The sequence below is a fragment of the Saccopteryx leptura genome, chromosome 12, assembly GCF_036850995.1.
Source record: "Saccopteryx leptura isolate mSacLep1 chromosome 12, mSacLep1_pri_phased_curated, whole genome shotgun sequence".
NCBI classification, from domain to species: domain Eukaryota; kingdom Metazoa; phylum Chordata; class Mammalia; order Chiroptera; family Emballonuridae; genus Saccopteryx; species Saccopteryx leptura.
The window spans coordinates 48,817,544-48,961,722 of NC_089514.1; the positions used below are offsets into that span (position 1 = coordinate 48,817,544).

At 38.0% G+C, this 144,179-nt stretch overlaps 1 protein-coding gene across 6 annotated transcripts; it reads left to right on the forward strand.

Annotated features, from left to right (window-relative positions):
* The first annotated feature begins 24,592 nt into the window (after nucleotides 1-24,592).
* Nucleotides 24,593-103,562, forward strand: CD36 (CD36 molecule (CD36 blood group)). 6 transcript variants are annotated; one of them, XM_066354267.1, is made up of 16 exons: nucleotides 43,967-44,138; nucleotides 48,382-48,673; nucleotides 68,952-69,045; nucleotides 69,538-69,718; nucleotides 81,726-81,886; nucleotides 85,955-86,102; nucleotides 87,039-87,218; nucleotides 88,449-88,540; nucleotides 91,143-91,189; nucleotides 94,269-94,338; nucleotides 95,412-95,599; nucleotides 96,798-96,916; nucleotides 98,353-98,426; nucleotides 98,983-99,037; nucleotides 99,986-100,150; nucleotides 102,611-103,562. In XM_066354267.1, the coding sequence occupies exons 4-15, from the start codon at nucleotides 69,599-69,601 to the stop codon at nucleotides 100,148-100,150; spliced, it is 1,419 nt and encodes a 472-aa protein (XP_066210364.1). In that variant the 5' UTR covers nucleotides 43,967-44,138; nucleotides 48,382-48,673; nucleotides 68,952-69,045; nucleotides 69,538-69,598; the 3' UTR covers nucleotides 102,611-103,562. The 6 variants fall into 6 exon arrangements, with proteins under 6 accessions (XP_066210365.1, XP_066210369.1, XP_066210364.1 ...); XM_066354268.1 differs by lacking the exons at nucleotides 43,967-44,138; nucleotides 48,382-48,673 and adding an exon at nucleotides 24,593-24,747; XM_066354272.1 differs by lacking the exon at nucleotides 48,382-48,673 and having other exon boundaries at nucleotides 43,964-44,138; nucleotides 102,864-103,562.
* Nucleotides 103,563-144,179: the final 40,617 nt, after the last annotated feature.

Below are 144,179 nucleotides of genomic sequence, written 5' to 3' on the forward strand. Positions count from 1 at the left end.
TCATTGGTATTTTTATAGGAATTGCATTAAATCTATAGAATGCTTTTGGTAGCATAAATATTTTAATAATATTAATTCTTCCAATCCATGCGCACAGTATATTATTCCATTTATTTGTGTCTCCAGTTTCTTTCATCAGTGTCTTACAGTTTTTCAGAGTGCATGTCTTTTCATCTCCTTGGTTAAATTTATCTCTAGATATTTTATTCTTTTTGATGAAATTGTAAATGGGATTGTTTTTCTTAATTTCTCTCTCTGATAGTTTATTTGTTTATAGAAACACAGAGATTTTGGCCCTGGCTGGTTGGCTCAGTGGTAGAGTGTCGGCCTGGCGTGCAGGAGTCCCAGGTTTGATTCCTGGCCAGGGCACACAGGAGAAGCACCCATCTGCTTCTCCACCCCTCCCCCTCTCCTTCCTCTCTGTCTCTCTCTTCCCCTCCTGCAGCCAAGGCTCCATTGGAGCAAAGTTGGCCCAGGTGCTGAGGATGGCTCTGTGGCCTCTGCCTCAGGCGCTAGAATGGCTCTGGTTGCAACAGAGCAATGCCCCAGATGGGCAGAACATCACCCCCTGGTGGGCATGCCGGGTGGATCCCAGTCGGGCACATGCAGGAGTCTGACTGCCTCCCCATTTCCAACTTCAGAAAAATACAAAAAAAAAACCAAACACAGAGATTTTGAATATTATTTTTATAACTTATGACTTTACTGAATTTACTAATTCAAATAGTTATTTGGTAGAATCTTTAGAGTGTTCTATATATAGTATGTCAACTGAAAATACTGGCAATTTTTTTTCTTTCTTTCCAATTTGAATATGTTTTATTATTATTATTATTATTATTATTATTATTATTTTGTCTGATTGTGTAACTAGGACTTCCAATACTATGTTGAATGAGAATGGTGAGAGTTGGCATCTTTGTCTTGTTCCTGTATTTAAAGAAAACACTTTTAGCATTTTAACACTGAGTATAATGTTAGCTGTGAGTTTTTCATGCCTGGCCTATGTTATGCTGAGGTATATTTCTCCTATATCACTTTGAGAAAGTTTTTACCATAAATGCATGTTGGATTTTATCAAATGCTATTTCTGCATTTTTTGAGATGAGCATATGACATTTTATCCTTCATTTTGTTTAGTACATCATGATTGATTTGTGAATACTGAACAATCCTTGCATCACTTGAATAAGTACTACTTGATCATGGTGTATGATCTTTTTGCTGTAGTGCTGAGTTTGGTTTGCTAACATTTTGTTGAGGATTTTTACATCTACATTTATCAAGGATATTGATCTGCAATTTTCTCTTTATTGTAGTATCTTTGTCTGGTTTTGGTATCACAGTAATGCTAACCTTGTTAAATTAGTTCAAGTGTCCCCGCCACCCCCCTTTAATTTTTGGAATAGTTTGAGAAGGATAGGTGTTAATTATTCTTTGATGTTTGGTAGAAATTATCTGTCTAGCCTTGTGGACCTGGACTTTCGTTTGTTGGGAGCTTTTGATTACTGACTTAATTTTGTTTCTTTCTTAACATGTAATTGTTCTCTTATTATCCCTTGTATTTCCATGTTGTCTGTGGTCACTATCCTCTTTTATTTATTGTTTTATTTATTTGAGCCCTCTTTTTTCTTGCTGACTTTGGCTAAAAATTTAACTATTTTGTCTTTTTAAAGAATCAGATCATACTTTTAGAAAAATCTTTTCTATAGTTTTTATCTTTATTTATTTCTTCTCTGATTTTTATTATTTTTCTTCAACAAACTTTGGACTTTGTTTCTTCTCTGTTAGTTCCTTTAGGTATAAGGTTAGATTTCTCTAATTTCTTGTGGTAGGCCTGCATTGCTAAGACATCTTAGAACTGCTTTAGCTGTGAACCAATGATTTTGAATCATTGTGTTTTATGTTAATTTGTCTCAAGATTTGTTTTGATTTCTCTGTTGATTTTTTAATTGACCCAATTTTAGCTTAGTAGCATGTTATTTAGCCTGCACATTTTTGTTTCATTTTTTACAACTTTCTTATTTATTTCTAGTTTCACACCATTGTGATCAGAGAAAATGACTGACATGATTTCAAACTTTTTAAACTTACTGAGATTTACTCTGTGACTTAATATATGATCTATCCTAGAAAATGTTCCATTTGCACTTGACGTAAATGTGTATTCTGCTAATTTTTGGTAGAATGTTCTGGAAGTATTTATCAAATCCATCTAATCTAATGTGCCATTTTTAAGCCACTGTTGCCTTGTTGATTTTCTGCCTGATGTCATTGATGTTAGTGGGGTGTTAAAATCCTGTACTATTACTGTATTACTATAGATATCTCTTTTTGTCTCTGTTAATATTTGTTTTATTTATTTAGTTATTCTTATGTGGGACATTTACAAGTGATATATCCTCTTATTGGAATTGATACCTTTACCATTATGTAATGTCCCTCTTTTTCTGTGGCTATAGCCTTTGTTTTAAAGCCTATTTTGTTGGATAATAGGTTTGCTGCACAGCTTTCTTTTTTGTTTCCATTTACATGAAATACCTTGTCCCATCCCTTTATTTTGAGACTGTTCATATGTTTCAATCTGAAGTGAGTCTCTTCTAGGGAGTGTATGCCCAGGTCTTGTTTCTATCCACTTAGCCACCTTAGGTCTTTTGATTGGAGCGTTTAGTCTATTTACATATTAAGTAATTATGGATACATACATACAGCCATTTTATTGTTTTATTTTTGTTTTTGCAGTTCTCCTTTCTTGTTCTCTTGCTCTATTTTCTTATACATTGATGCCATCCTTTAATGAGTTTTGGGGTTCATTTTTTATTTCTATTATAGGTTTTTGGGTTTTTGTTAAATGAAATTCATATATAACTAGTTTTGTGTATAGCAAGCTATTTTTTTATTATTTTATTTTTTTATTTTATTTATTTATTTATTTATTTTCATTTTTCTGAAGCTGGAAACAGGGAGAGACAGTCAGACAGACTCCCGCATGCGCCCGACCGGGATCCACCCAGCACGCCCACCAGGGGGCGACGCTCTGCCCGCCAGGGGGCGATGCTCTGCCCATCATGGGCGTCGCCATGTTGCGACCAGAGCCACTCTAGCGCCTGGGGCAGAGGCCACAGAGCCATCCCCAGCGCCCGGGCCATCTTTGCTCCAATGGAGCCTTGGCTGCGGGAGGGGAAGAGAGAGACAGAGAGGAAGGCACGGCGGAGGGGTGGAGAAGCAAATGGGCGCTTCTCCTGTGTGCCCTGGCCGGGAATCGAACCCGGGTCCTCCGCACGCTAGGCCGACGCTCTACCGCTGAGCCAACCGGCCAGGGCCTATTTTATTTTTTAATGGGGCGACATCAATAAATCAGGATACATATATTCAAAGATAACATGTCCAGGTTATCTTGTCGTTCAATTATGTTGCATACCCATCACCCAAGGTCAGATTGTCCTCTGTCACCTTCTATCTAGTTTTCTTTGTGCCCCTCCCCCTCCCCCTTTCCCTCTCCCTCTCCCCCCTCCCCCCCGTAACCACCACACTCTTATCAATGTCTCTTAATCTCACTTTTATGTCCCACCTACGTATGGAATAATGCAGTTTCTGTTTTTTTCTGATTTACTTATTTCACTTCGTATAATGTTATCAAGATCCCACCATTTTGCTGTAAATTATCCGATGTCATCATTTCTTATGGCTGAGTAGTATTCCATAGTGTATATGTGCCACATCTTCTTTATCCAGTCATCTATTGACGGGCTTTTTGGTTGTTTCCATGTCATGGCCACTGTGAACAATGCTGCAATGAACATGGGGCTGCATGTGTCTTTACGTATCAATGTTTCTGAGTTTTGGGGGTATATACCCAGTAGAGGGATTGCTGGGTCATAAGGTAGTTCTATTTTCAGTTTTTTGAGGAACCACCATACTTTCTTCCATAATGGTTGTACTACTTTACATTCCCACCAACAGTGTATGAGGGTTCCTTTTTCTCCACAGCCTCTCCAACATTATAGCAAGCTATTTTAAGTTGATGGTTACTTAACTTTGAATGCATCCTAAAAGCACTGTATTTTTTTGCCCCATATATTTATGTTTCTGATGTTATATTTTACATCTTCTGTGTATGTATATATCCCTTAATTTATTACTATAATTACACATCTCTTAATACTTTTGTCTTTTAACCTTCATATTATTTTTATAATCATCCCGTCCACTGCATTTACTAAATGTTGACCTTTTTCTTATTTTTAGTTTTGGATTTTTTTTCCCACTTAAAGAAGTCCCAATAATATATCCATTAATGCTGTTTAGTGTGATTAACTCCTCTAACTTTTGCTTGTTTAGGTAACTATTTCTTTTTTAATTCTGAATGATAACATCACTGGGTATCATATTCTTTGGTTGTAGATTTTTTTCTATCATCACTTGAAATTTATCATGTCATCTCCTTTGGCTTGTAAAGTTGCTGCTGAAAAATCAGAAACTTTATATAGTAGTCTTATAGAGCAGTGATCCCCAACCCCTGGGCCATGGACTGGTACCAGTCCATGGGCCATTTGATACTGGTCCGCAGAGAAAGAATAAATAACTTACATTATTTCCATTTTATTTATATTTAAATCTGAATGATGTTTTATTTTTAAAAAATGGCCATATTACCTCTGTTACATCTGTCTAAGACTCATTCTTGATGCTTGTCTCGGTCACATGATACATTTATCCATCCCATCCTAAAGGCCAGTGCTTGAAAATATTTTCTGACATTAAACTGGTCCGTGGCCCAAAAAAGGTTGGGGACCACTGTTATAGAGGACTCTTTGTATGTAATTAGCTGCTTTTATCTTGCTATTTTAAGATTCTTTATCTTTAACAATTTAATTATGATATGTCTTGGTGTGGGTCCATCTGGTTGGGACCCTCTGTGCTTCCTGAACTTGAATGTCTGTTTCTTTCACCAGGTAGGGGGAATTTTCAGAAAGTAATCTTTAAATAGGTTTTCTGTCATTTTCTCTCTCTCTCTCTTTGCTTTCTGGGAATCCTATGATTTGAATGTTTGTACTCTTAATGTTGTCCCAGAGGTTCCTTAAACAGTCCTCATGTTTAACTTCTTATTTGCTATTCCATTTGGGTGGTTTCCACTACCCTGTTTTCTAGTTTGCTGACTCCTCTTATTTATCACTTAATCTGATACTGACTAACTCTTGTGTATTTTTTTTTCTTTTAAAAATTAAAAAAAAATCATTTTAGAGAGAGAGGGGAGGGAGAAAGAGAGAAACATCAATTTGTTGTTCCACTTGTTTATGCCTTCATTCGTTGTTTCTTGTGTTTTTCCTGACCTGGGATTGAATCTGTAACCTTAGTATATTGAGATGATCCTCTAACCAACTTAACTACCTATCCAGGGCTACAGTGTTCTTTTGTCTTTATCTTTCACCTTATTGGGGAGCCAAGACTGTAGAATTATCTGAATGAAATGAAATAATTGGAAGGCTATATATTTTATTAAACTACTCTCAGATTTCTATGCAAAATATCTCAATAGGTTGCCTTAAGTACAGCAAAACTCCCTACACCCTAAAGCACTTTTTTCTCATAAGTATCATCATTCTCTAATTCCTAGATGATTTGTTTCACATAATAGATTTTGGACACTTTAACTTACTTCTTTCTGCCCTCAGAAAGCACCTAAAATTTCCCCATGGCTCATCTGTTTATTTTACACAACAAGATGGCAAACTCTTTACATAAAGAAACTTATGACCTAGTGATTATTATGCTAAAAAAAATAAGGCTCTGGCATATATTTCATTTCAGTTATTGTATTTTTTCAGTTTTGATTAGTTCTATTTTATATTTTCTATCTCTGTTGAGATTTTCACTGAGTTTCTCTGTTTTTCTCCTATGTACATTTAGCATCATTATAACCAATATTTTGAAATCTTTATCTAGTAATTTGCTTGTCTTCATTTTATTTAATTCTTTTTCTGGGGTTTTGTCTTGTTCTTTCATTTGGAACATATTTTTCTGTCCCCTGATTTTGGCTGTCTCTCTGTGTCTGTTTTTATGAATTAAATGAAGCAGCAACATCTCCTCATTTTGTAAGAGGTAGTCTTGTGCAGGAGCTTCCCTTTGTAGACACCTGTGTGTGCCAGATGTCTTTGGTGGCCAGCTGGATCTGGAGCTGGAATGAGTACGAGCCATAGGGAGTCCTGGGGGCATGCAGCACCAGGGCCACCTTGGCAGGCCAGTTGAAACTGGAGTTGAAGTATGTCAGTCTGGTGGAAGTCCCAGGGAGGAGCACAAAGGCCCAGAACTAAGTCTAGATTAGGTACAAGCCATGCAGTATCCCAGGGGCTGAACTGTGGGAGCCACCTTGGTCAGAGGCAGGATCTGTATTTGAAACTGGCTCAGGCCATAGGGTGTCCCAGGGTCAAGTTGCAAAATTGGTGTAGGCCTGGTGCACACCCTATCAGCAATGGCCAGGTGGCCAGAGTGCCTGGATTGCACTCCTGCCTATGTGATCAAAAGGTGGTAGGAGGGCCACAGATGGCACTCTCAAATGCCAGAGACTATCCTTGCAGTTCTCCTCCCATTTGGTGTGTCAATGGATTTCCTTTTGCACAGCCTATGTGCCCTTTAAACCCTGTGTCCCAGGGTGGGAAGTCTGCTCCCCAGCCTTTCAGTGACTGCTCCCACCTTCGGGTCAGTGCACGGTGGAGGAGTTCCCATGGCACGGTGTCTTCATCTCTCCTTCCTACTTCTGTTTTGTCTCTCTTTCATTTGTTGTACAGAAGCATTTTAGTCAGTCCTCAGTTCTCTAGGGATATTAGTCTGTCTGTAGGTGTACATAAGATGTAGTTATGGAAGAGATGAATTCAGGGTCTTCCTAAGCTACTGTCTTAGACAGATGCCCTGAAAATTCTATATAGGAGAAATTTTTGAAGCAGTGGGAAATGCAAGGTGAGATTACAGGGACCATTTTGTTGAAAATAGACTTTACGCAGGAATAGACATAATCGCTGTGGGACTTCAGTAATGGTCTAAGAAGCTTAAAGTTCATATTCTAGGCAATGGGTACTATTAATGTTTTATTTTAAATAAATAAATCATAAAATCTAATTTGCATTTTAAAATTAGTCTGAAAGCATTGGGAAGGACAAATGAGAAAGTAGTAAATCTGCATGCAGAAATATCAATTATGAGACTATAGCAATAGTCAAGGTAGCTGGTACCAACACCTGACTTAAGCAGACACAGTGAAAATGAAACACAGGAGACAAATGGAAAACATATAGCAAAGTAGAGTTCTTAGGAATTGGAAGATAATTGGGTGTATGGGGAACAGTTTAGGGAAAAGTATGATGATGTAATTTTAAAGAGATTGAGAACACAGCCTTAGCAATAAGGAAGAAGAAATGTCTGTTTAAGGCAGCTAGGCAGAGATGTCCACAGAAGGTTAACATGCAGTTATATCACAGCGGAGTCAATCACAACACTCTAAGCTCAAGTCCTAAAGCCATGATGATCTGGGTCCATATCTACCTACTTGGAGCATTGAAGTAAGTTACTCAACTTTACTAAGTCTCCATTTCGATTTGTAAAATTGTATATATTAGTTATAGCTCCAGAGTTTAAAAAATTAAATTAGATAATACAGATACTAGTATAGTTTTACCAGTGTATAAGGAACTCACAGAAATTCTAACTAAATTTAGTATTAAGATATAACTTAGGAGTCAAAACTAGTTTTAGGGAGTAACTATGCAGAAGTGCTAAATTAAGTCCATAAACTATCACACATTGCCATGGAAGAGAAGATATAGGACAAGAAGGAAAACAATAGGCCTAGACTTTAGTAGATACCTATATTTAGAATGCCTACAGAGCAAGGGAAACCCAAAACTGGATGGGCAAAAGGATAGCCAAGAAGGTGGGGATCTGATTTTTACTTGAAAAAATAATATGCAGAAACAGAGGAATCAGATGTGAAATATAATCTAAGAACTAGAGATCTTAACTCTAGAGCTTTGTTAGAATCTTTTGATTTAGATTTTTCCTATTCAATCATTCCATTTCTCTTGAAGAAAAGAGCACATAGCTACAGTGCACCACTTTGTACAATTATTCACCAAGAAAGTACATAAGACTTGTCTGATAATTAGCTGATTATTATGCGATAACATTGAAACAAAATTTCATAAACAGAAAGTACTGCAGCAAGGATGTAATAATTACAACAAACTAAGGCTCCGTCTGATTTAAAAACCAGTGGGACATCTGCTTGGCTACTATCATAATTGGCTACTGGCCTGTTGTTTTGTTGTGCTGGAGAAGGACTTGATGTCCTGTGGATATTATTTGCTCTTGGTCCAGAGGGACCCAAGTTTCCATTAGATTACATACTCTATACACATAGCCAGATTTGTGCAAGACTCTTGCACAATTTCTCTAAGTCACTTTAAATTTTCTTCCTTTTAGTCTTGAATTCATTCAGTTTCCTGTGGTCCTTCCTGTGTGGTAATTAACTATTTCCCTGTACTCCAGTCTCTAAGGTATCACTGGCTTTTTGTGACTCTTACTGTCATTGCCTTGTGAAAACTTCCTAGGATAACCCAAACAAACAAACAAAAAAGTATGTTGTTGCAATATAACTGGTGACTCCTGCTCACATTGTTCTCAATTCCACTCACTCACTCATTTCATTCAAGAAATGTTTTATCACCAGCTATATGCCAATCGCTGATGTAAATCTATTTTTGTATGTCATCTGAAGAACAAATGTTCCTGGTAAGGTCTAGAATGATTTCTAGAACAGCTTCAATTTAAAGACTACCTCAATCATTCTTTCCCTTTCCTGATACACCACCACCATGACCGCCAGCCTCCAAAATTTGTTAATTTTACCCTCTAAATATTTTTAAATTTTTTTTTCTCCTTTTCCAAGTGAGAAGAGGAGAGATAGATAACTCCCACGTGCACCCCAATTGGGATCTACCCGCAACCCCCCATCTGGGGCCAATACTCTACCCATCTTGGGCCATGCTCTCAGCAAAGCTATTCTTAGTGCCTGAGGCAGAGGCTCCACAGAGCCATTCTCAGCACCTGGGGCCAATGCACTCAAACCAATTGAGCTATTGCTGTGGAAGAAGAAAAAGAAAGAAGGGAGAGAGGGAGGGGTAGAGAAGCAGATGGTTGCTTCTCCTGTGTGCCTGACCAGGAACAGAACATGGGACATCCAAATGCTGGCCAATGCTCTACCACTGAGCCAACCAGCCAGGGCCTCTAAATATTTCTTAAATCCATGTTGTTGTTTTCTGCATCCATTTTAGGTCAAGCTACAATTAAAATTAGTAATGGTTACCTTATTGTTTTCCCTGCATCCATTCTTACCTCTCTTCACTCCATTAGTTATGCTGCTGCTATCAGTTTGCTTTTTCTATGTAATTCAGAGTCATATATCTCTCTAATAAAATTCTTCAATGTCTCCCCATTGTTTTTATGATAAATCCCTACAAATCCTGTGCCATCTGGCTCTTCGCTAACACTCCTCCATCATCTCCTTACTTTGCCCCATCCTCTCTCATCCAGTCACATTGCTCTTCTGCTGTCTCCTTTCAGTTCCTTGAGTCTGTTCTGCTCCTTTCTGTCAGTGGCAGGCTCCTTACCATTACTGGTCTCTTACTTAAGAATGCTTTCTTAACTCTTTGTCACTTAAAACTTATTTTTAGATATTTATATGTGTATATGATATATATATTAGCTAAATGGTAAATAAAGAGCCAAAGTGAGTGTTATATCTTAGTGAAGAAAGGTAGGTATTATTTTTAAAATCATAATATGTTATTATAAACCAAGAAAACCTGGGATACATTATGAAGGAATAGTATACTGTGATGAGTTAAGCTGGAAGGTAAGAGAGGATTTCCTACTACACAGGGGTCCTCAGGTTACAAAACAGTTCTGTTCCTACGACAGTGATGTAACCCGAATTTTGGTGTCACTTAACTATAGTTATAAAATCATAATCTGGAACATAGAAACACAATTCCCTCACTCATATACTATGTTACTGCATATTCTTCCACCACGTACAACTAAATTAGTTCGCCCACGTAGTAAGTATGATGCTAACGGTGTAAGCCAGCACACTCACATCTCAATTTTTTAAAGTTTTTATGGGAGTGAGCGTCATAACCTTGAAACATTGTATGTCGAGACTGTTGTAACCTGAGGACCCTCGGTGTATAGGTTTTTCTAAATAATATATATCCATATTGCACACATATGCACTCATATATACATATTTAAACAAGTATATACTATATATGCACACACATATTTATATGTAAATATTATATGTGTATATGTATATTAGAAAAAGTTCCTTAACAATTCAGCTTAGCTCATCATAATAAAACTTTTAAATTATTCTTCCCAGTTTATGATAATACATTATGATTTCATATACAATACAGTCTCTCTTCACTAAACAAAAAGACACTTGAGAGTATAAATTTTGCCTCTAGCACTTTCCCTAAAGGAGTAGCACAATGCCATACACACAAATAAAATCTCAATATATCTTCCTGTTGGATTAATAGATGATTAAATGATTGCTTATCCACCTTAAAAGGGAAGGATGCTGATTTGGGAGTTGTAATATTTTATGCAAATTCTCAATAAGGCTTTTATAAATAATGAAGATGACATTGGAAGTAAAAAATAAAGATATAAAATTTAGTAATAACTTTAGGCTTTAAAGCAGGGGTTGGGAACCTTTATGGCTGAGAGAGCCATGAATGCCACATATTTTAAAATGTAATTCCATGAGAGCCATACAACGACCCATGTACGTTACGCATTATCCAATAAAAATTTGGTGTTGTCCCGGAGGACAGCTGTGATTGGCTCTAGCCACCTGCAACCATGAACATGAGCAGTAGGAAATGAATGGATTGTAATACATGAGAATGTTTTATTTTTTAATTTTTTTTTTTTTTTTTTTTTTTTATAGAGACAGAGAGAGAGTCAGAGAGAGGGACAGACAGGAACAGAGAGAGATGAGAAGCATCAATCATCAGGGTTTTTTTGCAACACCTTAGTTGTTCATTGATTGCTTTCTCATATGTGCCTTGACTGTGGGCCTTCTGCAGACGGAGTAACCCCTTGCTCAAGCCAGCAACCTTGGGTCCTAGCTGGTGAGCTTTGCTCAAACCAGATGAGCCCGCGCTCAAGCTGGCGACCTCGGGGTCTCCAACTTGGGTCCTCCGTATCCCAATCCAATGCTCTATCCATTGCCCCACCACCTGGTCAGGCAAGAGAATGTTTTATACTTTTAACATTTATTGTTATTAAAGATTTGTCTGCGAGCCAGATACAGCCATCAAAAGAGCCACATCTGGCTCGCGAGCCAGAGGTTCCCGACCCCTGCTTTAGAGGCATAAGAGCACTACTTCATTAGATTTTTTTCACTTGTGAAGATTTCCATCAATCCTCGTTATTTTTGAGTAATGAACATATAGCCAGCCCTCTCCCCTAAAGTCAGTCTTGAAAGTAAATGACAATAAAAGCTTTACCTTAAGCTGATATTTATAGTAAAGATATTTCACAAATGTATGGATTTGAGTAGAGCAAGTTAAGCCAAGAAGATAAATATTAAACCTTGTCACAACAGCATTCCAGTAAGAAAATGCTTCTTATAAAGAAGATTTTGTGTAAAATTATTTGATTTTGTGTAAAATTATTTGTTCCGTGCTCACACAGTGTGGTAAACAGACACACAAACAGATAGAAAACCCTGGTAAGAAGAGTATGCTAATAAATCAGTTAAAAACTAACTCCAGAATGTCTTTCAGACTCTGAATATATCCTTTATGCCAGTGGTACCCAACCCGCAGGCCGCGGACCGGTACCAGTCCGTGGGCCATTTGGTACTGGTCCGCAGAGAAAGAATAAATAACTTACATTATTTCTGTTTTATTTATATTTAAGTCTGAATGATGTTTTATTTTTAAAAAATGACAAGATTCCCTCTGTTACATCTGTCTAAGACTCACTCTTGATGCTTGTCTCGGTCACGTGACACATTTATCCGTCCCACCCTAAAGGCCAGTCCGTGAAAATATTTTCTGACATTAAACCAGTCCGTGACCCAAAAAAGGTTGGGGACCACTGCTTTATGCAAAGAGACAATAATTCAAGGGTGTTTTCCAAATGTGTTTTTCCTAAAAACAAGGTAACAGCTAAATGTTTTAAATATCTTGTTGAATATTCTCATTGTTTTCAAGTGTTTACAGGGGTTTATGCCAAATTTTTCCAACAGGACCACAATCTATTTCTTTTCTTGTTATGTTACAGAGCCTGGGATTCAAGAACAATTTACTGTTAGCTCTTACACAATGGACAGGGATGTAAAATATAGGACAAATCTTTGATTTAAAACTTGTATTTTTCTAAAGGTAATTTGTTTAAAGCACCATCTTATTAAAAGTCCTAAACACATTCATCATGACACACTGAAAGAGGAAATTTGATGCTGTAAATACTTGAATAATTACACATGATGATGCTAGTTGGAGGGAGAGGAAGGCTATCTGAAAGAGGGACAGCACCCCGACAACGGAGAGACGGGATGTGGGAGGTGTAGGGAAGGAGAAGGATGAATACTACCCCTGCCGCTGTGTCGTGATGTGTTGCACATGGACAGGTAATTTAATTGCTTGTTCTGAAAAAACATTTTCGCACAGAAGCAGGAAATTCAACAATAATATCTTAAAAGGAATATTTTATTAACAGCAGGCAACAGCTACTATTAGAAGCAGGATTGTTGGTTCAACTTTAATCCCTTAAAGTTTTGCCACTCGTGCAACAAAAACCAGATGAGGTTTGGATTTTGTCTAGTGTGAAACTGTATGGTTGTAAACACTTGAAAACTCACCAGTTTTTTGGAGGGGATGTCCTAGGTTTAATTGACATTCTCTAATGAAATGTTGAACTTTGAAGTTAAATTCAAAAGAAAATATCTGATTATTCTCTGGATGAAAAAAGTTAGGGTCTTATTCTAGTTATTTACCCCAGAGCCACAATCTCTTTTTTCAGTTCAGTCCATCACTATTCTTCCCTTTCCCTCACCACCTACCCCTCACGCATTGATACCCAACAGGAGTGAACAATTTAAATGACAATGGATATGGAACTCATGGGAAGGAAATTCAGGATGTCCTATTCTTCTTTATAGGACATTGTAATCTATATTTGAAGATGATGGTGTTTACAATGTTGGAGACATGCTATAATATTTATTGTGAGTCATAGAAAATATGTATAGTCCCTCATTCATTGAATTTCTACTTCTCACTTCTTTGCTAATACATTTTGTTTAACAAATTTTCAGTTCAAGTAATGAAAATGCTTTTTATACACACAAACAACACTTTTTTTTTCTCCTATAATGAAAAGGGTCACATTCTATGATAGTTAAGAATATGGCCCTCCTGCTCTTGCAAAGATCTCCCTGGTCAATACCAACTTCCCTCCCCTGCTGACTCCTTGCCACATAGATATCCCTCACATATGTCACTTATCTAGCCTCTGACTGTCCAAAGTGATGTTATGTTGATAGGTGGCCATCAGAACTAACCCTCCAGGCTCTGGTCAATAAAACTCCATTTATACAAACTGACAAGAACAATTTGAAAAATATAAAGGCCACAGATAAGAAATATTTCTGGCAAGCGTTGTATTTTACAAATTATTTTTCCCTTGTTTCAGGGACATAATCCTGGGGATTTCCTGGTGTCCTAGCAACATGACATAGAAACCATTTTCATGCTTCCAAACTTTGTTTAAGAAAAGAAATTAAAGAAACCTTGATATTACTCATATGATGGCTGATAGAGATACAGCATGAGTAAAACTCATTTTTAACCTCTTACGATATTGTAGAATGTGAAAGAAACGTGTTTTTTAGTAAAAATTGTATGGGTGGACTCTCACCTGAACCACTCATTAGCTCCATTAGTCACTGTTAATGTTTAACCTTTACGTTTCAGTTTTAGTTTCTGTAAAATAGGGCCTAAAACTATTAACTTTATTTGACAGGATATTCTGGAATTAGGAAAAGAGAATGACATTATATGTTATCTACCTAACAAAGTCCCAAGCATTTAGACAGCACTCAATACATAAGAACTATTACACTGGGGAACAAAACTTTTGTTGCATCTACAAAAATACATGTTCTTACCTAATTCGAGTGTGCTGATTTCAAATCTGACATAAGTTTTCTCTGTAAGCTACAGCAGTAGTCTCCAACCCCCAGGCCGTGGACCAGTACCGGTCCATGGGCCATTTGGTACCGGTCTGCAGAGAAAGAATAAATAACTTACATTATTTCTGTTTTATTTATATATAGTCTGAACAATGTTTTATTTTTAAAAAATGACCATATTCCCTCTGTTACATCTGTCTATGACTCACTCTTAATGCTTGTCTCGGTCAAGTGATACATTTATCTGTCCCACCCTAAAGGCTGGTCTGTGAAAATCTTTTCTGACATTAAACAGGTCCGTGACCCAAAAAAGGTTGGGGACCACTGAGCTACAGTATTTTTGCAATTCAAGATTTTAGGTTTTCATCTTATTGTAAAATTTTCAACATTTAGTTTAACATAATGAAGTAGAATGTCTTCTTGGGCATCATTATAATAATTTATATAATGCAGTAAATATACTAATACACTAAAAGATATGATTGCATCAAATTTGTCTACAATTTCAAAATAGAACATATTAAAACACTTATTTTAATTATAAAATTTGCGCAAAACTTATTTAAATTTTATTCAGGCAAAAATTTGCGTTTGTAGCTCTTGCGTTTGTGTACTTGTTGAAGACAATCTCGTTTGATGCTCCAGCAGTAGTCTGCTCATCACTAACAGCTCCAAGATTTTCAGGAAACTTATCAAGGTCACTGTTCAAGAAGTGAATCTTAACGCTCATGTGACATCTAATGTCGCAGAAAGCCAACAGCATCCTTTGAACCAGAAGTTCATAGTTTTTTGCTTTTTTGTTGCCAAGGAAGTTCTTTGTAACTGCCACAAAAGATTGCCATGTTGCTTTCTCCTCCTTATTCATTTTCCTGGAAAATTCTTCATCACGTATGAGGGTTCAGATTTGAGCTCCATCGAATACACCTGCTTATATCTTCTCAAAAGACAAGGCAGGAAAAGCAGAAATAATATGTTGAAAGCATTCACTTTCTCTATTCAAAGCCTGAACAAACTGCTTCATTAGCCAAGTTTGATGTGAAGTGGGGGGGAAATGATCCTGTCTCAATTAACTACAGGTTCATTTACAATATTTTGCATTCCTACTTCCAGAACTTCAAATTTCAGATACTCCTTCTGTGTCCAGTATTTCTACCGAGCTCGGCTGTCCTACGAACACAGAAAGCAAGGATACTTCGGGAAACCTCTCTGTGGTCCTATTAGGAAATTTACCATTTTAAGATCCACACAAATGATCCAGTTATGCTCCTCATACTTCAGAAAGTCAAAGACAATTTTTATGTCATTATAATCTTCTCGCAGATGAGTTGAATAACCAATTGGAACTGCTGCATAAACATTACTGTTGTGTAGGAGAACACATTTCATACTCCATTTAGAGCTGTCAAGAAATAGCTGCCATTCTGTTGGACACCTAGCTGGTAACACCTAGCTGGCTGAGAAGACTACTGATATTATGACAGTAAACAAAGTGTTTGTCTTCAGAAAATGTGGACAAGTCCTGCCAGGGGTGAGGACGATGAAGATGCAAAGACCCAACTCTGGGGACCAGGTTCAGTGATGCAGATCCACTTTATTCAGGAATTAAGCTAGCTTATATACACAGTTTCAGCCTATAGACTGTTACAGCATGTCCTTCATAGCCAATGGCTGAAAAGGTCAGGGAGCTGTGTGGTTGGCGCTAAGTCACTTCCTTATAGCGGGCGAGCTCCCTTCCTGGGTGTGCCCAGGAGGGTTCTGGGAGCTGGAGTGTTCTCACAGCATTGCATCAGCCACATCTGCTAGGAATGCGCTCTGCATTCCACCCACAACCCCCCTTCTCTTTTAATTAGAGCCAATTGGACTTGATGAATGACAGCTTGCTGTTGTTGTAGCTTCTGAATGCTACGCATTATGCAATGGAACCCTAGTAGAACTAAAACTACTATAATACCTATTATACTATCTGCTAATAGATTAGCTGGATTAAACAATCAGGCAAGCTTCTGTAATGTTTGACTAGTTAGGAAACAGAATGGGGGTCTTAAATAGGGGATTCCTCCTAGGGGTTGGGATGTCATTTCCCTCCCATTGTGTTACAGAGACCTTCTAGGTGCTGTTAAACACAGTTCTATTTTGACTGTAAAAAATGGACGTAGGTTCATGCACGCCCCCTTCCCACAAAGGTCTCAGCATCCAAACACAGAACGGATGGCTTGCCATGGGCTGCGTACTGCATATGGTTGCAAGGCACATTACACAAATTACAACAACATGACAAATCATCCAATTTCAACAATTACAAAGGTACATTTCACCAGTCTCTGAGCACTTTGCCAAAAGCACAAAATGTCCTCAGCCTTCTTTCTAGCCATGGGAAAAGCTTCCCAAGGCAGGGGAAGGGCCTCCAGCAAAGCCACCCCCCCACCCCCATCAGGGTATTTCACATTGTCCAAAATTCATAAGTCCATCAAACAAAGGAGCCAGTGCTCACTCAGGTCATAGTCCAGGAAATCAGTCCATGCACATGGGGCCTCAGCCACCCCCCTCATCCCTGCCATCCTGGCAGGTCTTACACTGTCCCAAAGAGGAGCACGTGACAATGGCAGTCAGCATTTCCATCTCTGCTCTGGAGAGCATGATGGCATTCACCCCTATGTCCCAAAATGTCAGCGAACCCACCAGCAGCTTAGCAGGCACTCCCTGCCGTTCCAGGGGCCACTCGGCGATGCAAGCCTGGTTTCCGTTCATCCTCCCACCATAGCTGCTGCCGTTTACCTTCTAGAGTCTGTGAAATGCAACTCCAGCCCAATTCTCCTCATCTTCCAAAGATGAACTGAAAACAGGAGCTCGCGCTGCCAGGCTTGAGCCCTGGGCTGCTGCTACCTGTGTCTGGGAGTCAGCGGTCACTATAGCACACATAAGTAAGAACAGAGCACCAGGGCCTGGGGGCCCGTCAGGGGCAATTCTCTGGGCCCACCCCACCAAAGCCTCCACATCCCCCCAAGTGATGGGGCGTGCACGCCGGCCACGAGGTCTTCTTCTGGAGCACTGAGGACCTCCTCCCCTCAGGCGTAGTCGGTGTGGAGAAGGCCAGGGCTGTGGCTTTGGACAGGTGAAGACTGAACCACTTAGTGGTGCCCAAGAAACCCTGTCAAGCAGGTTGGGGGGTTCCTGGGATCCAAATTGGCTGAAAAACACAAGTATAACCTCTCCCTTGCGCTAGAAGATGGTGTGATCCCTGCCACTGTGCCGTGGCTGGGTCCTTCCAGCATCATTTCAGAGAGAGAGGGGCAGGAGAGAGAGAGAGAGAGATACAGAAAAATAGACAAGACAGACAGGAAGAAAAAAGACACATGGGGGCGTACAGGCTGGCCCATGGGTCTGCAGCAGGAACACGTGTTGGAGTTAGAGCTGCGGTAGAAAATGGCATCTGAGAGGCTGGGATGGGGCACTGAGCCTGGCAGGGAATGTGAAAGTAGCGACTTCTGCTTTTACCAGCGCAGAGCTGATGGCGCAGTTAGCAATTCGGTTGGTTTCGTTTCTGCGCGCTCAGCCGCGATTTTGTCAAACTCGGAGGCTAAACTACTTTCCTCCTCAGTGGAGAGGGGCGAATACAAAGGTAGGGATTCCTCAGAGAGAGGAATAGCCTGTAGGACCTTAGGGACCTGCGGAGGGTCCCCAGGAGGAGCACCGGTCAGGCAGGCCTGTATCGCTAGCAGGGCAGGAATGAGGCCGAGAGGGAAGGTTTGCCCCCATGTACTTCAGCCGAACGAACATGCTGGAAAGCTCAGGCCCAAGTATCTGGGTCCCAAAGAGGCGCATCCTCAATCCAGGGATTGAGACCAGAGAGGACTTCCAGTAAGTACAGAGATCCTTTTCACTAACTTTAACTCGTCTACTCTGCAATAGGGCATAGAGGGCTTGAGCCTGTGGAGCTCGGGAGTGGGGGAGAAGGTTTCCCAGGGTCACTAACCTGTCCCTTGGATGCCGGTTAGGTCCCTGCTCGACATTGGGCGCCAATTGTGGACAAGTCCTGCCAGGGGTGAGGACGACAGAGACGCAAAGACCTGACTCCAGGGACCAGGTTCAGTGATGCAGATCCACTTTATTCAGGAAGTAAGCTAGCTTATATACACAGGTTCAGCCTATAGGGTGTTACAGTGTGTCCTTCATAGCCAATGGCTGAAAAGATCAGGGAGCTGCGTGGTTGGTGCTGAGTCACTTTCTTATAGCAGGCGAGCTCCCTTCCTGCGTGTGCCCAGGAGGGTTCTGGGAGCTGGAGTATTCTCACAGCATTGCATCAGCCACAGCTGCTAGGAATGCACTCTGTGCTCCACCCACAGGAAAATAATTTATTCACACTTCTTGAAATGGGATACTTTAGCTGACGGGTGAAGTACATTCTTTTCTTGAAGCCTGGAGGCTAATAACTCAGCTGCTTTCTTTGATAGGCCCAAATCTCTTACTAAGTCATTTGATTCAGGATGGCTAAACTGCTGAGGGGTTAATGACTGCTTGGCATCAGAAGAAGACCCTTCAGATTCTACAACCATTTCCTCATGCATCTTATCAAAATACACTGGATCACCATGTTCACTTTCTTCATCCTTAGAAGAAATAAAACCATTGAAAACTGAAACCAGGATTGTCTCAGAGTGTGGGATAGGTCGTATTGCTGAAGGAATATTAGGATATGCGATCATATGCTGTTTTTTCTTGCTGATGCCCTTTGTATGGGTCAGACAGAAATAACAGTCACTGCTGTGGTCCTTAGGTTCACACCAAACCATGGGAATACCAAAAGGCATTCCTTTGTGTTTTCCTTTTGTCCATTCATGAAGCATTTCCTCACAATTATGACACACAATATGAGGAGCCCAATTCTTGTCTTGATTGCTAAGGGGAACTTAAAAATAGGCAATATATGCACATGTCACAAATGATGAAATATTGCACCTTTGATGTTGAAGTGTGTAACAGCCACATCTACAGAAGGTGTCAGGAGTATTCTTACATTTTTCTTTTCTTTTTTTTTTTTTTTTTTGCATTTTTCTGAAGCTGGAAACAGGGAGAGACAGTCAGACAGACTCCCGCATGCGCCCGACCGGGATCCACCCGGCACGCCCACCATGGGGCGATGCTCTGCCTACCAGGGGGTGATGCTCTGCCCATCCTGGGCGCCGCCATGTTGCGACCAGAGCCACTCTAGCGCCTGGGGCAGAGGCCACAGAGCCATCCCCAGCGCCCGGGCCATTTTTGCTCCAGTGGAGCCTCGGCTGCGGGAGGGGAAGAGAGAGACAGAGAGGAAGGCGCGGCGGAGGGGTGGAGAAGCAAATGGGCGCTTCTCCTGTGTGCCCTGGCCGGGAATCGAACCCGGGTCCTCCGCACGCTAGGCCGACGCTCTACCGCTGAGCCAACCGGCCAGGGCAGTATTCTTACATTTATGCCTACTCGAAGAAGCCATGATTCAATCTTAAAACAAAATAAGAGGGTGTCTTTATCAGATAATAATTGTTTACATTTAAAAACAACTATAATTATGTAAAAGTGATGTTTGTAAAACATTAATTGCCTTGTGGTTATGTTCAGTCTAAGAGCTGTTGTCCTTTAATTCCAATTTAAAAACCAATGCATGCTATTAACTGTAACAAAAAGAAATTAAAATTGTATAAAAACTAGAGCATGCGCCAAAAAACGGATTTCAGATTTGGAATCAGCAATGCAGACATATATAGAAACAGTTCTAAAACCTCATGCAACAGAAAATGAAAAAAAAATTGTTCCCCAGTGTTGGGCAGATAAAATGTATTATGCTCACTTTGTTAAAAATGGCGCTGCCCACGTGAGGCCGTTGCCCAGGTGATATTAATGTGTGTCTCTGTGGGCAGGTAGAATCCTTGTAGCCTGGGGCTTGGTTTTGGGATTAAGCCTTTCCCACCCTTTTTGATGTGGGTGGTACAATCCAATCATGCCTCAGAGAAGTGACTTTGTATTAGAGACTTCCCTATTTTGTATATTGGATTAGAGGTTGTGAAGCTACAATATAAAATGGGGGCAGAACGAGAGTTTGGGCTCTTGGTTCCTGGGATGATTAGAGGAGAGAGCAGAGCAGAGAGCAGAAGGAGGCCACGTGGAGTAGGCCAGGAGAAGCAGCCAAGATGGTGGAGTGTTGAGTGAGATGCCAGTTTGTGCAGAGTTTGTATCTGGGATAAGGAAGGAGATGGGGAACTGAGGAGAATAAGGCTGGTGAGCTAGAAACCTTTAATTTTAGGAAACTCGGATAAGTCAGTGGCTTTGTGAGCACTGAATGTGAGTGGGTTTTGGAGCCCAGTGTGTGTTTTTACTTGCCCGCTGGGTGCAAGCTAGGATTAAAGACTATGGCCCATCAGTTTTTGGCTCCGTTGTTTCTTTACCGACTGTCCGAATCCAATGCGAACCTGCATGGGCCAAGAGGCTGCTTTGATAGTGAGAGCCATGGCTCCTGGCCTTACATTTGGCGTAGTCTGTGGTAGGATTCGATACAGATCGGCAAGGAGCCACTACCATCTTTGAGCGGTGGAGTAGAGGACTGGCTGCTGTTATGGTTCCCCATGGCTGTCCTTTTGGGGACCTGTAGGCTGGCTGACTTTTACAGCCATGTGTGAGGAAACCGAGAGCTCTGTGGAAGAGGCTGCCCGGGACCTGCAAACCGAGCAGTGGAAGGAGTTGGAGCAAACATGGGAGAAAGAGATACTGACCCTGGAGCTGGAGGAAATGCTGGAGGAGGAGGCCATCCAGGTGTTTGAGATTCGCCTGGAAATGGAGCAAACGCTGGAGGAGGATTCACAGGTTCGTGAGTTGCAGATTGCCCTGGATGCTGTGGAGAGCCAGCAGCGGCAGGAGGCCGGGGCTGAGGCTGAGGCTGAAGCTGAGATCGGGTCCGGAGCTGCAAGGTCTGCAGAGCAGAAGGCTGCGGCAGCCCGGGGCTCGAGACCAGCAATGGGAGCTGGTGTTTTCAGTTCCTCTTTGGAGGATGAGGAGAATTGGGCTGGAGTTGCAATCCGCAGTCTCCATAAGATGGGAGCCCAGCTGGAAGCAGCACCTACTATGGCCCTGGTAGGTCTGCAATTTTGGGACATAGGGCTGGACAAGCTTGCCAGAGCAGAGATGGAAATGCTGACTGCCATTGCCACGTGCTCCTCTTTGGGACAGTGTAAGACCTGCCAAGACGGCAGGGATGAGGGGGGTGGCTGACGCCCCATGTACATGGACTGATTTCCTGGACTACGACCGGAGTGGGCATTGACTCCTTTGTTGGATGGACTTACGGATTACGGATTTTGGACAATGTAAAATACCCTGATGGGGGCGGGGGGCGGCTTTGCTGGAAGCACTCCCCTGCCCCGGGAAACTTTTCCCAAGGCTAGAAAGAAGGCCAAGGACATTTTGCGCTTTTGGGCTAAGTGCTCAGAGACTGGTGAAGTGTACCTTTGTAATTGTTGAAACTCTATGATTTTTGCTGTTGTAATTTGTGTAATGTTCTAATTTCCTTGCACAGGGATGTCAGTGATGTAAATTGTGGGTAGTAAAGTGAGCATAGGGGTGGATTGTTGGGCAGATAAAATGTATTATGCTCACTTTGGTAAAAATGGCGCTGCCCATGTGAGGCCGTTGCCCAGGTGATATTAATGTGTGTCTCTGTGGGCAGGTAGAATCCTTGTAGCCTGGGGCTTGGTTTTGGGATTAAGCCTTTCCCACCCTTTTTGATGTGGGTGGTACAATCCAATCATGCCTCAGAAGTGACTTTGTATTAGAGACTTCCCTATTTTGTATATTGGATTAGAGGTTGTGAAGCTACAATATAAAATGGGGGCAGAACGAGAGTTTGGGCTCTTGGTTCCTGGGATGATTAGAGGAGAGAGCAGAGCAGAGAGCAGAAGGAGGCCACGTGGAGTAGGCCAGGAGAAGCAGCCAAGATGGCGGAGTGCTGAGTGAGATGCCAGTTTGTGCAGAGTTTGTATCTGGGATAAGGAAGGAGATGGGGAACTGAGGAGAATAAGGCTGGTGAGCTAGAAACCTTTGATTCTAGGAAACTCGGATAAGTCAGTGGCTTTGTGAGCACTGAATGTGAGTGGGTTTTGGAGCCCAGTGTGTGTTTTTACTTGCCCGCTGGGTGCAAGCTAGGATTAAAGATGATGGCCCATCAGTTTTTGGCTCCGTTGTTTCTTTACCGACTGTCCGAATCCAATGCGAACCTGCATGGGCCGGGCGGCTACTGTGTTGGTAGCCCTGGCATTAGATACTGGCTTTACACCCAGTATATTAAAATAAGAAAAAAATAATTTTGGTAATTGTTGGGAGGATAAAATGTATTATGCTCACTTTGTTAAAGATAACACGAGGAGGCCGTCGCCCAGGTGATATTAATGTGTGTTGGGGTGGGCTAAAGGCAGGCAGGATCCTTGTAGCCTGGGGCTTGGTTTTGGGATTAAGCCTTTCCTACCCTTTTTGATGTGGGGTGGTGCAATCCAATCATGCCTCAGAGAAGTGACTTTGTTTTAGGGACTTCCCTACTTTGTATATTGGATTAGAGGTTGTGAAGCTACAGTATAAAATGGGGGCGGAACGAGAGTTTGCTCTTGGTTCCTGAGATTATCTTCAGAGGAGAGAGCAGAGCAGAGAGCAGAAGGAGGCCACGTGGAGGAGGCTAGGAAAAGCAGCCAAGATGGCGGAGTGCTGAGTGAGATGCCAGTTTGTACAGAGTTTGTATCTGGGATAAGGAAGGAGATGGGGAACAGAGGTGAATAAGGCTGGTGAGCTAGAAACCTTTGATTCTAGGAAACTCAGATAAGTCAGTAGCTTTGTGAGCACTGAATGTGACTGGATTTTGGAGCCCAGTGTGTATTTTTACTTGCCCGCCGGGTGCAAGCTAGAATTAAAGACTATGGCCCATCAGGTTTTGGCTCCGCTGTTTCTTTACCGACTGTCCGAATCCAATGCGAACCTACATGGGCCAGGCTGCTCTGATGGTGGCCCTGGCCGTGGCTTCTGGCTTTACAGTAATTTGGAAAAAATGTCATTCTTTTCTGAAATACTAGGTACTATTGGTTATACAGCAGTTTCATCTAGAAAATACTAACTTCAAAATTGATCATTCAGTAAAAGACATTAACTGAAACTATGCAATACCTCTATTTCAGGTGAGCTGATTTTCTAATCCCTTTATTCAGTTTGTTTTCATTGGGATTCAAGATTCTTGAATCCTAAAAAGCCATTTATTGTTAGAAATATTGCCATTGGCCCTGGCTGGTTTGCTCAGAGGTAGAGCGTTGCCCAGTGTGTGGATGTCTGGGTTCAATTCCCAGTCATGGCACACAGGAAAAGCAACCATCTCTCTATCTCTCTATTTCTCTCTTTTCTCCTCCCATAACCATGGCTCAATTGGCTCCAGAGAGTTGGCCTGGAGTGCTGAGGATGGCTCCATGGCTTCTGCCTCAGGCACTAAAAAATGGCTCTGGTTGCAACAGTGCAAAGGCCTCAGATGGGCAGAGCATCGCCCCCTAGTGGGCTTGCCGGGTAGATTCTGGTCAGGGCACAAGCAGGAGTCTGTCTCTCTGCTTCCCTTCCTCTCACTAAATTAAGAAAACAATATCTATATTGCCATTATGTTTTCAGAGCAGTAACTTTAATTACAGGATCTGCTCAGACTGAGGGTGGAGCCTCAGTCATATGTTTACCAATAGCACTAAGCAAAATTCCATCTAAATAAACCAGATTATAGAACCATTCCAAAAGATTAACTTAAATCAAAGCACCCTGACAATGTGTCACACTTTCTGCAACATTGAGGCAAACAAAAAAATATTATTATTACTGAAACAATACAGGAAAAAAATACTAGAAAATTTACCAAAAGATATTCACATTTCAAGGACTCACCCACAAAAGTTACTAAAGAAAAGTTTGATAAATAAATAATACTTAATATTTACTTTTTATCTTTCTTTTATACCTAATCAAGAAAAAAATTTTGAACCTGTCTCAACACTATCAAACAAATGATAATCATAGAGAGAAGCAAATTGATTATTAATAATTATTTGAATTACCATTTTTTATAAGCACAGCAGCTTATGGTAGGGGGCATAACAGGTTTTAACAAAAAGAAGATTAAGGGTTTTATTTTCCTCCACTGAGCCACAAAATAGTGAGATTTCTCAAGTTAACTTTAATTTCATCTGGCTCAGGTGTCAGGAATCTATATTTATCTTGTGTGAGGCATGCGTCCGAAGTGCTGGAAGTTTTGGGATGTCAGTCGCTTTCAGATGTCAGGATAACCTTAAAGACAGATGAATGGGTAAGACTCCATGCCTCATTTCTGAGTTCTCAGCTGCTGTGCTGTAGAAATCATGTGTTTATTTTCTGCACCTCCTCCTACAACAAAGTGTCCGAAGCCACTCTTAAAACCTTACCTCTGGGCAAGCAAGATCTTCTAGAAATTGGTGAGCAGAATTATTTTTATTTAGGAATGTGACTATAAAGAGTTAATGGACTATCATCTAGTAAATGAAAAATATTATTTTTTAACTGTTTAAAAAGATAAATATTCTCTGGTGTAATAATTGTCTTTTAACAGATTATAAACTTTCAGCTAAATGGATAAAGAAATAAATATTTAACAAATTTTTTCTTTAGTCTCTACATTCATGCTATGAAATTTCCATTTGCACAGTTTCATGCTTTTTATTTAGAAGTATCAAAATTTAAATTTCTAATTATTTCAAAAACTATAATTTTATAGGAAATTTTTATTTTTTCAGGCTTTCTAAATTGGTTTGGCATGTAGTAACCTAGGCTGATTTCATGTATTTTTTTTAAAAAAATATTGTTTAACTTCTCATACACTTTTTAAAAATTACTGTTTAAAAAATAATACTCTAAAAATCTTACCAATTTGATTTTTCTCTACTAAATTAGAAAAACACCATTTTAGTGAGACTAGCAGTTAGATGACCTTTGTTCATTAGACTATAAAAGTGTTTTCTGCAGTGTTGTCAAGACTGACAAGTATATCTAAAAAATAATTTCAAAGATCCAATCCTCTTTACAAATTGACTCCTAAAAGGAAAGGAAAAAAATCTTTTCATACCTAAACGTATTGATCATTAGTGATCATGGAAGTTTTACTGACTGGGCTCCAGATGCTTTCTTTCAGGGGAAGGGGATCTGTTGCATACGAAAAATTTTATAACATGGTGTGTTTCATAGTATGGCTATAGAAGAGGCAGAAACATTGCTGAAAATGATACAATAGTGACTTCTGCAGAAAGGAAATTTAATGATATAAATATTTAAATATAAAAGTTAAATACTAATTAAAAAAAACAATTTCCTCTTACTCTTCAACTGTTTGACAAAGCCTGGGAATGAATTGGGTAGGCTTCATTACCTTTAGAGAAGATCGCTTCCTTTTATTCTTTGGAGAGTGTTTGCTTGGAGATGAAAGCATTCTGGGTTGATACTTACATATGTGCTAATTTCTTGTTCACTTCTTATGAGAAAAGCTCAGCACTCGGTGGGTTTTGGATCAGGTGAAGAGAAATAGGCAACCTTTTCTCGGGTATAGCTGACTAAAAAATAAAAATGGAATTTGTTGGACAATAGATGAGACACTCCTGTAATCCTGACAAGAGAAAAGGTAAAATATTTTCAAAAATGCACAACACAAACAGCAATTATTTGGAATCAGATCCTCCTGTAAAAGACAATGACAACTTTGTACTGAACTGTTCTGAAGGCTTAAGAAAGAAAGCAAACACCTGAGTATAACCAAACAATATCCACCTGGGGATAACAAAGTGAGCTCCTGAATTTACAAGAATCATTGTAGAGACAGGGAAGGGGGGAAGAAAAAGCTTTCAAGTTCTAAAAATCTGTGGCAGAGACCCTATAAGACTGCAGAGTGGACTAGCTAAATGGAAGAATATGTTTATCTTAGAATGAAGAAATACATTAATAATATTATATATTGCTTTGGATATAACTATAGCTAATGTTGCTTTAGGCACAAGTTGTTAATATTACTAACTAAGGAATTTAATATTTTTAGTATTTTTAAATTAAGCTCCACAAAATTGTGAAATCAAGTAGAAACACTTTAAAATGAATAAAAAAGGAAAAATATTTTTTATTGGTCACTTACCTGTATGTATTTTATTGCTTTTTGGATAGTAACTGTAAGTATGTTGCCACTATCCCACAACCTAAACGGGATGATAGAGAATGGGGAGCCAGGAGCTCCGGGAAAGGAGTGACTGTCTCCACATCAGGTTACTAGAACCTAACAATGCTGAACCCAGCATGTTCTCTTAGCTCACGATGAATTGTTCATTAGGAAAAGAAATTAGTCTAAAACTAGCAGAAGTGCATAGAGAATATCAAAAGAAATATAGTTTAGTAAATAATTAGTTTTGCTGTTTTGTGTGTTGTATGTCAAAGCACAGAAATTGGCTAAGTCACTGGAAACATTTTTTCCTTCCGAAGGGTAGTTAGGATGCCACGGCTTCCACATGAGCTTTCTATATTTCTCTACAGAGAAGGCCAGGGGAATGCTGCTCTGTCTTCTGACAAATTTAGCCTTGTGGAGAATAAATAACACTTTTAAATAGGTGCTTGGTGGTACACTGTTAAGTAGTTTAAAATGTTTTGAAATATATCCAGAGACCTTTGTCACACAAGCCCTATCATCTGAAGGAGGAAATGACAGAAAATTGGCAAGCATACAGGGGACATAGCAGACAGCTTGGCTACATTCGTAAGGACTCCAGAGTGTGCTCAAATAGAAAGGCATTGTTTGCCTGCAGTGCTTGTGAGGTTTAAAATTGAAATAAGGACAGGGTCATATATATATATATATATATATATATATATATATATATATATATATATATATATATATATATATATTAGTTTCATTTCTTAATACTGTTTCTTTTTCCTCATGAAATCTAAATCTAAATCTTCCATTTCTCTCATTTTAATTTTTGGAAATCAGAAAGGCTATTTATAGTCATGTCATGGTTTTAAAAATTGAGAACATAGTCTACTAGAAATTTACTTGGTGGCTCATTTTCATTCTATTCTGGAACTTCATTATCACTTTCTTTGGAATGTAAAGACCACAAATGTGTCCTTCTTGGTCTCGTTCTAGGAAGTTTTATAAATGACAAAAGGTAGTTTATACAGTCTGGTGGTCCCATAGCATGGATGGACCCTAAGCATAGTATTTGTTTAGAGCAGACATAAACTTTTAGTAAGCAAGCAGAATCTTTTTTGACAAGTATTCTTACTTTAAGAATGAATCCTAAAACAGCAAATAAAACCACCATTTTTATTGAATAAATAATGGAGTCACTATCATTCTGATTTATTTATTCATTGGCACATTTGCTAAAAAATATTTATGAGCATGTGTGAGACAGACACTTCTATTATTAGAAACAATATTGCACTGAATTTTTATAAGGATCTAGAAACTTTGTACAGGTGGTTGTGATAGCTTTCTAAATGTATTTCTGGTTTAATTGTTTTGTCTGAAATGGAGAACAAACACTAATCTAAATTTTAGCTTGGTCTCATAAGGGGCAGACCTCTGGTTTCTATGGAAACCTCTAGTTTCTACAAGCCTCATCCTTTTAAGAGCTGCATGGTCAAAAGTTATATGTGAGCAGACACATAGATGGGCAAATATAATGCAGGAGGACACGGCTGTGATAAGGGCCATATACAGTGATAAGGACACTGCATACAGACCTTTGCTATTACTTGAAGCTGGCACCTCCCACTGGGCTGATAAGTCCAGGAAGGCAGGGGTCATTTGCAACTTAGTGTCAGCAATGTGCAGTGCCTGACACATAATAAGCACTCAATGGATAGATCTAATTCATTTATTCAAAAAAATTACCTCTGAATCTCTTCTAACCGAACATGTTCAGCTTCCACTAAGGCCTATAACTAAAATTTTTTAAATTTTTGTTCACTTCAACAATTTACAAATCTATTTCTTAAATTTCTCAGGTTTAGCGCTCTTTTTGAAATACTCAAATTGACATATCTCTACTTTAAAAATAATACATTTTTAAATAATACATTTGACACTTGAACAACATGAAGTTTACAGGTACCCATCTCCTGTACAGTTGAAAATGTGTGTATAATTTCTAACTGCTCCAAAATTTAAATTGTCCCTCAGTATCCAAGGGGAATTAGCACTCCTAAAGATACCAAGATCCATGGGTGCTTGGGTCACCTACAAAACTGACATAGATCAATACATACAGTTGGCCTCCCCATCTGAGGACTCCCAACAGCAGATTGAAAACAGTACAGGTGTTTATTGACAAAACCCACATGTAAGTAGACCCTTACAGGTCAAACCTGTGTTGTTCAAGGGTCAATTGTATATAGATATATGAGTTTTCTCACTATCCCTGCCCTTCTCAGTGTGTGTGTGTGTGTGTGTGTGTGTGTGTGTGTGTGTGTGTGTGTGTATGCGCGCGCGCGTGTGTGATATACAAAAAATCATCATTAAAAATTTAATAGAGAAATATCCTATAATTCAATTTATACTTTTTTTAAACTCACGGACACTAATAATTTCTCAGTGAGTGAACCCAAGAAGTTCATTCATTTCGCCTGATTCCACTGTCTTTTTTTTTTTAATTTTTATAAATTTTATTTATTGATTTTAGAGAGAGAAAAAAACATTGATTTGTTCTTTCACTTGTTTATGCACTTGTATGCGCCCTGACCAGGGATCGAACCCACAACCTTGGCATAACCAACTGAGCTACAAGGCCAGGGCTCCACTGAAATCTTAATCCTTTTCACCAGTATACATGCAAAGCTTAGATGTGCTTGCTTCTCTGTTCACTCTCTTAGATCTCTTCACTGAGCGTACCAAGTTTCAGATAAGCTAGAGAAAATCTCTTAATTAAGTCAATTCTACTTTGGGTCCAGCAGTCATCTTCAAAGTATGCTCACCTTGCCTCCAGTTGTGGGCTGTGATTTCTCCACTCCTCATTTTATGTGAAACTGTAGCATATCTAGTAGCCGTTCTTTGCTAGCCTAGTCAAATATGCCCTCAAAACCTTCTCTGGGGGTGGAGGTGGGGCTGGCTAGTAATAGAGGTGCGGTCATTATCTGTTTCTTCTTCAATCCACTGGTCAGAATTCCTTCTTGGCCTCATTGGGAGTTTCTTGAAAGTGTCTTCACCATTAGTCTTCCATACCTCTGTGCACTACATCCTTACACTGCAGTCCTATTGTAACAGCTCGATAAAATTCTGTTTTACCACATGATGTCAGGAAAAACAAGGTTAGACAAGAAAAAATAAATCCTAGTATATAAGACAAACTGAAGGGAAGCTTCCCTATAAATATCAGCACTATCTTCTCTACCCCATTAATATCCCTACTGAGTGTTAAAGATGTCATTTTGTTTTCTTGCTGAACTCTCCCACGCAGAACTTCTGTACATAGTAACAGCAAGAGCATTTCTTAAGCTGAAATCCTGTAGATAAACAAAAGCAATTGAGACAATCTGAATGGTCTTTTGTGAAAGAGTAAACTACTTAATAATTATTTACCATGGCAAAGCAACAACTATGAGCCTGGGTTTTTTTGTTCTTGTTTTCTGAGGTTTAAGGCTAAAAGTCTACTTTCAGCTGCTCTACCAATGTTCACACATGTTCGTAGCAAAAGCTATAAACATTGGAAGTAGTCATAGTTCTAATACTCTTAAACCAAAACCCATTAATTTTTACAAGTGAAGATTTGGGGGCATGTTGAAGTTAAGGGAGCTTTTATATCCTTGCCTAGCCATTTGATTGTCATTCCCCAACTTTTCCTTTCTCGAGTTTTTCTACGTGTCCCTCCCCATCAACACCTACTGAGTGATCTTATCTATATTTAAGTCTATATTTGTTAACCTCTCTGCTTCCTCATCTGTAAAAGAAATATAATAAAAGTATCTACTTCATAGAGTAACTGTTCAAAATAAGCAAGTCACTATATGTAAAGTGTACAAGTACTTTCCACATAATAAAAGAAGCGTTAACTATTATTATTTTATTCTCATAATGAATTTAACGTAGGCAATGTTTTTCTCTTTTTAAGAATGTATCAACAGACTAAGACAGATTAAGAAACCAGAAATGTTTGCAGCTAGTTAATGAAAATGCCAGCAAGAACTAACCCAACGCAATCCCAAATCTAGTTTTGTTATTTCCCTCTCCAGTCTTTTCTGTTGTCTTGTCACTCCAGCCTGAAACCTAGGACAAATTCTTGGTTTGTATTTCTCACTCCCTAGCTAATTACTTACCAAAGTTTAGCTATTCACACTACCTTCTAAATATCTCCCTGTTTGTGCTACATATTTCTGAAATATTTTCCAACTTTTTTCTCCCCAGCCACTGTCGTAATTCAGACCATATAATTTCTTGCTTAGATTATTTCCAAAGATTTCCTCTGGCCACTCCTCCAAATCTATTCTCCTCGTTGTGCCAGAGCATTTTCCTAATCTCAAATTTTATCATGCACTCCTTCCTTAAAATTCCTGAGTAGCTCTATATTGCATTTAAGATGAGTTCTTGAAAAGAATTTCTAGGTATTTAGGCACAAATGTCAGTGTGGTGTATTCTGCCTTATATTAGGTCTTATTCTGTCGCCTGTGCCCCCTCTCCAGTGCAATCTCAGCTTCCCAGAACTCATACAATACACCAAAGCTTCACCCAGATATCTATGTCCCCCCAGCTGTATGTTTGCTTATAAAACATATTTTTTATGAAACATAAACTTTTGGAGGAATGCCTTTGTTCCCTTTACCCAGACCTCTAAATTTTGGCAACTTTTTTTTAATTTAAATTTATTGGGTGAATGTACATTTCAAGTATATGTTTCTATCATACATGTTCTGTATATTGCATTGTGTGCAAAAAAATTAATACAAGAAAGATCTGGTTCTTTGAAAAGGTTAATAAAATAGGCAACCCCTGGCTGGACTCACTAAAAAAAAAAAGAGAGAAAAGACTGATATAAACAAAATAAAAAATAAAAGAGAAGTTACTATAGACATTACAGAAATACAAAGAATTATACTAGAATACTATGAAAGACTAAATGCCACCAAGGTCAATAACCTAGAATAATTTACAGGTTTTTAGAAATACATAACCTTCTTAGACTGAATAATGAAAAATCTGAAAATCTAAATAAACCAGTCAACAGTGAGTAAATTGAAACAACCATTAAAATCTCCTAAAAATCAAAATTCAGGACCAGATGGCTTCGCTAGTGAATTCAACCAAACATTCAGAGATTTGATATCTAGCCTTCTCAAACTCTTCTAAAAAACTGAAAAGGCAATATTTTCAATACATTTTATAAGGCCAACATAAACACTGATAACAAAACCTTGCAAGGATAACACAAAAAAGAAAACTACAAACTAATGTTTCTAATGAATACAGATGCACAAGTCCTAAATAAAATACTAGCAAAGCAAATTAACAAGACATTTAAAAATAATACATTATGATCAAGTGGGGCTCATTCCAGAGGCACAAGGATGGTTCAGCATATGCAAAGAGATCAGTGTTGTACAGCACATCCACACCACAAAGGGTAACATCGTATGAGCTTAAGAACAGATGCAGAAAAGCACTGGATGAGATACAACATCCACTTATGATTAAAATACTCAATAAAATGGCTATAGAAGGAATTTACCTCAACATAATATAGCCATCTATAACATAACCTCAGCTAATATCATAATGGTGAAAAAATGAAAGCTTTTCCTCTAAAATCACACCTGTATCTCATAACTTGCAAGTAAGCTACAACTTCCTCCATCAGCTGTCCTTTAACAGCCTTCCGTACCCAGCATACACTCTCCTCACCTTTGCATAGAAGTCACAAGGTATTATGATTGTCCGTTTATGAATCTATCTTCCTAGACAAGCTGTGAGCTACTTTAGGGGAAGTATTAGGTTCTTGTTTTGTTGATTTTCTCTTTTTATCCCAATTAAAATTTCAGACTAAGAATGCTTAAGATACTTGTTTTATTCTTGAAAGGGCTACAGATTAGTGAACATTAGCCCGTGTTAATGAGATTTCTGTAAAGGCATAAATAACTGTTTTTAAAAAACAAAGTTAATAATTCAAACTATGATTTTTAAAAAGTAGCTTCAAATGTGATCTAAAAATTTCAAGAATGAAGAAGAGTTTATTGGGGAAGTAATCCAGTATTAGAACCGGTAAAAACAACTGTAGTACTAATTTGCCTGTCTTCTGGGTTGTGACCTGGTGGTGAGGGAAATGAAATGAGCAGTAGGATCAGGTTCCTGGCCTGGCCGCCCAGCAGGAGTGTGCTATGTAGGCAAAGGGTTGAGGGCAAGTTAAGATTAGGAAAGGATATGCACGGTGATAGACAAGCCAAGCTGAGTCTAATCGAGTTTTAAATCTTTTCCTTTGGAAAACAAGGACTGGCAAATGAATGCTGGAAACTGGAGAATTAGAAGTTTTATCTCATAGCACTCAGCTCAGTTCTGAAAGCTGTTTAAATCAGGCTAGATTTAGCAAGGAAGTTCTTAAAAAATTAGTGTGCATGAGAATAACCAAAAATGTGTGGTATCTATGGCTTAGAGAGTGTTCATAATTGATCCGTATTCAGACAGAGCATCTTGTTTTTGTCTTGGTCCATACAAGGCCAGGGGCCACTGCCATTGTGGCCAGGCACATGCAGGTTCACATTGGATTCCGGCAGATGGTAAAGAAAACAGTGGAGCCAAAAAATGCTGGGTCATTCCTTTATTAAAGTCTCGCAGGAGCCAACAAGCACACACACAGGGGAAACAGTTACCTTTCACCATTCAGACTACCAAAGCCCTGACACATTCTCCTGTTTCACAACCAGGAGAATCTTCTCCGGTTTCTCCTAGAATCAAAGCCCCCCTCACCCCCAGTCTTAGTGGAGCTTACAAAGCCCCTCACCTCTGGTTCCCCATCTGCACACCTTCTCTCTCTCTGCAAAACATAGCTTCTTCTTCAGCACTCTGCATTCTCTCTCACTCTGCAAACATGGCTTCGTTCTGCTTCTCCTCCTTCTTCTTTCTCCTTTTTTCAAAACTTTCTGGCATGAAAACCTCTCCTCCAGCAAACATGAACAAAACAATGACCCTTCCCAAGCAGAAAGATAATTTGCAATTTCACAGATCACACATACCTGGCGCTGCCCAGCCCCCAATGCAAACTATAAGCGAGCAAACATAAAAATCATATTTTACAAACTTATTTGGCCAATAGTCCATCATGATCATGTGGCCTTGTCTGGAGTCAATGTTCTGTAAAATTTTTATGCTCACAAGAGAACACCAAGGCCTGACTATGGGGGCCACACCTGTTTTCAGAAACAATAAGACTAGCAGATAGCACCAGGACAGGCTCTGAATGTCAGGGGCTGTTTTCTTTTTAATTTTTTTTTTTTTTTAGTTTATTCATTTTTAGAGAGAAGAGAGAGAGGAGAGAGAGAGACTGGGGGGAGGAGCTGGAAGCATCAACTCCCATATGTGCCTTGACCAGGCAAGCCCAGGGTTTCGAACCGGCGACCTCAGCATTTCCAGGTCGATGCTTTATCCACTGCGCCACCACAGGTCAGGCTTTTTTTTTTAATTTTTTTTTTTAGTTTATTCATTTTTAGAGAGAAGAGAGAGAGGAGAGCGTTTTCTTTTTCTCATGAAACTTTTTTTGTTGTTATTTCAGTAATTAAACCTACTTTCATGAAACCCACTTTCCACAACTTTGGTGGTAAGATTCTAATAGAATTTCTTTGTAATTGTCTTTGTAAACACTATGGTATGCTCAGCACGTTGAGTATTTTAACACAAAATTTCATTCCTCTTATGCTAGCAATTTTATGATAAATAGAACCACAAGAGGAGAATAGTCTCTGTATAATAACTACGAAGTACACAATCGTTAAGGAATTAATTCGCTTTTTTGTACTTATACCATAAAAAAGTAATTTATTATATAAAAATATATCATTGGCAGATATACAATATACAGAATAAAATTTTAATTCTACTTGGTGAAAGTTATTTATAAATTGAGGGCCCCTTCTACTTAATACATAGAAAATATCTCAATGACAGGTTATTAAGAATCTGGGAATTATCATAAATCAACATATTTGCCTAAAGCCAGCAGATATGCATCTAAGTTGAACTTATATAAATGTAGTTAAAAATATATATTCCAAACTTTTTATTTATATATTCTGGATGTCTCCTAAAATAAATGGGATGATTTGACTTTTTCTCTTATATAATAGACTACCATCATCATAAATTTTGCTTAAAGAACATCTAGTAAGGGATTCAAATTCATAATTGAATAATATTCAATATTTCAGTATTGTGTATGAATTTAAACTGACTAGAATCATTGACAAATGTCCCATATAATTTGCTTTATAACTTGTTATAAATCTATAAAGGAGGTTTTTTAGGGTTGGAGGGGACGCGGAGGAGATAGGACTATAAACTAAGCTTGATTTTTCCATAATGTACTATTTTAAACACTTTGTTAAATATACCATTTTCTTTGATTTATATTATATATACATATTTATATGCATTTTAAGTGTGAGCTGCATAATAAATTCAAGATTATATTTGGGATTAAATCTTATATTTAATCCCAAATACACTGTATAAAATGAAGTTTATCCATCATTGAGTTTCTTTGATTGGTTTAAAAATATAATAAAGCAATATAAAAGGTAGAGTGATGTGGTTTCATCTCTGCCTTATCATATTATCTTGTTAATAAAAAGAAGTTATTTTGATTGAACTTTATAGTTTGCCCTGTAGTTTCCCTTGAAGATCTGATCTAAAAAAAAAAAAAATGCTCATTTTTTATAATACTTTCTCCTTAAGGTTTACCTTTTGTGTTGTTACTATTTATTCTTCCTGTTTTCAAGGAAAACACATAGTTCTGTTTTATGGGAGCCAGAAAAAAATAATTTACTAAACAGGAAACTGAATGAGAAGTTAAAATTTCAGTTAAACATTTTAACTTTTAATTGAACAACAAGGTTTAAAACGATTTACATTATAAATAGGCGTCATGGGCACAGGCAAAGTGTTCTGATTCAAGTCTTTACAACCAAGAGCAGCAGTTTGGGTACTTAATCTAAGTGACTCAATGGTTAAATTATAGTAGAATCCTGATAACTGACTTAATTCTTGTTAACAGTAATAAAAGGAGAATAATACCAATAAATTTTAAAATATCTATTAATTACATGGGACATTAGTATTTTTGGAGCTCATTATTTAAGGAAGGGTCAAATTTGCATAATGTACTTTTGATTATGATATGTATAGTCTCTAATATTGCTGTGTGGAAGTTGGCTACAGATGAATATTTATTACTCCTATTTGCAATGGTAAAAAGGAGTATTTTGTGTGCACAGCTTAGCAGTAGGCACCTATGTGAAAAAGAAAGAAAAGAAGATTAGGATCAGTCTTACCTGAAATATTTCCTGATCTTGGTGTGTTCTTGAGAAGGCTTTACACATCACATATATTTTTAAAAACAGTTGTTGTATGATGTGTGCCAGAATAAAATAGAAGCCTTCTCTTTTTGCTTACATCAAATCCATGTTTTTCCAGGGCATATAAGCCATAAAAGCAACGAGTGGCCATTTCTCAGTAACGATTGTTTTTAATTGAGAAAGCTACCCCAATTATTTCTTGGAGAGTCTCCTAGTTCTCTGCTGGTTTAGTCTTAGAACTCTCTTTCTCTCTCGGTTCTATATCTCTTTAAACTGTCATAATGCAATTATATTCTATACACCTTCTGGTCAAACAAGATAAAGTATAAATATGTTCACCAAAAGGCAGGTTCACACACTTATTTTAGTCATTGCTTCTTCCTGATGAGGGCCTCCTTTAACTGAATCCAGTTGAGAACTTTAGATGAAGTCAATCTAATGCTTATGCGTTGGTGGCTATTGGCAGTGGAGTCCTGTTCTTGTTCCCTGTTCTATCCCTTCATCTGTCCTCCAACCCTGTGACCCGGCAGTGCTGCCCTGACTCTGCACTTCCTTCGGAACCAAACCCCAGGCTGAAATGAGAAGTGGGGGAAACTACAAATGAGGAGCTTGAATACTTCCTAATAGAGGGTTGTGTGTGCCCTTGCTATCTGCTCTGTGATTTGTCAGCTTTGTACTAGAGTTGTCACTTCAATCAGAGCCAATAGAACAGAAATGCTAAGCCTCCCGTTCCCCTTGGCCTTTAATGTTTTAGCTCTGCTTTTACTGAGATTTCAGTTCTTATTTAGTTTTCATTACTCCTCCTCTCACTCCTCAGGCTGAGTTCCAGAGTGCCATCAAACAACTTTAGCTCCAGTGTTTCTCCCACTCCAGGTCATGAGTCTGAGGCCTTGCTTCTCAGTTTCACAGCCCCTTGACCCCGCTGCCACCACACACTGCAAGTACTTTCCTACTAACTCAACCTCCGTCTGGAATGAGCCCACCTTCTCTTCATTAGGCAAAATGCAAATTTTGGGTCAGAACCTTACGCCTTTCAAGTATTGTTTTATTAGTCTTCTATGTAGACTCTCATCCCAATTTACTGCTTTTAATATGACCCTTTCAAAGTGAAAGCTCTTATCCCATTACTTCCTCTACTTAAATTACTTAATGATTCTTTTGTGTGTACATAATAAATTTAAGATCCTTAGAATATCATTCAAGGAGCTTCAAATCTAGTCTCCAGCCATTTTCCTCATTCTTTGCTACTTCCTAAAAACAAATTTTGTAATTTCCCAAATATATTATTACTTTCTGCCTCTGTATTTATTCATGCTGTTCTTTCTGCTTGTACTGAATTTTCTCCCTCTTGTTTGATTAGAAAGTGTCTACTTATCCATTGAAGCCCTTCCATTATTTTATAGTCTGTCTTTTCTCAACAAAACCACAACTTACTACACACTGTATTTTATTAATCTTTGTATCCTAGTGCCAAGCTCAAAGTCTGGATATAGTCAACAGTTAGTAAGGGTTTAAATGAGTGAGTTTCTATACATCTTCCCTCCCTTTTAGACAAAAGCTTAGACTTGTCTTTACTTTTAGAATTGTCTTTACTCTTTATAATTTCTCCTCCAAAAAAAAATGTTTAGGAAGGACGCTTCATGAAAATGTTTTTCCTGATAGCAGTTCCCAAGTGTGAAAATTGCAGGCTATATGGCATTAAATATAATTGAATTGGAGTGCTATGTATTAGTTTTGTGACCTTGAATAAATTATTAACCTCTCCATGCCTCAGATTCCCCATCTATAAAATGGGTACAAAATTCTTTTATGGCTAAGATTTTAAAAGCTGTTGATGAAAGAATGACCAACTTAAGAAAAAGTCTTGTAAGATTTATTAATATTTGAGCCTGAACAGGCAGTGGCACAGTGGATAGAGCGTTGGACTGGGATGCGCAGGACCCAGGTTCGAGACCCCAAGGTCGCCGGCTTGAGTGTGGGCTCATCTGGTCTGAGCAAGGCTCACCAACTTGAGCCTGGGGTTTCTGGCTTAAGCAGGGGGTCACTTGGTCTGCAGTAGCCCCCTGGTCAGGGCACATATGAGAAAGCAATCAATGAACAACTAAGGTGCCGCAACAAAAAATTGAGGCTTCTCATCTCTCTCCCTTCTGGCCTGTCTGTCCCTCTCTCTGTCTCTCTCTGTCTCTGTCACAAAACAAAAAACAAACAAACAAAGAATTATTTGAACCAAACTGATGACAGTTGCTGGGAAGCAAAATCTCCACAGATTGAGCTGTTGCTCAAAACACTGGCAGTTCTGCACCTTATTTTATACGTTAGAATCAAAGGAGGAGCGTGAGGAGAGTTACATGCACTTCGTCGGTGGTAGATTAGGGAGGGCGGGGAAAGTAAATTGGGGAAACCTCTGAGATTGGATAAAAAACAAAATGAAAAGACACATCTTTTAGTTGGGTGTGTACAGGATAAACAGGTGGGTACAAGATAATTAATAATGAATATTTATAGTACATCTAGGTGGGATGTGGGCAATAAGGTAACAATGTGGTCTGTGCTCTGGAAAAGATTACTCTGACATTTCAAAGGTATGTTATCTTAGTTGCACAAAAATAACAATTTCAAAACAAAAGATTGACCTTTGTTAAGTAAGAGACAGGATAGGACTTCTCTACCCTCCATGACCCACTTTTAGTTAGGAACTTTTAGTACGTTCAGACCACCCTATGTGGTGAGTGGCCCCCGGGGTAATGAGGCAATCTTGGAGGCTTCCCCTAAGCTTGTCAGATTCACTATGTGGCCCCTTCTCTCCCACAAGCCAAACTCTGTATGAACAGTTGGGAGCTCTGTTTCCTCATCTGAAAAATAAATAATGTAGATAAACTAATTTTTAATATCTCTCTCAGATTTTAGAATCAGAAGACTGAACATGGTCCCTGTTCTCTTACTGTCCGACATTGAGAAAGTAACTTTTTTTCTTTTCTATTTTTCTGAAGTGAGAAGCAGGGAGGCAGACAGACTCTCGCATGCGCCCGAATGGGATCCACCCGGCATGCCCACCAGGGGGCGATGCTCTGCCCATCTGGGGTGTTGCTCTGCCACAACCAGAGCCATTCTAGCGCCTGAGGCAGAGGCCATGGAGTCATCCCCAGCGCCCAGGCCACCTTTGCTCCAATGGAGCCTTGGCTGCGGGAGGGGAAGAGAGAGACAGAGAGGAAGGAGAGGGGGAGGGGTGGAGAAGCAGATGGTCACTTCTCCTGTGTGCCCTGGCCAGGAATTGAACCTGGGACTTCCACACGCCAGGTGGATGTTCACCGCTGAGCCAACCGGCCAGGGCTGAGAAAGTAACTCTTAATGTCATCTCAGCTTCTTAGCTAAAATGGGAAATTGCACCAGAAAATCTACAAAGAATCTTCCAATCTAAGTTTCTTTGACCTTTTATTATCTGAATATATGATTCTATTTTCTTTCTTTTGTATATACTATTACACTAAAGTTCCCCATGGATTTTTTAAAAAATATATTGATTAAGATCATTTTAACAGGGAGTGTGTTCTAGGTTGACAGTAGAGGTGACTGGGATCTGGTAAATACCTGGTTACAACATCTTGGTCAAATTACCAACCAGGATGCAAATGTGGGTGTGTTGGTCTTCTGATGCACAGAATTACATAGCAACTATTTATAAAGACTTCTCAGATTTTTAGACTAAACAGGAATGATGTCAGCAAAATAGCAGTTCTAGTGATTTCTAACACCCATCTCCTACTGTAAACATCAATTTGAACAAATATCCATGCATGAAAATACCTTCATAAAAGCTAAGAATTCCAAGTGAGGGATTTTAGTACTTAGGTGAAGCAAGTATTTTATTTTTGTAGAGATTTTGAGATCAATAGCAGCTGCAGTTTCTTCAGTAAAGTAGAAAATAAACCTGGATCCTTGAGAACACAGGTTGCCAGAGAAATGCTATAGAAAATGAAGATGGTTCAGTAAACCAAGAGTAAGGTAAGAGTCACAAGATGGGGGGGGAAGGATTGGTCGGGAGTTACTGAGCCCAGCTCAACAGAAATAGAATGCTGTTTAAAAATGTGTTTGGATAGCGAATGTTTGTATTTTAAAGTTAAAGAAATTAAAAGACAGTTGCCTTATTTTCTCCATCTTCTCCCATCCTCATGTCCCTTTCCAGGAAAAAACACTGGGAACTGTCCAGATAACATACTTATTGTGCTATTCCTTGGTTTTTAAAAATTGCTTTAATTTATATATTATCCTTTTATTTCCTCCTGTGGAAGACCATATGTAGCTTTTATATACTACTTCCACAAGCAATACCACGTCACCCATCCCAACTATTATCTCCCTAATGCTTTTCTTCTCTCAACTAATATAATTCTTTTTTTAATATTATTGACTGTTTACATCATTTTTATAAAGTTTCCAAACAGCAGAGCCAGGAAGTACCTGAGTGCTTTCTTTCTGGTACAACTTATTTTTTCCTGGTGGTGATCATTTGCTTCCCTACGCCTTTGGTTCCTCCTGACCCATAAGTGGTTTATGTCCCAGGTCCCTGACATGCTAGTTACCCTGAAACTTCCTTTCCACCTCTTCCTGGAAATGCCTTTGTCTTAGTTGTCAGAGCAGCTATGTCCTCAATTCTCTGTGCTCTGAGTTCTTAGTTTACCTTCTCGATTTAGTACAGTTTATATTCTGAGAGTTCACTTCCTAGGAAAGGGTAAAATAGAAGTAATATTTGGGACCTTGTATATACTAAAATATCTTTATGCTCATTCCTAAAAATTATTTTGCACATAGAACAGCTGGAAATCATTTTCCCTCAGATTTTTGAAGAGATTGCTCATTTGATTTCTAAGTTCCCACTGTTGCTATCAGTCTTTTTTTCTTTCTTTTTTTTCTGATTTGTGTGAGTCACTATTCAAAAGTCCATGAGAGACTTTTAAGATTTTTCTATTTGTTGTTAATTCTCTGTGACATTCTAAAGACAGAGAGCTCTATGACCTTCCCTGTGGCAAACATTCCTGAAGGCTAGCTTGCTGCACTTCCACCACCTCGGTCAGGGGTCGGGAACCTATGGCTCGCGAGCCAGATGTGGCTCTTTTGATGGCTGCATCTGGCTCACAGACAAATCTTTAATAAAAATAAATAATAACGTTAAAAATATAAAACATTCTCATGTATTACAATCCATTCATTTCCTACAGCTCATGTTCATGGTTGTGGGTGGCTGGAGCCAATCACAGCTGTCCTCCGGGACAACATCAAATTTTTATTGGATAATACGTAATGTACACAGGTCATTGTATGGCTCTCATGGAATTACATTTTAAAATATGTGGCATTCATGGCTCTCTCAGCCAAAAAGTTTCCTGACCCCTGACCTTGATGACTATGAGGACCTCAGAGCAGAGGTGTCACTCAGAGAGAACAAGCCTCGGAAAACACTGCATCAATCATGACAACAGAGCAGTGGAGTATTATGGGCTGTGTGTGGTGGGTAGGAGGTTCTGTTTGGACCCTGTTGGGCAAATGAGTTTGTAAAATCTGTATTTTCTGGTTTTGCTCTCTTTTATTGTTATAAATGGCCGCTACCCACATAATTGTGTTACCCATGTGATAATGTTAATTACCTTGATGCTTGGGAAGGGGCTTGGTTATGCTAATGTGGGCTGGAGGAGGGATTTTTCTCCCTGAAAGGTTTTAAGAAGAAGAAAGAAGGGAGGAGCTAGAAGGCCGTTTTGAGAGAGGCCACGTGGTTGCACAGGAGGCAGGCAGCAAGATGGCGGGGAGCTGAAGGGGAACAGAGTTGGGACCTTTGATTCTGGGAAAACTGTAAAGATTCTCCGGTGTGGAACCGGAGAACATGTGAGTGGGTTTTGGTGCCCGGGTGCTTTTTTTTACTCGCTTGCCGGTGTGAGCTAGAATAAAAGATGGCCCACCAGTTCTCGGCTCCACAGTTTCATTACGATCTATCTGAATTCAATGGGAACCTGTATGTGCCAGATGGCTGTGATAGCCGAGGCTCCTGGACTTACAGACCCTAACACTGGGCTCAAGGCTTCAGAAGTTTGTGAAAAAGAGAAAGAGAGAACAAGAGCCATCATCTGTCTGCAAAGTGGCCACAGCTAGAACAAGGGAGACCCGTAGTCTGAGTGTAGGGAGGGTGTACTCTGCGTTCTTATCTCCTCTCTGAATATAACACCTGTTCATGAAGATATAACTAAATTTTAATCTGAAATTACTGAGGAATACAAAATAAAATAAGGACATTTTCTTAAAATGAACATGTGAAATATGATGGATCAGACAGAATGGAGGCTTGAGGTTGTCAACATAAAAATACCTTCCAAACCTATAAGAATTTTTATGAGTTTATTTGAGCCAAACTGTCGACAACTGCCGGGAAGCAAAGTCTCAATGGATTGAGAAAGTGCTCTGGGAAATGGCAGTTCAAGCACTTATTTTACACATTAGAATCAAAGGAGAAGCCGTATGGGGGTACATGAAACTGATTGGTGATAGATTCGGGAAGCAGGAGAAGGCAAAGCAGGGAAATCTCTGGGATTAGATAAAGAGTAAAAGTGTATGTGCTGAAACATCTTCACATAGGCAGGAACAGCTAACAGTGAATGGTTCACATCACAGGAACACTGCGGGTCTGCTGGCTTCCGCTCCGAGGGAGGGGGGATGTCTGACACCCTTACATTCCAAACTCATGTTATCAGGTACATTATTGTAGATGCAAAAGACAGCAGACAGGCTCAAGTAAAAGCAAACATTGACCTTTGTTTAGAGAAAGTTCTCCCCTAGGACATGACTTTTCACCACGAAGGACTTGCTTTCAGTTAGAAAGGTCTGATTCCGACCACCCTGTGTTTCCTTAGCTCCCTGAGTGCGCGAGGCCGTTGTGTAGGCTTTCCTTGAGCTTGTCAGGTTCAGTTAGTGCCCCATTCTGATTAAATTTTTTTTCTTTTTTTTCTTTTTGGTCCACTAGGTAAACATGAAATTTGGAAAAATAGAATTTCATTTCTGCATACCTGAGTTTGTGACTGTGAAATCTGTTTCCATTACAGTCATGTTTAGCCATTCCCAAAGTTTCCATCTGAGATAGTTCTTTCCAGCTTATTCTAGATTAGTGGACTTTATATTTCACATTCCCTTTGTCAGAATAGACAAGTATGTTTCCTGGAATGATGGCAACTTGCACTTGAGTTTTATTTTGAACTTTGATGTGATTTTGAGGTCTTCACAGTAAGTTTTTCCCATTAAAGCAATATGCCCCTCAAGGTGATAGGAGATCCATGACATTTCTGTGGTCTTTATTTTAGAGTTGATTACATGTACATATACACATATGCAATTGAGTAAATAATTGTCATCAAGATGGTATGACAGCTCAATATATTAAAATGACTGCTTTGGAGAAAGGCTAGCATTTTAGAAGCTGGTAATTATTTCTTAATATTTATTATTTGACAAGTACATACATGTATGTTACTCCATATATTAAACTACTTTATTAGAGTATTCTGTTACTTGCAGACAAAAGCATCACAGTTGATCCAACTGTAGTTCAGCACTCTGACTTTGAACAATTTACTTACCTGTTAGTCCTCTTGCCTCTCAGTACTTTGCTACTTTCACCATTTGAAATGCTAAGGAAACAAAAATGTGCTTCTGATAAGATTACCATTTCACAAATTAAATACAAAGTGATACTGCAAGTAATAGAAATGGTGATGTGACTATTTTAAAAGTTAGTCAACATAGAACAAGACTATGTTTCTTGCCTTTCATTCAGATTCTGAAGATAAGCATAATGCTTTTTTAAAATTCCAGAAATAGCTTTGGTTGTAGTTAGCCTAAAGGAAAAGGCATTATCTAAAACAGTATCTGGTACCTAGAAGGCATTCAATAAATATTTGTTGAATGAAAAAAAAAAAAAGGAGGAAGTATCACAAGTTACTGTTAAGGGTATTTCCTTTTGAAAGCCCAGTTATCTCCTTCTGGGAGGTTGCTTATATATCTGAATATTTGTGGGATTCAATGTTGAAGCTCAGTGAAATTCAAACCAAGAGGAGTCCAGTCCCTGCCCCAGGAACTTTGGGAGTTCCCCTGTGAAGAGGCAACCAGGATCTGGCTATTACCTAATCCAGTTGAGCAATAGAGAAGAGGGAGAGACTCCAGGACACAGTGTCTGACAGGAGCCAGAGCGAGGGTCACACTCAGTCTGCTGTCCTCACGTTGTCTGGAGTCTGCTAAGGTTAGTAGAGCTTGGAAATGCATGTGATTGGGAGTCATTGTTCCTATGGGGTACCTGGAGGGCAGGCTTTAGAATGAGCGACCTGGGTTGTCAAAGGACTTGAAGGTGAGGGGCTGAAGGAGATTCGGGAAAATCTGTGCTTCTTCACAGCCCATTGCCATGACCTAGTGCTCCAGCACAGGCTATCCTATCCACCTTCTAAGAGTGTTTCATCGTGAGAAGTAAGAGAACAAGGAAATTTATATTTACAAATACTTTCCTCTGGGCTTTCAATTGGAAATCAACTTTCCCTGCATTTAATTTCTTTAAATAAGAATGCATTACTTAGATTTCCATCTTATTGTGAATTGGTTATTTATACAGCCTCAGGTTTCTTGTTCCCTTAGGCCTGAATAGGAGCGTTTGCTTTCTCTAACCCCTAGAATTCATAGTACAATGATATGCTTCATCCATAGTAAGGAACATACAAATATAGTACAATCTTTTTAAAATATGTATTACTTAATGCAGCAAAGTAATCTATAACTATCATAAACATTTACCTTTGATATGTTTAGTCTAAGTATTTTTAGATTTAAAATTAAAGTGCTTCCAAGTTATATATATACTCTTTATATAACCTTTCAGTCTTCATTATTTTCAAATAACATTATATGTTTTTATAATAGTCAATATATTTTCTCTCATTTCCTAAATATAAATGAACTTTTATTCATGTATAAAATAACAAAAAAATTTGTAAAATTCATCTAGCATGTTTTCTTCCTTTTTTCAGCTTTAAGTAAAATCTTTGTGCTTTAAAGCAGAACTTTAGTTCTTATGCTTCTTTATACAAGCAAAGTTACAACTTTTGGCAGCTTAATGTGAATTACTATTAAATTCTAAGGTAAAAGTACATTTTTTTCTACTAACAGTACCTGAACATATCAGGCACACAATTAATTTCTAATGAATTTTCTCTCATCTTACTTATTTTGATATTACTGCACAACATTTTATGTTTTCTTCCTTGAAGTAACTGGTTTCTGGTAGAAATCGCTCTTTCTAAAGACAGAGAAATGTCATCTGCTGTTACCCCTTCTCTGTATTGGTCAGTACATGGTCAATCTTAAACTTATATTTGCTGAAGAAGCTGAAATATTGGTACATTCCTCTGTGCAGCTTGCCATCGCTCCTAACCCCCACAGGTCTCTGCTGCACCCTGAATTTTCCTCTATGCCTCCTAGTGTACTATTTTATAATAATTTTTCTATATGTCTATCTAACCATCACTCCATGAAATCAAGGTTTTATTTTATTTATTTTTATAATCTCTGGACCTAGAAATATTTAGTACCCAGGAAGAATATTTTATTAAATAATTGTGTGAATTAATATGTTGCTTTAACTATAACCTGTATATAAAATAATTAAAATAATTTTAAAATATCAAAGTAGTATAAAAAATGGATCTGCCGAGAGATTTACATTGACAAAAGGTAAGGATTTAGATATGGGCAAGAAAATGCTTGTAGTTAACTATGTATCCTATTTCTTCTGATGAATCTTTGATATTACTTGTCATCTGGATGCATAAATTCAAGGTCACCCACTTCAACTAACTCTGGAAACCTTATCATTTACCTAATTTTCCCTGTGTCATTTATACCCTCTATAAAAATGTGGCTAACAATACCTAATTATAGAATTTTAAATATATTTAAATAATGACACATGGAAGAATTTTAGCATGACACCTGACCTGTTTTATGTTAAGAAATACTTGTCGTCTCGTTTGTACTTTCCTAAAACTTTTCAGATTGATCTACATGAAGGGGAAGAAACATAATATATTAATCAAATAGAAATATTTTATTTTATATGTACTAATTGACTTTCAATAATTTAAATTTTTTTAAATATTTAAAATAAAATTTAAACAGTCAAAAGAGTACTATAACCAGAATAGTTTTTAAAAATTAACTTCAGCCTGACCAAGCAGTGGCACAGTGGATAAAGCATCAGCCTGGGAGGCTAAGAACCCAGGTTCAAAACCCTGAGGTTGCCAGCTGGAGCATGGGCTCAAAAGCTTGAAGGCAGAGCCACCAGCTTAAGTGTGGGATCATAGATATGACCCCATGGTCACTGGCTTGAGCCCAAAGTTGCTGGCTTGAGCCCAGGGTCACTGGCTTGAGCAAGGGGTCACAAGCTCAACTGGACCCACCCCCTCCACTATCAAGGCAAGGCACATACAAAAAAGCAATCAATGAACAACTAAAGTCCTGCAACTATGAGTTGATGCTTCTCATCTCTCTCCCTCCCTGTCTGTCTGTCCCTGTCTGTCTCTCTTTCTGTCTCTCTCTCTCACTTAAAAAAAATTAGTAACAGGATACCATGAACAAGAATAAAAGAGTTGTGAATTATTCCAATTACCCAGAAACTCAATATTACCTTGACTAGCATTACTGAAGAACAAAGAAGAAAAATGACACATAAAAAATTAAAGCAATCCTTTAAAAAAATATCAATCCATAACCAAGAAAAAAATATGCAAACAGGGATATAATTGGGGGAAAAAAATGGAAACATAAGGCGAAAAAGGAAGTAATATTCTGGAAGAGGTAATTTGCTCTTGTTTCTTAACATCAAGGCAATATAGAACAAGAAGTTCCAACTATCTAAATCTCAGAATCTTCTTCTGTGAAATGATCAGGACTTGCTGATTCCTAAGATTCCTTCAATTTCTGCAATATAAATGTCATGAACAAGAGAGAAAAAATGTATCATACATAAAAGTGGGTGAAAGGTCTTTGAACTAAGAGTCATGGCTATTTATATCGGAATAAATGTGGATGTCCTTTGAGTTCAAGAGACTGTGGTTTTTCACCTAGAATCTGTATGTGGAATTGTCTTGTGTGTGTGAGCTGCATCTCTAGTATGTGAGTTCATTGAAAGTATGTGTGGCTAAACTATCCAAGCCAGCATGGGCACATAATATTAGTGGGCTCTCTTAGTATGTATTGGTAGCCTTCAATAAATAACAGTAGGAGAGTTATAGATCTCCCCAAAACAGGTACAATAAAACCCTCTCTGGCTTCTGACTGAAGCAATTGAGTAGAAGCAGGGTCCCAGCTTGTTCCATGTGCTCCTGGAAGTCCCTGCTCCCTATCCTCTTAGATGCCTCAATAGTTCTTGCATGGAGGATCCATCAGAGGCACACACTTAACATTCTTAACTTAACTAACTATGGAATTCAACTAACCATCCAGTCATAGTCAGGAAACCAGAATGCCCTGAAATCAAGAGGTAGACAATGGGCTAGTTTTGAACTAAGCGTTAAGCACCTAGGTTCTGAGGGTTGTTATAGCCTGTGATAGAAATGTAAGTAGTTAGCCAGTAGTATTTAGCCAATTCATAAATCTTTGAAACCATTTCACCAGTGAAACCATCATTATTATATTTATTATGCAATTGTCTATTAAATTTTGAGAGAAAAAAAGAACTAAATTATAGGCTTCAATGACATTCTAAGCAGGCAGGTCTTGAATGAATGTTCAAAACTATAGTAGCTACCCACTTTGAGAAGGTAGACTAAAAGTACTTAGTACTCACACATTGTACTTTCTATGGAAGTGTTTGAAGTACATTACAGAAAAACTCATAGGAGTAATCATGCTTTCTTCCTCTCGTGGCTGAGTTCTGGGCACACATGGCCACATGACAAACCTTCACTGAGTATGCATGTGTATGAGATTGAATGTCATCAACACAAATCCCCAAGGAAGAATCGCCTTACATACATGGGAAAAATTATTTTTGTCTCATTTAGCAACATACTGTAATGACTTGGTTTGTTTTTTATTTGTCCTTATTTTTGTTTTTATTTTTTTATACTTATGAGATGCATAATATTAGTATACCCACCAAATATTACTATTTTAATTTTCTTATATGGCAAAAGAATGTATAACTATTTTAAATCTGAACTTGTTCGTTTTGCAAAGCCCTGCCTAATGTTGCTGTGATCTGCTTTCCACAGCTAGAATGTCCGCTGATGCTTTGTTCTTATCTTAAAAACCCATGTGCATGTCGCCATGCATTTCCTCTGAGGACTGCAAAGCCCTATAACTAAGACACAGGATAAAAAAAGTCAAGAGAATTTCTCTGAGAAAATACGTAGGGATATCCCTGGAGAGGGAGCTGCTTCTGTGTTCTTTTAAACGTCACAGAGTAATTGTTTATTTTGTGTTGTTGTTTTTTTAAGAGAGAACTAGGATGAAGAGCAGCTCATTTTCAAGTTGGAGAGCTTGACAAACACCGGCTGCAGGGTTTACTTTGGTTTAGAAATCCACTGCCTCACTGGAGTGTCAATCTAAATTCCACAGCCATTCTTGCCTACTTGGAGGAGGGGCTGACTGATGTACAGCAGGGATTTGGCCCAGCACTTTGGGCAAACACAACTAGAGTCATCAGTGTTAATTCGTTGTCTTCAAACCAGCATTCTGAAAGAGAGTTAACATTGGTGGCCTTGCATTTTTCCATCGGACCTCTAACTGGTAATTACACCTATGTAATCATTGTTAACTTATCTTACCTAGCAATGTAGAGTCAAGACTGGTGTTTGCAATACTAAAATCTCTTACTTTAATCTGATTTTTGCTTTGTTCTTGTCCATTTTAAGCTATACTTACATTTTTCTCTTCTCTTGGGACATAGAGTATATAAAATATACACACACATTCAGGCACCCTGATCCAAGCTTTTAGATAAGGAGTTGTATGTAAAAGAAAATGGAAAGAATTGGTCAGGTGTAGTAACTTTATGATGTTTGTGTCAATAATAGCTATAATAGTAAGTGACAAGACATTCAAAATTATTTGAAATTATCCATGCCTTCCAACATACATGCATTTATATACATGCAACAATACAGGAAAATTGGAAAAACATATTAAAAGGGCAAAATTATGTGCAGCTATTTTTTATTCTTAAGTATACACTCAGGAAGACTGTTAACTATTAGATGGTTGCTTTTGCCTAGAGATGCAATTATAATAAATATCGTTATGTAGCTTCTGGACTCTATTATATGATGATTGTAAGGTAGAGTTGTTGTCTTCCCAATCGTGGACACAAAAGAATATCTCCTTCCCCACTTCTTACACTCGATAGTAACCAGTAGAGATCACAGGCAGTTTCTACTGCTGGCATTCCTAGAATGGCTGTAGTTAATAGGTGGATATTGTGACCTGCTAGAGAAGTGAGTTTGCACTTAATGATATGGCCAAGTTAAAGAACTCTGTCATCATATTATAAACCTGACTTGGGTTTCTGCATCTCTCATGCAATAGCTAACAAGATATAGTAAGTAATGTTTAAAAATTAACCATTAAGTGAAAGCCAGTTTTCAATTTGCAAAGCATTCCTTGAAAAAAATCATTCCTTGATTTTTTTTTTTTTTTGGTAAAAATACAAAATGATAATGTGAAGTGTAGGAAATCAGGTATTAGAATTAGGTAAAATTTTATAGGTTACAGATATAATTTTATTGGTCACATAGGTCTGGGTCTAGTGATGATATTTTATTTCAACCTGAATTGTGATATAATATTCTATAGAGACAGACAATATTATATGCCTCAACTTTATTTCATTGTGATTATCTTAAATAGTTAGAAATTGAGCCTTGTGCTTTAACAGAGAGCAATGGAGGCAATGGTTTGCCTCAGTGGATTGTATGTGAGAATAGGAAACTGAAGAAAATGTTTAATATAGACATGGACAAGAAATGTTAATGCAACTTAGTTGAAGGAATAATCTATAACCGTGCTTACACTTTCAATCTATACAATTCTGTTTGACATTTAGGTGGTTAATATAGTCATTTAAACTTTCTATACATGCTATAATTAAATATTTCAGTATAAGATCACAAGCAATTACTGATTTAAAATTGTTACCTATTAATAAGTATTAGAAAAAATTGAATTGACATACTGTATAATAATGCTAGTAAACAAATATATTTGTATATTAAAAGGCAAAGACTTTATGATTGCCAGTATTATATAAATGACTTTGTTTTTAGAGATTGGATTTTATGTTACGTTTTATTTAGTCATTTAGCAAATATTTGTCTGCCCAACACTACTGAATTTCCTCCACTTAGCATTTTGAGTAATCAATTATTTACCCAGTATGAATTTACTATTTAACAAATTAAGTGGATATCAATACAGGGCAGACTTTATAGGTCACTGTCTACTGGGCCTTCAGGAAATACTCTACTGAGTTTGGTGCCACAGGTGTTCACATTTCTCCCGTAAGGATGATGAAAGACCAGCGGACTCCTAAGTATCTGAAGTCTATGGAGTCTCAGGTTGCTTAGAAACTCAGTGACTTTGGGCTTGCTATGGCAACCCAATTGATCAGTGAGTGCAAAACTCATTTAGTTGGCATTGAGCCATATCTTCATATTTTGCTTGTATGGAATATATAGATTGGGCCCTTTATTATATATCAGAATTTTACTATTTACAAAAGCTAAATAATATTACTATTTACCAAAATTTTAAAATAATAATTTATAGTTTATAATAGCAACTACATAAAAATTAAGCTTAAATTCACAATTTCATTTTAGTTATTTGAAATTTATTGTCTGGTTGTTACTATCCCATTGTCTAAGCTTACATATGTGATTTGCATTAAATTAAAAGCATGAGAAAGCAAGACAAGCATCATATATAAACTATATGGTAATAAGGAGATTCTGTATATATGACTTCTATTAATAATCCTAAAGAAACAATCTATAAATTTATCCACATACATGTAGTACACTTGAATGATATTTTCATTTTACATTATTAACTCCTTATTCTCATATAAATACAATTAATATGTTATATTATTTCTCTTTAAAATCTTATGCCTTAAATAATATGTCATGCAATCTATCACGTAAATGTATTATAAAATGATTTATAATTAATTTATTTGAAAAGTTCATTTCTGCAATAATGGAAAGATATTAAAAAACATATGCTTATCCTTAGGTTGAGTATTTGCTCCCTGCAGTACCTTTTCAATGGTTGAACCTTTCTGATTTTAGGCATGCTTTCAGATTTTAATGATACTTAATTTTACACATTTATGCTATATATAAACTGTGTCTCTCGGATATTGGCACTGTATTTCTCTTACCTCCCTATGGATGCCAGCTCTGTGTTTATTCCAGCCTCTAGCAGGGGTAAAGCTGCGGCCTCTCCTGAGAAAGGACTGTTCCAGGTTCTGGTCACTGTCCTTGTCTCTTGGGTTTTTGCATCTATACACTTTGTTTTGATATTTAAGAGTTCATCATATGACACTTTCTCCTGGGAGTAAAAGAATCAATCTGACTCAAGGTTTTATGGCACAAGAATACATTTGGTGATTTTTTTTTTCTTCACTCTTTATTTATTTCTATAAACTTCTGCAATTGATTAATTTTTTTCAGTCCTCTAGTATGTCAATTCAACTGAGCAATGTCTAGGTTAATGATGGTATGTCTCATCTCACAGATGGAATCAAGGATAAAGACAGACCTTAGACTGTTTTTCTTGAATTAACTGCCATTGAAACAGAAAAGCTGTTCCCAGAGTCCTTGTTTTAGGCTCCAAAGACTAGGCCACACTGGCACCCTCAACAGAGGTACATTTTGTAGTCAGATAAAGGCCCACTGTTAACAAAATAAATGAGCAGTTCAGAATAAATCTACTCAACAACCCAAAGGAATCAAACTATTAGCAAGGGATCACATATATTAGTCTATAAAGAGACAGTAGATTGGCATGCAAAAGTTTCAATGGCAGAGTATTATATTCAAGATACTTGGAAAGAATTTTTAAAAGGCAGGAGAAAAACAATGCAATCACTTATTAATGATCTATATTTAATATTTAATCATGGTTTTTGGTGCAATTATATTATTTTAATAACTTTTAGAAATCTTTATTTTAATCAGTTATGTGTACTTCTGGCAATGGACACATAAACACAATTGGTACATTATATTGTTGAAAATGTTTAAGGAAGCTTATTTGAGGAGCATGTCATTCATCCTTGTTACAGTTACTCAATAAATGTCTGGAATGAAAAGGGTACTAAAGCCCTTCAAAACAGTATTTCTAATGTGGAAGAATCGGACTATCTGTGTAATATATTAAGATGTTCTGCTTAAGCAGATTACATATATATATATATGTAATCTGGAAAGTAACCAGTTTCAGATAACTTGGAAAAGTAAAGTTAACTCTTCTCCTAACAAAGAATTTAACATACTCATGTCTTTTAAATCTATGCTGTAATTCTTGTTGTGTAGGTTCTTTAGCATCTATAGTGTAGAAAACCATTTTGCAGAGATATTTTTTTCTTTTTTTTCTTTTTGTTTTAGAGGCCTACTCATTCAGTAGTAATTTTATGATCATACTTCATGAGCTAGAACTTGGTGAGATGTTTTTAATGAGCTAGAACTTGGTTAGATGTTTCTGTTGTTTAAAATATATAAGCTAAAGTTCATGTTTAATGTAGACTCTGAGAGTAACAGTTTGGATACTTTAACTCCAACTATCTGAATTAATATGGGGATTTCAGGGGTCCTACATAATTGAAAACTCCAGAGTTAATATTCTCAGGCACAGTTGGGTCAAAGTACTGCCTCTGTCTTTTTAACTGTCTCTGTTCGTCCCTCTACTTGGGTGTTGGCTTTGATCCAGGTGACTTTCCTTGCAGTTCTGAGATGGCCCCCAGCAATATGAGTGCAAGTTTCCTCATTACACAGAGATGATGGCGCTGGGGAAGAGATTGTAGTAGACAGAATGATTCCCACCAATGCTGAACAAAAGAGCATAGGTTTTGTGAGTCTTGAGGGAAAATGCATGTTATTATAACACTCCCCATTTAAGTAGTTTTTGATAATATTTGGAAAACCATGATTGTGTATTGAACTTTCATTGGAGGTAGGGTGGCTTTCAAAACAGAAATGTCTGTAAATATCTGTAGATAGTGTGAGTATATCCATAAGAAGAGTGAGGGACCAAAGGTTTCTGCCGATACAGGGAGAGCTGTGCTTTCTGTAAGTGTAAGTGCAATTAAATTAAGTTAATTTGGATATAATTCCAGATTTACATACCTGGCACAGTGTATTATTTTGAAAGAATATTAGATAAAAATGAGTCATCACAAAAAGTCAATGAGAACAGATAAATGTAGGGTAATCAAAGAAGAACAGAAAGTAAAAAAGAAAAAAAGAAAAAACCCAGAAGCTTGTGAAAGACAAAAGAATCTATACAAACGATACTTTGGGACATGCTTCTTATAACAAGAGAAATGTTTAATGGTTTTTAATTTTGATTTGCATGACATGGTGATGTTTCCATGTGTTTGTGGACTGACTTCACCTTCAAATTTTATTCACTGTAGCCTTCTTTCCTCCAACCTACTGTGATTTCCCAGTTTTCCCTGAGGGACTGCAGAAAATGAGAGGAAAAACAGGCCTAGCAGCAATCTTGGATCATGTCCAGGAAATGTTTTTAGTCCTGGAATACATGGCAGATGCTGCTCGGAGTCTTGTATATACAGCTCAGGAAACAATGGTATCCTCAGCCTATTTCACCCTAAACAGGAAAGCACTGTGCTGTTAACAAAAGGACTTGTACAAGTGCACTGAAACTTACCCAGACAACATAAGCGTCTCAATTCACATTTGTAGCTCTACCCATGCCCTGTGAAGCAGGATAGTTTGTTTACCTAAATACCACAGCTGAGAAGCCACTGGCCCCAAAAGCCAAGAAAATAGTTGTACACTAGCAGTCTTTTAGGATAGATGTACTAATTGAGCAGTGTAAACTAGCAGGAATAAGCAGAGGTATTTAAGGGTGACATTCCATAGCAGTTCAGATTCCAACCTACTGTTTATTTAAGTCACAATGTCAGAACAAAAGAGAATAGTGACATTCAAGTATCTGAAAGGGAGGGTCACAATAAACTTGTTCTGAGTCCTTTGGTGCTTGTTGGAGAACAATGAAGATGACACTTTCCTAAAGGCAGGATTGATGCTACCTAAGTCCACCTAGTAGAAGTAGGATGATAAGTTTCTTTGTCCTTAGATTTCTTTCTCTCTTTATAAAATCCATTGTTAGTGCTCCATAATGTCAGACAAACTTTAATTGTTGATACTAAAATGTCAGGGTTAAAATGAAGTTTAATAAGTCAAACTCCTCTGTTACTCAAAAATTAAGTGTGCAGATTCCAAAAGGAAGGATTTACCCTGTCTCTGACAAATGTTCATTTCTCTCATCAAGCAATAAACAGCTATTATAGACACACATTCAAGACAATTGCAGGCTTTTGATTTTTGGAATTGTTCTGAATTTATGTGATATCTGTCTTATGCATCATAGAGTAGTAGTCTGCCACTATTTATTCTGTCTGGATTCTTATGTTTACAATTTCTAGAGTACACTCATGGAAATATGTAAAAAAAAATCAATTTAAACAACCCATAACATTTCTAGGAAAACATTTGCTTCTTGAAAACATTAAGAATATATTTCAAGTTCTCCCAAGGGGTTCATTTGAGAAGTAGCATTCTAAAACAACCCCGTTTTTCTCTTGGAATACAAAAAACTTGGTCTTTTCCAAGAGCCCACTGAGGATCAACTTTGAAAACAACGGTTTGATTTTTCTATAAGGTTTTTTTGTTTTTTTTTCTACAGAGACAGTGAGTCAGAGAGAGGGATAGATAGCAACAGACAGACAGGAACAGAGAGAGATGAGAAACATCAATCATTAGTTTTTCGTTGCGACACCTTAGTTGTTCATTGATTGCTTTCTCATATGTGTATTGACCGGGGGCCTTCAGCAGACCGAGTAACGCCTTGCTCGAGCCAGCGACCTTGGGTCCAAGCTGGTGAGCTTTGCTCAAACCAGATGAGCCTGCGCTCAAGCTGGCAACCTCAGGGTCTCGAACCTGGGTCCTCCGCATCCCAGTCTGACACTCTATCCACTGCGCCACCGCCTGGTCAGACTCTATAAGGTTTGATAGACTGTTTTATATTCCTTTAAAACTCCTAGCAGAATTACTGTGTCACTCAAATGCAGAGTTTGTGCCAAATGGTTCTTCGAAGGGTCAGGAAGAAGGATCAAACTTCTCTATTTCAAAGACAGAGAGAGAGAGAGAGAAAGGCATCCAAAATATATTTCCTGTGTGGTGATTTTTAAAAATTGTTGTTATATAATGTGGTTTTTCAAAACTTTTTTTTAGCTTTAAAAATCTAATTAGATATATGCTTCCAAGTCCCTAAAAAAGTGTGTGTGTGTGTGTGTGTGTGTGTGTGTGTGTGTGTGTGTGTGTGTTTAACTCTTTCAGAAACCTGATGCCCAAGTGTTGGATATATTTGAAGTTAAGATAACAGACTGTCAGATGACATAAATGTCAATATAATTTAGATTTTCCAAGATACACTTGCCAGTGTGGCTAGTATGACTATTTATTAAATGGAACAAAATCACTTTGTCTCATCATTCATCCAATTTCTTTATATCAGTTTTTCTGTTTTTGTACATTCATCATGCTCTTCAACATTTTAAATGTTGTTTAAACAGAATAACAAAAACCTGATATAATTTTAGCATTTTGAAGTACATCTTTTTGAAGAAGCTGTGAGTCAATCAAATGAGAAGTGATTTCTCTAACTCTTCTTAAAAATATTTTATTTATTTCAGCCTGACCAGGTGGTGGTGCAGTGAATAGAGTGTCGAACTGGGAGCGGAGGACCCAGGTTCGAGACCCAGAAGTCGCCAGCTTGAGCACGGGTTCATCTGGTTTGAGCGAGGCTCACCAGCTTGAGCCCAAGGTCACTGGCTCAAGCAAGGGGTCACTCTATCTGCTGTAGTCCTCCCCCCCAGTCAAGGCACATATGAGAAAGCAATCAATGAACAACTAAGAATAGAATTGATGCTTCTCATTTCTCTCCCTTCCTGTCTCTCGCTATTTGTGCCTCTCTCTGTCTCTCTCTCTCTGTCACACACACACACAAAAATTCATTTTTAAGGTCCCACCCATTTCAGGGACGATTTCTATTCTAGATTACATTTCTCTCTCTCTCTCTCTCTCTCTCTCTATATATATATATATATATATATATATATATATATATATATATGACTTATTTCTTTCTCTCTCAGAAAAAGAGTATAGGCTCTCAGTTAGTCTATGTGGCTTTTAATCCTGGTTATCAGCTAGTTGTCTAAAGAGCCAAGTAAGGTGATATAATAGGTCAACGAGGTAACATATAAATTACGTAGTTTAACAACTAGCAGATAGCAAGCCCCCAATATGTGTTAACTCTGTTATTATATCATTATCATAATTTATGTCTTTGCTTATTACAAATTCTAGAATTATATTGTATATTATACTAAAATTCTTTTCATTTCCTGAACTGTAAAAAAAGAAATTATTTCAAAATCTTTATTTACTACGTAGATCCTATATGGAACTTTATGTGTTGCCCAGTTCACAGTTTCGTTATTGTTAATAAAGCGGGAATCAGCACGTGAGCCATGTGATCCTCTTCTAGAGCTTTTATAATACGTCTCTCATCCGTTTTCAACTGTGTTGCAATATTTATCTTACTCAACTTACTTGATCTTCCTCTTTTACTTCACAAGTGTTAAATTCCATGAATCAGCTTATCTAAAAGTACTGGTATAAAGGATTTTTAAGAACCATACAAATGCTAGAATAAGATTTATAATCTTTATATTCTTGAAGTGGAAAAAGACTTTCAAAACATAATGCAATACTTAAGAGAAAATTTTAAAATGTCTATTACTAGGAGTCTGGTCATTAAAAGACAAAACATTATTGTAAAGTATTTTTTTAATTTTGGAAAAAAGTTTATGCATGAAATGAGGGTATCTCTGAGGCACACAGTGTGGGAAGAGGCAAAGTGCAGAAAGTATGATTCATTATATCCATTACCCATATACATATGTATATAAGTCTAAAATTCATAAGATCACTGGAGTGGAGAGACCATAACTAAGACTGGTTACTTCTGAGGAATAGAATTAAGAGTTGAAAGAGACTTATTTTATACCTTTCTATAATTTTTAATATTTCCTAGTTGTCTATATTACTTTAATAAGTTTTCTAAAATAAATATTTGCTTACTAGCCAATAATCACCATAGCAATTATTTATTAAACAAACACTATATATCAGCACAAAGTCCTTCATATTATTAGTCTTAACCAGCTTGAGCCTGCTCTGTACTCTGTAGAGTCAGCAGTGAATGAAGCAATAAGTCTCCACCTCCTCAGTAAGCTGACATGCTAGCAGATGCACAGGCATGACCAGAAAATAAGTCAAGTGCATGTCTCATGATGCTGTGCTATGTAATCTGCAGAAAATAAAACAGGAAGGGAGAAAAGGGGCCGGAGCCCAGTGGGAAGGAAAGCACATTTGAGTGCCCAGGAATTGGGCCGTTATCAAGTGTTACACACAACTCACCTCATTTAGTTCTATTATTACCCTCTTATGTAGTTTTCTTTATTTTTTGATTAAGAAAATAAGAATCAGTAGTTATTAAATTCCTAATCCTTATTCATTGTAACCAGTACCTGGTAACATCAGGATTCACTTATGTCTGTCTGATTCCAAACCCTATGTGGTCTCTCACAAAGAGAGTTTTCGGCCCTGGCCGGTTGGCTCAGTGGTAGAGCATCGGCCTGGCATGCAGGAGTCCTGGGTTCGATTCCTGGCCAGGGCACACAGAAGAAGCACCCATCTGCTTCTCCACCCCTCCCCCTCTCCTTCTTCTCTGTCTCTCTCTTCCCCTCCCGCAGCCAAGGCTCCACTGGAGCAAAGTTGGCCCAGTCACTGAGGATGGCTCCATGGCCTCTGCCTCAGGCGCTAGAATGGCTCTGGTTGCAACAGAGTGACACCCCAGAGGGGCAGAACATTGCCCCCTGGTGGACATGCCAGGTGGATCCCGGTAGGGAGCATGCAAGAGTCTGTCTGACTGCCTCCCCATTTCCAACTTCAGAAAAATACAAAAAAAAAAAAAAAAAAAAGAGTTTTCAAAGAACTGTGCCAAAGTTGACTTTATTATACTGAAAAATGTATCTAGTATGATAGTGGATTTACAAAAGACAAGGGTATATACTGTCTTATAAAACACATTCCTTCAAAATATTGTGGGTGCATACTCTTATAAAAATAAAAACCTCAACATTCTTTTCTCTAAAATGGATGCATTTTCCTGCCTATTGAAGGTGTTTATTTTTGTTCAAAATCTAAATATGTAGCTGTAAATGTTACTTAGCTGTGTGCTTTCTGGTTCTTGTGTGCTAAGCTACTCAGGAGTGCTGTCTGGGACTGGACACTTTACAGCTCCTGGGAGTGTGTACCTGATCCTTGGCCTGCTCATGGGGTGTGTGATACTCTCCTCTCCAGAGACAGTAGGAGGATTGGGTGGATGGCACTAGGCTTCTGATTAAACAGGAACCCAAGTAAGTTCAATGTCAGTTTAGGCATCTGTTTTGCATATCTTTATTCTGAAATATCTTTCTCTGATACTGTTCATATTTTTATTATAATTTAACTATTCATTCAATATGTCTAAAATATGCTCTTAAAAATGTCCTATCTGAACTCCTGTGTTGGTGAACTATTTCTAAATACTGTAGTCACATTGGAATTGTGTGTGGGTGTATGCGTATGTGAGAATTGGGTTGAGAAGAAAATACTATGCTTAATCAAAATATTTAATTAGCTTTTATACTACCTTTGTACTAACACAATAAAGATAAAAGGTCACCCTTCTAAGGAAATCATCTTTTTAAGGTAACTCAAATTTCTGTAAACTCTTCCAAAATGAAAAGCATAAATGATAATGAGATTGCATAAGGCCATTCATACTTTACCCTAATTAAGTGGTTTGAAATTTGAAAAATAAATCCAAAATACCTAATATATTTTATAACATGTTATTAATTTTTAAATAAATGTGTCAGTAAAAGTACCTTGGAAAAAGAATGATAGCTGAGAAAAGAGCGCCCGGTCCTCCTGCAGCTGTGCTGACAGCAGAGTTCTCACAGCCCGGGGAAGCAGGTGGCCATAGGACTGGCTTAGATGTGTTCTAATGAACTACATATATTTCTGCTTGTTTCTGTTAAGTTGCTTTATTTCGAGGTTGACTTGGAAGCATCCTTGGAAGCATTTATTAGAAGCCTGTCTGATAGGTGACAATCTAACCTTCTGAGATTTTTATTGTGCCTGTAGTATTCTGAGAATTTCTTTGTAGGAATGGATTCTTGATATTGTGGGTCCTTTTCCCAAAAGTGAAAGGCCTCCTATTTTGATTAGATTTAAAATAAATTACTTTCTTATAAAGTAACACATGTTTGTATATATATACAGTATATATATTTTAAAAGGTCATTCTAAATAGTAATTCTATTTAAAAGTTATTTAATAGTTCTTTTGGCTGAAAATTTTTAAGAGAAATTTAATATTTGATATTTGTAAGGGAATTTTGCTGTGCCTATAAAACTTTCATAAAACGAACAGAAAATGATAAATGATTAGAACTTCCAGGTAGAACAATAGGCTATTTCCTTTTTTAAAGTTTGTTTGTCATACTTGTTAACTGACACAATTTCCAGCTGTTTTCAAAGTTATTAGTTTCAACGCACTTCAGATTAATACTGTTTAGAAGAGTGTGTTTTACTTAAACTTCATAAAATGAGTTTGGCGTACTAATCATGACACGGAAGTGAAACTGTGATTAATCCTCCTAATTTCCACTTTCACACCCCTACCCTTTCTTCGTCATTTGAAGTAATGACTGTGTGATGAAAAAAATATATTTGAGTCAGCTTCAGTTCCTTTTTCCTCCCTGGCCTCTAACTTACTTGGATGGGAAAACTACCAAAAATAAAAAATAAAATGAACTACTCCTGAATATCTCAGATATAGGTAATGGGTCCTCTCCGACCATAAAAATAGAGCCTAAGAGCCACACCTATGGTGTGACATGTGTGAGTTTCTTTCTTTTTTAAAAAATATCTCTGGCAACAAACCATTCACTGGAATTTGACATTGTGGGGTGGTTTGGGTTTTTTTTGTTTGTTTTTTGGGTTTTTTTTTTTTAGCGTATTTAAACTCACACACTGTATGCAATGAGGATCTCAGTGCAGGGTTTTTTCTGCAGAATACCATTTGGTTCTAAGAATTATCTGTCAAAGTTTGGAGCATTTGATTGAAAAATCCTTCTTAACTTTTTTAAAGGTAAGTCATATGATTCTTTTTAAGTTAAAAAGATTTCAATCTTCCAAATGATAGGAGATGACACCACTATAAAAACACTCTTCAGAAGTTACTCAACAACAACAAAAGGCCATAGCTGTTCTCCTAAAGTCACTAGGCTTTATTTAAAAATTAGGTCTGTGTTGTTTGCCAAGTTATCAATTGTCTACATTTTATGTTTAAAAAAACCTGAAACCTTGTTTGATGGTTTAATGACATTTTACTTCTCCATGTTTAAAATACTATGTTTTTCTGTAAACATTTAATTGTTAATATTTTAAATTATTTACAATCTGATTTGATTATTTATAAAACTTCATTGTATGCTTAGATTGCTTATACATGGTTTTGAATTTAAACTATTAATACAGATCATGATAAATGAAAACCATATAGTAGAATTAGTTGTTAAAAATGACTTGCCACCCTTATGTCAATATGCTCTCTAGTATGCAATTGCTAACTACTTACTACTTTATAGAGTCATTAGCTTATTTAATTTTCTATCTGAATTGCACAATTTTTGTTGAATTTGATTTTGACTTTGTCTTCAGGGTTAATATAACGTGTATATGGATATGTTCCTATTAACTATTTTTTAAATGAACAAATGTTATAATTTATCTGGGAATGCTAAATTATATTAATTCCAAATAATAATTCTATGTTTTATCATTGGCCCAAGTGTAAATTATATAAAATTCAGTAGCAGAATACAAATAAACCAAAATTAATGTTTTGGGCTATTTAGGAAGCTTACTACAAATATCAGCAAATAGTTTTATTGAATGATAATCAAGGAGAAATAAAAGATAAATCATTCTGAAGGAATTGAAAGTTTCAATTTAATTACAGTGACTAAACGCATATTTAACTGCAAATGGCATAAATTTACAGATAGTTATAGGAATTATTAAGTAACATATTGAAGTATGTTTTTAAGTTGTTTGCATGTATTTTTCAGTCCATTCTTATGTGATTTAAAGTTAGTAATGCCTTGTGAATCTAAAAGAAACATTACTTTTAATATTGGTTCAAAAAATAACCAAAATGAAATTTTAAAAACATCTTGTTAATAGAGACTCCAGCAGTCCATTGAAATTAATGAGAGAAAATATAAAGATATTTTTTTCATTTACAAAAATCTTTATTAAGCCAGAACAAAACCTGGAGGAATCTCATAATTTGAGAAGTGCTTGGACAAAATGTACTGACAATTTGGGAATTTACCTCAGAAGTTATAGTTGCCACTCTTATTTTTTATAAAAATATTTGGCCAGACACATTTGAATCTTATGGATCTTTTGTTCCTGAAGGAACTAATTTTGTAACTATTTTCTGATTTAACTACAATGTGTTTTAGTTCACTGGCCTAAGCCATGGCTAAAAGTTTCAAGTAGCATTTTCTTACCTACTGGCTTTTTATCCATTTGCATGATATTCTAAGTTTCTGTATATAAAAAGAATAAATTATCTTACCAAATTAAATTGTAGCCTAAGTTCTTTGCAAAAAATCATTTCTACTTATATAAACTGTATATGTTTATAAGCTTTTTTAATTATAATACTTTACTTGGTCTATATGAAATAACTTTATGCTATGATTGTTCAAGATAATATTTTGTAATATTTCAAAATAACACTAATATATTCTATGATAGGAATTTTTAAACATCTGATTTAATTTTATTTGACATTTGTAACCTTATTTAATGTATAATATACCCATTTTATAGAGAGTTAAGGTACAAAGACACCATAATGTTAAGACTCAGAATTGAACCTATAATGCCCAGAATTTTAACTATTACAAATCTTATAATATCTTACTATTATAGTAGAATTTGGGGTATAAAATAGGTAATAGAATTCCATTCTAAGATTCAAAGATTAAGAATGGCTCTAGATCAAGGGATCAGAGTAGTCAACCTTTTTATACCTACCACCCACTTTTGTATCTCTGTTAGTAGTAAAATTTTCTAACCGTCCACCAGTTCCACAGTAATGGTGATTTATAAAGTAGGGAAGTAACTTTACTTTATAAAATTTATAAAGCAGAGTTACAGCAAGTTAAAGCATATAATAATAATTACTTACCAAGTACTTTATGTTGGATTTTCACTAACTTTGGCAAAATAAATCTTTATAAAACAACTTACTATAGTTAAATCTATCTTTTTATTTATACTTTGGTTGCTTTGCTACTGCCCAACATGAAAGCTGGAACGTCCACTAGTGAGTGGCAGGGACCAGGTTGACGACCACTGCTCTAGATAATCCCATTTAAACCAAAACAGATATGACTCTTATTACTTCAAACCCACAGTAATCCCTGTAAATAAGTACTCCAAAAAGTATTCCTACACATAGGCTTCTTTCTAGACAGGTCCTTTAATATATAAAGTTCAAAGTACTTTTTGTTTTAATTTTTAAGACTACTATCAAAACAAGTTTTAAATTTTAATATGTGAAAAGTATAATTTGAAGTGTATTATTGTTTTATATTGTACATGTCTATAAGTATTTTTTATTATATATACTTACATCTGCATATTCTGATAGGATGGAAATGCATGTATAAATTAAAAGGATTGTGGTAAATCAATAAGAAAAGATGTTGGATAGTTGGATATCTCTTAGTCTAGTTATTTAAAAACGTTCTGCAGAGCCCTTGGGTTCTGTGTGGGTGACTCAGAGGCCAAGTGAGGTGTGACGGGAACAGGAAAAGGCCACAGTTTCTGCCCCCTTTTAACTATCTTCATATATTGGGATTGCACGTGAATTTTAATTTGAAGGAATAATTCTATATCTAGACAAAGGGGAAGGGATTAAGCAAAGAAAAAAAGCTCATAAACACTGATAACAGTGTGGATATCACCAGAGGAAAGGGGTGGGGAGGTGGAAAGGGTAAAGGGAATCAATAGTGACAGATGGACACTGGCTTGGGGTGGTGACCCCAGTGCAAGGTACGAATAATGTATTCTAAAACAGCACACCTGAAACCCATACAATTTTAGTAACCAATGTCACCCCAACAAATTCAATTTCAAAAAAGAATGTAAATGAATAAATAAAAATAAAGCAGAGCTGGGCCATGCCCCCAGGGTTTCTGCTTCCGCAGCTGGGGGACAGGACATTTGCGTTTGAAACTGCTTCCAGGGGCATCAGCAATCTTACAGTAGCATGACTGTGGACCATAAACTGCATGAGTGTCCTTCTGGTCAGAGGCAGATTAAGGTCGGTTGAGGCCCAAGTACAGAAGAAAATGGCCCCTTAAAAAAAAGAGAGAGACGGGAAAAATGAAAACACATTTTAACCATATTTTTAAATAAATAAAAAATATGTACTATTAATGTTAAAATTGCACATATGAAACCAAACTTGGTGTCATTAGAAAAAAGTGTACAGTTGGGTTTTGCGGGGCCCGTCAGAAGTCGGGGCCAGGGCCTGTTCGTGGTGCGCCTGCTCTTAAATCCGCCCCGTGTCTGGTCTCTTTAATCTTTGTAATTGTTATAACATCCCCTTTCACCACCCTCCAGTATAGAACTCAATAAATCATTAATGAATAAAAAATGAGAAGTTTATAAAGTTCCTATTTTAAGAACTTTATCTTTCTACCTGATAAAACATAACCAGATTTAAATGATAGACTTATACCCATTTCAACTTGCTTGGGTTCAAATCTGAATCTTAGACATGCAGTCATGTCTAAGAAATCATGGCTTTGTAAACATACCTAGATGTGGTGTTGGGTAAGCGTCTGAAAAAGTAGTTAATTCTGAAAGCTACTTTTATCATTTATATCCAACCAGGTGAATTAATCACACCCCCAAATAAAACTTCACAATGGGTTTTGTGAACAGATACTGTATTTATTAGGTGAGGAAGACCGTGTATCAATAGAATGACAGTCTGTGGGGGCTGGTTTTCTATTTTAAGGAAATTGGAAGGAAAGCTTACAGGTAGAATAAGAAATTTGAGGCACTACTCAGTCATGAGTCATCCAGGTCCTGGCATTCCTTTACGATACAAGTGCTCTTGTAATCTGAAACTTCTTCAAGTTTTGTAGTTACTCTGCAGAAAAGTTTACCTCCAAACCAGACCTTTTCTGGGTGGAGCTTCCCAGGGAACACAGTTTTACCTACATGAAGCATAATCACAGATTCTCTGGGAAGCGTCTGGTTTTCTGACCCGTGTATTGCACAGGCTTCTTATGGCTCAGTCTCAGTCTCCACCACCACATTTCCACATAGTGGAAAGGCATTGTGATCATAAAGTCACTCTACAGAAACTCTGATGATTGGACAATTAAGAAAAAAAAAGAATTTTTCTTCTTTCAAAGATAACCCAAGGGAATAAGATACCCTGACTAATTCTACAAAAGAAATTGTGATCTAGCCACTGAGAGGCCGCAGCTGATTTCCCTTTAAGCTCATGCTGGCTGAAGGGGGCAGAGGAACTAAACAAAACAAACAAACTCATGGCCAGGGACAGCAGTGTGGTGACTGCAGGGAGGGCAGTGGTGGAGGAGGCTGCAGAGGTGACCAGTGGTGACAGATGAAAACGATGTGGCTGACGGCGGACACACAGTACAGGGTGCAGCGATGTGTTGTAGAGCTCGACACCTGAAACCTGTATAATTGTGTTAACCAGTTTCACCCCAATAAGTTTTTTTTTAAAGCTGATAATAAATTAAAATATAAGCAATAAAAAACATGGCTTTTTTTCTTTCTTCCTTACAGAAGTCTCAATAACTTTTCTTTTCCATATCTGTGATTTATCTTTGCTTTCTAAATTTATGTACTTTAAGCAAGAAGCTAATTATTACAGATATCAATATCTTGTCTATTTCATATGAAAGAAAAAATAACAATATAGAATAAGAATCCAAAATTAGTAATTGAAATAAATTATCTAGTTTCATATATAAGGATCTGTGTTATTAAAAATACGAAGTGTGTAAGACATAAATTTTGCATGCTCTCAATATCTGCATTTGAAAGAAAAGTGGAGACAAACTATACGTTTTTCCCCCTGAGGATAATATGAGCAGAAAAGCTGTTGAATAGAAGATAGAATGTACTGTGTGGTCTGAACTTTTCCCTCACACACTCAGTACATGTCTTACATAATATGTTTGGCCTCCCTTGTCTTAGGTGAATAAAACTGAGTAATTTTGTACCATGAAGCATAAGATTAAAGTATAATTATTCATAGTAGCAAAACTTAATTACTCTTGATGATAAGGCACTGAATGATAATAAATGAATTCAAGTATGTCAAATATTTTGCTTGTGATTAGGGAAAACATGTCCAAACTAACATCATGTTAACAAAAGTACGTCAATCAGAAAATTGGAAAAAGTAGATAATTTATCTCCCTCTCAGTACATGTTTGAAGCAAGGTCAGATTAATACCTGTATCTTTGCTAATGTACCATCCAGACTGGTGTTCAACTGATAACTGTCTAACCATATGATTCTACAGAATAATTGCCAGACACTTCTGTTTTCTGAGAAACTCGACTCAACAGTGTGGGCAGTGTTCATTATTTCACTTCGGTTTTAAGTTCACAGTTGGCAGAGCCCAGGTGTCCCCACTACTTGGCCCAGGGCCCAGGGTCCTCAGAAGTCGTAAGGAAGAGTTTTCAGGTTTAGATAGGGAGGTGTTGGAGAACATGTGCTGCCCTCTGGGGCCTCAAATAGACATTCTTGGGACTATTTGCTTCTTGCGGAAACTCTTCCTGTAGGACAGGGGCCTACCTGAGTAAAAGAGAGAGATTCTGGGTAAGGGAGATGAATTATGCCATAGCATCTGGGAAAGAGCAAATACATACACATATAACTATTTTAACAACAATAGAATCGTAATTTTTAAAATTATTTCCTATTCCACCTTTCAGATTGGCAAATGACATTGATACTGAATAATTTTTAGGAAACTTTATGTGGGACATAAAATAACTTTCCAAAAGAGATGACTTGATTTTTGAGTTAAATTTTTAATAAAGATTTATGATGCCATATAAACAAAACTGGAACTTGAAACTGTGTATTTCTTGTGCCAGGTTTTAAATGGGCTTGCAAAGCGGTGTGTCTCTGCAGGGACTCCTAGAGCTTTCTAAAGGCGGGAAGGAGAGTGTCAGCGACACTAAGTGAAAACTCAGGGTCTGTGGGTTCCCACCACTGCTGTCATCATAGTAATTTGGCCTATTGGTCTTCCATGTAAGAATTGGAGTGGAGAAGTGGTTCACCGGTTTAAATTAACAACTGCTTTGGATTTAACATCTTTTTTTATACATGAAGAAACTGAGATTAAAAGGCTTGCCCATGCTCACCTGGCAAAAGAGTAGCAAATCAGTTTTTATTTAATCTGTGGTCTACTAATCTCGATCACACCAGGTTGGTTCTCTGTATTTGATTGCAACCTTGGGTTATAACTTGCAAATGAGAGTTGGAGGATATGCAATGGGCTTTCAGTAACTGCTTCTTAATAAGCTACCTTGAAGATGGTTATTTGTTTATAGTACAAAGAACAGCAGGATGATATTCTGTGCATAGCAATTACTATAGTTGTTTAAAAGATTATGTTTCAAGAAAAGTTTAAGGTGCTCTACAACTATATTTTACAAGGTAATTCTACTTGATAGTATCCAGTCCTTATTATCAACTGTAAATAACTTGTTCTGCTGTATTATGACAAGCTTGGCTAAACCCATAGGAGAGAGCATGTTGCATAACTTTAGAGAGCAGTGAAAGCTATTCTTCACACTCTCTCTTCAAGCAATTAATAAAAAGCCCACCCCACTACATCAGTGAGACAAAACTCCTTAGGAAAAATAAGTCACATGTTTAGGCCTATGTGTTTTCCTTTTACATTTAAAAAGACATGTGACACTACTGACTATTCAAGCCCCTTAGCCACCAGGCCTTCAGTATGAATGTATTTGTTGCATCCTGATTTTCAGTGGAAGTATCCTAGGTACAAGGCATAGATAGAGGGAAATCCAAATGGATAAGAAAAAATAAAAATAAATTTGTCATGAAAAAATTTTGTAACAGTTATCTTTCTCCATTCTTTTCTTTCTTTTTTTTTTTATTACAGTGACAGAGACAGACAGAGAGAGGGACAGAGGGACAGACAGGAAGGGAGAGAGATGAGAAGCATCAGTTCTTCATTGCAGCAACTTAGTTGTTCATTGATTGCTTTCTCATATGTGCCTTGACGGGGGCTACAGCAGAGCAAGTGACCCCTTCCTCAAGCCAGCCTTGGACTCAAGCTGGTGAGCCTTGCTTAAACCAGATGAGCCCACACTCAAGCCAGCAACATCGGGGTTTTGAACCTGGGTCCTCTGCGTCCCAGTCCGAGGCTTTATCCAGTGCGACACTGCCTGGTCAGCCTCCATTGTTTTCTTAGCTATGCAAATAATATTCTTGAAAAACTAAATGGTTCCTCAAGTGAAAATAAATACTAATGAAATATAACGCTGGTACAAGTATTGTAACAAAACTATGGAGGGAAATCTGAGAACATAACAAAATGTAGTTTTTAAATGTTTTATTGATTTTTAGAGAGAAAGGAAAGGAGAGAGGGATGGGGGAGAAAGACAGGAGCATAGATCTGTTCCTGTATGTGCCCTGACTGGGGATCGAACCTGCAACCTCTGTGCTTCAGGATGACCCTCCAACCAACAGAGATATCTGGCCAGGGCAAAAATGTATTTTTTATTATTATATTTGTTGCATTGTTGACAAAAATATGCTACGCATGACTTTTTTTGTAGCCTACATTCTGTCAGCATTTATGTTTTCCTTGGCCACAGGATTTTGAAGTAGGGAGTATTTCTTTATAAGCTACAGAGCACATTCAGACTGTTTGTCAATGTCAGGTCAATCCCATCTTTTAAAATGCTGCTCTAATTATAATAGCTCAAACAAATGTGGATTCAAATAGAAGTAATAAATTTCTATTAACTTTGTTACAAGAGGATTCACTCATTCCACCAATTGTTTTCTTCCAATATTTATAAAATAACAACATAGTAGAAAGACCAAAAGATGACTAGAAGGAATACATACTGGCACAGACTAGTTCGTTTTAATGGAATTGGCACAAATCAGTTATTTGCCCATGATAATATAAATAATATTGCAAATAAGTATGTAAAAAAATTATTTGAACTAGTAACAAAACAATGCTTAACATTAAAAATATGTATTTTCTTCAATTTCTTTGCACCTATAGCCCATCCAAAAGTCAATTATTAATAAATAAAATGGAAAGTAAAGGACAGTTTTTAAAACATTTCAGTGTTTTCAACAATCCAATAAATAACTTAAGCATGAGGTCAGGAGTACTGAAAATGGGATTTCCTTTTAATAGTATTGATAATTTCATATTACTGATATTACTATTCTAGTATTAATCTTCTAATATTGTACTTTTCCCAATTTACCCATGTCCTTTGTTTTAACAGAAAGCTGACAAATGATTAGAAGAATTGGTTCTTTCTGAGACACATCAGATCACTTTCTATCAAATCCATATCTTGCTGTTCATTTGTGAAAAAGGTATAGTAGAAAACACATTACCACACTTGCTTAGCCCTTGGACAGAGAAGACCTTGGTCCACCTGGACTCAGCTTGGAGGAGAACGCCAGGCAGGGTGTGGATGGCTGTTCCGAACGGAGAAGCCAGAGAGAGGGTGAGGATGCAAATGAGTGCCACAGGTAGAGAGAAGACAGGCGAGGTGAGAGTTCACTAAGCATGTCCTTCTTAGATAAGATTTTGAAGTTAATTATCCAGAAGAAGAAAACTAAAGAGGAGAATTTTGAGGACATGCTGTCTGTGACAATATTTTTCATTTCTACCACTGGCAGACAGTAATAAGCAAGAGAGGGGTGGGCCTAGTCTAGAAAAATCAGTTTCTTAAAACAAAAAGAAAAGCACTTGTTGATTGACAACTGGGAAAATTATCTGTTCCTGTTACGTCTTTTCTTTGTACTTTGATCTGTTTGTATTGATATTTAAGCTTCTGTTTTATGATCTCTTTCTAATGACAGAGCCAGAGGGAGTCTGAAAGAAGCAGGTGCTGTACCTTAGCATTTCCCCCGAACAAGGAAAATGGGCTGCGAACGGAGCCACGGACTCATCGCTGGCGCTGTCATTGGAGCGGTGCTGGCGGTGTTCGGGGGTGTTCTGATGCCAGTCGGAGACATGCTCATTGAGAAGACAATTAAAAAGGTACAAGTAGGCTAAGGATGTTGGGTATTATCTGTCATTCTGATTCAATCTATCACCTGCCCTTTATTTGCTTTGGGTACCTCTTTTATAGTTCATGGTAACTGGCAACTTTGTGTCTTCAATACAGGAGTGATTATGAGCCATTGCCACTGTACAGGATAGAGAAATGTTAAAAGTAAATTAATATTTACCTGGAATGAATTGCTGTCTTAAGTATAAATTTCCAAATTCTGATAAAAGCTATTTAATAGGTACTCAAGTTAGTTGAAATAATTGTTTCTGTCTAAAAATCAATAAAAATTAAGTCCTGGCTGGATAGCTCCATTGGTTGGAGCATTGTCCCAGAACGCTGAGGTTGCTGGTTCGGTTCCCAGATTAGAGCACACACAGGAGCAGCTCCATGTTCCTGTCTCTCTCTCTCCCCGCTTCTTCCTGCCCTTCCCTTCACCCCAAAAAGGGAAGCTATGAAGACTAGGGACCATTGTGAACTTGAGAATGTGTGCCCTGCCCAAGGGCATGTATGTTTCCTTTTAAAACATAATTCTTGCCAAATAAAACATACCTGAATACTGGCCTCAGCTCTTAGCCTGGATATATGTCAGTGGCCTACACAAAGGGTGAATAAGGACAGTGCTCATGGAGAACAACCAGAATCACATCATAAAATGGGCAACATCTAGTAATTTGTACTGAAATTCCCATTACTGTCAAGGCCTTTACCTGCCATTCTTTTATCTCTATTTGACATCTTGCTCTTACTAGTAATATAAATAAATACCATTTTATTTCACTGAAGCATTGACTTAATTGACTAATATGAAGAATTCATTGTAAATCTAGTTACTCATGATAAAAAAGATACTATTTTCTGATATTTCTTTAGCTAAAAATATTAAAGGTTTTAAAGCTAAAAGAAATAACCTCACAGTATCATTACACCTGTGTCTCACTATATAAAAGATAGAAAAAAGAACATATTTTAGGTAATAGTTCCTATATGTGCATGCTATATTTGCACCAAAATAATATAGCCACTTCTGGTTTTTCTATTGCTGACAGATTATAAATCTTCAGCCCCAAGAACTTAACTGAAAAATAAAATATTATAAATTGAATGTCATACCCTTCTTTAGAATTCCCCATTTTCTTGATACTACTTTTGATGTCGTTTTATAGAGACAGACAGATGGTAGTGAGATGCACTTATGTAACAGTGTGAGACAGACCTGCCGTTACTTAGAACCCTCCTGCTCTGTAAGCTGCACTTCCCTCTGGGTCTCGAACAGCACCAGTGTGTATGCCAACACCCTGATAGCTTATCTTTGGAAAGCTCTCTAGAATAGAAAGGTTGCAATCATCTCCTACTACACAGCATTTTAGACTATTTTTTGATACATAATTGATTGTCAGTAGCTAATTATTGATCATCATTTTTTTCTTCATTTAACAATATTAGTACAAATACCCTTTGTTTAGTGGCATACAAACTGCTAGCATTTATTTTGTTTAATATTTTGTTTTATGTTCATAATAGCTAATACTATAAAAATAAGAGTTTTGAGACATCAAAAAATTTGATTTTGTATAGAAACTAAGAAAAACCCTTTTTTTTTAAAGTGAGAGGAAGGGAGATAGTGAGACAGACTCCCACATGTGCCCTGACTGGGATCCACCTGGCAACCCCCATCTGGGGCTGATGCTTGAATCAACTGAGCTATCCTCAGTGCCTGGGGCTGATGCTCAAACCAATCAAGCCAGTGGCTGCAAGAGGGGAAGAGAGAGAGAAAGGGCAGAGGAAAGGGAGAGAAGCAGATGGTTACTTCTCTTGTGTGCCCTGACCAGGGATCAAACCAGCAATGTCCATACGGCAGGCTACACTCTATCAACTGAGCCAACTGGCCAGGGCCAAGAAATTTTTATCTCAACAAATTTAAGATTTAATTGGGGGAAATCATATTTTTAAAAAATATAAAAAGACCTGTGAGGCTCTTTGAATTAAATTCTAAAATGTATCACTATAATATGGAAAAAAATTCTATTTAGAAAGACAGCTCTCTCAGTGTAATCATAACTTCAGGAAAAAAGGTGAGATTTGAGTTGGATTTTGAAGAAGTATAGAATTTTGAAAGTTCAAAGATGGCTGCAGTAAAGACATAAAAAAATTAATATTATGGGGAAAGTTGTGAAAGTGCAATTAAGTGTTACAAAGAGGAAAGGAAGAATATATAGAGGACGTGCCAAAGATGGAATTAACAGGAGCTGATCAGAAAGACATCAGCCTAGGGAGAACATAGGAAGCTTTGAACGTGAGGCAGAGAATATTTAATTAATGTAATTCGATAGGCACTAGTCATCGGTGTATGTTTTCTGACACCTGTGTAGGGAATCACAAAACCTGCAGTTAGAGATTGGTATCATCAAGTGGCTAGCACTCATTTAGTGCTACTAACACCTTCATATATACTAATTTACTTAATGTTTGCAAATATCTATAAGAAGGCACTTTTAATTTTACCAATTTCACAGTCACAAGACCTTAAAACAACTTGCCGATTCACCTAGCCAAAAAAGGAGTCAGTTACCAAACCTAGGGAATCTGAAGGCAGAAACTGGATGATACACAATCTTCTGCTCTATCTACACCAGAAAGTGCTGAAAAGTAAGAAGATCAAAAAGAGCAAAATTAGGAGACTGTGTAGGACATGACCATTTTCAAGGAGAATCTATGACTATCTTTTAGAAAGATCTTTGCACATTCTGTAACAAAAGGCACTCTGCTCCAGTGTGATCGCGTCTGTAGAAAGAACTGACAGGTGTTGGGATGCAGTGACAGTTTGGATGGAGGGGACAAACCTGGCAGAGAGAGAAGTACAAACAGTATCCGGTCGAGTTACTGAGAGAAATTATAACTGAGGAGAATACAACACGGAGGTTTCATAAATGATTTCACATGAACTCCAGTGCATATTTCAAGGTCAGGGTCTGATAGATCTTATTATTACTGTACAGACTATAGATAAATCTAAACAATGGATTTGCTTTCCAGAGAGTTTGAATGTAGAGACAAAGGAGCAGGGAGATTACTATATGAATTGTGCATAATACAGAAGAAGGAAGACAAAACAAGAAAGAGAAAGATGATTTTATATGATGAAATAAAAAGCAAAGAGTGTAATTGTTTGGCAGTTAATAGGAGGCCATCTCTCTTTCTATTAGAATTCCACAGACAGTGAAATCATGTGGTACTTGTCTTTCTCTGACTGGCTTATTTCACTAATGAACAAAATGAACTAACAAATGAAGTAGAAACAGACTTATTGATAGAGGGTAGGACAGCTGTGGGAGGGCATTTGCAGAGGCTGGGTGGACAGAGTAAAAGGATTGAGCAAAAAGGAAACAACAATAAAAAACCCTCATGGACATGAACAACAGTGTGATGATTGCAGCGGTGAGGTAGAGGAGGGTATAGGGGCATAAATGGTGATGGAAGCAGTCTTGACTTGGGTTCATGAACTCACAATACAGTGTACAGATGATGTGTTGTAGAACTGTGCACCTGAAACCAGTACGATTTTGTTAACTAGTGTCACTCCACTAAACTCAATAAAAAGGAAAAACTAGGTGGCCAAAACTCAAGGAAAAAGGAAATAATGGCTAAAACATAGTCACTAAGATTTTGAAAGTATAATTTCAGTAGAGTAGAAGACAGGTGAAGTAAAGAAATAGAGTGCTTTTTCTTCTTGTGAAATGAAGATTTTCTGTGCAATCTTTCAAAAGACAAAAGGGAATAGTATGGACCGAGACTCTGGAGAAAGGAAGAAGTACAAAACTGAAATCTGAGAAAAGAGCAAGTTCCAAAAACCTATGAAATGCTAGTGTACATTGTATCCCAGCGACATCCATCAACTAAGAATGTATCAGAATTCCTTCGGTGGTCAATGTCTGTGGTACAGTTGCAACTGAGAATGATTTTCATCTCACATTTCTGTATAACCACATTGACCTTGACAATTTTAGTCATATAAATATGGTGGAACTTTTTCTTAGTTTAAATAAGACTGTTTCTTTCCTTCTTTAGTTTACAAAACTATTTTTTAAATAAGATTGGCATATGTATCTCTGTGGCATATAGTAAAAGTCAAATATCCAAATTATATACAAATTCAGAGCCAACTGTCTAGCCCCTGCTTCATGGAGACTTACATTAATGCTGTTGTTTTTATAAATATATACAAGTTTTCATACTAGTCAGTTTTTGTTTACTACTTGAACTCACTGAAGATTTTTTTTCTTTTAACTGACTAATAGCAAAGTTATTACCTATACACAAGCACCACTATAAAAAGGTATCAAAGTATTGAAAAATATCAGGAGATCATCTTATATTGTTTATAAAATATAAAGTTGGAATTCTGTGATACCTTCCAGTTTTAAAAAGATGGCACCTTGACACTAGCATTTGAAATGTTCTAAAATAGCTAAGAAAATTTTCTTAATATATATAAACTTTTCTTTAAAAAATAAATATATACTTTGTACTTTTTATTTCCAAGGAAGGTTTTCTAGGGACTTCTCATATTTTTTTATGGATTATAACTGAAAACTTTCTTACCAACATTTTATACTATGATTCCTAATATACTGTTCACAAAAATTAGGGCATATTTCAAAATGAATATGAAGCAATAAAGTATCCCCTAATTTCTGTGAGCAGTAGGGTTTGTGCTGAGTTAGCAGGTTTATGCAGCCTTGCTCGACAGACTAAAGTCAGTGGCCTAAGCTCCACAAATGTGCAAGCTACCAAGAACTTTGGAAAACGGTCAAAGTACTGCCACCAGTTACAAAAGATAATTTATCACTCAATGTTGTTAATATCACCTGATAAATATTTATTGAATATTGTTAACATAAGTAATTTTAAATAAAAATTAATTTCTCTATGATATTAACTGTGGAGCATCAAGAAGGGAATTAAAGTTTTTTTTATTTGCCTATTAAAAGACTTATGTTTAATTACATCATCATTCAATTATACTATCCTTTTTTTCTAATTCTTGAAAAGAATGATTCTTTAGTAGCTGGTAATAAATGCTTTCCAATAAAGTAAACTGAAATAATTTTTTTATTAAAATGACCAGACTTTTGAATCAATAGATTATATTTTAATAATATAAATTTATATTTATAATTTTATAATATCTGCTTATAGTATTTGTAAATATAACAAAATAGTTTATACACTTTTATAGTAATTAAAAAGTTCAAAAAGAAATAGCTGAAGTATTAGTTGTTAAAATATATACATATATATATATATATATATTTTTTTTTTTTTTAAGTGAGAGGAGGGGAGACAGAGAGACAGACTCCTGCATGCACTCCGACAGGGATCCACCTGACAAGCCTGTGATGCTCTGCCCATCTAGGGCCATTGCTCAGCAACAGAGCTATTCCTATCACCTAAGGCTGGAGGCTTCATTCCTAAACCATTCTCAGCACCTAGCCTTTGAACCAATCCCAAATGAGCCACATCTGTGGGAGGAGGAGAAAGAGAAGGAAGAGCAGGAGGGGTGGAGAAGCAGGTGGTCACTTTTCCTGTGTGCCCTGACCAGGAATAAAACTCAGGCCATCCACACACCAGGCCAACATCCTACCACTGAGAAAACCAGCCAGAGCATAGATGGTATAATTTTTAAAAATTTAATGAGAATATATGAGTATGCAAAACAATCTAAAACAAATTTTAAATTAATATAGCATTAAATTGGATTAAACACTAGAAATATTTGCATTTTAGCTCCAATAATAAAATCATTTAAAAACAATGTTTCATGAAATAGCTGGTAAGCATATGTAATTTTCTTCCTTCAGCCCAATGTAATATCAACATAGTTGACTTTTCATGCCAAATATAAATTTCCCATTTTAAGTTCTCACATAAATACTTGGAGGCTCATTTCTGGATTTTAGAAATATTAAATTAAAAATGTTTCACTGAGCCCTGGCCGTTTGGCTCAGTGGTAGAGCATTGGCCTGGCGTGCAGAAGTCCCGGGTTCGATTCCCGGCCAGGGCACACAGGAGAGGCGCCCATCTGCTTCTCCACCCCTCCCCCTCTCCTTCCTTTCTGTCTCTCTCTTCCCCTCCCGCAGCGAGGCTCCATTGGAGCAAAGATGGCCCGGGTGCTGGGGATGGCTCCTTGGCCTCTGCCCCAGGTGCTAAAGTGGCTCTGGTCGTGACAGAGCGACGCCCCGGAGGGGCAGAGCATCGCCCCCTGGTGGGCAGAGCGTCGCCCCTGGTGGGCGTGCCGGGTGGATCCCGGTCGGGTGCATGCGGGAGTCTGTCTGACTGTCTATCCCCGTTTCCAGCTTCAGAAAAATACAAAAAAAAAAAAAATGTTTCAGTATATTTCTTCTTTTTAAGGAAGTTTTTATTTCACTAGAATCAGTATAAATATAAAAATGATTAAGTAGCAGAAAAAGTTTCATGGGATATTGGATGAGTTATTACCACCTGACTTGTATAGATAGTAAATTATATAAATGAAGCAGTTAAAGAGGTCTGGGAGTAAATGATATTAGCATTTTCTCTTAAAATGTGGACAGGAGTTGTATAGTAATAATAGCTAACTTGTTTATTTAATGCTTGCTATATGCTAACACTGTTCTAAGCAATCTTATTTATTAATACCTATAACAAGCTACTTAGTTGAACTATATTAAACTAATTTTGCTGTCAAAAATACTAATTACATAATTTAACCTAATATTATTATTTCTAATTTATAGATAAGAAAAGTGAGGTACAAAGTAATTTAAAAACCTGCCCAAATGTGAATGGTTAGTATGAGACCAAACTGAGGATTTAACTCCTAGCATCTTAGATTCATTCTTAACCACTTCACTCTATGCTTTGAGGGAAGAAGCCACTTGGCTTAGAGTGGAGATAAGGGAATCTAACTTATAGATTACAATCTGCTATACATGATTGTGCCTCTTAGTGTTCTATCATATCCCTGTATCTCACATACACCATAAATAGAAAGATATCGAGAGCATTTTAATAATTACATACACGAAAGTTGTCAGTCATGTAGATGAGTATGTTTTCCTATAACAGCAATAATCAAATAAGCATGTGACTAGATAAAAAATATTACTGTGACAAACATCTGCTTTTTATTTTATTTTATTTAGAAAATAAAATTTAATGGGGTGACATTGGTCAGTAAGAGTGCATAGATTCAGGTCAATATATCGATAGTATTTGAACTGTTAATTTTGTTGTGTGCCTATCACCCAAAGTCAAATCATTTTCTATCATTGTATATTTGTCTCTCTTTACTCTCCCCCCTTTCCTTGCCACAACCCCCAACTCCTGGTCACCACTGCACTTTTATCTGTATCCATGTGTCTCATTTTTATATCCTACCCATGTGTGAAATCATATAGTTCTTAGCTTGTCCTAATTTACTTATTTCACTTAGTATAATTTTTTCAAGGTCCATCCATGTTGTCATAAATGATCCAACGTCATCATTTCTTATGGCTGAGTAGTATTCCATAGTGTATATGTGCCACATCTTCTTTATCCAGTCATCTATTGAAGGATACTTTGGTTGTTTCCATGTCCTGGCCACTGTGAACAATGCTGCAATGAACATGGGGGTCCATGTATTTTTATGTACCAGTGTTTTCAAGTTTTGGGGTATATACCCAGTAAAGGGATTGCTGGGTCAGATGGTAGTTCTATTCTTAATTTTTTGAGGAACCACCATACTTTCTTCCATAATGGTTGTACCAATTTGCATTTCCACCAGCAGTGAATGAGGGTTCCCTTTTCTCCACAGCCTCTCCAACACTTGCTATTACCTGTCTTGTTAATAATAGCTAATCTAACAGGTGTGAGGTGGTATCTCATTGCAGTTTTGATTTGCATTTCTCTAATAGCTAGTGAAGATGAGCATCTTTTCATATATCTCTTGGCCATTTGTATTTCTTCCTGGGAGAAGTGTCTGTTCAGGTCCTCTCCTCATTTTTTGGCTGCTTCGTTTGCTTGTTTGTTGCTGAGATCTGTGAGTTCTTTCTGTATTTTGGACATTGACCCTTGGTCGGAGCCATTTGTGAAGACTATCTCCCATTTGGTTGGCTGCCTTTTTGTTTTGTTGTCAGTTTCTTTTGCTTTCAAATTAATGAAACAGAAGAGAAGTTTTAAGGTCAGTAACTTTCAAACCCAGCAGTAAAACATACGAAGTGATTCATGAGGTTGGAATCCAGCCATTACCAGGGCTGGAAAGTCTGTGTACTTTACATCAGTGACAGATACCAAGTGAGAGATATCTGATCAACCAAGTGAGAGAAGTTTAAATTATATATTTCTGTGCACATAATGATCAGCTTTATATTTCAAATTTAATAAAAGATTTGCAAAATTGGCTAGATAATGCAAATTCAATTTAAAATCAAAGCCTTTGAAATTCACATGGGACATAAAATCTTTTGCTCCTTTTAAAAGAACTTGAGACATATTTGGTCTTGGTAGTCGAGTAGTGGCTATACAATTTTCTCAGACATATGGTAGTGTTAGGGTCAGAAAAAATGCATTCCTGTTTGACTGCTTCAAAATTTTTTGTCTCTGAACAAATCATCATGTTATGGAAACGACACAAAATTATAGAGAAAATACATGGTTTCTTTATTATCTGCTATTGTCATATGTTATTGTATCAGACATCCATTTTCTCTAGGACCCATTTCTTTTTTTTTTTTTTTTTTTTTTTTTAAATAAATTTTTATTAATGGTAATGGGATGACATTAATAAATCAGGGTACATATATTCAAAGAAAACATGTCTAGGTTACCTTGTCATTAAATTATGTTGCATACCCCTCGCCCAAAATCAGATTGTCCTTCGCCACCCTCTATCTAGTTCTCTGTGCCCCTCCCCCTCCCCCTAACTCTCCCCCTGTCCTCCCTCCCCCCACCCCTGGTAACCACCACACACTTGTCCATGTCTCTTAGTCTCATTTTTATGTTCCACCAATGTATGGAATCATGTAGTTCTTGTTTTTTTCTGATTTACTTATTTCACTCCTTATAATGTTATCAAGATCCCACCATTTTGCTGTAAATGATCTGATGTCATCATTTCTTATGGCTGAGTAGTATTCCATAGTGTATATGTGCCACATCTTCTTTATCCAGTCTTCTATTGAAGTGCTTTTTGGTTGTTTCCATGTCTTGGCCACTGTGAACAGTGCTGCAATGAACATGGGGCTACATGTGTCTTCACGTATCAATGTTTCTGAGGTTTTGGGGTATATACCCAGTAGAGGGATTGCTGGGTCATAAGGTAGTTCTATTTGCAGTTTTTTGAGGAACCACCATACTTTCCTCCATAATGGTTGTACTACTTTACAGTCCCACCAACAGTGAATGAGGGTTCCTTTTTCTCCACAGCCTCTCCAACATTTGCTATTACCCGTCTTGTTGATAATAGCTAATCTAACAGGGGTGAGGTGGTATCTCATTGTAGTTTTGATTTGCATTTCCCTAATAACTAATGAAGCCGAGCATCTTTTCATATATCTGTTGGCCATTTGTATCTCTTCCTGGGAGAAGTGTCTATTCATGTCCTCTTCCCATTTTTTTATTGGATTGTTTGTTTGTTTGTTGTTGAGTTTTATGAGTTCTTTGTAAATTTTGGAAATTAGGCCCTTATCTGAGCTGTTGTTTGAAAATATCATTTCCCATTTAGTTGGCTGTCTGTTTATTTTTATATCAGTTTCTCTTGCTGAGCAAAAACTTTTTATTCTGATGTAGTCCCATTCATTTATCTTTGCCTTAACTTCTCTTGTCTAGGACCCATTTCTACTTCTGAAAAAAATGAATGAAGTTAGATAACCCTAACTTTAACAATTGATAATTCAATGCATTCATTTCAAATCTTTGCATTTCAACATTCCCATTAAAAATATATATCTTCAGATCACCATTTAAAACATATGTTTATGGCCATTAGAAGAAAGTCATATTACACTTACCTTGTCTTTTGACGTTAAATGCATATGCATTAAAGTTAGGGAGGTATTCTGTCCTGCCAAGAACATTCTGTCATAGCCCCTTTTCTATTCTTAAAGCATTTATTGATTTCTTTTCACTAAGAACTAAAATAAAGTATGTGCCCTGAGAGGTACATAAATAATTGCTACTGCATTAGCCCTTAAGATTCTTAGAGTGCGAGAATAACATGTACATGTATAAGTTCATGTGTGTTTTCCCTCCTAAATCTCTTGAAATGGGCAAATTAATACAGTTTTTAGCTTCTATATAGATATCAACTTCAACATCCTCATTAAATATTTTTACATTTAGAAGAATATATTACCTATATGTAATTTTGTCTTGATATTTGACTTGTTAGTATAGAAATTCAACTTTTTGGGAACAAATGAAGTTTTCCAAGGACAATTCGTTGAAAATGGGATCTACTATCACTTTAGCAGTCCCAATGTCACCAGTGTGATTGCAACAGCGAGGGTTTTGTAATGGTGTTTTAGATTGGAACCCTGTTCTTCTCTAAGGAACTGCCCTCCTCTCAGATTTAAGCAATAAGCAAAGCTTCCTGAAGATATGAAATTCAATTGACTTGTACCAACTGAGAGCAGAGGTGACAAGAAAAAAAAAGACAGTAACAGCATGGTGTAAGACAGGACTAGTGTAAGGGTCAGAGACTAGGATTCTCGGTGTAATTCTATTACGATGTGTAGGTCATCCTTGGGCCAGCCACCTGGTTTCTCAGAGCTTCGGTGTGCTCTGTTAGAAAGTATGGTAATAGTGTTCAATGTCCTTTCCTGACCCATCATTCTCTGAATTGATGCTGCCAGGTGAAAAAAACCAAATAGATCAGATTGTTCCTGTATTCATGGACCTTTTTACGGTCATTTTCTGTGAAAGTTTCTTCCTCTTCCTCTTCCTCTAGCACACAAAAATAAGTTGGAGCTTTTCATCTGGAAATTTTTCCAAGGTTTATAATTGGAATACTGCCTGCTACAAAATCACCTTTATTGGCAGTAATATGTAGACATTCAGCTCAGAGAGTGAGCCATGAAGGAAACTAGGAGAGCATCTAAAACTCCCTTATTTTATAAATAATGAAATTAACCCTGAAAGATTTGGTGACTTTCCACTCAGTCCAGCAGCTTCTAAAGAAGGCAATAGATTTCTAACACATGGTTTTCTGATTGTGTTGTAGGGTTTTTCTTTTTTACTACAAGGGACATCAATAATTTTTAATGGATTTCACAAAAGAATATTAGGACAACTTCCTTATTTATTCCTTTTATTTAAAACACAGTAATCTAATGATAATGAATTAACCTTCTGTAATTTTTGGAAACAGTACTATTGGGTTGCTTCAAATATACTGACAGTTAGGAAAGCCATATTGAGCAGGATTTTGAAGTGGGGGAGTCAAATTTGTGTTTTTTATTCATAAGCATTTATTTAATTTTATAAACGTTAAGGGATCATCCCCTGAAGTGTACAACTTTTGAGGAAAAGGAAAAAGCTTACATTACCACTAGATTTTTCTCTGTTTTTCTGCCTTGCCTCATCAGTCCAACTCATTGAGGGCCGAAGAAAAGTTAATGTTCTACCCAATCAGAACTTTAAAAACGTTTTGGACCAACTTTAATAAAATTTGCTTAACAAATCATGTTACTGTTGCAATTTTGCCATGGGGTCACTCATAGGCTTGCCAGTGGTTGGCCTTAAAATCAATAGGCATGTGTACAGTATTACACACAGATCCTTCTTGTAAAAGGTTAACTAAAGAAGTTGCTATAATTGTTGAAATATTTCTGTTGCAAGTATGTGTCGAGATTGCAAAGGTTCCCATGTACAGTGTACTTACTCATGGTATTTTCATTGGCTAACTAAAGGTTAATGCCCAGAAGTGCCCTTATTTACTACAAAGAAATAACCCAAACTTGCTTTCTTTTTTCATAGGAAGTTGTCCTTGAAGAAGGTACAACTGCTTTTAAAAACTGGGTTAAAACAGGCACAGAAGTTTACAGACAGTTTTGGATCTTTCATGTGCTAAATCCAGAGGCTGTGATAATGAACAGCACCAACATTAAGGTCAAGCAAGTAGGTCCTTACACGTACAGGTAAGTGAGTCCCTTCAAGAAAGCGGCACTCTTTCCTGAATTATACGCATTTCTGCAAAGGCTTCCACTTGATAAATGCCATTCATTTGAACTGTACTTATCTTGCCAATAGTATGCAATGAAATATTTTATTTCTGCCTACATAAAATCCTAATCTAAGGATTTGCTGATTATGAGAAAAAAAATTTTAGTATAAATTAATCAGCATCAAATAACTGTTCTACATTTAAGAAGTTACAGTTGTTTTACACTTGTGGTATATAGTTTCAATAACTCTGAAATATGCATGCTCAATAGAAAAAAATCTATCCAAATTTTAGAATCTAGAATATTTTAAAATTAAAAAATTTTTAAATTGAATGTATGGGTTACATCAGTGGTTCTTAAAATGTGGTCCCCAGGCTAGCAGCATGAGAATCACCTGGAAAAGCAAATTCCTAGGTCCTACCCAGACTCTGGGTTTGAGACCAGCAATAAGTTGATAAGCCCCTCTGGGTGATTCCAATGCACACTCAAATTTGAGAACCACAAAACTAAACTGATTTTATATAAATACAGTATATATTTTACATAACTACATCCTTACTTGCTAAAGATGTCTATTCAAACTCATTTCTAGGTCAATAGTGGTTTCTATTTATTTTGTTGTTTCATTATTATATATTATTAGATATTATATATTTTCCAGTACTGAGACTGAATGTTCTATACCCTTCCCTCCATTCCCTAAGAGTTTAACACACTTTTGAATCGCATTGTGGACTATCAGAACTAGGGGAAATTAATTAGCCAGAAATTTTTATTTTGTAATTAAACAAAACTGACACCAGGAGATATGATGTGATTTTATGTTCACATGGGTTTAGAAATTGGTAAATCCTAGATTTGTGTGTATATTTTCTTTTCTTTCTTTTTTTGTGTGTGTTATAGATTATGTCATTTCCCCCACTATCAAAGTAAAAAAAAAAAAGGAGAGATTGAGGTACTAAGAACATTTACCTTAACCAAGAATTAGTCATACACATGGAAATATAATTAAATTCTGCTATATCATTGATATACAAATGTGGACTTTTTTTTCCCTCAAAGATTACAATTATTTATATACCAGGATCAATTTTTACTACAAAATATATTTTATTTTTTTATTTATGATTTTATTTATTGTGTTTACATAGATTCAAGTGTCCCACCAAATATATCTCCCCCCTCCCCCGTGTTCCCCTCAGTCCCCCCAATGTCTTCCTCTCTTCCCTCTAGGACAAAATATATTTTAATAACTTCTTGTAATTTAGTTTTGTATCTTACGTGTTTTAGATCATCAGTGATTGTGTAATTATGTTCCCCCTGCATCAGTATGTTTCCCGATTGACACTCTCACTTCCAATATAACGACGTAACGAGAGCTGTGAGGGCAGTGCCCGTTGCCATGGCACATGCTGCCAGGCCTGGCGCCACTGTGTCCTAGCAGTTCTCCCAAGCCCTCTGTGCACACACCTGTGACTATTTACAGCCACGTCAGAGAAGCTTCAGTTTTCATTGTCACAAATCAAAGCTTATCTTAGAAAGTATTTTTATTTTTTATGAAAGTATAGTTTTGTTATACTCAAAAGCCAATATAAATATCTTGTTCCAAAAAAGGGTTGTAGCTATGATGTGTACCTATGAAAATCTAGAATTCACATGTGACCTAATATCTAAGCATAATGTTAAAAAAATCATAATCTGATGAATTAAATATAAGTGAGGAATGAGAAAAGTTGTTAGAATTTGAAAACATGTTTTCTGCTTAAATTTGTGTTTGTGGGAGGTTACGCTTTTTTACTTTACAGATTTTACTCGTAAAATGGGGAAACACAAGCATAATATTGAATCTAGTCCTAGACCTGCTCTGATAGGTGACAAGTAATATGTATTTTATTTTAGAGACTTTAACCTCTGCCTTTAAGAGACAAAAGCAGGTGTAGGTTAGATACACTCAGTTTATTTTGAAGGGTGTTGGGAGTGTTGAAGTTGGATTTGCAGCTAATGTTGATAAATAATAAATTTTTACTTATATAACAATGTTAAAAGGATTTCTGATCATGTTAAGGTCATTTTGTCTCCAAAATTCAATCATTAGTGTAGGTTAGAATGCCTTAAATAATGAGAAAACCACCTTTCAGAAAAAGTTAAGAGCTTGAGAATCTTCCCTCTGTTGAGGTGAGCCCACCTCCCATAAATCACGCTCTGGGCCAGCTGAAAGGGGAGCGACAGGAGGACATTTTTTCTCAAACAGAACCACAGGCTTATTTGGCTGATGGCTGCTTAAGTGACTTTGATGGAATTTTTATTAACAAGATATGACATTGATCAAAGCATAAAATTTCCTGGATTGAGATTTTAATTACATATATTCCAGCCTACACCATCTCTATAATCTCTTATAAATATTTCATAATTTCTTCAGAATATTCTCAGATCCAACACAATTTTCTTTAGTTACTTTGTTTTGGCAAGAATACAAAGAAAACAGTCTTTGACCTTCTTAACCAACACTTTTTAAAACTTTCTAATTTTTAAGCAAAAAAAAAATTGAGTGATTAAAAGCGAATTCTAATAATAGACCTCAGTTTAAAGGATATTTCTCATTGAGTGCCATCTACTGGTTTTATGTTATAATTACAATTCAAGTGAGCTTTAGAATTTAGGTCACAATTTTTTAGCTATTATTTTTATTTATACATATATACTTGAAAATTAAAGTATTCCAATTTTAAATATTAATAATATGTAATATACAACTATATAATAGAAAATAGTAATTGACTATTCAAAAACTATCCTGGGTGCTGTTTTAAAATTTTATATTCTTTGTATGTCTTCAGTACTCCAGTAAGAATAAATAATAAAGCTTTGTGGAAATAATATTAAAAAATAAAATATTTTTATTAATTATTGGGAGTTCTCCTTTGAAAGAATGTGAGCCATTAATTTTTTCATTCAAAAAATATTGAGAAATCAACATGCACCAGGCACTGTGCTGAGAGTATAAAACTCTCATAATCCATACCCTACAGAGAAGTACATTTTTATTATACATGAGTAAAAACTATTGTTTATTACATTTCAGTCCCATGTTTTTCAGTCTTTACCTTAGTTATCTATTCACCTTACATCATAAACATTCAAATATGAAGTAGTGAAATGAAAGATGTCTATGTTATTTCATCCAGTGAACCATCTTGTACTTCCAAAAGTCTTTTCCTCATAATAACCACCCTCAAACACATTCCTAAAGTGTAATTGGTACTTTGAAACCTAGAGATGTTAGAGCCAGGAGCTTAGAACTAATCAGCATTCAATATATGGAAAAGGGAGGGAAATTTATCTGTAAAAAGGAAACTACGACATGGGTTATCTTTCTCATTAAAGTACTGAAAAATATGTAAAAGCCAGGTCTAGATAGATTATGTATTTTGAGCATCCTTTCTAAGAAAATGTGTATTTAATGTCCTCCTGATCACACCTTCTCCAGCTCCCTCCTTACCCTCAGGATAAACCTTAAACATCTGAATATTAGATTCAGCCCTTAATGTTTGAGTAGCTTTATTTCCTACCATTCTTCTTACTCTCTCTCTTTATAGTCCAATCAAATTCAACCATGTGCATTTCTAAAAATAAACTTTACTCTTCTTACATTTTACATGCCACTTTCTATTTCATTTAACGAAACTTCTATTTTAATTCAGACTACTCATGTGGAATTGCTACAAAATACATCTTGAACCTTATCACCACCATAACCATTCCACTCCTGGATTTGTATCTGTTCTGTGTTTTACCGTGGACTCTGAATAAACTCCTGTAATGACACATATTACTTTCTCCCCTGCTATGCAAATTTAAGACCCCCTTCTCTAATTCGCTAGAGACCTAGTATTGGCTTACCATTTTAACCCAGTTGTTTACCATAATTCCTACATATTCTACGTACTCAAAAATCACTTGTTTTGCCAATAAATAGCATTTGTGATCTAGTGTTCACTTGGCACAATAATTTTTCATTTTATTTATTCTGTATATCAGAGTTCGTTATCTAGCCAAGGAAAACATAACCCACGACTTCGAGAACAACACAGTCTCTTTTGTGCAGCCCAATGGTGCTATCTTTGAACCTGAACTGTCAGTTGGATCTGAGGATGACAATTTCACCGTTCTCAATCTGGCTGTAGCTGTGAGTAGACAAATAATTTCCTTTGAAATACTCTAGAATCCATCTCATGTTTAGAACTATCATTACATAGTTTTTAGTGTGTTTCTATGTCATTATTTGAATGGAGTTTTTGTCAGCAGAAAAGATAAAAAAAAATCAACTGAACTGATACACCACTTAAATTGTATCATTAAAAAGTAGGAGTTGTGCCTGACCTGTGGTGGCGCAGTGGATAAAGCGTCGACCTGGAAATGCTGAGGTTGCCGGTTCAAAACCCTGCACTTGTCTGGTCAAGGCACATATATGGGAGTTGATGCTTCCTAATCCTCCCCCTTCTCTCTCTCTCCTCTCTAAAATGAATGAATAAATAAATAAATAAATAAAATTTAAAAAAAGTAGGAGTTGCCTCACCAGGCGGTGGCGCAGTGGATAGAGCATTGGACTGGGATGCAGAGGACCCAGGTTCAAGACCCCAAGGTCACCAGATTGAGCGCGGGCTCATCTGGTTTGAGGAAAAAAAAAAATCCCACCAGCTTGAACCCAAGGTCACTGGCTCCAGCAAGGGGTTACTCTGTCTGCTGAAGGCCCACGCGGTCAAGGCACATTTGAGAAAGCAATCAATGAACAACTAAGGTTTTGCAATGCACAATGAAAAACTAACGATTGATGCTTCTCATCTCTCCCCGTTCCTGTCTGTCTGTCCCTGTCTATCCCTCTCTCTCTCTGAAAAAAAAAAAAGTAGGAGTTAACTCTATCTTCTTGTGGCTAAAACTGAGGCACTCCTATGTACTCATCTAGGGATCAGACAAGTTCTACTTTTCGTTCTGGCAAGATCTGGAAGTAATTTTAGAGATTTAAAAGTTTTTTTAAATTAATTTTAGTATTTAGTCCATTTATTTGTTAAATAATTAATACTGCAAATGGTGTCTTAAACCGTGTTTTTTTCCTTTTTTGTAGTCTGTACCCCATCTCTATCCAAATGCATTTGTTCAAGTGTTACTCAATTCACTTATCAAAAAGTCAAAGTCATCTATGTTTCAAAGGAGAAGTGTGAAGGAAATATTATGGGGCTACAAAGATCCATTCTTGACTTTGGTACCATACCCTATTGATCCAACTGTTGGTGTGTTTTATCCTGTGAGTTCTAAATATAAATGTTGATATTGTTATATTTTAATTGGATAAATATAGTGACATTGGAAATTCATAATTTTGTAATTTAATGTTAATCTTATTTATTATCTGGGAATACACAGTCTAATTTTTTAACAGTCTTTATTTCACATGGTTTCAGTTATCCAAGTTCAGAAAACTATCAAAATTGAATAATTAAAATTAAAATTAAGCTGAGATTTAATCAGGTTCCATCCTTTAATAAGTATACAATTTGTCTAAAATTAGGTTATAATTTGGTAAGACTTTGAATACTATTTTCAGTTTTGATTTACCTTTTCAATAAATCAAGTTTAATACCATATTTTTAATTGTATCAAATGTATTTATTCTGTCATTCCTCCTTCTCTAGACCTCTTACAAACTCTTTCCACGTAAATTTAAAAGCCTTAATCTGCCCACACAAGATTGATGAATTAGCAAAATCCTATTTTATGGAGTTTGTTAATAAGAACTTCTGTGGTCTCTAAAAGTCATGAAATGGCAGTTTGGAGATTAGGAAAAAGTGATGGACTTAGCTACAGCTTATTGTTTTAAATTATGAATAGAACAAGTTGACCCTTGAACTGGAAATCTATGATTTAACACTCTACATGATATTAGTTATATTCTCCAGTTCATTGTTGTTATTTTATGTTTAGATGGTGTCTATGATTGCAACATTATCTATCAATTAAGTATCAATGTAGACAGCCTTAGGGTATCAGAGATTTAATTATTTTTAACTCAAATACATAGTACTCTTTCCTTGGGTAATTCTATTTTTAATTCTTCATGCCCAATTTTTGGTAACCACTTATTAAAGATTATAACATTTAGAATACCTCTAGAAATCGTCCCTGTTCTCATAGGTTTTGTTCAAAATTCCCTCACCTCAATATAATAATAGTAATCAAAACTGTCTTACTGGCTTAATTATGACAGAGTCCTAGAGTCTAGATGATGTCAACTTCTGATGTTTTCCTCCTTTGTCTCTGCACCTAGCACTTATTTCTAGGCCCTTTTATAATCTGTCTTTTTAACATGTAAAGGCCAATAATTTTAACACTTCATTGCATATATATTTTAAATCATATAAAATAATTATGAATGACCAATCTTTGAGAAATGCCAACATGAGTTAATTACATATTTTATAACTTGGAGAATATGGGTTGTTCTAAAAGTAATTTTTTCTTGTACATGTCTTTCCAGTACAACAATACTGTGGATGGAGTTTATCAAGTTTTCAGTGGAAAAGACGACGTAAGCAAAGTTGCCATAATTGACACTTACAAAGGTAAAAAGTAAGTATCCAGGTAAAGTGGAGGGCGGAGAGAAAGAGTGTGTTGCTAGGATACTATAAAACGGGAGTGGTGTACATTTAACAACCGGGAAGGCACAGCGTAGACACCGACCTATGGAACAGACTTGCCTGTACCTCAGCCTTGTAAATTCCTATTCTGCCAGGCATTAGCCCTTTAGTTACGACCGCTCGTCACAGCGGTGCCTAGCTGCGGAAATCAGCTGCACTTCAGGTTTGGTTCACCTTCATGGACAGGTTCTCTTACATAGGAAATCAAAAAGGATCTTTTCATTTCTGCTGTATCGCTAGCTTCACCGTGCAGCCATCCAATTAGCTAACCACAGAATGAAAAGGCAGACAATCAGTACATCAACTGATCGTTTAGCTGATATAAAAGTATATTTCACTGGGTTTTTAAACATTTAATTGAGCATATCAAATAAAAATTGTTCATTCCATTGACATGACCTAATGTGTCTATACAGATACAAACTCAATGAATCCATGCAAACATTTTTCTGACTTTTCCCTTCAAAAATTTCTTAAAATAATTTATATATTTGATAACTCAGCTTTTTAAAATTCTTATCAATGCAAAAATGAAATTAGTATTTCAAGTATTGAATAGTTTTAAGTTTTACATATAAACTTGAAAATGAAGAGCGCCTTCCCTGAGTAGTAATAGAATGAGATATGGTCATACAACCGTGATTCGTTTCTTTTCCTACCTCCTGCCGGTTCACCCTGATCTAGGTATTTTATCATACGTGTAAAATAGGAAGAATCCTAATACATGTCAGGGAAGAAAGCCTTTCCTTCTCAAAGTTAATAAAGATGCTTTAGACCACTTTTTTTTTCTGTAAAAGAATGAAGTAGTCAAAATTGAAAGAGATAAAATGTTTTCATTAATATAAGTAACCATTTCCTCACACCTGAGTGCCTATGTAAAAATTGTTCACTACACTTAAGTATTCACTAGTGTAGTACTTTTTTCTATAGTCCATAGTCACATATTTTTATAGATAAGTCTAGTAGGGAAAAGAAATACTTCTAAACATTCATTTCCGGGGAAATCACATCACTTTATAGTACATGTTGAGGAGCATGAACCTTTCCTCCTTTGCAATATTACAGAGAGATTTTTGAGGAGAGTTACTAAGTGCTCCTTATTGGAGTAACAATTTCACATCAGATTATAATAAGGTTAATTTTTTTTCTAAGTTTTCCATTGATTTGAGAGAGAGAGAGGGGAAGGGAGAGAGAAAGATGAAGAGAGGGGTAACAAAGGGGGGAGAGAGAGAGAAATGTTAACTTCTTGTTCCACTAAGCGGTATGTATACCCATTGACTGCATCTTGTACATGCTCTGATTGGGGATCAAACCCACGACCTCGGAGCACACTTTATTCACTGAACTACCCAGCCCGAAGCCTATGAAAAGTTTAATTTAACTGATAATGGCAACACTGAGCATAAGTAATAGCTTAGTCTGTTTTTAAAATGAAGCATCAACTTGCATTGATATTTCACTGGATGGTGTGTTAGAAATTAAAAAAAAAATCAGTTTTCATCACCAAAAAGTGGCTAAGGATACAGAGAAACTATTACTACTATACTTTTTATTGCTTTCATATATATCTTATCTAGACAGCTGAGTATAAATTAATAAACTCTGTCCTGCTTTAATGCCAACTCATGCAGGAGTTAAAGGGGGAGGGATAAATTATGTTTCCAATCAATCTCTGTTGATAACACATCTGACACATCTGCTTGTCTTTCTTTGCTCCTCATCACTCCCCTCTTCTCCCTCATATTGAGCTTATGTCAGTTACCCAATTAATATTCCTCCTATGCAGTTTGAACACTCAACATATTACCAAATAATTTAAAATATCCCCTAAGCAGAGTCAAAGTCTAATTTCTGGTCAATGTTTCTCAATTTTTTTTTTCAGACCTGTGTCTATTCCAAATTGTTTCTATTTAAGCAGTTTTTATTTTATAATCTGTTAACTTAATGTTATCAGGCACTTAATTTATTTCAATGAAATGAAAGCTTCAGGCCCTGGCCAGTTGGCTCAGTGGTAGAGTGTCGGCCCAGCGTGTGGAAGTCCGGCGTTTAATTCCTGGTCACAGCACACTAGAGAAGCTAACATCTGCTTCTCCGTTCTTCCCCCTCTGCCTTCTCTCTCTCTCTTCCCCTCCAGCAGCCATGGCTCAAATGGTTCAAGCAAATTGGCTCCTGGTGCTGAGGATGGCTCCATGGCCTGCTTCAGGCCTGAGATGGCTTGGTTGCCAAGCAACACAGCAGCAGCCACAGATGGTCAGAGCATCGCCTGGTAGAGGTCTTGCTGGGTGGATCCTGGTCCAGGCACATGCGGAAGCCTGTCTTTCTGCCTCTCTGCCTCTCACTTCACTAAAATTAAAAAAAAAATGAAAGCTTCAGGAAAATATGAACTAAAGAACTTAGAACATTCTTAAAGTTAGCATTTGTCATGTCTAATCTTTATTATAGCAGAAGTGTTGCATCATAATTGAAAAAGTAACATGAGTATGGTGTTCTTGAAATGATAATGTTTGTTCATTTTCTTTCTTTTTATTCCTAAGGAATCTCGACTACTGGACAAGTTATTGTGACATGGTTAATGGTACAGGTAAGAGCATTTTTTCTTGGAAATAATCACAATGAACCCACCTCCCTCCCTCTCACAAATCCTCTGCCATATCTACAAGATTCTAAAGGACAGAGTATGTATTTAACTGTATTTCTATCCCAGAACATAATTCGGAGTCTCTATTCTTACATAAGTTTAGTAAATATCTGTTTGATAAGATAGGGTTTCTGAAAATTAACTATCAAGGATTAGCCTTTATTGAAGTACTAGAGAAATGTTTGCCCTGTAAAAACTTTAATGAACTGCTTTTCTGGCAGTAGTAGTGGTTTAAAAAAACTTAGAAAAGTAGTTACTATTCACATGTGTTGTAAATAACTGTACAGATAATTTAAAATTGGAAAAATAAAAAAAATCAAGACACTTATAAAAGGGAAATGCTACTTCCGAGTGAGGTGTCAGGCCGAGGCAGAATCTATAAAGTTGCCAGACAGAGACATCATTTTGAATACGGTGGTCAGAATGAGAGAGGAAAAGAACAAGAAATAAGGTTAGATGTCTACTAACCATGAAAAACATATGCAAAAATGAAAATTCTGAACTAGAATTGAGAAAAAGACAGAACTGTAAACTCAGAGTGTGGTTAGCTCTGGCTGACTACTCGTTAATGGAAAACAAAGTACATATTCCTACTGATTGAAGAACTGGGATTTTAAAGAACGGGAACTGAATAGCACGAGTAATTAAAATCAGAGGTGAGTTTTCAACAACTAAGTAGAGGCGGAAGAATGATGTTTAGAAAGTTGGTGAGTTGATACCCTGTCGGAAATGAATGAGGATAAAGAATGGCAAAGACAAAGTTATGCAAAGAATCAGGTATAAAGAGGAAACAAAGGGAATTCCAATGTCTTGTTGACTTTGGTATTTTTATTTACTTTTGTTATCACTTTCTTATAAAAAAAAAACAGCAAAAAAATAATTGGGTTTGCTTCATAGCACTTTGAGCCATAGGGGATGGATGAAAGGAAGAAATTCCTTTCTAAATACAGTAAAGCATTTCTTCAAATAAACTGTCAAGTGTTCTAATACTACTAACTCTAGAAATTGCATAATACTTCAGTTCTTAGATGCAGAGTGAGATACATTGTGCTGTTAATAGATACTAAAGTATTCTCGGCCCTGGCCGGTTGGCTCAGCGGTAGAGCGTGGGCCTGGTATGCGGGGGACCCGGGTTCGATTCCTGACCAGGGCGCATAGGAGAGGCACCCATTTGCTTCTCCACCCCCCCCCCCTCCTTCCTCTCTGTCTCTCTCTTCCCCTCCCGCAGCCAGGGCTCCATTGGAGCAAAGATGGCCCGGGCGCTGGGGATGGCTCCTTGGCCTCTGCCCCAGGCGCTGGAGTGGCTCTGGTCTCTGCAGAGCGACGCCCTGGAGAGGCAGAGCATCGCCCCCTGGTGGGCAGAGTGTCGCCCCTGGTGGGCGTGCCGGGTGGATCCCGGTCGGGCGCATGCGGGAGTCTGTCTGGCTGTCTCTCCCCGTTTCCAGCTTCAGAAAATAAAATTTAAAAAAATAAATAAATAAATAAATAAATAAAGTGTTCTCAATGGGTTTAAGAAAATAAAAACATTAAACATTTCTGTCCAAAAGTGAAGAAGTAGAGAAGTTTTAAAATAGGAGCTAGAATATTCATCAATGACCATAGCATAAGTAAATGAGCAACAGGCATGAAATTAAAAGATCTAAGAAGAAAACAGAAGTAAAACAAACCAGGACCAGAAAGTAGGTTGGACAAGACAAGGGATTGATGTGGTCCCTGTGAGACAGATTCTTGGTGATAGCAGCAGAGAAAAGAGACAAACGAAACAAAGTTTCTGTATGTTTTCATCCCAATTTACAAATGTTTCCTCTACCTTCTTCAGTAAAATAAAAATACTGACATACATTTGAATGTTGTTTTTTTTAACACGCTGCTAATATTAGCTATCTTTGGTGGTAATTACCATGGGTAATTACTGGTTTGTTTTTATATAACTTTCAGATAATGCTTTTTAAAGCTTTTCAATGTATTCTTTTTCTTTAATGGTTGAGATGTTAAAGGCAGTTATAGGCCATGCTTATTCAGGGATCTCTCTGGGGAGTTTAAGCTAATTTTTAATATCCAGTTCTCGTAATGCCAAGGTCAAGTTCACTGTGACCTTCTGTCATATTTTACTTATCACAAGAGTATAAGTGAAAGGTAAAATAAAATTACAGGGTTGGAGATTTACCAGAACATTTAGTGGTGACTCATTTTGGTTACATCCATTTAAGGAGCAGATGGAAGAATTATCTATTTCTCCAAATACCCAGTGTGTACCATGGATCATAACCATAGCAAAAATTCAATAAACTAAAAATATATATATTCTTTTTGTTTGATGGATACATTTTCAAACCATTTGCAAGAAATTCTGTTTAGTGAGAGAACTTCAAAAAATGACTTAAAAATATTAGACATTAGAGCAGACAAAGAAATCACTATAAAAAGTAAAATATAGACTGACCAGGATATGGCATAGTGGATAGAGCGTCGACCTGGGACTCTGAGGACCCAGGTTCAATACTTCAAGGTTGCCGGCTTAAACAGGGCTCAGCAGCTTGAGCATAGGGATCATAGACAGAAGCCCATGGTCACTGGCTTGAGTCCAAAGGTTGCTGGCTTGAGTAAGAGGTGACTGGCTGGCTGGACCCCCCTGGTCAAGGCACATAAGAGAAGTAATCAATGAACAACTAAATGCTGCAACTACGAGTTAAAGCTTCTCATCTCTCTTTCTTTGTGTCTGTTTCTGTTTCTCTCACTAAAAAAAAAATAAGTAAAATGCAAATTGAAATGGCATTCTAAGTCAATTTAATGGTAAGAAAAGTATCACTTTACTACATGTTTAAATGACAATATCTTAGATATATTGGATTAAATAAAACATAACCTTTTTTTACTTTTTAAAAATGTGACTACTAGAAAAATTTTAAATTACATATACAATTTGCATTATTATTTTTATTGACTAGAAATAGAGATTTCTAGATTTTTCTAAGACACATATCACATCTAATTCTTTGCCACTGGCTTAATTTTTAAACAGACGCAGCCTCATTCCCTCCTTTTGTTGAGAAAACCCGAGTACTGCAATTCTTTTCCTCTGACATTTGCAGGTAAGAAAAACACACCAATATATTTCTGTGAGTCAGAATTTTTTCCCCAAGTAACAAAAGACAGACAAGAAGTTCAATACTTAATAATGTTTTTCAAGAAAAATAAAATACACTTAGGGAAACTTTTCTTGATTTATTAAGAATTAATACAACAGTAAAGTCATAATGTGTTTAACTTTAAAATTTTTTAAAAGATGTAGGATATTTCACATAACATAAATCATTTTCTTGTTGTCATTTCTAAGTAAGAACTCTTTTAATAAATTAGTATTATGTTTAATAACAGTCAAATCTAGCCTTCTATGCCCAGTTTTTCTAAAGATATCTGTGAAGATGCTGCCACCAACACAGAATTCTATTAGTTATTACACTCAGTTGCCATGATAGCATCTTTCCCAACTGACAAGGCCTAGTAGATACCACACAGTATTGGAGGCAACACCAAATGAATCCTAGCCCTGCTCCCAAAGACTGTGTGGTTGTGAGCTAGTATTTAACATCTCTGAATCTTTTGCTTATCGGTAAAATTGAAGAGAGCAGTGTTTCTTCATATAGAGTTATCTGGGGATTGGGAGAAACATTTACTGCCAAGATTATGTTGGACACTTGGTAAATAATGGAGTATACGAAATATTCTACCCAGCAATGAAATGCACACACCCCAGCAAGTAGGTGGCCTTTCTCTCCAGACTGGGGAGAAGATAGACATTTTATTTTTATTTTTATTTAGATACAAAAAAAGAATTTGAAGCAGTCATATAAATATTTAATCTATAAAGGAAATAAACTGAGAAATGTCTTTAGTATCTACATACCATGGCACTTCACAAGCAAAAATTATTCTTAGAAGCTTTTGAAAACAAAAGTAAGAATAGCTATACTCACGTACTGAGTTCTGCTATGCCTTAAAATTTCACAAACACTTTATTCCTAAAGATTAAACAAGAATTCTAACAAGAGTATATTGGATTTTTCTAAGTTAAAGCAAGAATATAAATCTAAAAATAAGAAAAACTGAATCACTGGAACGGAGCTCAGGTCCCTGGAATGAAGCTCTTCTTCTCTGCGTTTAGGTCCATCTATGCTGTGTTCGGAGACGAGCTTAACCTGAAGGGCATCTCTGTGTATAGATTTATTCTCCCGCCCAAGGCCTTTGCATCTCCAGTTGAAAACGCAGACAACCACTGCTTCTGCACAGACAGAGAGATCTCAAATAACTGCACCTATTCTGGCATGCTGGACATTAGCAAGTGCAAAAAAGGTAGGTGTTCTTAAAGTTCATGACATAATTTGCAGTTTGCTTATAATGTAACCTTGGCCATGGCCTGTTAGTTCAGTAAGCTAGTGTCACCCAGAAACGCCAAAACTGTGGGTTCAATCCCAGTTTAGGGCACACATGGGAAGCAACTAATGAAACCACAGCTAAGTGGAACAACAAATGAATGCTTCCCCTCTCTCTTATCTGTCAATTAAAAAAGAAAAAGTAACCTTTACCCAGAATTCCTTTCCACCAAAAATTTAGTAAGAAAGCAATAGGGCAAAAAGTAAGGGTGATGGTAGGAAGTTTGATTTTGGGTTGCGTTTGAAATCCCACTTGTGTTTTAGGGCTATAAAAGTTAGTTATTATTATTAGAGAGAATCATGCTAACATTGCCCTGTGCTACTTTAGAGAATATCTATGTGGCCCCCTTTTCCATTTTTTAATTAGGTTATTTATTGATTGATTAATTGATTTTGCTCTTTGTCTTTTGGAATTGTGTGGCTTCCTCCTATGTTTTGTAGTTTTGGATATTAACTACTTATTGGATATCTGATCAGAAAATATTTTCTGTGTAGCCTCATTTATTTATGTATTTGATGGTTTCCTTCGTTGTATAGAATCCTTGTGCTCCTTTTAGATTTAGGGTAAAAGGTAAACAATTCCCAGGTTACTTTGAGCATCCCAACTTATCCGACTTCCACTTTCCTCTCCTTGAAAATGGTAACTAAAGACAAATATATTTTCAGTATGTCTCTGAAACAAAAATTAACTTCCACACAATTTGGGGTCTATCTTGTTTTGCTCACCGTCTTCATATTGGTGTGGGTGTGAATAAAGAAAGATAAAGCTCTTAAGTTCATTCTCAGTTTAGAAATATTACTGTACAAAACATAAACATACCTGGTTGAAACTGTTCAGCAGCTAAACCTTTCATATTTAAAAGTAACACCTGAGGAATAAACAACAGATATCAACTGACTGGTTAGTAAGATGATGCAAATTTTTCTATTTTATTTTGTACAACAGTGGTCAATTTTTATAATTATCCCTCACCCTCCTGTCCCCAAATTAGTGCTCAAACCCAACTGTGCATGTTTTTAAATTAAAAAAGCTTTATTTTCAAGGAATAGCTTCTGAATGGTATGTGAAATGAGGAAAATTATTTATCCCCAATTATCTTCTTAACACTTGTTTTCAGGAAGACCTGTGATCATTTCACTTCCTCATTTCCTGCATGCGAGTCCTGAAGTCTCAGCAACTATTGAAGGCTTAAATCCAAATGTAGAAGAACACAGCACATACTTAGATGTTGAACCTGTAAGTAAATAGACTACTGATCTGCCCTTTTAAATATTTTTAAAATGAAGTTAAAAAAGTTATCTCCTTGTCGATCACATCCATTGAATCACAATCTTGATAAATTACTTTTATTTCAGTGAATAATATTCAATACATTGATTTTTTTCCTATTGCTTTATAAGCTATCAAGGTAATTTAATTTTAGTTTTTAAGAATATGGAACTTTTGCCTGACCAGGCAGTGGCACAGTGGATAGAGCATCAGACTGGGACGTGGAGGACCCAGGTTCGAAACCCCAAGGTCACCACCTTGAACATGGGCTCATCTGGTTAGAGCAAGGCTCACCAGCTTGAGCCTAAAGTTGCTGGCTTGAGCAAGGGGTCACTCGGTCTGCTGTAACCATGTTTGTTCAGTAAGTTATTGTCACCCAGAAACACCAAAGCTGTGTCGTTTATGAGAAAGCTATCAATGAATAACTAACGTGCCACAACAAATAATTGATGCTTCTCATCTCTGTCCCTTCCTGTCTGTCTATCCCTATCTATCCCTCTCTCTGTCTCTGTCACACAAAAAAGTGTGTGTGTGTGTGTGTGTGTGTGTGTGTAACCTTTAAAGCATTTTTAATGGTTGATAGTTCAGGAATACCAATGGTGGGAATGATTCTAATTGGCCTAAAACAATTTGATATAAATTCCTAGTTTATGCTTATTTTATATATAGTTAACTGCAAGTGCTGTTTATATGAACAGATATTGTATATTGTGAGGGATGAAAGTAGATTTTACAAATACATGTAAATTTGGGGCAAAATATATTATACTTAGTGTTGAGAAAAATCTATAAAAAATCCTATAAGAATGACAGGTTGAATTTTTAAATTATTTTAATACTCCCCTTTTCAAAAATTAAGTGAACTGCCAGAATTTTAGTAGTAATATTCCATTTTAAATACTGAAAGTATTATTATTAAACTGATGATACTGACTGAATACATTTTAAATACTGAATGTATTACTATTAAACTAATGATACTGACTGAATACATATTTTAAATACTGAATGTATTACTATTAAACTGATGATACTGACTGAGTACATACTTGACCATGCACAGTCTAGGACCTAAACAAACTGAGCTCTTCAGTCTCCGTACTATTATTATTGCTATTATTGTTGTCAATTCCCCAAAACCATTTATGGTAAATATCACAAATCTACCTAAAACCTTGAAATTAGGATGGACAAAGAAATTATATGTGTGTACACACATGCATATAATGTATATTTATGGAGAGTTAAGTAGGAAATATTTAATATGTCCAATTAATTATTTAATAAATTTCACAAGTTTCAAGTAGAACAAATTCTCCATAATATTAAAAGTAAATTTTGGGTATTATAAAAGGATGTTTTAAAAAGAAGTGAGTAATAATTTTAGTTTTTTTCTTTTTTAGATAACTGGATTCACTTTACAATTTGCAAAACGGCTGCAGGTCAACATACTGGTGAAGCCAGCAAAAAAAATTGAGTGAGTCTCTTGACCAAAGTTATCATTACATGATTTTAAGCATTTTCTTGTAAGAATGTGATTAAATCTATGAAAGTGGAAATAATATAAAACTTCAATTTCTCTTTGACTTGAATGTCATTAAATTATTATTTAATGCTTATCACTTTCATTTGTAATTTAGAAGTATATATCTGGTGTTCACTGAATGCTATTTACATATATTTTGGAATGTTTAAAAGTTTTTGGTGGTATTGCTTATATTGCTAGCTCTCCAAATATTTCTATGACAATCATTTCTAGAATTTATATTTTACTTTCCTGGGTAGAATTTGTTTAAAGGAATAATCTATGCTTAGAAATTGTTAATCTAATTATAAATCTGCACCATAAATTGTTAGAATAAAAGATGTCTGAGAAACAGCCATATTAAAATTTAAATGACTCATTACAGGAAAAAAAATCGAGGAACTTCAGTTAGAGCAACTAATTGAATATTTACACTTGCAATTACTAAGTTTTCTGTGATATATGTGTAATATAATACATTTTCATGCTTTTTAAATATATATTACAGGGCTTTAAAACGTCTGACTAAGAACTATATTGTGCCTATTCTTTGGCTTAATGAGGTCAGTATTTTTATCTATAAGTAATTAAAAGCAGAATACCTCTTTGTATCAAAAAAAGGTCTTGACATTTCAACATTGATTATACAGTACTGTACAAAAATAAGTTAATAGCTCTGATTACATAAAACAGTTGATTCTTGTATTATTATTTATTAATTATTGTAGTATTTTCGATATGAACAACTGAAAACCTACTTTTGCCCCAAACCCTGTATAGTATTTTTAGTTGTGTTTTCATTGTCCATATAGATGAGTTAATATATTAATTATAGCTACCTGAGAGAACCAAACCACACAGAATTATCAAATTTGTGTTAATTTTCAATGGTTTTCTGTTACAAAGATAAAGCACTTTTTATCATTTTAGATTATTTTCAGGATGACTCTATTCAACATTTTTTTTGTCAGAGTGTTGTGTTAAAAAAGGAGTCATCATACATATAACTCCAAATAGTTCAAGACTTACTGAATATTATAGTTTATAAAAGCCAACCAAGCCTACAAAAGCCAGGTTAGAACAGGTACCTGATAAGATATGTTTAATGTAAACCATGAAATTTATTAGCCACAGAATTAGGAAATGCATTGTATACATCTTTAGAGGAAATATAATAGTTGACCCTTGTCATTGTCCTCTGTCACTAGAAAATGTCCTTTGAAAATTTTTGAAAAATTTCAGTAAGACAGTTCTAAAGATGAATGGAGCCTCGTGTATTGAAGAGTGCCAGAGAGCAGGTCTAGAGGGAGGAGAATGCTATTACACTCTGTATTCTATCTTGGCATTTATTACCTTCTTTAGCATGCAAAGGGGACTTCACTGGTTTGTTTTATAGATATAGATAACTAATGCTTATGGTGTTTGGAGAAAAAGTGATAAATAAAGGAAGATTTTAAGTATTTTGCTACACTAATCTACACAAATAATGCTAATTATTAACTTAATTACAGACTGGTACCATTGGCGATGAGAAGGCAAAAATGTTCAGAAAGCAAGTGACTGGAAAAATAAATCTACTTGGCCTGGTAGAAATGGTCTTACTCAGTGTAGGTGTGGTGATGTTTGTTGCATTTATGATTGCATACTGTGCGTGCCGATCAACGAAGGCAAAATAAGTAAGTATATCCTAATTAATATATATTGCTTCAGTAGCAGTAGTTTAAACATAGTAGTATATACTTGTTTTTATTTTATCAAAGAGGGGTTATAAATTTCATCATAACTCTTTCTGGACATGTCTAGCCAATTGTTGTTTTTAAATACATCCCTGAAGTTTTGAGATGCTTAATGTAAGTAAACACTGAATGAGTAAGTCAGTCCAGTGTGAACATCAAGCAGATCACTATATTACATCTTCATTCTGAGAGGAACAGAATAACACAAAACTCTTACCTTTGAAAAGTAGTATACATATTGCTTTTGTGCAAATTCTGATTTCATTTATCAATCATTTCTAGTTAATTATTTTTAAAATCAAAAATAAAATTTACCAAGAAAGGTTACGTAAAACTGAAAATGGCAGATATTTGGGGAGACTGAAATTTATAAGGGAAAAAATAATTAAATGAGCTACAGATAAACTAAAAACTCAAAAATAAATGATAGAGATAAAATATATCATTAAAATTAAACACTGAAGTAAAATAAAATTTAAAATGAAGATAACATTAATTTAAATACAGGATTGCTACATACAGTATAGACATGCTGACCATGCACTATTCAAAGTAAGAGTGTATGCACTAGATATTTAATGTGGAAGCCTTATGAACAATTAAAAATTTATCAGCTAAAACTTCAATATAACAGTAAAAGAGGACAGAAGAAAATAGTGTCCAAAACAGTAAGACCAAATTACTCAGAGTTTAGAGAAAAAATCAAATGTGGACAACATTTGAGTTTTAACAAAACTGTAGAGATGGGTCAGGCCCATCTAATATCTGTGTTTCAGATATTAGTGTCTGTGCCCCCCTGTACACAAACAGGGATGAATGCCTAATCCTGTCTTTACTAAGTGGAAATGTCTTTATTTAATAATTAGACATGCCATTGGTGTGGCTTGTGGAGGAAATTTTTTCACTTTACACATAGTTTTGATCAGCTCTCTCTTCCCAGGCACATCAGAGGAAATAAAAGATAAAAGCAATACACTTGCTTACTTTCAATCAGACTGTTGATCCTAAGATTCTAGAGCTGTCTCTGATAACTACTGAACCAAGATCATGTACCAAGATCGTGCTGAATATGTTACATATACTACCACATCTAATCCTTGATACAATTTCATGAGTTTCTAATAGTCAGAGATTTGATCAGCATTCATTCTGTCTTCTGAAGACACTCCAGAAAATTGTAAGGTTTAAAAGTACAGAATTGCCCATTTTCAAAGTATAAATAAGTCAAACTGATGATTTCTTTTTAAAGTGAAATTTTCAGACCAGTATTTCTTTTTGTGTGAGATTGAGTGCTTGTGTCTAGGAAGGTAACTCAATCATTTTGTCCTGACCATTTCTGCTCCTATTTATTCACTGAAAAGAAGACTGAACAATTATGCCTACAATCTATTTGGACAGAATGTATGCAAAATGCTAATCTAATATATTCACATTATAATAAAGGAAATATTGCATCATCTTTAAGAATATTAGCCCAGTAACAAACATGTTATGATTAAACAAAGATATTCATATAATCATCTATGTAATAGAGATAAAATAATGTGCTGAAAAGCAAACCAAAAAAAGTGGTCTACTGGAAAAGCATGTTTCCAAAGGTAAATATACCAGATACAAAAAATTTTCAGTAAGTATTTGCAATTAAAATTACATTTTATCACTGCTTAATGAGCCCTGAATGTCAAATTTTTTGGATCCCCATGTGGCTAAATTAGGGTAAAGGACTAAAAGTTTTCCAGATGGTGTCTGTCAATAAATATATTAGTTTTACTTCATATTTAACTCTTACAAGGAAAAATTACTTGTCTTTAAAAGACTATATGCCTTTTTTTTCTTTGCAAGTAGAAAATAATTTTTCTTTATAGATTATTTGACCTACTAGATTTAGAAGAGTCACAGGAAATGTAGATTTCCTTAAACAGGCCTCAGTTTTGAATAGTATAAAATTATGCCTTTGGGAAGATTTGTAAACAATTGGAAAAACAAGAGATAAATGTACAAAAAGAAATAAAATATAACATGGTGGAGCTAAATAGTAGTTTTATTCAATGGATCACAAAGAATAAGCAAATAGCCCTTTTGAAAGGAACAGTATCGACAGCTGTAAATAGAGAATAGTCTAAGGAGACAGCCAAGAATGGAAGTGCTTGTCCAGAGTAGATTAACTAGTTAGCATACTTACCTGGCTATGTGCAGGTCTGGAGAGTCGGGAGCTTATCTTTCTTGAACAGAAACGTGTATTGTCTTACCTATGAAGTCACCAGAGAACTTTTCTCTGCAGCTTGACAAATCGGGCTGAATAACGAACGTATGATATCTAGGATATATAAAATTTGAGTATTACCTGTCTTATTTTTCCACTGCTTTCTAATAAACAGTAACATTCCTTTTACTTCCTAGACTGCAAATGAATCTTTATATTTATGTACCAGCAACATCAGAACTTTTGTTAATACTGACCTACAAAATGAGGACAATATGCTTTATTTTCACAAAACGTACCTAAGCTTATAGTTGAAGAAATGTTGGCGCTATTCGTTTTTGCAATAAGCAACAACACATTTCTAAAGGATTAAGATGTCGGTAAAGCTCCATAACCTGAACAAGAAACCAGCACCTTTTAAAATTCACCTATACACATTTGAATTTTCAGTTTCCACAGACCAGGTTCAAGCATGAACCAATTATTTTTATTTGGAACTGACTCACTAATCGGTTCCCTGGTGACAAATTCAGCAGAGGAGTGGATATTCTGAACAAATTCTGGATCATGGACTCTTTGTTACCTTCTTCATCGAGGGAAACACCGTCACTCTCGGCAGTGTGCCCGTTCAGTTGCAGCAGACGCCAGGACTGTTCGTTGCACTTCATGAGCGTCAACTATTTTGAAAGACATTTAAGAATGGAAAATAAATGATTAGCCTATGAGTCATTTATTATACAATACTTAAATTTCTTTCTCCGTGGACTTCTTTGTTTAGCAAAGCAGGCATTATAATTATGTTCTTTATAACAATCTGGGCTTATATTTTTGTCACTGATTATGCAAGTGGAAGTCATTCTTAGCATTTTGGCTCTCCACAATGAGGACTTTTTTGTCACTTTTCACGTTCTGCATCTCTTCTGGAAATCTGAGTAGATTTTGATCTTCTATCCTCAGTTACATACAACTTATGCTTCACAACTTCAGAATGCTGTGCTAGTATTAAAAGATGTAAATGAGAATAAAGGAAATATTGTATGAAAGATTACAAAGAAGAGAATGCTCTAATAGCTCTTTGTTGTAATATTTTTGCTTTCTTAGTCACCTCAGAAAGACTGATTTCAACCATTAAAAGGTGTTCTTATTTAAGCTGCTGCACTTTGCTTAGTTCCTGCTGTGTTACAAAATATTTACCATGATTTTCTGTCTGAAGTATTTTCTTTGAATCTTATTTCTTTATAAATCCATTATTTTGTTCTGAAGTAATCTTCCATATCAATCTTCACACTTTGTCCTAGGCTAATTTTTTGAGTTGATTGGAGGAAAAGAAAAAAGCTATTTGGTTTCATTCTTTATAGCTGCATGACTTGAGTTCTAGACTGTGAAAGATTTTCCTTTTTATCAGACACATTAGGCAATCCTGCTTCCTATTTAGTAGGAGTTCACTCATGGAGAGAGCACCAGTCGCCTGAAAAGCTCCTTATAGAAAGAGATGAACTACATTCTGTCTTGTGTTTTACACATAAAGGTTTATAGGACAAAATATTAGAAATGGTTTGTTTGGTACTAAAATGAAGAATGACTTGGTTGGCCCTGGCCAGGTAGCTCAGTCGGTTAGAGCATCATCCCAACATCCTGCAGTTGTGGGTTCCATCCCTGGTCAGGGCACACACAGGAAGCAACCAATAAGTGGACAACTAAGTGGAGCCTCTCTCTCTCCCTCTTCTGTCTCTAAAATTAATATATAAATAGCAACCAATGATGACATGAATAAGTAGAACAATAAACCAATATTTCTCTGTTTCTCTCCCTTCTTCTCTAAAAAAAAAATCAATCAATAAAACATTTTTTATAGAATTACTTGGTCTTCTCATGTTAGCTTTTAGGGTAAATAATGAAAACCCCAATCAAGACACCACCAATTCAGACGGATCTTTAAAAAATCTGAAGGTACTCAAAGCATACTGAGTACCTTTGAGTAAAGGTACTCAAAGGTATTCCAGTAAAATGGAATATCTTTCCATTTAATTATTAGAGGGGAAAAATTAACCTCCCTTAAGATAATGACATATTAGATAAGATTCCAGAAATCCTTTTCTGATAATTAAGAGAAAAGTTTACTCTCTTTGTTTTAAGATATTTGTGGATATGTTGATCTAAGAGATTAATATAGGAAATTTCTTTAATTCTTGAATGAAGAAAATCTCAATTATGTAGAAACTGTGCTGAAGAATTGGGTGAGAAAACACATATTCACCTTAAGTGAGGTCTGTATAGCCAATCAATGACTCAGATTTAAATCTTCATACAGAAATGCATCTCAGGTCTTAGGTATGAGGGAAAGATTTTGACTTTTGTATCTTTAATATTATTTAACTATATACCTGTATATTCTAGTCTTTATCATTCCTCACATTTTTTTCCTCTAAATTGTATAAAATATGAGGAAAGACAATCTATACACTAAGGTAAGTGAATTGCATTTAAAAATACAAAGTATAAAAAGAATTCTTAAAGAATGGTGCACATGTGCACTTTTGGGAATGTATTAAATGTGTGACCTGTTATTTTGCCCAAGAAAAATTGTGTGGTGTTCAGAGAAGGTAAAATGTTTAAATACTTATTACTGTACACGACTAGTTTTATATGCTTTATTCTATAGAATAACTGCACCATTTGGTAGAGAGGCACATTTTCATTTCAAACTATGTTTAACCACAACAAAAACTATAATTATTGTTCATAACTTAAGTTAAAAATCTACAGCATGTGCAAAGAGCTTAACATAAGTTAGAGATTTTACAACATCTGAAAATGGTAAATGCTTATTATTACTGACAAGTGCATGAAGAAAGAACATCTATATAGCTTTCAGTTTTCTAAAAATAAAGAGTTTAGTAGAGTGTATATCAGTTCAGGAAAAAAAGGTTTTTCCCTGAAAATTCACCATTAACGTTCAGGATATTTGTGTTTAGATTTATACGTGTGCAATATTCTGTCAATCTTTTAACATGTTAAAAGCTACACAATCAGAGCTACACAATCTCTTTCTCGCTGGAGTTTGTCTTAGGTGTGTTCTGACAATTCAATTTGTCTGGCTGAAGTCTAACATGTTTGTGACACTGACTTCTTTCTTTCTACCCACTATTTCTGGATTGTCTACCATTCTAAATGGATTTTTGAACTCCACTTAGTCACTGTTTATTATGTTTTTCTGCATATACCAACAGAATTACCTATAATTGGTTTGTCTGAGTTCTTTGAAGTGATCTGAGCTAATAAACTAAAAATGAGTGTTTTATATTTGTATCAAATACATATGGGAACCATCTGCTTTTTTCTTATGTGGCTCAAAGTAGCTGCATTTTTAAGTATTTGTGAAACTACAGGCATACCTCCTTTTATTGCGCTTCATAGATGTTGCGTTTGTTTGTTTTTAATAAATTGAAGGCAAGATGCCTCTAACAGCAAAAAGATTACAAGTCGCTTTTATTGCAACATTCACTTTATTGCAGTGGTCTGAGACTGAGCCCACAATTTCTCTGGGATGTGCCTGTTAGTACTTCTATTAGAAAAATAATTTTGCTTTTTATTTTTAATTTTTTAATATATTTGACTTCAGTGTTGTTTAATATTGCTACTATAATTTTATAATAGCTGCTATTTTCTATTCATTGGATTATTTACACATTACTCTTTTTTTTGGTCAACTGTTCTCAGACACTGTAAGCTTATGTCTGCACACTCATACACTCATGCAGGGAAACTATGATGAAGCTAGGACAAACATGAATGTTTTAAAATATTTATTCTTCATGTTCAACCTGAGCCAACAGCCTCAGACTTGAACCTGTAAGCTTGTTACAAATGCAGAATCTTAGTTTCTACCCACACCTACTGCGTCGTCAGGTCTGCAGTGTAATAGAATTCTCAAATGATTCAGGACTAAGCATTGAAAAATAATGGTCCTATAAGTTTGTGGAAACTTTATCTCTATTGGATACTCATTTAGTAATTTCCCTTTCCCTTGCCACCCCATCTACATGTAGCATGTTGAGTAGAAGTGCAGGTAGAAACAAGGATATCAGTGGAGTAACCAAATAAATGGACAGTTGAATCACTTGTATTCTAAAGTTTCTTCTGTAAATGTTTTTTGATGAAATGTGTTATTTTGTTGTACTGTTTATATTTGCTTTATTACTTAGGAATATTCATCTCTGGTTCCATTTTAAGCTGGTGACACTCTGAACCCATCTTCTGCCACAGACAAACTGGATCTATAGCTACATATGGAACAATTTCCTCTTTTAAAAAAAAGTAACTACACACTAGCTACCCAACACATTGGAGAAACAAACAAAAAGACAATCAAGCAGAGTAGGAGAGGCCAAGACCCAATCTTGCTATGAATCTCATCCCTACAAGGCAACACACATTCAAGAGGGGACTCAAAACCTTGTGCTTCTCTCTGAAGAACAAAGAACTTAAATCCAACATCAGAAAGCCCAGCTCTTAAGACTGGTACCTGAGAGTTGAGCTCCCAAAAATCAAGCTTTAAAAGCCAATGGGTCTTGCATCCATAAGACCTACAAGGCTACAGCAAACTGAGAGACAGATTTTAAAGGGCTTACACACTCAGATTCTCCTGTCCAAGGGTCCACTGCAGAAGTAGCCAATCAAAAAGCGTCTGGATTTTATGTAAAAGAGGTTCATTTGTTAAAGTGCCTGTCTGAGGGGTAGGCATCAAACTGAACACCCATTAGGGGCTCTCCAAGGACAGAGACTTACAGGAAGAGTCTTTTTTCTTACCCTGGGGTGGGTACCAATTTCATATTCTGTTCTGCTAGACCATTGGCAGCTTCTCAGGGGAGCTTGTGCGCACCTCTGGTAACTCAGTTTCTTATGTCTGGTGCCCTAGTTTTTGAGGCTGCTGCCCACTGGATGCCCCTTGATTGCTTGGCTCTAGAGACCAGGGGGTCTTGTGATCCCATAGGACTTTAACAATCAGAGACACAGTTCTTGGCAAAATACCACCCCAGAACATTGCATAGATAGCAGACTGAAACATGCCCCAGGCGTTCTGTGAAAGAGGCCTATTTGTTTGTCCTAGAACTTTGGTCTAAGGGACAGGCACAAGTTTGGCACATGTGTAGAGAACTGTAAAGACACTCTCAAGGAATGTAGGCTTGTGAACACCATCTTTGCTTTCTCCCTGTGCCTCACTGCAGCTTGTTGGCATCTCCAAGAAAGGAGCTTACACTCTTGTCCAGAATCCTGACTTTTGCAACTGCTAACCAGGGAATACCTCCAGAGCACCTGGTCTGGTGGCCAGCGGGGCTGACACTTGTGGTCCCACTGGACTATATTTATTTACATACTTTAAAAGCTGCAGCTTATGGTATGGCTCTCAGCCTAAATCAGGATGCTCACAGTTATTCTCCCCTTTGAAACAGTGATGTGTCTTGGCATACTAACACTCTTAATTCCTGGAAACCATTAAAAATAAAATAGGCTGTCTGGGCAATAACAAAAGTTTGAGAGGCAAACAAGAGCTAGGGTACAGTTGAACAGTAAGTTCCATCTGCTATACAAAACCCTTCTTCAAGACCAGGAAAGGTGAGAGCTATTTTGTCTAATGCATAGAAAACAATAGAGAGTCAAGAATAATGAAGATTGTGCTCCAAACAAAAGAACAAAATAAAAATTCAGAAAAAATAAACCTAACTAAATGGAGATAAGTGATTTACCTGATAAAGAGTTCAAAGTAATGGTCATAAAGTTGCTCACCAAACTCATGAGAAGAATGAATGAACACAGTGAGAACTTTAATATATATAAAATAATAAAATACCAAATAAAACCATAGAGCTAAAAATAATAATTGAATGGAAAAATGTACTAGAGGGGTTGAACAGTAGACTAGATAAAGCAGAAGAAAGGATCATGAATGTGAAGACGGCAGTAGAACTCACCCAATCAGCAGCAAAAAGAAAAAATAAGATATTGTGAAGATAGCTAAAGGGATCTTTAGGACAAACATCAAGCAGACTAACATTTGTATTATAGGGTCCGAGAAGGGAAAAAGAGTGAGAGAGGGGCAGAAAACTTACTTGAATAAATAATGACTGACAACTTTCCTAATCCAGATATAGTAAGTAGAGACGGGTCCAAAGAAGAACCCAAGAAGACCCATACTGAGACACATTATAATTAAAATACCAAAATGAAAGAAAAGGACAAAATCCTAAAAGTAGCAAAAGAGAAAAAACTTGTTATGTACAAGGAAGTGCCCTGTAAACTATCAGCAGAATTTTCAACAGAAACTTGGCAGGCCCTAAGAGAGTGGCACAATAAATTCAAACTGCTAAGAAAACTAGAAAAAATTCCAACTAATACTCTACCTAGCAAAGTTATTACTCAGAATTAAAAGAGATATGAGAGTTTTCTGGACGAGCAAAGCTAAAGAAGCTAATCACCAGTAAGCCAGCATCACAAGAAATATTAGACTTTTTAAGCTGAAAATAAAGGATGCTATTTAGTAACAAGAACATATATGAAAGTAGAAATCTCATGGATAAAGGTAAATATATAGTTAATAGGTGGATTGATGACTTATAAAAGTAGTATGAAGGTTAAAAGACAAAAGTAGTAAATATAATCACAACATTTAGTTAAGGAATATAAAAGATAAAATATGACATAAATAACATGAAAAGTGAGAGGGAGAAGAAAAAGTACAGTCTAGAATGCATTCACATTTAAGTAGTTATCAACTTAAATCAGACTGTTACAAGTTGTTATATGTAAGTCTCATGGTAACTACAAAGCAAAAAACTAAAATAGACAAAATATAAAGAGAAACAGATGTAAGTATATCATTAAAGAAAGTCATCAAACCATGAAAGGAGAAAGAGAAGAACTGAGAGGAACCATAAAAACAGCCAGAAAGCAATTTACAAAAGGGCAATAAGCACATATCTATCAATAATTGAATTTAAATGGATTAAATTCTACAATCAAAATATGTATAATGAATGAATGAATGAATATGTGTGTGTATATATATTAATAAAACATTTATATGCTGCCTACAAGAGATTCACTTCAAATGTAAGAATGGGCCCTGGCCAGTTGGCTAAGCGGTAGAGCGTCGGCCTGGCGTGCGGGGGACCTGGGTTGGATTCCCGGCCAGGGCACATAGGAGAAGCGCCCATTTGCTTCTCCACCCCCCGCCCTCCTTCCTCTTTGTCTCTTTCTTCCCCTCCCGCAGCCAAGGCTCCATTGGAGCAAAGATGGCCCGGGCGCTGGGGATGGCTCCTTGGCCTCTGCCCCAGGCACTAGAGTGGCTCTGGTCACGGCAGAGCAACCCCCCAGAGGGGCAGAGCATCGCCCCCTGGTGGGCAGAGCGTCGCCCCTGGTGGGCGTGCCGGGTGGATCCCGGTCGGGCGCATGCGGGAGTCTGTCTGACTGTCTCTCCCCGTTTCCAGCTTCAGAAAAATACAAAAAAAAAAAAAAAAGTAAGAATGCACACAGACTGAAAGTGAAGAAATGAAAAAAATATATTTTATGCAAATAAATCCCTAAAGAAATCTGGGGTAGCAATATTTATATTAAACAAAATAGACTTTAAAAGAAAAGCTATAGTAAGAAACAAGGAAGGGCATTATATAATGATAAAGAGGTCACCATACCAAAAGGAAATAACATTTGTAAATATTTATGCAGGCAACCTAGGAGCACGTAAATGTAAAAACTAAATATTATAAGACCTATAGTAAGAAATAGTCCTACTAGAGCATAATACTCTCTAGTCAGCATAATACTAGAGTATTTTAATACCCCACTGACATCAATATATTCATCCAGACAAAATGTTTATAAAAAAAACATTGGCTATAAACAAGTTGATCTGGTGGATTGAACAGATATATACAGAACATTCTGTCCAAAAGCAACAAATACACATTCTTGTCGAGTGCACATGGAACATTTTCTAGTGTAAATCATCCATTAAGCTACAAAACAAGTTTTCATAAATTTAAGAAGATTTAAATCATCATATAAAGCATCTTTTCCAATCAGATAGCATGAAACCAAAAATTAATTACAAGAAGGAAACTGGAAAATTCACAAGTGTGTGGAGATTAAACAACATGTCACTGAAAAACCAAGGGTCAATGAAGAAATCAAAGAGGAAATTAAAAAAAATGCCTTGAGCTTTTTGGTAAGATACTCAATAAAACTGAAACTAATAGACACAGCCAACAGTGTGGCAGGTACCAGAGAGAAGGGGTAGAACAGGGGGCCAAATATACGGTGACAGAGGCTTTGGCTTTGAGTGCTGGGCACACAATGTAATTTTACGGATCCTGTATAATAGAAATGTACACTTGACACCTATATGACCTATTGACCAGGATCACCCCAATAAATTGAATAAAAAATACCTTGAGACAAATGAAAATGTAAACACAATTCTCCAAAATCTGTGGGATACAGAAAAGCAATTCAATTAGAAATATTCATAGTGATAAATGTCTACATCATAAAACAAGTAAAATCAATTAAAAGCCCTATTTTTATACCTCAAGGAACTAGAAATAGAAAAGCAAACAAAGCCCAAAATTAGTAAAAGAAAGAAAATAACAAAGATTAGAGCTAAAGAGAAACACTTAAAAAAAATAGAAAAGATCAATGAAACAAAATGCTGGTTCTTTGAATAGATAAAAAAAAATTGACAAGGCCCTGGCTGGTTGGCTCAGCAGTAGAGCGTTGGCCTGGTGTGCAGGAGTCCCGGGTTCGATTCCCGGCCAGGGCACACAGGAGAAGCGCCCATCTGCTTCTCCACCCCTCCCCCTCTCCTTCCTTTCTGTCTCTCTCTTCCCCTCCCGCAGCTGAGGCTCCATTGGAGCAAAAGATGGCCTGGGTGCTGGGGATGGCTCTGTGGCCTCTGCCTCAGATGCTAGAATGGCTCTGGATGCAACGGAGCGATGCTCCAGAGGGGCAGAACATCGCCCCTGGTGGGCATGTAGGGTGGATCCCGGTTGGGCGCATGCGGGAGTCTGTCTGACTGCCTCCCCATTTCCAGCTTCGGAAAAATGAAAAAAAAAATTTGACAAAACTTTAATTAGAGCCATCAAAGATAAAAGAGGACTCAAATAAATAAAATCAGAAATGAAAAAGGAGATATTACAACTGATACCACAAGAATAGAAAGGATCATAAAAGACTTCTATGAAGAAATGTATGTCAACAAATTCAACAACCTAAAAGAAATAAATTCCCAGAAATGTACAACATGCCAAGACTGAATCATAAAGGAATAGAAAATCTGAACAGATCAATTACTAGTTAGGACATTGACTCAATCATCAAAAACTTTTCATCAGCATGACCAGGTGGTGGTGCAGTGCAGAGAGTGTTGACCTGGGATGCTTAGGACCCAGGGTAGAAATACCGAGGTCACCGGCTTAAGCACAGGCTCATCTAGGTTGAGTGTGGGCTCACCAGCTTGAGTGCGGGGTCGCTAGCTTGAGTGTGGGATCATAGACATGACCCCATGATTGCTGGCTTGAGCCCAAAGGTTGCTGGTTTGAAGCCCAAGGTCACTGGCTTGAGCAAGGGGTCACTGGCTCAGCTGGAAACCCCAGTCAAGGCACATGTGAAAAAGCAATCAATGAAAACTAAGGGGCTGCAACTATGGCTTGATGCTTATCATCTCTCTCTCTTCCTGTCTGTGTCTGTCTGTCCCTCTCTCTCTTTCTCTAAAAAATAATAAAATAAAGTAAAATAAAAACAAAACAAAACACTTCTCACCAAACTAAAGTCCAGGGCCTAACAGCATCATTGGCAAATTCTACCAAACATTCAAAAAACAATTTTTTATAACCATCCTTCTCAAACTCTTCCAAAAATTAAAAAGGAAGAACATTCCAAACTAATTTTATAAGGCTAGCATTACAGTTACATCAACAACAGCCAAGGATGCTACAAAAAAAAGAAAAATACATGCCAATATCCCTGATGAGCATAGATGCAAAAATCCTCAACAAGATAATAGCAAACTAAATTAAACAATACATTAAGAGAATCATACACCATGATCAAGTGGAATTTATTCTAGGAATAAAAGAATGGTACAATATCTGCAAATCAATTCATGTAATATACCACATTAATGAAATTAATAAAAATCACATGCTTATCATATCAAGAGACACAAAAAAGCATTTGAGAAAATTCACCTCTGTTTATGATTAAAACTCTCAACAAATTGAATGTGGAAGAAACACACTTCAGCATAATAAAGGACATATATGATAAGCCCACAGCTAACATATCAATGGTAAAAAGCTGAAAGATTTTCCTCTAAGATCAGGAAAAAGACAAGGATGGTAATTCTTGCCACTTTCATTAAATGTAAAATTGGAAATCCTAGCCAGAGGTATTAGGCAACAAAAAGAAGTGGGACATCCAAATTGAAAAGAAAGAAGTAAAACTGTCACTATTTACAGATGGTGTATTTATACAGAAAATCCTAAAGATTCCACAAAACAGTTTGAGTAAATTAAGTAAAGTGTCACAAAATCATTATACAATAATTTGTTACATTTTTATATACTAATCACAAACCATCAGAAAGAGAATTAAATATACACTACCATTTACAATTGCATTGAAAAGAAGATAATACCAGGAATATATTTAAGGAGGTGAAAGAAGTGTACACTGAATACTATAAGATATTAATGAAAAAAACCTGAAGATGACACAAATAAATGGAAAGATATTCCATGGTCATAGGTTAGAAGATTTTATATTGATAAAAAGCTGTCTACAGAATTAGTGGAGATCCTACCAAAATTCCAACAACACTTTTCACAGAAACAGAACAAGGTAACTGAAATGGGCAAGTTGATGTGTGGATTTAACCACAGATACCATTAAATGGAAGAAACGTTTATGGTCAATTAATTCACTGTCATGTTTTAAAAATATTTACAAACAGAAATTCTCAAAGTTCAGTGTGTGTGTATGTGTGTGTATGTGTACACATTTCAGTGAGAGAGACAGAGAGAGGGACAGATAGGGACAGACAGACAGGAATGGAGAGAGATGAGAAGCATCAATTCTTCGTTGCGGCACCTTAGCTGTTCATTGATTGCTTTCTCACACATGCCTTGACTACGGGCCTCCAGGCAACCCTGTGACCCCTTGCTCAAGGCAGCAACCTTTCGGCTCAAGCCAGTGACTCTGAACTCAAGCTGGTGAACCCAGACTCAAGCCTGCAACCTCAGAGTTTCGAACCTGGGTCTTCTGTGTCCCAGGCCGACGCTCTATTCACTGCGCTACCTGGTCAGGAAAGTTCAGTGTATATCAATAGCATGGTTCACTTCTAAACATTAAAGCAATGTGTGACTCAGTTTATATACAGGGTGGGGAAAAGTAGGTGTATAGTTGTGGTTATGTGAAACACAGTTTATTATTGTAGTGTTATTTATTCCTGTTATACATATTTTTCCATACAAACAACTGTAAACCTACTTTTGCCTACCCTTGTACATGCTGAATAAGATATTTACCATTGATGAAAATGTGTTTAATCTACTGAAACAAGAATTGGCAAAGTTTTCCTGTAAAGAACCCGATAGAAAAGCATCTCAGGCTTTGATGCGGCAGGCGATTGCCACTGCTGAGCTTTATCACTGTCTTATAGAAGCAGTCATAGACAACACCTGACACGTTAATGTGGTTGTGTTCCGGGAGAACTTCAGCGAGAGCCTCTCATTCATTAGGAGAATGTGCCAAGCATCACCAAAAATGTGGTATGTTATGCAATATGTGTTATTCCTCAAATGTATTTTTGCAGAGCAACTTGCAGAAGTAGACTTCTTCAGAGCATAATCTGGGCACTGGTCATCCAGACAAATTATAATTCATATCTGTGAAGAGCCAAGGATACTGGCTGAAGGCCAGAGACCAGCAGGCAGGAGCTATAAATTCATTCCTACCTGCCAATGCCCTTCTGAGTGAACTTCATTTGCCTCATTCATAAACTGAAAGAATTAAACTAAACTAAGTACTTTTTTAAATCTTGAAAACTCTACCCTTTTTTAAAAAGCTTAAACTAGTTATACTTTTACAGAAACACACTGAACAAAAAGACTGATAGAAAAAAAACTCAATCTGACTGAAATTATTCAAAACATCTAAATATTTTGAATAAATAATAATTTTAAAATTTGTCCTCACTTTAGACAATATTTTCTATAGTTAAACTTTTCTTCAAATTATCACTGATGCAAACACCCCTCAAAGACCCCACAGTTACTTCAAATACTCTGAAAATACATCTTGGTCTGCTAAACGGTGCACAGGCTAGACTGGGGTTCCTCAGACTTACTGGGGATTGGATCACTGGGCCTCCTGCTAGACTGGTGTTCCTCAGACTTACTGGGCGTCGGATCACTGGGCCCCCTGCTAGACTGGTGTTCCTCAGACTTACTGGGCGTCGGATCACTGGGCCTCCTGCTAGACTGGTGTTCCTCAGACTTACTGGGCATCGGATCACTGGGCCTCCTGCTAGACTGGTGTTCCTCAGACTTACTGGGCGTCGGATCACTGGGCCTCCTGCTAGACTGGTGTTCCTCAGACTTACTGGGCGTCGGATCACTGGGCCTCCTGCTAGACTGGTGTTCCTGAGACTTTAATGGGCATCGGATCACTGGGCCTCCTGCTAGACTGGTGTTCCTGAGACTTACTGGGCGTCGGATCACTGGGCCTCCTGCTAGACTGTTGTTCCTCAGACTTACTGGGCATCGGATCACTGGGCCCCCTGCTAGACTGGTGTTCCTCAGACTTACTGGGCGTCGGATCACTGGGCCTCCTGCTAGACTGGTGTTCCTCAGACTTACTGGGCGTCGGATCACTGGGCCTCCTGCTAGACTGGTGTTCCTGAGACTTTAATGGGCATCGGATCACTGGGCCTCCTGCTAGACTGGTGTTCCTGAGACTTACTGGGCGTCGGATCACTGGGCCTCCTGCTAGACTGGTGTTCCTCAGACTTACTGGGCGTCGGATCACTGGGCCTCCTGCTAGACTGTTGTTCCTCAGACTTACTGGGCATCGGATCACTGGGCCCCCTGCTAGACTGGTGTTCCTCAGACTTACTGGGCGTCGGATCACTGGGCCTCCTGCTAGACTGGTGTTCCTCAGACTTACTGGGCATCGGATCACTGGGCCTCCTGCTAGACTGGTGTTCCTCAGACTTACTGGGCGTCGGATCACTGGGCCTCCTGCTAGACTGGTGTTCCTGGGACTTTAATGGGCATCGGATCACTGGGCCTCCTGCTAGACTGGTGTTCCTGAGACTTACTGGGCGTCGGATCACTGGGCCTCCTGCTAGACTGGTGTTCCTCAGACTTACTGGGAGTCGGATCACTGGGCCTCCTGCTAGACTGGTGTTCCTGAGACTTTAATGGGCGTCGGATCACTGGGCCTCCTGCTAGACTGGTGTTCCTCAGACTTACTGGGAGTCGGATCACTGGGCCTCCTGCTAGACTGGTGTTCCTCAGACTTACTGGGAGTCGGATCACTGGGCCCCCTGCTAGACTGGTGTTCCTCAGACTTACTGGGCATCGGATCACTGGGCCTCCTGCTAGACTGGTGTTCCTGAGACTTACTGGGCATCGGATCACTGGGCCCCCTGCTAGACTGGTGTTCCTCAGACTTACTGGGCATCGGATCACTGGGCCTCCTGCTAGACTGGTGTTCCTGAGACTTACTGGGCGTCGGATCACTGGGCCTCCTGCTAGACTGGTGTTCCTCAGACTTACTGGGCATCGGATCACTGGGCCCCCTGCTAGACTGGTGTTCCTCAGACTTACTGGGCATCGGATCACTGGGCCCCCTGCTAGACTGGTGTTCCTCAGACTTACTGGGCATCGGATCACTGGGCCTCCTGCTAGACTGGTGTTCCTGAGACTTACTGGGCATCGGATCACTGGGCCCCCTGCTAGACTGGTGTTCCTCAGACTTACTGGGCATCGGATCACTGGGCCTCCTGCTAGACTGGTGTTCCTGAGACTTACTGGGCATCGGATCACTGGGCCCCCTGCTAGACTGGTGTTCCTCAGACTTACTGGGCATCGGATCACTGGGCCTCCTGCTAGACTGGTGTTCCTGAGACTTACTGGGCGTCGGATCACTGGGCCTCCTGCTAGACTGGTGTTTCTCAGACTTACTGGGCGTCGGATCACTGGGCCTCCTGCTAGACTGGTGTTCCTCAGACTTACTGGGAGTCGGATCACTGGGCCACCAGCTAGACTGGTGTTCCTCAGACTTTAATGGGCGTCGGATCACTGGGTCTCCTGCTAGACTGGTGTTCCTCAGACTTAATGGGCGTCGGATCACTGGGCCTCCTGCTAGACTGGTGTTCCTGAGACTTACTGGGCATCGGATCACTGGGCCCCCTGCTAGACTGGTGTTCCTCAGACTTACTGGGCATCGGATCACTGGGGCTCCTGCTAGACTGGTGTTCCTCAGACTTACTGGGCGTCGGATCACTGGGCCTCCTGCTAGACTGGTGTTCCTCAGACTTACTGGGCATCGGATCACTGGGGCTCCTGCTAGACTGGTGTTCCTCAGACTTACTGGGAGTCGGATCACTGGGCCCCCTGCTAGACTGGTGTTCCTCAGACTTACTGGGCATCGGATCACTGGGCCTCCTGCTAGACTGGTGTTCCTGAGACTTACTGGGCATCGGATCACTGGGCCCCCTGCTAGACTGGTGTTCCTCAGACTTACTGGGCATCGGATCACTGGGCCTCCTGCTAGACTGGTGTTCCTGAGACTTACTGGGCATCGGATACTGGGCCTCCTGCTAGACTGGTGTTCCTGAGACTTACTGGGCATCGGATCACTGGGCCTCCTGCTAGACTGGGGTTCCTCAGACTTACTGGGCATCGGATCACTGGGCCTCCTGCTAGACTGGTGTTCCTCAGACTTACTGGGCGTCGGATCACTGGGCCTCCTGCTAGACTGGTGTTCCTCAGACTTACTGGGCGTCGGATCACTGGGCCTCCTGCTAGAACGCAGATTGTGATTCCGAAGGTCTAGGGTGGAGGCCTGGGAATCTGAGTGTCTCACAAGCTTCCAGGTGATCCAACCGCTGCTGCTCTGTAGGCACAGAACTGAGTTCTAATTTATTTCCTAAAACTGCCTTTGTGAGATTGATCAACTAAATATTCCTGTTCTTCTGTTTACTCACTGGCAAATAGTACAACACCTGCTTGAAAGGCCACAAAGAGCTACTGTGAATATAAAATAAAATTTTATGTGATGATTCAATAAAATTTTAAAATTATCTATATGTTATTTAGATCCCATGGTCCTTTCAATGGATATTTACAATCCTCTGTCCCATGGCATATGTAAGTAAATATGTTAACCATCTTTTAAAACTTTATTCATTTTTCCACATAATTCTGATCTTCTAATAACTCACTAATCCTTAAAAATGGTTTAGTAAGAGTAGGGAAGAGTTTGGTATGCAAATAGAGAAAGAGAATCAATTAAAAATTGTATGGATTTCTACTGCTCAGTCATGATGTTGTATAATGCCGAAGAACTTCGTAACAGGAAGAGCTTTTAACCTCATTTTGTCCAAGAGTAAATGAAGACTAGGGGGGAGAAAGGACAATTGTTCTAAGGTACATATTAGTACTCAAGAACTAGGTCATACAAAAATCCAAGATGAAATGACAATTACTGATTTTTTATTGATTTTAATTTATCATGTTGACAATTACTAATTTTTTAAAGTAAAAATAAGCTGCGCATGAAAGTGTTTTAAAAGTGTAGGGTAAAGATAAAGATTTTAGAAACAAATAGATTGGACTACTTTCTTCAGGGAATTCCTTAGGGTTTACTTGTGGTTCTTCATAATTCCACTAGATGGCAGAAGAAATCCAATGTTAAATATTTATATATAATGGCCATGAAGAGGGAGAAAAATGCTCAAGCAACTATTGAAAGAGTAGGCCTCTGACTTTGAAATGTTTAATCAACTTACTTATGTAATTCCTACCACTAATATAGGGAGATATTCTCCATCTGAACACTGCCTGCACATTGGCTAGCCCTGAGCCATTGGCGTGGCTATATCTTTTGGTTTAGTAGAAAGAGCATAAAAAGAGGTTTGGGTCCTTATGGTAATGTTGATGCTAAATAGAGAAATTAATTAAGTTACCTAAGAATATAAGATTTGTATTCATAAGATTCTCAGATTCTTATCCATAAATTATGGATAACAAATAATAAAGCACTTCTTGAAATGGAGGGCTACAGGCTTGTTCAGAAAATTGTCTTACAAACTATAAAGCACTACGCAAGGGTTGACTTACTATTACCTCAATGTCTTTTCCTCCTTTTTTATTTTAATTTTTAAAATATTTTTATTTCTTAAAATTGAATTTATTGGGATGACACTGGTTAACAGAATTATACACGTTTCAAGTGCACGAGTCTACGACACAGCGTCTGTGTGCTGCCTTGCGTGTTCACCCCGCCAGGTCCAGGCTCTGACCAGTGCACGAGTCTACGACACAGCATCTGCGCGCTGCCTTGCGTGTTCACCCGCCAGGTGCAGGCTCCGTCCAGTGCACGAGTCTACAGCACAGCATCTGCGCGCTGCCTTGCGTGTTCACCCGCCAGGTCCAGGCTCCGTCCAGTGCACGAGTCTACAGCACAGCATCTGCGCGCTGCCTTGCGTGTTCACCTGCCAGGTCCAGGCTCCGTCCAGTGCACGAGTCTACAGCACAGCATCTGTGTGCTGCCTTGCGTGTTCACCCGCCAGGTCCAGGCTCCGTCCAGTGCATCTGTGTGCTGCCTTGCGTGTTCACCCCGCCAGGTGCAGGCTCCGTCCAGTGCACGAGTCTACAGCACAGCATCTGTGTGCTGCCTTGCGTGTTCACCCCGCCAGGTACGAGTCTATGACACAGCACCTGTGTGCTGCCTTGCGTGTTCACCCCGCCAGGTGCAGGCTCCGTCCAGTGCCTGAGTCTACAGCACAGCGTCTGTGTGCTGCGTGTTCACCCCGCCAGGTCCAGGCTCCGTCCAGTGCCTGAGTCTACAGCACAGCGTCTGTGTGCTGCCTTGCGTGTTCACCCCGCCAGGTGCAGGCTCCAGTGCACGAGTCTACAGCACAACGCCTGAGTGCTGCTTGCGTGTGCACCCCGCCAGGTCCAGGCTCCGTCCGGTGCACGAGTCTACAGCACAGCGTCTGTGTGCTGCGTGTTCACCCCGCCAGGTCCAGGCTCCGTCCAGTGCACGAGTCTACGACACAGCGTCTGTGTGCTGCCTTGCGTGTTCACCCCACCAGGTCCAGGCTGCACCCATCCCCACTTGTCCCCCTTATACCTGCCCCCACCCACCTGTCACTTCCCCTTCTTTTCTGACTGAGACGTGGGGCTGAGGACCTCGAGTGAGGCAGTCCTCCCCGCCTCCTTCCCCCCTCTGGCAGTCACCTCAGAGCCCTCCAGCTCCGGAAAGCACCAGTCTTCATTGATTCTGGCTAGTGACTGTGTTTGGCTCCCAGACGCCTTTGGACAGTTGCAAGTTTCTCTACTCCAGGTAAAACATTGTATTGGATCTGATACTGTGTATCACAGGACTTCTGCTATCTCTGTGAGTTAAAGTACTCATTTGGCTCTCATGAGAAAACACAAAGGAACAAGAAACTTCTTAGAGTCATGTTGCTGGAGTCAATTTCCAAATCTAAGGGACAGAAGCCAGCGTCATACACGGCCCCTCCCATTTCCTTCTGCCCTTCTCGGGTCCTCTCTGTGGAGGGTCAGCTTCCCTCCTGTACTGTCGAAGCTCCAAGAACTCAAACTCGGCAATAGCCCCAACTTCCTCTGTATCCCAAAGAAGTGCATGAAGCTTAGTTTAAGATTCAAATTGATTACTACGTCTGAGCTAGCATGAAATATGACTCAAAGCTGTACTGTATCAGTGGCACGTGAAGACAATCACGCTATTCCATCTGTGAAAGGGGAGTAGAATGGGACTCGTCAGATCTGTACCTAGATAGCACAACAGGCTGTAAAACACTCCCCAGCAAATGTTGTGGCCAAGTCTTATTACTAGAGAGTGTGGCCCAAGTGCATTCATCAGAGGGTGACCTAGCCATTCCATACAGATACAGTGGAAGACTTTGAACACTCTGTGGAATTCTAAGTAATAAACTCTAAGTTCAAAATAATAAAACATTTATCAGCTACTTTACAGGCAGGTGTTTTCTATTATAAAAACTTTTCCTCTGTCTTTGTGTGTGTGTGTGTGTGTGTGTGTGTGTGTGTGTGTGTGTGTGTGTGTATGTGTGTGTGACAGAGATAGAGAGAGACAGAGAGAGGGACAGATAGGGACAGACAGACAGGAAGGGAGAGAAATGAGAAGCATCAATTCTTCGCTGTGGCACCTTAGTTGTTCATAGATTGCTTTCTCATATGTGCCTTGACCATGGGGCTACAGCAGAGCCAGTGACTCCTTGCTCAAGCCAGTGACCTTGGACTCAAGCTGGTGAGCCTTGCTCAAACCAGATGAGCTCACACTCAAGCTGATGACCTTGGGGTTTCAAACTTTGGTCCTCCGCATTCCAGTTTAATGCTTTATTCACTGCGCCACCTTCTGGTCAGGCTCCTCTGTCCTTTCTGTTAATAATTTTGCATACTGAAGTAAACTCCTCAGCTGTTAATGTTGTCAAGATAAGCTTGCCTCGTTGGTGAAGCAGGGAAACTCGATCCGTTGTGACTTCTCTCTGGTCACACAGCAGTCCCCATTTCCAGCACTGCCCTACAACCAAGCTTTCCTCTTTTTTATGCCCATCAAATCCTACTTCCCAGACTTCCATTTACCCTGAATGAAGAATACCTGATAAGTTCAGAATAAAAGAAATACTCTTTCCAAAGGTTTTACATCTCAAAGAAAGACTCTGGCTGGATAGCTCGGTGGGTTAGAACATCATCCCTATGCGTCACAGTTGCTGTGGTTTGATCCCCAGTCAGGGCACATACAAAGATCAACCAATGAATGCATAAATCAGTGGAACAGCAAGTTGATGTCTCTCCTCTCTCTCTCTCTCTCTCTCTCTCTCTCTCTCTCTCTCTCTCCTCTCCTCTCCTTCCTCTTTTTCTAAAAATAAAATTTTTGTTCCTAAAAATAAAAAAAATTTTAAACATAAGAAAGCAGAACAGGGCCCTGGCCAGTTGGCTCAGCAGTAGAGTATCGGTCTGGAGTGCGGGGGACCCGGGTTCGATTCCCGGCCAGAGCACATGGGAGAAGCGCCCATTTGCTTCTCCACCCCCCACCCCCTCCTTCCTCTCTGTCTCTCTCTTCCCCTCCCGCAGCCAAGGCTCCATTGGAGCAAAGATGGCCCGGGCGCTGGGGATGGCTCCTTGGCCTCTGCCCCAGGCGCTAGAGTGGCTCTGGTCACAACAAAGTGACGCCCTGGAGGGGCAGAGCATCGCCTCCTGGTGTGCAGAGCATCGCCCCTGGTGGGCGTGCCGGGTGGATCCCGGTAGGGCGCATGTGGGAGTCTGTCTGGCTGTCTCTCCCCGTTTCCAGCTTCAGAAAGAAAAAAAAAAAAAAAAAGAAAGCAGAACAGGATAAAGCAGGAACAATGGTTGAGATCTTTAACCAGTGTCTAAGGCTCCTAAAGTTACCCCTGTCATCTCCTAGCATCTTTTAGTGGTCTTTATAAATACATCAAATTTCTACCCTTTGTTAACAGGTAGAGACAAGTGACAGAGTTGCGATGAACTGGACGATTGCATTTGGAATGACTTGACTTGAAATGGCTGTGTGAGTATGTAAAGTGTATTCTAACTCCGCTCAGGAGCACATCCAGAAATGTTAAGTGGGCAGCCTCCAGCGGGAGGCAGGGGTGCAAATAAGGGCCATGTGACTTCCAACTGGACAGAGTCCCATACAAATTAGGACATTTCATATAAAGAACACACACAATGCTTTTAATTGAAAACCAGTAAGTTGTAAGTGGTAAGGACAGTTTATTCAAAACACAGGAGCTGATATGGTATCAAACAGCTTTTCACTTGAGCAACTCCAGGAGGGGAGTTATTTACACAGACTGAGCTACGTGCAGGGGGGCGCTAGTCAATACATATTAATAACCTTGTCCATTGCAATACTAATACAATATTGAGCTCAAGTAAGAAAAAACACTTCTGGCATATTTATGAAAACCTACAGTGAATCTAAAGCAGCACTTGAACAATTTCCGATTAGTTTCCAACTCTGGCATATTTGTTCACTCTTCTTAAAGGTGCTGGGGGGAGAGTGAGGGACAACCCTCATCCTACCATGTCCTGCTCAGACAGCCCGTGACGTCACCTGCTTCCTCACAGAGCAAGCAGGCCGCTGTGTCAGAAGTTTCTCAGATTGCTCTTTATGCACAACGTGATTACTTTCATGAACTGCTGTGTAAATTTGTTCATTTCTATCTCTCCCATTAGAGCATAGAAGTATGCTAAAATATTCCCTATCTTTTCTTTTCTTTTCTTTTTCCTTGTATTTTTCCGAAACTGGAAACGGGAAGGCAGTCAGACAGATTCCTGCATGCGCCCGACCGGGATCCACCTGGCATGCCCACCAGAGGGCGATGCTCTGTCCATCTGAGGCGTCGCTCTGCTGCAACCATAGCCATTCTAGCGCCTGAGGCAGAGGCCATGGAGCCATCCTCAGCACCTGGTCCAACCTTGCTCCAATGGAGCCCCGGCTGCAGGAGGGGAAGAGAGAGACAGAGAGGAAGGAGAGGGGGAGGGGTGAAGAAGCAGATGGGTGCCTCTCCTGTGTGCCCTGGCCGGGAATCGAACCCGGGACTCCTACATGCCAGGCCGACACTCTACCACTGAGCCAACCGGCCAGGGCCTATTCCCTATCTTTAAACTGAGACAAATAAAAATCCCTTTGCTATTGCAATACTCTAGGCAAGTGGTCAAAGCCATCATTGCCTTTACTTACTAGAAATGAGTTAGGTGACACACATCTCTCCCTAAGATATAGATCTATTCTCAACTATTCATCTATTCTCAACCCAGTATTCAGTGGCCCTGTGAAAATGCAGACCTCTGTCGCTCCTTGGACTAAAACCCTCACTCAGAATATAAGGCAAAGTTCATGAAATATCCTTCAAGATCCCGGGTGCTCTGTCCACCATTCACCTTTAACTCTGACCTTACCTTCCACTGCTTCCTCTCTACATCACTCAGCTCTTGACTCACTGACCAGCCAGTCCATCTTTGCATGTGCCAGGCACACTCCCACAACACGGTCTGTGTGTCTGCTGCATCCTCGACCCAGGGGGATAGCTACATTCCCTTATAATATTCACAAGGCTTTTTCCCTCACCCATTCAACTTTTTTGCTTAAAAATAACCTTCCTGTTGGGTCTTCCCTAATCACTTTATTTGAATTTGCATTCCACTCCTCAGTCCCTTCATTCTGGATCAGGAAATGTATGTTGAATGGAAGAAATGGCCATCGTGGTACGGACTACAGCTGCTGGTCACTAGGGTGAGGAGGCAAGGAGGGGCTGGAGCGCCATGTAGGAGACACGGGTGTCAGAGCAGTGCGTGACAGCTCTGTATGTTAGAGGAGAATGAGCTGACCAAGGAGCTTGAGGAGAAGCAAACAAAACGTCCCGGAATGGGGACATCATGAGAGAAAGAACGAACTCTTTCCAGGGGGTAGGAAAATAGAAGTATCAAAGAAATTAAGGACTAAGAAATGTCCTATTGGATGTGGTGCATGAAGAACTCTGTGAGAATGCACTGGCTGTGATACCACCAAAGCCCCCCGGTCACGCCTGCCCTGCTACTTCTCACTGAGCCAGCCCCTCCTCCGTCTTCTCTCCTGAGCAGCACACAAACATACCAATCTCAATCCCACAAGCATGCAGACTCTTCTTCACAGCTGTGGTGGTTTTAAAGCACAGACACGGATTCTTTGGTATTTCTTCAGGCAAGAGGTAGTGGCAAATTTTCCTCCCCTTTATGATGGGCTTCAGTGACTTACCAAAAGTGGTGCAGCCAGACCGATGAGGATGTCCCAAAGGTGAGAGAGCTCCTGCCAGGCTGTGACTCTCTGTTGAGGCATGTCCCTGGGAGCACGGGCCACCCTGCGGGAAGGCCGGCTGCTCTGAAACCACCCGCTGGAGAGAGCAGGTGGAGAAAACACACACAGAGAAATGCCTGCGGGGCCCCAATGCCTTCAGTTTCCAGCTGTTGGGTCCCCTTAGCCCACTCCTCCAGGGGCTGAGGAAGCGAGGTGACTCCAGCCTCAAACTCTATCTGGCTGTAACTACATCACAGAGACCTTTTTAAATATTGATAGTAATATAAAACTGTTTTAGAATTTAATAAATTAATTTCATGTTAATTCTAAAACAATTAACTTTATATTAATAAAATAATCAGCACAGGGTACCACATCAAAATTACATAGACAACAGAAAGTTCTATTTTCATAGTCTAGACTGTGAGTCTGAGGTCAAGATGATAGCGTGGTCAGGTTCTGGTGAGGTTCCCCCTGGTTTGCAGATGGCTGGTGGCCTGTTTCCTTACATTGGGGGGGGAGGGGTGAGAGGGAGAGAGTATGTGCCAGCTCTCTGGTGTCCCTTCCTGCAAGGGCACTAATCTCATTATGAGAGTTTTATCCTTATAACCTCATCTAACCCTAATTACCTCCTGAAGACCCCATCTCCAAATGCCATCACAATGAGGGATAAGGACTCAATATGCAAATTTTGAGGGGACATAAACATTTAGTCCATAACAGAGCTCATGATCTGGAATGCTTACCTAAGGCTGGTCCATACTAGAACAATGAGGGATAATAACAATAAATTTGTTGTTGTTTCATGCCACTCCATTAAGGATAATTTGATAGACAGTGACAGACAACCAGAACACTGGGTGACTCCTATTACTCTTTTAGGCTTCTGCCAGTTATTTCCACAGAGAAGAACTTTTTCTACAATCCTCCCCCATTTCTCCCACACAGGGATAAGGTAGCTATTCCTTCTATGTGCTTTCCAAAATCCTTTATTTCACTGGATTATGGCATTTATCACAAATGAAGATAACTGCCTGTTTCCCCCATGTCAGTGTCTGAAGGCAGACAATATAGAAGTAATAAAAAAAAGTTCGTTGAAAAGAGAAACATTTGCCTGACTGTGATGGCATAATGGATAAAGCATCGGCCTGGAATGCTAAGGGGGCCAGTTTGAAACCACCGGCCTGCCTGGTCAAGGCGCATGCGAGAGGCAACTATGAGGTGATGCTTCCCACTCCTCCCCTGCCTTTCTGTCTCTGTCTCTTCTCTCTCTAAAATCAATAAGATCTTTAAAACCTTGGTTCCTATAGGAACTAAGAAAGAGAGAGAGAGAGAGATTTAAAACCCACGTACATATCATATGATATTCTGAGGAGTACCTTGTGAGTAGAGAATTAGGGCACCACCCGATGTGTGAGAAGCAACATTACTCCTACAGAAAACATCAGTTTTACTCTCCATTTTCATCCTCTGATAATGGTGTGTGTGTGTGTGTGTGTGTGTGTGTGTGAACAAGGGTGTCTTTGGATGATTTCTAAGAAGGCACAAATATATAGGAGAGCATTACCAGAGGTATTATACTTGTTTCTGATATCATTATATATAAATATTAAATGGGGTCACAGATGGTAATTAGCATTATAAACATTTAACAGAAGAAAGATCCAAATGTATCCAATTAATCAAAGCATGTTTATTGAATATCTGCTATGAGTCTGGAACTATTGTTATGGGAGAAAGGAGAGACTTATACAAAACCTTCAAGGAAGTGATTATCTAATTAGTGAATAAGACATAAACATAAAATAAATTTAAATTTAATAATCAAGGAGATAAACAGCTTTTTAAAGCATATTACAATCTGATACAACCCAGCAGGAAATAGCCCATGTGAATACGTGGCCAACACTATGTTCAAAAATATCTTTTCAGATACAAATGGCCAACAGATATATGAAAAAATGCTCAGCTTCATTAGTTATTAGGGAAATGCAAATCAAAACTACAATGAGATACCACCTCACCCCTGTTAGATTAGCTATGATCAACAAGACGGGTAATAGCAAATGTTGGAGAGGCTGTGGAGAAAAAGGAACCCTCATTCACTGTTGGTGGGACTGTAAAGTAGTACAACCATTATGGAGGAAAGTATGGTGGTTCCTCAAAAAACTGCAAATAGAATTACCTTATGACCCAGCAATCCCTCTACTGGGTATATACCCCAAAACCTCAGAAACATTGATACCTAAAGACACATGTAGCCCCATGTTCATTGCAGCACTGTTCACAGTGGCCAAGACATGGAAACAACCAAAAAGCCCTTCAATAGAAGACTGGATAAAGAAGATGTGGCACATATACACTATGGAATACTACTCAGCCATAAGAAACGATGACATCAGATCATTTACAGCAAAATGGTGGGATCTTGATAACATTATAAGGAGTGAAATAAGTAAATCAGAAAAAAACAAGAACTACATGATTCCATACATTGGTGGAACATAAAAATGAGACTAAGAGACATGGACAAGAGTGTGGTGGTTACCAGGGGTGGGGGGAGGGGGGACAGGGGGAGGGTTGGGGGGAGGGGGAGGGGCACAGAGAACTAGATGGAGGGTGGCGAAGGACAATCTGACTTTGGGCGAGGGGTATGCAACATAGTTTAATGACAAGATAACCTGGACATGTTTTCTTTGAATATATGTACCCTGATTTATTAATGTCATCCCATTACCATTAATAAAAATTTATTTAAATGAAAAAAAAAAAAAATTTAAATCAAATAATTTAAAAAAAAAAAAAAAAAAAAAAAAAAAAAAAAATATCTTTTCCAAGTTGGGCCATTTCAGATTTAGGAATATGCGCTATACTGAGCTGAAACACAAGAGGAACTACTTGTATTTATGTATTTTATTAATACTGCTATTATAAAAAATGGTACATATTCCAAATTAAGAACTGTCTATTCAATTTTCTAATTAAGAAAAACAGAAAAGATCTACCGGAAGGAACAACAAGCACATTTACTTATTAATTTTCCTCTTTCAGGAAGTGCTGTATCAAATTTGATTTAGGCCATCATGTAGTATCTGAACATTTCTTACTGTTATTCTCTCTAAAATTCATAAATCCCATTCCAAAGAATTATTACTTAATCTTCTGTAGGCTTTAAGGGTCAACTTGATAATTTTTCTCAACAAAAATTGCAGTTTTACTTTCATATATAATGAGAAGTCAAAATAAAGCAAAATTATTTTTAAAAGTTTTAATTATTGATTTTAGAGAGGGAGAAAGAAGGAGACGGTGCGGAATGGGGGGGAGAGAAACATTGATCATTTTCCCACTCTTCTCTGCTCTCAGTGGGTGCTCCCTGCACGTGCCCAGGCCAAGGATGGAACCTGCAACCTTGGCATAGAAGTTGATGCTCCACCCAACTGAACCACCCGGCCAGGGCCAAAAACAAAACCAGTAAAATAAAAAGCACCAGACATTTAGTGGAGAGATTAAAGAAAGCAAACAGAAATGTGTTAAACTAGGTACCTTTCCCTAGCCTGCCCTTGTTCTTTATTCTCCATATGAGTGCATGGATCCATCACTTACCCAAATGCAAATAAGCTCATGTTAAGTAGCTTTCAGTTTAGTGGGGATATAAATAATAAATAAATAACTGCAATACATTGTTCAGTGCTATAATCAGAGCAGGACAGAGGGCTAGGGAACAATCAGACTAAAAGAAATGAAACAGGAAGGTTCAGAAAACATTGTTAACAAAATCAAAACGGGGAGCATTCTAAGCAGAACTAATATCACAGAAAAAAATTAAAGAGAAGGAAGATTCATCTCCAGGAGGAAAAAGAAGTTCACATGGCTATAGTCTCAAGTGCGAGTCTGGGACTGGCAGGCCTGGGGAGGAAGAGAGGGACAGGAACTCGGTCAGGCTAAGGAGCACTGGACTTCCTGGGGCCAAGCGGGACACTGAGGGTTTAGGTAAGAAAGGAGCATTTACTCTTTGATTTCTCTTTGTATTGTGCAGAGAATTAATTGAAGGGTGTTAAAATTAGCTCAGTGAAAGTAATTAGTGATCTGAGCAAAGGCAGTTAAAAGTTTGCAATGTCCATGGAAATTATTCAAGAAGTATTAAGGATATTGAATTGACAGAACTGTTGATTAACTTGTGGAACGTAAGAGAATTTTATTAAAGCTTGAGTCTAAACCCGAGAAGGTGCTTTCTCAACTCTTCTTCCAGTTAAATTGATTACAGCCTCTTTTCATAGTCTCTGAAGGATAAACACAGCTGTTTCCATGTCAAGAGCTTTCCTAATTGAGTAACTATGTACTTCTGGATATGATGAAGGCAAAGCTACTTGGCATTCATAATAGATTCTGATACTATCAGTCAGGATAGCCTATCACCAAGCGAAACCTGACTAGCAACTCGTCTGTTTCTGTGGATATATTTAACTTACTTGTTTTGATTGAAATGGCAGGTTTGTGTAGTATTTCATTTAGCTAAGAAAGAACCACTTCATTTAAATGATCACTTTGCTAGAAGATAGTACAAAGAATTCTGGTGCTTCAAAAAAGAAGAAAAAAAGAAAAGAAAGGAAAGAAAGAAAAGGAAGAAAGGAAGGAAGGAAGGAAGGAAGGAAGGAAGGAAGGAAGGAAGGAAGGAAGGAAGGAAGGAAGAAGAAAGAAGAAAAAGAAAAGAAAGAAATAGAAAATTAGTCTAAAATGATGTCACAATATCTCAGCTTTTTCAAAAACCTGCCAAGTTTCAGCTACTTTTGGCAGATAATTTACATAATCGGATATACAGCTATGATTGTATGAATGTCACTCACTCACTTAAGAACTTTTCTCATCTGGCATAGGTCAGTGAGGCAGAGAAATCCACCAGAATCTTTATTATATGCGGCTTAAGTGTCTGTTTGTTGCTGATAGCTTATTGGTTTCTTGCGTAACTGTACTAGCCAATGGGGTGAAGTTGCCACGGCTGAACGCAAATTGAGCAGGTCAGGGGGAAGGTGACATTTGTTTGCATTGGCAATCATCTGTTTTACATAAAAACTACATCTTAACGTAATTTCTTTTAAGAATGCCTCCTAGAAAATACAGCACTGAAGAGGAGAGAAAAGGAGCTAAAGCTGCACAAAAACAGCTTTCTCGACAAAAAGAAACCACTGAGCAGAGAAAAACAAGGCTTGCTTCTGTCGCAGAGCAAATGCGTCTTTCTCGGCAAAATGAATCTGATGAGCATAGAGAAACAAGGCTTGCCTCAGATGCAAGACAAAAAAGCCCATCTCAACAAAATGAGTCTTTTGAACAAAGGCAGGAGAGAAATGCAAAAAAAACGACAGAGTAATGCTGACCGAAACGCAAAAAGGTCTTAAGAAATGTACCGCCAGTGGTTTCCTTCATTGCACTCTACTTGAAGCAATTAAGCAAGTAAAAGGGGGAAACCCCGTGGGGCACTAAGCAAAGGGGCATCCTCACCACCTGCCCTGGGTAATTCAGTTTGAATTAGCAGACACCTTTGCACAAATCATTTTAATTACAATTTATAATATCTAGAACAATGGTCATTTTGTATGACCACCGGGCTTTCTAGTTAATATATATTTCAAATGTTTTGAAAACTACAAGAGCACTAAGATTTAGAGCATGTAGTCTTGAGCCAGAATGACTGGATTCAAATTTCATCTTCAGCCTGACCTGTGGTGGCGCAGTGGATAAAGTGTCGACCTGGAAATGCTGAGGTCGCCGGTTCAAAACCCTGGGCTTGCCTGATCAAGGCACATATGGGAGTTGATGCTTCCTGCTCCTCCCTCCCCCTTCTCTCTCTCTCTCTCTCTCTCTCTCTCTCTCTCTCTCTCACTTTCTCCTCTCTAAAAATTAATAAAAACAAATAAAAAAATTTAAAAAAATTTCATCTTTATCTCTTATGAGCTATGTGACATTGGGCAAATTAGTTATCTTTTCTGTCCCTCAGTTTCCTTGTCTGTAAAATAAAGATATTATTGGAATTTTGCTTATTAAATTGTTATGAAGGTTAAGTTAATATTTTAAAAGACTTATAAAGATACATAGTACATAATACTATGCATAATACATAAGAAGTAATAAGTACTTGTTAAACAAAATGCAGCATTTAAGTCTAGACAGGCTTAAATCATATCCAAATTGAAGTTTACAGAGGCTTAACTCTCTTTAAAAAGCGTTATTTCCACATTGTTATCTCACCTTGTTGTCTGGCATGTTTTTCTGTACCCAGGACTTTCTCAGTAAGAGTTTATTGACTTTAATTTAATTCATTAAGAACTAAAGCCTAAATAACATTAGAATTAGAAAGTTTCCTAACCGCAACTCAAAGAAGACAATAACATTGGAATAATTACAAGAAGACCACAAGTTTAATAATGGCACCTTATGCAAATAGTGGTAATTACTGGTCAGAGTTATAATTTTCATGCTAATAGCAAGCCAATTCCAAATGCTGAGTATGTGATAAATACTGCTGTAATGCCTGTTACAAAATCTTATTTGTTATTACCAAGCTGCTCCACCCTACAACTGAATCTCCCTGTGACCTACTGTGCTCTTCTTGTATACATAATTGACCTAGCTTGGCTTCTCAGAGTCCCCGGGGCCCCCTTTGGCTTCCTGCTCACACACAGTCCTGCCATGTGGTATTCAACACATCACACATCTCCGTATGAGGCACACCCACATGGACCCACTCTCCTTCTGACTTCCATGTGACACTGCCAAACTCTTCATCATCTTGAGTCACTATCCCTCTGGGGTCTTGCATCTGGTTCAGGCACTTGGAGAAATAGTGGTCAGGCTCAAAATTCCTGGATAGCTCTTACTGCCAGTTGGGGTTAACAGTTGAGTTAGACAAACCATGCTTTCAGTGTCTATGAACTGCAGATTACAGAGGACCTAAGTGTGTCCAGCATGACAGCTGAACAAGTCTTGAATCCACAGAGAAAGTTTAAGCCTTCTTCAGCACACAGCCAAGATTTAGAGTTCCTGCATTTTATTCCTCATTCTGTTGCATTAGCACACTCCCGTTTACTCTTTATTCTAACTAAATCACATGAGGTTAATAATACTTAATGTAATTTAAAGAACTTTAACTTGTCCAAGGATTAAAACACAAAGTAAAATAATTTTGAAGCAATATAGAAACTTTCTAACTTGATAAGGCCTATTTTACTTTGGACATAACTTTTTTTAAAAGATTTTTTTTTTAAATTGTTTCAAGTATATAGCACAGTGGTTAAACAAGTATATAATATACAAACTGAGGCCCCTGATAATTCCAGCCCCCACCTGGCACCATACATAGTTATTAAAATCATATTGACTACATTCCCTCTGCTGTACTATACATCCCTGGGACTGTTTCGTACCTTACTTCCTTCATCTTTTTCAACCATTCCCCTTACCTTTCTCTCATCTGGTAACCCATAGTTTGTTCACTGTATCTATAAGTCTGTTTTTCCTTTGTTTGTTCATTTTTTTATTTTTAGATTGCACATGTAAGTGAAATCATATGGTATTTGTCTTTCTCTGTCTGACTTACTTTACTTACCATAATGTCTTCTAGATCTATTCATATCATTGCATATGCTAAGATTTCATTCATTTTTAATAGCCAAGTAATATTCCATTATATCATATATATGTACCATATCTTCTTTATCCAATCATCTATTAATGGCACTTGGGTTTCTTTTGTACCTTGGTTATTGTAAATAATGCTGAAATGAACATAGGGGTCCATGTGTCATTTCAAATCAGTGTTTTGAATTTCTTCAGATATATTCCCAGAAGTGGAATTGCTGGGGCATAGGTAGTTCTATTTTTAATTTTCTTAGTAATCTCCATACTGTTTTCCATAGTCATTGCTCCAATTTTCAATCTCACCAACAGTGCAAGAGGGTTCGTGACCCACAGGTTGAGAACTGCTGCTCTACAGGCTCGTCACTGACTGATGGCCTACCAGAACGGGTTTCTCCACCAAACTGCTGGTTTCCTTCAACTGCTTATCCCACCGAGTAATGTTATTCCTATGTGGTGGCGCTTCGTTATAAACACGCCGATATTCACATTGCTCTTTGGTCACGAATTCGAATTTTTTTTTTTTTTTTTTGTATTTCTCTGAAGCTGGAAATGGGGAGAGACAGTCAGACAGACTCCCGCATTTGCCCGACCGGGATCCACCCGACACGCCCACCAGGGGCAACCCTCTGCCCACCAGGGGGCGATGCTCTGCCCCTGGGGGGGGGGGGGGGGTGTCTCTCTGTTGCGACCAGAGCCACTCTAGCGCCTGGGGCAGAGCCAAGGAGCCATCCCCAGCGCCTGGGCCATCTTTGCTCCAATGGAGCCTCGGCTGCGGGAGGGGAAGAGAGAGACAGAGAGGAAGGAGAGGGGGAGGGGTGGAGAAGCAGAAGGGCGCTTCTCCTGTGTGCCCTGGCCGGGAATTGAACCCGGGACTTCTGCACACCAGGCCAACGCTCTACCACTGAGCCAACCGGCCAGGGCCGGTCACAGACTCGAATTTAGTAAGCCACAGAACACACTGAACTTTCCTCTGTACCATCCACATCTCAACTGGCATGGCCGTTGGCTGCTCCGCTGTATACACTGTGTTATGTCATCATCTGCGCATGCGCACATGCTGCCACATCATCCTACAGAAACTGGGAGGGTTTTCCTTTTATTTGGTGCAGATTTCACATTTCTATCATCTTTTGTTGCTTTCCTATGACTGGTCAAAGGTGCACCATGACTTTACGGACACACTGTAGTTTAATATCAGGTAGCATGATACCTCTTAAATTATTCTTCTTTCTCAAGATTGCTGTAGCTATTTGGGGTCTTTTATGGTTTCATATAAATTTTAGAATTATTTTTATCTAGTTCTGTAAAATGTGCCATCAGTATTTAGATAGGGATTGCACTGAATCTATAAATTTATTTGAGTAGTATGAATATTTAATGATATAATTTTTTTTATCCATGAGTATGGCCCATGCCTCTAGTTTTTTATATCTTCCTCAGTTTTTTACAATTGAGCACAAGTCTTTTATTTTCTTGGTTAAATTCACTTCTAGGTAATTTTTTATGCAATTGTACACTGTATTGTATACTTATATTCTCTTTCTGATAGTTCATTATTGGTGTGTAAATATGCAATCAATTTCTAAAAATTAATTTTGTATATTGCTACTTTACTGAATTCATTTATCAGTTTTTGTAGTTTCCTGGTAGAAACTTTAGGGTTCTTTATGTAGAAGACATGACTAACTTTTAAATGGTCAATTGCAGTGTTCTTTAAAACGTGATCTTGGAATACAATTTCCAAAAAATGTTAACTGTATTTACTCAAAGGAAAAAAAGAGGAGTAGGCTGTGAGAATAACTGAGCAAAACTGGACAAAGTATACAAAATCAAACAATCTTTATTGCAGAATTCTTCAACTGTTGGTAAATAATACAGTATAAATTTCTGACAGAAATATATGGGTAGCATTTCTTTCTGGTGATTTTTGGGTAGTTGGTGTTACAAAATATGGTTACGAAAAAAAACACTCTTCTAAGGGCATCACTATTGACAGGTTTACACAGGTTATGCTTATTCATGAGCTAATGGTTTTGCATTTGCTTTAGCCCAAGACTGGGGAGGACCATCAGTGCATTACTCTCTGGTGCTCTAGTAGAATGAATAACTAATTATAGCAGGTTCTTAAATAATGTCATTCCATTCAATGTTTTTCATTATAATGTTGATGAGATACCATGTGGACTTAACTCTTGTTTATATAATTATTCTATGATAGAACTGGTTTCATTATATGTTGTCTTCTGTAAAGTCACAGACTTATCGATGACATTGAGGAGTTATTGTAGTTGACTGAGCACATTAGGGCATGGCTACCAAAGGCATTGATTAATCATGCTAACACCAATTTTTTTTTTTTATTATTAAAGAGAGAGAATAAGGGAGGAGGATGGGGGAGGGGGGAGAAAGAGAGGAAGGTAGGGGATAGAGATGTCATTTGTGTTCCACTTATTTATGCATTCATTGGTAGATTCGTGTATGTACCCTGACTAGGGATCGAACCTACAACTTGGCATATTGGGATGATGCTCTACTCAACTATTGAATACAATTTTTATCCATATTGAAGGTAGCTAGGTAGCATTATCCCTCTTTATATGAGTCCATATAAATGGGGAATTTAAAATAGAATTCCAAACAGATATACTATCCTTTAAAAAATAAAAATACAAAGCTGATATTCCCTACCTAGTGACCTAATTTGCTGTATGCATTTCCAGAATCCAATACACCAAGAAATGTTGAAAGCACAAAATGAAATCATGGTACATGATCTCCTTCCAGTAATATAGCTGAGAATGATGCAGCTCATCTTATAGAGCCACAAAGGTAGAATGTTCCTGTCATTTTTATGGTATGGGGAGAGGAAGCTGGGGAGGACTCTGCCCTTCCCATCCCCCAGTGCTGTATTGTGTCCTGATACAGAACATCAGCTTCTCTTATCTGTATGTGAGAAGGTTTTGAATTCTTAGGAAAAAAAGGGTGTATCATATTAGCCTAAGGTTTTGTTTTTTGGGGTGTTTTTTTTTTGTATTTTTCTGAGGTTGGAAACAGGGAGGCAGTCAGACAGACTCCCGCATGTGCCTGACCGGGATCCACCTGGCATGCCCACCAGGGGGCAATGCTCTGCCCATCTGGGGCGTCGCTCTGCCACAATCAGAGCCATTCTAGCGCCTGAGGCAGAGGCCACAGAGCCATCCTCAGTGCCCGGGCAAACTCTGCTCCAATGGAGCCTTGGCAGCGGGAGGGGAAGAGAGAGACAGAGAGGAAGAAGAGGGGGAGGGGTGGAGAAGCAGATGGGTACTTCTCCTGTGTGCCCTGGCCGGGAATCGAACCTGGGACTCCTGCATGCCAGGCCGACACTCTACCACTGAACCAGCCTAAGGTATTAAAAGATCTTTTGAGTGTGTTCTTCTCATCTCATTTGCTTGAGAACAGTGTTATCTTGCAACCTGTGGATACCATTATTTCAGGATCTGGTGTCCTGGTACTAATAAGTTGCCATACTCAGAGGAATGCTGTTATCTGACAGTGTGCTTCAAGCCAGTATTTACTGCTATAAATCAAGAAGCTTAATTATAGTTCCTTAAAGCCTAGAAAGCATGGGTTCCAATGTTCTCCTTCCAAAATTAGAGGAAATTATATAAAAGAGATGAGAACTGAAAGCTCTTAGACTCGGTAATCATTGTTTAGACAATTGATGAAAGTAAGAATGTGCATTTTACCAGCTACAGCAGTATACCAAATATAAATCTATTTTGGAAAACTCTTTTATATAATGCACATCTTATAAATTATATATCTATATCATATATATTATATAACATTATACACTGGTTTAATTCTTTTCTAATATAAAATATTTTTAGCCTGACCAGGTGGTGGCACAGTGGATAGAGTGTCGGACTGGGATGCGGAAGGACCCAGGTTCGAGACCCCGAGGTCACCAGCTTGAGCACGGGCTCATCTGGCTTGAGCTAAGAGCTCACCAGCTTGGACCCAAGGTCGCTGACTCCAGCAGGGGGTTACTCGGTCTGCTGAAGGCCCGCGGTCAAGGCACATGTGAGAAAGCAATCAATGAACAACTAAGAAGTCGCAACGCGCAACGAGAAACTGATGATTGATGCTTCTCATCTCTCTCCGTTCCTGTCTGTCTGTCCCTGTCTATCTCTGCCTCTGTAAAAAAAAAAAAAAAAAAAAAAAAAATTAAAAATTAAAATATTTTTAAAAGAAAACATTAAATTAAAATGTAAATTAGAACTGATGTCACCAAAATGGCAACATAAGTTATTCTTGACTTCACTACCCCTCACAAGAAAAACTAACAACTATTGACGTACAAAGCACCACTGAGAGAACCCTAGAACATGGGGTGAGACTGAAGCACAACCCTTGTTGGGCAGATAAAATATATTATGCTCACTTTGTTAGAGATGGCGCTGCCCACGGGGAAGCCTGTCGCCCAGATATTGGTTGCCCTTCTTGCATGGGATGGGCATGATTATATTAATGTGTGTTGGGGGCAGGCTGTGGGCAGGCAGGATCCTTGTAGCCTGGGGCTTGGTTTTGGGACTAAGCCTTTCCCACCCTTTTTGATTTGGGGTGGTACACTCTCATGAGGAATCCCATTATGCCTCAGATAAGTGACTTTGCATCAGAGACTTCCTTGTTTGTATATTGGATTAAAGGTTTTGGTTTCTGCACTATAAAGTGGGGCAGACTGGGAGCTTGCTCTCTCTTAGTTCCTGAGGTTAGCATTAGAGGAGAGAGCAGAGACAGGCCATGTGGAGGAGACCAGGAGAAGCAGCAAGATGGTGGAGTGCTGAGGGAGAAGCCAGTTTGTGTCAAGCAGGGGTCCCCAAACTTTTTACACAGAGGGCCAGTTCACTGTCCCTCAGACCGTTGGAGGGCCACCACATACAGTGCTCCTCTCACTGACCACCAATGAAAGAGGTGGCCCTTCCGGAAGTGCGGTGGGGGGCCGGATAAATGGCCTCAGGGGGCTGCATGCGGCCCACAGGCCATAGTTTGGGGACGCCTGGTAGAGTTTGTGCAGGGAGAAGAAGGAGATGGGGAACAGAGGTGAATAAGTCTGATGAGCTAGAAATCTTTGATTCTAGGAAAACTCAGATAAGTCAGTAGCTTTGTGAGCACTGAATGAGTGGGCTTTTGAGCCCAGTGTGTGTTTTTGCCTGCCGGGTGCAAGCTAGGATTAAAGATAATGGCCCATCAGTTAGTTCTTGGCTCCATTGTTTCATTACCGTCTGTCCGAATCTAATGTAAACCTGCACTGGCCAGGCAGCTGTGATGGTGGCCGTGGCTACTGGCTTTACATTTGGCATAGTCTGTGGCAGGATTCGATACAGATCAGTATGGAGCCACCACCGCCTTTGAGCAGTGGAGTAGAGGACTGGCTGCTGTTATGGTTCCCCATGGCTGACCTTCTGGGGACCGTAGGCTGGCTGACTTTTACAGCCATGAGTGAGGAAACCAAGAGCTCAGGGGAAGAGGCTGCCCAGGCCTGGCAAACCGATCAGTGGAAGGAGCTGGAGCAAACGTGGGAGAAACAGATGCTGACCCTGGAGCTGGAGCAAGCACCGGAGAAGGAGGCCGACCAGGTTTGTGAGATTCGCTTGGAAATGGAGCAGCGACTGGAGAAGGAATCACAGGTTCGTGAGTTGCAGATTGCCCTGGAGTTTGTGGAGAGCCAGCAGCAGCGGGAGGCCCGGGCTGAGGTCGGAGCTGAAGTTGCAAAGCCTGCAGAGCAGATGGTGGTGGCAGCAGCCCGGGGCTTGAGACCGGTGGGAGCTGGTGTTTTCAGTTTCTCTTTGGAGGATGAGGAGAATTGGTGTGGAGTTGTGATCTGCAGTCTCCAGAAGGTGAGAGCCCAGCTGCAAAAAGTACTTATTATGCCCCTGGTAGGTCTGCGATATTGGACATAGGGGTGAACGCCATCATGCTCTCCGGAGCAGAGATGGAAATGCTGACTTCCATTGCCACAGGCTCCTCTTTGGGACAGTGTAAGACCTGCCAGGACGGCAGGGATGAGGGAGGTGGCTGAGGTCCCATGTGCATGGACTGATTTCCTGGACTATGACAGGAGTGGGCACTGGCTCCTTTGTTGATGGACTTACAGATTTTGGACAATGTGAAACACCCTGATGGGGGTGGGGGCGGCTTTGCTAGAGGCCCTTCCCCTGCCCCAGGAAGCTTTTTCTATAGCTAGAAAGAAGTCCAAGGACATTTTACGCTTTTGGCAAAGTACTCAGAGACTGGTGAAATGTACCTTTGTAATTTTTGAAACTGTATGATTTGTCATGTATTTTTAATTTGTGTAATGTGTCTAATTTCCTTGCACAGGGAATCCGGTGGTGTAGACTGTGGGTAGTAAAGTGAGCATAGGGGTGGATTGTTGGGCAGATAAAATATATTATGCTCACTTTATTAAAGATAACGCTGCCCACGTGGAAGCCCGTCGCCCAAGTGATGGTATTGGTTACCCTTCTTGCTTGGGATGGGCATGATTATATTAATGTGTGTTGGGGGTGGGCTGTGGGCAGGCAGGATCCTTGTAGCCTGGGGCTTGGTTTTGGGACTAAGCCTTTCCCACCCATTTTGATGTGGGGTGGTACACTCTCATGAGGAATCCCATTATGCCTGAGATAAGTGACTTTGTATCAGAGACTTCCTTGTTTGTATATTGGATTAAAGGTTTTGGTTTCTACACTATAAAGTGGGGCAGACCGGGAGCTTGCTCTCTCTCAGCTCCTGAGATTAGCATTAGAGGAGAGAGTAGAGAAAGGAGAGCAGAGAAAGGCCATGTGGAAGAGGCCAGGAGAAGCAGCCAAGATGGTGGAGTGCTGAGGCAGAAGCCAGTTTGTACAGAGTTTGTGCAGGGAGAAGGAAGGAGATGGGGAACAGAGGTGAATAAGTCTGGTGAGCTAGAAACCTTTGATTCTAGGAAACTTGGATAAGTTAGTAGCTTTGTGAACACTGAATAAGTGGGTTTTGGAGCCCAGTTTGTGTTTTTACTTGCCTGCCGGGTGCAAGCTAGGATTAAAGATGATGGCTCCATTGTTTCATTACTGTCTGTCTGAATCTAATGCGAACCTGCAAGGGCCAGGTGGTTGTGATATTGGCTGCGGCAACTGGCTTTACACCACTGAACCACAAAGGCCAACAGAGACCACATTGGAAGGCAAAGAGGAGTGCCTATTAACTACTCATTTTTCCCTCCCCTAGGCCAGTGAAACCCCATATGGTGCTATCTCCCCTGAGTTTATAGCTCCTTCAGTTAGAAAAGAGAGTCTAGGGTGAACATCTCTCAGAATTGTGGGTCACTTCTTGGGGGAACCCATTCTGGTCTTGCCTTATGGGGACTGCAGGGAAATCTGCAGCACTTGACTCCTGAGAATGTGGTTGTGAGGGAGAAGCTAGGAGGGGCGAGGCACACCAGCACTCAGATCCTGGCAGACCACCTTCCTATCCGCACTGTCCAGGCTGTGTCCCCACCAGCAGCTCTGCTCCACTGTAGAGCCAGAAGGTGGACAGCTTGACAAGAGGACGTGGCGGGGTATAGGTCTGCCTATTTTGTATCCTCAGATGAAGAGTTTTGCCAGTCCTGGAGACTGATCTGCCTCTGTCCAGGCAGGCAAGCTGAGTCATAACCCAACTCACTGCTGACTGGCTGTAGCTCCCAGTCCCTTTGCAACAGAAAGTCTAATTAGACGCACTTGAATGCTCCATATACCAATAGTGCTCCAACACAGAGTCTGGCAGGCAGAGCGGCTCATCTGTAGACAAGCCAGGGAATGTGGGACCTGGGAAACCAGGTTGGCTTGAGTTAAGATTACAATTGAAGAGCCTCAAAAGCTTGAAGCTGGCTTTTCTACTCTGCCCAGGCAAGGAAAATAATTAGTATCCCCACCTATTGATGAGTACAATCTTTAACCCCCACAACCAAGGAACCTAACAGAGTACATGGAGAGTTACATATCACATTAAACAGCTCTAACAGATGGCCTTAAACAGAGAGCACAGCCCACTGATTTCCCATTTGCAGAGCAAAAGTGGTGACTTGTCTGATCAGGAAATTCAGTGCAGTTTTGCCTGATCTGGTCCCCAAACAACAAGTGGTGTAGGCCCTGGAGCCCGTTCTGCTGCCTTGGTAGGGCAGGTCATTCAAAGCCCCACCTGTGGCTGGTTCAATACCATCCAACCACCTAGTCATTCCGACCAGAGAACTCAGCCAGTGGCTGAGCCCCTCCTGTAGATTCACCTGGACAGGGAACCAAGCCAGGCAAGCCCTATCCAACTTCAACTGTTCTTAGCCACTGGCACCCCTACCCCTCACTTCAGAGCATGGGCACTTGTCTCTCCCCAAAATAGACCCTGATAGTAAGCCCCACCTGCTCAGGAGTATTACCGGCAGACAGGTCCAGAAAACAAAACTGTAACATCTGGAGAAGACCATTTAAATCAAATACATGGATATCAACATCAGGAATAAAGGACTAAAAAAATCAGGTATACATAACACTACCAAAGGAAAGTTACAAAGCTCCAGTGAACTGGCCCTAAAAAAATGAAGGTCTATAAACTAGTCAGAAAAGAATTTAGACTAGTCTTCTTAAAAAGTTTAGTAAACTATAAGAACACAGAGGCAGACAACTAAAATAAGTTAGGAAAGCAATGCATGAACAAAATAAGATGTTCAAAAAAAAAACCCCCAAAACCAGAAACCATAAAAAAGCAACCAGAAGTCCTAAACCTGGAAAATACAATGACTGAAATAATTAATTTAATAAGAGAGATAGAAAAGGAATGTCACCATGCTGAAGAAAGAAATCAGTGACCTTGAAGTCAGGACACTTGATTTATCCAGTCAGAAAAGGAAGAAGAAAAAAGAATGAGAAAGTGTGGCGAAAGCTTATAAAATTTATGGAACACAACAGAAAGAGCCTCCACATTATGGGAAATGCAGAAAGCAAAGAAAAAGTGTTTGAAGCAATAATGACTGAAATATTCCTAAACCAGGGGAAGACTGGAACATCCAGATCCGGGAGGCCAGCAGAGCACCAGACAGTTGAACCTGAACAGGGCTTCACCATAACCCATTATAATGAAATTGTCGTAAGTCAAAAACAAGGAAAGCATTTTGAAAGCAGTAAGAGAAAAGTTACATAGAAGTAAACCACAGTAAGATAACAGATTTCTCAACAGAAACCTTTTAGGCCAGGAGAGAATGGATGACATATACAAAATATTGAATAAAAACGTCAACCAACAATTCTACCTTAGAGCTAGTTGCAAAGCTGTCCTCAAAAACTGAGGGAATAAAGATTTTCCTGAACAAACAAAAGCTGAGAGAGATCACCACCACTAGACCTGCCTTACAAGAAATGCTAAAGGGAGTTAACAAAAAGTATAAGAATGCTAATTAACATCATTAAAACAAAAGACAGTGTAAAACTCATTGGTAATGGTAAATATGCAGCCAAAAGTTAGATCTGGTAATATAGTTATGGTGGTGCATAAATCACAATCATTGTTTAAAAGTTAAAAAGAAAACATAGTGAAAATAACCATTACTACAATAATCTGTTATTGGTCGTGCAATATAAAAATTATGTAAACAATAACATCAATAACCTAAATAATGGAACAAAGAAAAAGTAAAAGTGTAACATTTAGAAATGTTATTGAAGTTTTTGCCAGGTTACGATAGGGTGTTAAAATTTTAATATATTTTCTGTATTAAATTTTGTTATAATTTTAAAATTATAATATTACTTATAATTTAACATATTTAAAACATTTAATAGTATTTGATAATATAATTTTAACATACTTGCCTATCATAAACACAAGAGAAAACCTGTAGTAATTATACAAAGAACACGATAAGGAAATCAAAGCATATTGATAACAAAAGATCTTCAAACACAATGAAAAATGACAGGATAAGAAATACTGAATCTACAAAACAGCCAGAACACAATTAACAAACTGGCAGTAGTAAGTCCTTACTTATCATAATTACTTTAAATGTAAACTGATTAAATTCTTCAATCAAAAGATATAAAGTGGCTGATTGGATAAAAATCCAAGATTCAATGTTGTGTTGCATACAAGAGATCCACTTTAGCATTAAAGACACACATAGCCTGAAGGTAAAGGAATGGAAAGAAATGTTTCAAGCAAGGAAATCGGAAAAAACGAGCAAGGGTAGCTATACTAAAAGCAGACAAAATAGGCATTAAACTAAAAATTTAAGCAACTAAGCCCATCTTATCATGATAATGGGACAATCATCAAGAAGATAAAACAATTGTAAATACTATGTATCCCACATATAAACATATAAAGCAAAAACTAAAAGAGTTAAAAGGAGAAATAAACAGCAATACAATAATAGTTGGGAATTTAGTACCTCACTCTCAACAGTGGACAGATCATCCAGACAGAGGATCAATAAAGAAACAGTGAATTTGTACAACACTACAGAACAAATTACCTCAGCAGATATATATAGAACATTACATCATACAACAGTAGAATATACATTTTTCCTAAGCACACTTAAAACATCTTGTAGGATAGACCATAAGTTAGGCGGCAAAACAATTATTAGTAAATTCAGAAAGATTGAAATCACATCAAATATCTTCTCTACCACAATGGTACGAAACTAGAAATCAGTAACAGGAAGAAATCTGGCAAACTCATGAATACACAGAAATTAAATAACATTTTCCTAAATGACTGATAGATCAAAGAAGGAATTAAAGGGGAAATTAAAAATGATCTTGAAACAAATAAAATGAAAACAACACACCAAAACTTATGAGACACAGAAAAAAGTTTTAAGATGGATGCATTTGCAATGAATGATTAAATTGAGAAAAGATTACAAATAAGCAACCTAACTTGATGCCGCAGGAACTAGAAAAAGAAGAACAAACTGAACCATAAGTTAGCATAAGGAAGGAAATAATAAATATTGGATCAGAAATCAATGAAATTAAGAACAGAAAAACAATAGAAAAGGTTAATACAACTAATTTTTCTTTGAAAGGATTAATAACCTTTAGCTAGACTAAGCAAAGGAAAAAGAAAGAGGACCCATATCAATAAAATGATAAATGAAAAAGGAGACATTAAACCGATACTTCAGAAACAGAAAGGATCATAAAAGGCTACTACTATTAACACTATGCCAACAATATCTTCTGGACAATCTAGAAGATATCAAAATATCCTTAGAAACATACGAACTACCAAGACTGAATTAGAAAGAAATAGAAAATCTGAACAAAACACTTACTTAATAAGAATATTAAATCAGTAATCTAAAATCCAACAAACAAAAGCCCAGAAACAGATGGCTTCCTGGGTGAAAGAATAATTAATGCCAATCATTTTCAAACTAAAAAACAATCGAACATAGAGAACATTCCCAAACTCATTTAATAAGGCCAGTGCAATACTCTGACACCAACAGCAGAAATGGATACTGCAAGAAAACTACAGGCCAATATACTCTGATGAATATAGATGTGAAAATTCTCCATAAAATACTAGCAGCACATTAAAAAGATTACTCGCCATATTCAAATGGTTTTAGCAATGTGATATATCACATAAAGCTTCTTAATACCTACATATTCTATAAATGTTTAGATCCTCCTACCACTCTCTTAAAAGGACCCTTGTGATTACATTGGTCCCACTTGGATAATCCAGGGCTCTCTCCCTTATTTTAAGATCCCTAACATAATCACTTCTGCAAATTTCATTTTATCATGTAAACTACTGTATCTACTGTCTCCAGGGATTAGACTATAGACCTCTTTAAAGAGATATTATTCAGCCTACCACAGAGACTCCCTATTTCCAATGTGCTGCTGTCAAGATTATAGTACTTGCCTGGCCTGTGGTGACACAGTGGATAAAGTGTCAACCTGGAACACTGAGGTCTCTGGTTCAAATCCCTGGGCTTGT

Coding starts and splice junctions, on each gene's coding strand:
- CD36 (XM_066354268.1), top strand. CDS start 69,599: ATGGGCTGCGAACGGAGCCACGGACTCATCGCTGGCGCTGTCATTGGA. Junction 87,219..88,448: donor CTGTTGGTGTGTTTTATCCT/GTGAGTTCTAAA, acceptor ATGTCTTTCCAG/TACAACAATACTGTGGATGG. Junction 96,917..98,352: donor CATACTTAGATGTTGAACCT/GTAAGTAAATAG, acceptor TTTCTTTTTTAG/ATAACTGGATTCACTTTACA.